Here is a 144,179-nt window from a genome sequence, read left to right as displayed (position 1 = left end):
CACCATCAAAGTTGTCATCCTCAGTTGTTGCTAAAAATGTATTAGTTTAAAACTTTTAATTTACCTTTAAAATTTATTAAAATCTTATTTTTGCTTATTTTTATTTCGCAGATATTTCTGCACTTTTCACTTTTCAAGTATCTAATGTCAATTATCTATTCATTTATGGACTGCTAAGCAGTGCTGCTAACTCTTTGGAATAGACAAAAACAATTATTCGCCATTGACATTTGCGAGAAAAACAAAAGTAACCGTATAAAAAATAATAACCGTATACAAAAACAAATTTGTGAACAGTGTTGCCACAAGCAAAACTAACAAACATTTTCTTCTTGTAGCGTTTTAAAGTTTTCTTCTTACAACGTTTTAAGTTAAGGGTTCGTATTCTATTCTGCTTTCGAAATAGCAGCTGAAATTTGTAATTGCTCCGCCAGCGGAATTTGATCAAATGTTTTTATTTCCATACTAAAAACACGTTTTTTATCTGCACTTATTGTTGTCTTTATTTTACATAATTTTTCTCAAATAAGTAAAGAAAAATGAACCATTGAAACCAATTAAAAAAAAACTAAAATTATGCCGGCATAGTTTCCACTATAATAGTATTTTACCATTTTCCTCACTATAAACAGAGTACTATTTTTCCGCCTATTTTTAGCCAACGTTTCGCCGACGTTTTTTATATGGAGTTTAACAGCATTCCGCTTGAAAAGCTGAACAGAATACTCAGTTTCAGTACTGCCTATGACATAATTACCAGATAGTGTACCGTTAACAGCTGCGTACAATTTTTTCTCGCCTAATGCACTATCTGTCAACGAGTTTTGGTTTTGTGTGTGTGTGTGTGTGTGTGTGTGTGTATTATAGTTAAGAAACATACACACACAAGCAACGAAAAATGGCGCGAACTAGCAACATTCTCAAAATCAGAGATGCACTTATCACTGATTTTGACAGATAGTGAACTCAAAATTTTGTTGTTGGGCAACTGCCACTACCTGTAAATAAATATACGAGATTTCTGAAATCTCATGGTACAATTATGAGGTAATGTCACTACATGGTACAATTAAGACGTAGCGTCATTACGTCACAACGAAACTATCTTGATTGGCAAATGCCGTAAATTCAAATGTCAAAGTGGGCTTAGAACAGTGGAGCACAAAATGAAAATAGGATGCGTGAATTACTCTCCATACATTTTTATTATTTCTCCATAATTTAATTTAGTATATTAAATAATTGCGTCCGACGGACTCTTTTCTTCCCAAAACCAAAGAAAAGTCAAACAACTGAGACAACTATGACATAATTATCAGGTAGTGTACTGTAAACAGCTGAGTAAAATTTTTTCTCGCGAAAGCACTATCTGTCAACAAGTTTTGGTTAATTGTGTGTGGATAATAGTTAAGAGCCTAACACACACAAACACCGAAACACACAAACAACGAAAAATGGCGCGAGCTAGTTACATACGCAAAATCAGTGTTGCACTTTTCACTGATTTTGACAAATTGTGCACTCAATATTTTGTTGTTGGGCAACTGCCACTACCTATAAATGAATATATCTTGGAGACAATAGCATTGACATTAATTACATTGGCAATTAATTGAAGCGAATTTTGTATTGGCGCAGCGACATGTCGCTACAATTTCGCTCATAGAACTCAGTACCACTTCTACGGAATGTATTCGCAGTTTCTTTGTCACCATTTCTTTGTAATATGTTTGACAGTTATTCGGCCAAAAGCGGAAGTCAGTACTAGGCTTAACAGGCAAAAAACTTGAAGTCACAAATGAAATTGTTTTCACAGAGTTTTTTCACCATTCTATTTATATGGAGCTTCACTGTGGAAACTGAAGTTAATACTCACCATAATCCTATTACTGGCTTCATTCATAGCGAAAATGCCTATTAAATTATTGCGAAATCCGACGGACTCTTTTCTTTGTCAGAATACAATCAACAAGAGTTAATTCGGCCCTTTTCGTGGGCATTTAATTACATTTGCAATTGAAATTGTGCGAAACTTATCCTGATGCAGCGACATGTTGCTACTATTTTGCTCATAGAACTCAGTACCACTTGTACGGAATGCGTTCACATTATCTTCGTCGCCATTTTTTATAGTGCGTTGTTAACAGTTGTTCGTGTGAAAAGTCAAAGTCAGTACTAGGCTTTAAGAAGGTATGAATAGTAGAGCTGGCAATATATCGATAGCACTATCGATACCATCGATATATAATCTTTTGACTGAATATCGATTAATATATTTATACTATAGCAAAAGTAAAAATTTTTTGCAAAACTGAATAAAATTAAGCAATCCGACACTGAAAATATACTTAAAAGATATTTTGAATATTGCGATTATCGATAGTTTGCCAGCTCTAATGAATAGTTTAATTTTAAAAAAATTTTGCATTGGTTTTTTTAGTGTTTTCCTAATAGCTGTGTCAATGTTTAAGCAATATATAGGGTATTTAGCGGGTAGGGCGTTTTATTTTAGTTTAATATTAATAATAACTTTAATAACTAAAATCATGTTTACACTAGAGCCCAAATCCACTTGGATTGAGATAATCTCCAAAATCCGTTTACACTACGATTCAAATGATTTGCAAATGTCAACAGGAATGTTTTTTACAGCATTTGTAATTTGATCTGCATTTTTATTGTGTTCAGCATATATATTGTGGTCAGCAATGACATTGGTGAAAGGATTTTTTTAAATTTAACTTCCAAATTTTATAATTTCAAGAAGAAATTGTCAGATGTTGAGAAAAAGTGCTGCCTAAAACTACCGATAATAACCGGTATTCAATACAAACGCAGTGTTGCATTTGAATTTCGAAAGAGATTTACTGTAAATCTCCTCAAAATAGATGATTTGCTCACATTGAAAATGTATAGGTAACCTCGTTGCAAAACACGAGATTTCCGAAATCTCGTCGCAAATCTAGATTTGCTCCAAGTGTAAAAACATGTTTCCACTAGAGCCCATATCTACTTGATTTGAGATAATCTCCAAAACCCATTTCCACTACGATTTATGCGGTTTTTATTTATCAACAGTGACGTTTTTGACAGCAACTAAGTTTGTGGAACGATTTTTGTTCATTTTGACTACAAACATTTATAATTTTAATAAGAAATTGTCAGATGTTGAGAAAAAGTTCTGCCAAGAACTACCGATAATAACCGGTATTCAATACAAACGCAGTGTTGCATGTGAATTTCGAAACAGATGTTCGGCAAATCCTCTCAAATAAGGACATTTGCTTACACTGAAAATGTATGGAAAACCTCGTTACAAAACACGAGATTTCCGAAATCTCGTCGCAAATCTATATTTGCTCCAAGTGTAAACATGGTTTAAATCCATTTCTACATTTTTCGATTTGTTTTTGACTTCAAAGTCGATTATCCAACTTTTTCATTCGGTGAAAGTCGACTTCGGCTTTCGACAACAAAAGTCGATTAATCGATTTGCCCAAAGTCGACTTTTAGATCCCTAAGTTTTAGTAATATAATATTATTAATATAATAATATAATTAATAAATTATTATTAAATTGAAATTGTGTATTTAGCTGCGGTAAAAGGTCATAGCTAAAGGGTGTGTAAATCCCAACAAGTACTGATAGTGAAACCCACAAACCAATCGACCAGAAGTTGCTAAACCTTGAGCGCTAGTGGGAGAGATGAGTTCTACAACATCGAGTCGCAAAGAAACGGAAAGGACCAAGTTAATACAGGAAAAATGTCAGACTCTTCTAACACAAATGCTTAGGGATGAGGACAACAAATACTGTGTGGATTGTGATGCAAAGGGTAAGTTAAATTAAACCCCCCGAAAAAACTGAAAACTTACACTGTTGTCAATAGAAATGTATGGGAAAAATGGGGTGGGGAGATGGTTAGCGACTATGAAAATATCGGCCACAATAGCTGCTGATAACAAGTGTTTGGAACATAGAACACGTTTGCAATTATTTCAACAATCTTCACAACGGGGAAGAGACAACAACTGTGGTCTAGTCTTGTTCTAGAGTTTTTGATGATGACGTTTAGGCCGTTTTTATATTCATCACAAAAGAGATGCGTCATATATGTGTGTACTTAGTTAACAAAACGATTGGCAAACACCATCAATACTGATACGTTTTTGTTATTGCCATTGCTATTGGGAAACTATTCAAGTGGCTGTTCAATTTGGAGCTAATGCAATTTTGTTGTATTTTTGTATGGCCAAAATTTTTGGGGCTTCATGTCGTATTTGACTAGGCGGTGCTTCTTCGTTTACTCTACCTAGCGGCCGGCAGCTTATAAATTGTTTATCATTCACATTGCAATTTGACGACAGCCCATTTGTGTCCATGGCTTGTTTATATGTTAAGTTTTTTGCCTTTTCTGCTCTTTATTGATAAACAATTCAATAAGACCACAACAGCGTAGTGTTATGGTGTTTGTGCTTGCTGTTGCTGCCCGCCCAACCTGATGATGATTTAAATATTTATCATGTACTGCGAGTGCACTTTTGTGTACATAAAAAAAAACTATTTTTTATCAGTACCATATGAATACAGCGCTACAATGTAAATAAATATTTTAAAAATTAATTTTGTTTTCTAAAAAAAAAAAAGAAATAGGAATTACGAAAATGATGAGGGGAGTTAATAGTTTTTTTTTATGGCACACCCATCCTTAGTCCACTCCCGTCTATCTATCTGGTTGTCGTGTTTACAGGTACTTTGGTTTAATCACAAGCAGCATATGTTTCTAGGTTTGAGTTTAACACGGCAGACAATTACATATGTTCATATATATACTATGAGAAAAATAATAAAATTAGTAATGAATGCAGGATAATACCTTTGACACATTCTCCAGAACATTCCTTTTCAAACAATGAAAGTGAATAGTAATATTACGAAACATTCTAATTTGGTGGATAATAACTGCTATTGGATTAGGTTTGATCTGTTAGAAAATTAATCGTCAAAGACCATTTCCTTTCCCGTGCCGTGTCAATTGTGCAGTGTAGGTCTTATTGTAGTAGCCACATATTTTCATGTGAGATAGCGATCCTTGTCAAGCTCCTATCGATGAGCAAGCTCGTTTCGGCCCCTAGAACCGATCGTTGCGGGAACTTGATGACAATTAGTTTAGGTCTTCCGTTGCTATTGCTTAAATTGTTGTTGTTGTAGGAGTGTGTTATACACTGAGGGGGCAGCCCTTGCCGATGAAGAACTCTATCGGCTCAATCCGGTACGTATAACCGGCTGCCATGGGATTGTCCTTAAATTGTCTTGTTGCGACCTTTGCCTTTGTATGACATATCCATTCTTTCCATTGATTTAATCTCGAGATCACAATTTATTGTATATTAGGCAAGGTTCATTTGACAGTCCACTTAGATGTTCTTCTGTCTATCTGCCAACCTTTAGATGTACTGGGTTGTTCCACCCTCAATTTATTGAACATCTCGAAAGTGACAGGACAAGGCAGAGTGTTATTTGTTGCATACGTTGCCCGGAGTACAGCCTGTACGACCATCACAATTTGCCAAGAACGCAAATACAAATTTCATCCGCTGCAGCAAATCGTCCAAGACACTGAGCCACGACGGAATCCCTGCACTGATGCTGAAGATTCTAGATGTGCCGGGAGACGTGTAGCTAACATAGATCCTCAACCTGTCTTTGAGCACTCTCATAACCCTCGATGTGAGGAAAATGGGCAGAGTGATACTACTGGTAAAGACTGAACAGATGTCGAGCAAGGGAGAGTCGCACGGACTTATTATTTCCCTTCTCTAACCATTAGCCAATCTTGCTGAGTCTCGTTGGATATTTCTCGTTCGCTGTGAGCAGTTTGTATGTGTATGCTTTGCATAGCCATCTCAACCAGGTCAAGCTTTGTCGTCTTCTCTAGACCTCGTGGCTATGGGCCTATCAAAGGCTTTCGAGTACCTAACAGATGCTCAACTTATCTTTAAGCACTCTCATGCAATGCCGCTGCTGAAGCCTGGAAAGGTCATGAGTAACGGGAGAATACCATACAATCCCATGGCAGGCGGTTTTGTGTACCGGACTGACACGATGGAACCCTTCATCGTTGTGTTCGTCCTTTTTCCTGATGGGAGAGACACATGCCTTCTCCGCACGCTTCTGATCCCTGTCGGGATTGAAGAAAAACCCGGACCCTGGTTCTAATCGGTTTACCAGAACCGCCTCCATCATCGGTCGTTGTAGGTGAGGTGTAATTGGTGCATGGAGTGGGCGAATTTGTCGCAGTATGAGTATTGTCGCACTGAATATGTTGTTGTTGTTGTTGAAGTCACATTTGCATGAGGAGATGGCGATCCTCGTCATGCTCTTATAGGTGAACAAGCTCGTTCCGGTCCATACGAAGGATCGTCGCGAATATTATTTAATTGAAGGCGCCAATAACTCGCCTTGCCATATCGAGCGTCATAGGCAATCAGTATTTAAGCAAGTGGCTAGGTCTCTCATTGAGACCTTACTCGTTCGCTCTGATTATCCGCGACTGCAGTTGCAGCTGCTCCGTCTGGAGCATTCCACTATTCGCAACCTGTGGACGCGCCCGTTAGCATCCAGCTAAGCTTCTCGTGATAACGAGAAACACAACACAGATTTGAGCTCAAAGTTTCAGTCTGTGTGGTGCTCATAGTTATCTCGTGCCGGGACTGACACTGAATGTATAGCAAGGTATTGTGCGAACATAGACAGCAATGGATCACAAATGTCGTCGTCGCCTTCGACGACATAGTCGTCGGACTATGACTCCTCAGACTTCTCCCGTGCGGCAATATACGCTATAGCAAGACCTCCGTTGCCAGGAAGTGTATCTTTCTAGAATTGCAATTGTCTCCGAGGCAAGATCAACTTGTTGTGTTCCAGATAATTACCAAGTTTACAGGCCCGACATTAATGGCCTATTATCTGGCCATAACGTCTGGTAATGAACAGCGGTGCATAGCTTTGGAAAATTGGATTGAAGACTCCACGTTCTGAACGGTGAATGAGGATGCGCCCACTAGAATTACGAGGAGGTGCAGCAGCTCGCCAGTCATTTTCATTGCATTCCATCATCTTTTGAGTGATGTATCTTGAAAACTCGTAATTTGGGCGCAGGCAGCGGTAGCCACAGAGGAGCGTGATGGGATTCGTTGCATCCACCCCACTAACCGCGGAATCAACGAACTGAATCTGGAATTAAACAGGGAAGTCAATGAACAACGGCAGAATTTGTGGCTGGAACACTTTGTAGCAATGTAGCTGTGATCTACTGTTAAGTCACTCTCGAACACCGGTAGAAGCAATGACAGGACCTCAGTCATTTTTGGCGACGTAACAGTAATTGACCTGAAGAGATGTGCCAGTTTGTTCAATTGTGAATTTATTGACCATCTCAAGAGTGACAAGGCTAGGGGAGCCATTCGTTGTATCCGTGGTCAAAGTTACAAATGTCATACGAAATGAACATCGCACAGATCGGACCTCAATGTTGCAGTTTACGTGGTGCTCACAGCTATCCCGTGGCTGGGCATTCTTCGTTATCACAAGAAGCTTTGCTGGGAGCTACCGGGCGGGTCTACAGGTTGCGGATAGTGGAATGCTCCATACGGAGTAGATGCAACTCCAGTCGCGAACAATTAGCGGTATCGAGTACAGAGACTCAGTAAGAGGCTGGATGGCACCGGCTCTTGCTTAAATACTGAGTGCCTATGATGCTCAATCCAAGAGTGACAAGGCTAAAAGAGCCTTTCGTCGTGTCCGTGGTCTCCGAGCCAATGGACAGGCATCAAAATTTATCATGGACGAAGTTACAAATGTCATGCGAGGCGGCAAGTCATCCAAGGTGTGGCGCCTCGACCGAATCTCTACACTAATGCTGAAGAATCTGGATCTACCTGGAGTCGAATACCTTAAAACATTCCTCAACCAGTCGTTGAATACTCTTATAGTACCCGAGGTCTGGAGAATAGGCAGAGTAATCCTGGAAAGGATCAGAGTAATGAGGTGGGGCACCAGTAGCCAAGACGCTTGAGGGTCTACTCCGGAGCCTCGTTGGAGAATCAGCATGAATTTCGAAGACTGCATACCACAAAAAATTGTTTGTATAGCATCACAACACACTTTTGTCGTGGCTTCAATCAGCCCAGGCCATGTGATAGGACGGTTCTCGTTTGAGGACATTGCCAACAAATCCTTTGTGGAATTTAGGGATAAGAAGTCGAAAAACCGTAGAGTGAAACCGGGAGTACCCTAAGGCGGGGTGATCTCCGGCACTGTTTAACCTCTACCTATCTTCCATTCCACCCCTCCAGACAGCATAGAGATCGTATCATATGAGGATGAGAAATGATTAGGACCATCAAGTGTCCCAAAATACTTGATGTCACATTTGACAGCTCTTTCACATTCTTCCCACATGCCACAGCAATTTGCGATAAAGTCAAAAGTAGAAACATGGTCCTCAAGTCACTTGCCTGCAGCACTTGGGGTGCTGACAAAGAAACCTTGTTGACCACGTACAAAGAAATCATCATCTGAACCGCTCTTTGAACTGTGACGGGCTATCTCCTCATTTTTCACGAGGACCACCAAAGATCCTACCCGTGCGTTGACAAAACTAAATGGTATCCAAGCAATACCTTCTAGAATATTATCGCAGGACCATCCAAATCATCATCTTGTGGATTGGTATCCACCGCCTAGAATCCTTAAGGTAGATCTACCTCATCTAGAGCAAGAGAGAACCTCTAGATCAAGCGGCATATCAAGCGGGTCAAGACAACATACATGCAGATACGGTAGCAGATGCGGTGAACAGCTACCAGGTGAATGTGGTCCTTGGAGAACGACCGCCTTCCATTGCACCTGAAGCAATTGGCCTCCCCCCGCAAACCAAAGTCGTTCTGGCTCAATTTAAAAACAGAGCAATGATTGATGTGTGTCCCAATTGTGACCTGGGACCGCACTATACACGCCACCTGTTTAACTGCCCGCTAGACCTACTCGTCTCAAACCCAGATCCTACTGGACGCACTCCACCATAGTGGCAGAGTTCTTGGATCTGGATATTTAACACATCCAAACACACGAAGAATAAAACAAAACACACTGCTACATCAACAACAACGCCATAAATGCTGTTTCCACTCGACTTCTTCGCCTAAACATCATTCCCCTCGAATCTCTGCCCGTCCTGGGTCATCAATGTTAACCCCCCGGCCCGTTCTGTCTTGTAGCTTTGATCCATGCGTTTAGGATCAAAGACTGTGACGCTAGCAGCAGTGCTTCGCTTTCAGCCTCAAGTATCGTCTAAGGCATCCGATCTAAAACCTTTTCCATTCCTTCTCGGTTTCATATCTTTAGTGAGCTTTACTCTTCTTTTTATTTCAACACTCGAGAAATTATTGAAATTTCCAAATCCAATTAAAAAATGTTTGAATTTTTTTTGAAAATTCGAACTTTTCTCCCCCCTTGCTACTGATTGCAGGGTTGTTCTGTATGTCGCATTCTTGCCTTCAGGTCCGAGGGAAAACGAATGATAGATGGTGTAACCCAAAGGGGACAGTGAACATTCCAAAACTATGTGGCCAAATCTAGACTTGAAGAGGTCTACCGCTTTGCTGTCACTGGCTAGAAGAGATGTCTCAGTCATTGTGTCCGTCATGTCAGGTCACTGCATAATCGCCACTTTTGCCCTAGCAGTAACGACTTTTGCAGAAGCTGTGAGGACATCATAGAAAAAGACACTATAGAACACCTTCTGTGTGTGTGTGTGTGTCCCTTACTGACAGTCAGAAGGAGTTCCACTTTAGGTTCTCATTTCTTTGAGAACCTGTCTGATTTAGCGGATGTGAACATTCGCAAGAAGTTGGGCTTTTTAAAGTGGTCTGGATGGTTTAAGGGTAGGAACTAGAAGGCATCTTCCTTCTTCTGTTCCTGTGATATGGTATCACAATGGACGAAAACATCTAAGTGAGTCTGATGGCATACTGCCACTTAAATCTAACGTAACCTTACCTAGTCTCAACCCATTATTAGGCGTTATCTCTTGTGTATTCTCCCTTCCTATCATGGCTATTAAGTCTTCTAGTATGATTTCAATATCATGTGCGTGGAAGTGGTCTCTTCGTTCATTTCTTCTGGCCACACATAAGTCTGATATAAGAGAATATGGCTTTTGTGAGGTTTGTGGCTAGTCTTTAATTCACCGTAGTAAATCTGGCACATCACCCTTCGGTGACGCTTCTTCAAATCTATCGCACTCCCTTCTAGGTGATAATGTCATCCTTGTAGTTTTCAATACATACGTCAGTGCGTATACTACAAGTCCTTTATAAATATTTCGGATATTCGGATATTAGACTGACCTCTCGATTCAAGGTTTTGGGCCCATAAAAGGCGCCTATATTGTTCGATTTCTCCGAAATTTGGGGCAGTGAGTTGTGTTGGGCCCTCCAACATTATTCTTCAATTTGGCTCAGATAGGTCCAGATTTGGATATAGCCGCCATATAGACCGATCTTTCGATTTAAGGTCTTGGGCCCAAAAAAGGCGCATTTATTGTGCGATTTTGCCGAAATTTGGGACAGTGAGTTGTGTTAGGCTCTTCGACAACTTTCTTCAATTTGGCTCAGATCGGTCCAGATTTGGATACATCTGTCATATAGACCGATCTCCCGATATAAAGTTTTGGGCCCATTAAAGAAGCATTTATTGTCCGATTTCGCCGAAATTTGGGACAGTGAGTTGTGTTAGGCCCTTTAACAATCTTCTTAAATTTGGCCCAGATCGGTCCAAATTTGGATTAAGCTGCCATATAGGCCGATTAAAGGCGCATTTATTGTCCGATTTCGCCGAAGTCTTAGGCCCTTCGACAGTCCTCTTCAATTTGGCCCAGATCGTTTCAGGTTTAGATATAGCTGCCATATAGACCGATCTCTCGATTTAAAGTCTTGGCCCTATAAAAGGCACATTTATAATCCGATTTCGCTCCAATTTGATTTGACAGTGACTTATGTTAGGCTTTTCGACATCCGTGTCGTATATGGTTCACATCGGTCTATATTTGGATATGGCTACCAAAAAGACCAATATTTTGTTCTACAAAATTGATCAAATATGGTCCAAATCGGGCCATATTTTGATAAAGCTGCTATGGGGGCCAAAATTATGAATTTTTCACCGGATTATGACAAAAGGTGGTTTACATATATACCCGAGATGGTGGGTATCCAAAGTTCGGACCGGCCGAACTTAACGCCTTTCTACTTGTTTCTTTTCGCTCTTTGACCAATATTGTTACGTTGTCAAAGTCTGGTGAGTGCCCGGCACTCAGAGAAAGTTGTTCTAGTGCTGTTAATACCTTGTCTTGTGTTCTCACATCCTTATCAGTCGTCGTTGTTCTTTCCTTTACATTTGATTTGGTATGATAGACCACGTTGCTTTGTTTTTGTTTATCTATTGGTGTTTTTATATTTCATATAATTTTATTTATATTTTATTAATCAAACATCGCCCAGCCGGGCTTAACATTGGTAAAATATTCCATGGTCTTGACAAGCGTATTACAAAGGATCTTTCATATACAATATGATTGAAACTTGATTGAGTTCAAAAATTGAAAATGAGGAAGAAGGATAAATGAGTTCTCCATGTTTTAGGGTACTAAAGAAAAAAAATGCCCTAATGTACTAGCTCTATGTGAGATACAGGTGCATGAGGATGCAGATCCAATGGATTTTCACGTTGCTGGGTATCACACCCTCTCACTTTCTATTTCTCACAGAGGTTTTTTGGTATATGTCCGTAACTATGTAGTATTCCTAAGACGGCAACACCTGGACTCACAGGATCCAGAATTTGGCTCCCTATGGGTCAACTTCAGGATTGGAACACACATTACAAATTTCGGATTTTTATATAGAAGTCCAAACATGGAAAGGGAGGCCTCCATTAATGGCTTCGACGTTCTTTCCGATACTAAAGGAGAATTTTGGAGGATTTTCCGGACTGTGAAATCGTTGTCGCTGGGGGTTTTAATGTCCGTAACTCCTCTTGGCTTTCCCATTCGGGCCACACGACTCCGGAGGGCCAATGCGCCGAGCTCTTTTCCGCGCAGAATGAATTGGCGCAAATGGTGAATGAACCGACGCACCTACCGTGTGTCGAAGGACAACAGATGAATACTCTTGATCTTTTCTTAACTTCTCATCCCGAAAAGTACGAAGTTAATATACTTTCACCTCTTGGAAATTCCGATCATTGCATTATTTCAACATCGCTTTCGTATTCTACCCTTCGTGCCGCTTTATCTACAGCTCCAAAGCGGACAATTTTTATATACGAAAAAGTTCGTTCCCGAAGATTAAACATAACTTGGATATATGGACCGGAGCTCCAAAATCATTCTTGCTTGACCGTGTCCAGAGGCGGGCGTTGGTGTTGATTGGATATGGTAGGGTATCCAACTCTATTGTTTCCCTTGAACATCGTCGAAATGTGGGTTGTGTGGCGCTATTCTATCGATTCTTCCACGATGTACGGTATTGGCATTTAAGCCCAATTCGGTATGAGTGACAAAAGTTAGAGACACGACATTTTTGAATTGGTCCCAAGACACCTTTAGAAATACATACTGCGAGCGATTTGACAAAAAAAGACAAAACAAGTAAAAGAGTGCTAAGTTCGACCGAGCCGAATCTTGGGAACCCACCACCATGGATGCTGCTAAAATATGGGAGCTACATCAGGTTATAGACCGAATCTGTCCGTACTTGGCGCAATTGTTGAGAATCATAACATATGGAAGCTATATCATATTATTGACCGATTTGAACCTTACATGGTACTGTTGTTGGGCATCATAACAAAACACCATGTCCAAAGTTTCAGTAAAATGGGAGAAAAATTGCGGCTTCCAGAGCCTCAGAAAGTCAAATCGGTTTATATGGAAGCTATATCAGGTTATAAACCAATTTGAGCCGTACTTGGCTCCGTTGTTGGGAGTCATAACAAAATAGTACGTGCAAAATTTCAGCCAAATCGGATGAAAATTGAGGCTTCCAGGTTCTCAAGATATCAAATCGGGAGATCGGTTCATATGCGAGCTTTATCAGGTTATAGACCGATTCGAACCGTACTTGCCACAGTTGTTGGAAATCATAACGGAATACTATGTGCAAAATTTCAGCCAAATCGGACAAAAATTGCTTCCAGGGGCTTAAGAAGTCAAATCGGGATATAGTTTATATGGGATCTATATCGAAATCTGAAATCAATACCAAGTATGTGTGCAAAATTTCAAATGGCTAGCTCTACGCTTTCGACCGCTATCGTGATTTCGGAAGACGGACGGACATGGCTAGTTCGACTCTGAATATGGATATATATACTTTATTGGGTCCTAGATCAATATTTCGAGGTGTTATGACCACCATCCTATGGTGGTGGGTAACAAAACCATTGAAAATAATCTATAAAAGAGTTGCGTGACAGACTGATTGCTGACTGACTAACTGATCATCGCCCAGCCCAAACGGCTAAATCTAGAATCGTGAAATTTTGCACGAATGTTCGTCTTGGGTCATAGACCCGGAATATGGCTAGATTTTGGGACATTCGTACGTTTAGGTACCTATCCTTAAAAATTTCACTTGAAATAATAATTAAAACATTGATTTTTCTCACAGGACCACGATGGGCATCATGGAATTTAGGCGTTTTTCTCTGCATTCGTTGTGCTGGCATACATCGCAATCTTGGCGTACACATATCACGTGTCAAATCTGTCAATCTGGACACATGGACACCCGAACAGGTTATATCACTACAGCAGATGGGCAATTCCCGTGCTAGAGCAGTGTATGAGGCACAATTGCCCGATGGCTTTAGAAGGCCACAGACTGATACTGCCTTGGAATCTTTTATACGTGCCAAATATGAGCATAAGAAGTACTTGGCCCGCGAATGGGTACCACCATCGCCGCCAAAAGTCGATTGGGCCAAGGAAATTGACGAGGAATTAGAAAGGCAAAAGCGCAAAAAGAAAGCGGCACAGGCCAATACTTCATTGGGTATTGGCGTCCTAAGCGGTTCGGCAAATATACAAAACGACAAGAAGTCCTCGATATCTGGTATGGCAAAGTCATCGCCCTTGCCAGCACCATTGCCAAAACCGAAGCCAGGACAAAGTGGAAGTAGCCCCAAAATACAGCGTGTTTCAACTAGTTCTGCGGCTGCTGCGGATAGCAATCATAGCAATGATTTATTGGGTTTGGCATCGCCCACAAAACCAGTGCAAAATTCGTTAACAGGTCAAGCGTCGTCCTCCTCGAATATAAGTGATTTACAAAACGATAGCTTCAGTTGTTTCTTAAGTGCTACGCCGGTAAACAGCGATACTCAGCTTCAGCAGCAACAGCAGCAGCAACATTCAAACAATATAAATGCTTCACAAAACTCTTTGGCCAAAGAGGAAGAAGACTTTTTCAATCAGGGTTCTCTGAATAGTGGAACAGATAAGGACAAATCGGGAAAATTGACCAAGGATAGCATATTGGCATTGTATGGACAGGCACCGCCCAATCCAACGCCGGCAATGAATTTTTTGCAACAGCAACAGCAGCAGCCACAGATGGCCTCGCAATCCTCCATGTTCGGTAATACTGGCGGTTTTACGGGCATGGCTCCAGGTGGTTTTATGGGTGCTGGGGTGCCTGCAGCTGCTCAGCAACACCAATTTATGACGCCGCCAAATTCAGCAAGCATGTACAATGCTCCCGTCATGACCGCTCCAGCGGCTTTTAGTGCCCCTGGCATGTCCGGTTTGCACATAGGTGTTTCGAACACAGGCTTTGCCCAATTTCCTATGCAATCAGGCTTTCCACAAAACCAAAATGTGGGTGGCATTATGGCTACAGGTGGTCAAGCTGCAAACCTTATGCATACAAATCAAAGTCTAATGTCCAGCTTAGCTGGCAGCAATGGACAGCACCCCATGTTGTTCCCCGGCATGCAACCCTCAGCGGCTATGTCCACACAACCAACATACAATCAAGGTTTAATGGGAGCTTTTCCTACAGCTTCTATGATGGTGCCCCAAAATAATGCTCCCACAGCGGCATCCACCAACGCTAGTAGTCTACAACAGCAATTTGGTAATCTTAATATTGGCAATGTATGGCAATAGACGACATTCATAAACGGCAAAACAACCGCAACGACTTTCAACTTGCCGTAACACTATTGAAACGAAAATTCCCAATTCCCCACCACCACCCTAAGTTCCCCGTAAAGTATTTGACTTAAGTTTGCTGAATTGTACGTGTTTTGTTTTTAAATGAATGAAGATGTACACACGTCAGGGTTCTGTATAATGTAGTAGAAGTATTTGTTTATTATAATAATTATATATTTTTTTTTTTGAACGTAACGTTTATATACATACATATTATATATATTTAGATATGCAAACAGAAACTTTCCTTCCCCAACCTTTTCCTTCTCTCTCTCTTTCACTCTCAGTCTCTAAAATTAAGAAATCTGTAAAGGTTTGAAATCACTTAATAAAAATTAAGGATATTTTTAGCTTATGCAGAGCGACTTTCACTTACTGCAACAATGAAAAAATGGAATTTAATAAGAATAATCATTAACGAAGAGAAGGAGGAGAACGATGACGATGACGACGACGACGACGACGAGGATTATAAAAGCTACATATGTATTTGTTTTAGTTTTAAAGCGAAAGAATAACAAAAGTTTATAATTAAAATATACAATAGATATGAAACAATAAATATATATTACAAAAGAAACATATAAAAGGAAACCAATAATTATTTGCATGTCATAAAACCATCCACATAATTTTTGTACGTTGAACCCGTTTTAATGTACGTCTTTCTATAACCGGGTAACGATACGCTTTTACTAACTGCCACATTTTGAAATGAGTGGCAACGCCTTGATAAATTATAACAGCTGTTTTTTGTATTGTCGTGTCTATCCTATTATCCTATTGTATTCATCAATTATTAGTAAGTGTTGAATCAGTCCAAATGCCAGCTCAGTAATAACGTGTCCTTTCGAAATACCACATTAGGAATCCTGCACTTAGAACTGGCTGAAGGAAACATGAGCGATAAGCAGGAGATTCCGGGCGAAGTCGTCAAAACGGAGGCAGCAACATCATCAAATGATTCTACGACAGCAACAAAAACAACTAGCGACGAATCATCGAAAAACAAATGTCGTGAAATAGGTACCAGAGAGGCCTACTTTGCAAGTCTAAATGAATGGGTTAAACATGCCAACATCTCCCAGAATGCTATGGCTATGTTTCCGTGGTACCTTATGAGTAGCTATCCTCAACTGTTTGCGCAACAACAATCGCAAGCCAATAACTTCATGCCAGTCATGGGTCTGAACATGCCAACAACTAGCAATCCAGCATTGGGAGGCGCCGCGGCTGGACAGGTACCCAATATTAATGCTGCTATGGCAGGTATGGGCGTTGGATTTAATGGTTTCGGCGGAGGTTTTCGCATTATGAATGATCAAGCCCAAGCCGAGGTAATTAACCGTACCGGAGGCTATGAGTATGTACTTGCTCCTTTCTGGAAACGCGCTGTTGCCGAGCTTATCGACATGATCATTATGCTTTTCTTGAAAATAGTCACCATATTTGTGGTAACCAATGTTTTTGGCTTTAACTTAATGCTGGACATGGATAAGGAAGTTTTGAACAAGGCTATGGAAAATGACGATTTTGCTAGCGCTCTGATATACTCGCTGGACTTCTTGGCTTTCTCCTCGGATTTGTTAGCTTTTGAAGTGGCTACCAAACTTTTTGTATGCTTGTATGAGGCTGTACTGACTACTTTCTTTGATGGTGCATCGTTGGGAAAACACGTAGTAGGATTGAAAATTAAGTACTGCGAAGCCATGGTCCCCCTACCTCCAAACGGCCAAATACCCCCACCCATGGGGCCACAAATACAATTAGGCTTCCAAACCCCACGCATACAAATGCGGGCACTCCTCTTCCCGGCTGAGACGCCTAAATTCGAACGCGCTTTCATGCGTGCCGTTGCCAAAAATCTAATTCTAAGCCTTCTATTTCCCATGTTTTTCCTGATGGTATTTTTCAAGAATAATCGCACAGCCTACGACATCATGACCAAGACAATTGTTGTGGAAAGTAGCAGTCAACCTCCACTGCTAAGGAGACCATAGCCAGCCCAGCAATAGTTATTTTGAAAACTGTGTTTTATTATTGATTTTGTTAAGATTATTTGTTTTTTAATAATATTTATGGTAATATCCTTTCTATAGACTAACTTGCCATAAAAATCTTCTGTATACTCCATTATACGTTTTTTTTGTAGATTTTGAAGAGAAATAAAGGCACGGTGTGTAAATTGTGAATGAATAAGGTCTTTACATTTTTAGAACATGCACAATAAAAAATTCCATAAAAGTTTCTACTTTACTTGAACATTTTTTAGAGTTTGAGCGACAATATTTCCCTTTCCAGGTACATGTAGAGGAGCATTTTTATAACACGCAATCAATGCATCGTTGGTCTTTAGATCTGGTGCACAAGTTTCAAAAATCTTCTTTTTGGGATTCATTTGTGCGTCAGGTTGTCGGTTGTAGCCTTCGCAATGCACTAAATCACCGGGTACCGCCCCAGCAGGTGGACTTAAGACCTCAACTTTTTCAGGAGTTGAGGCACACATAACCATGGCTTCTGAGGTGACACCCCTCATTTTGGCAGGTTTGAGATTGCATAGAACAACAACCATTCGATTTTGCATTTCTTCCAAAGGAACATATTTAACCAGGCCCGATACTACAGTACGAGGCTGTTCTTCGCCACAATCGATTTTCTCAAGATATAAACTGTCTGCATCGGGATGACGACCAACTTCAATAATTTTACCAACACGCATGTCCAAACGTCCAACATCTATGGGCAATTCTGTGGCTGCGGCCACTGAAGCTGCATCTTTTTTGGCGCCTTCTGGCTTCTCCTTTTTGGCTTTCTTCTCTTTTGGTGCCTTTGGTTCTTTATCTGCTGCTGCTGCTGCTGGTGGTGGAGGAACGTTTTCGCCGCTTGCATTTGTACACATTGAACGGGCTCCTGGTACCGTAATTTGTATTTTTCCGTTCTTTGTTTCCAATGCAATCAACTGACTTCTAGCCAGTTCAACTTTTTTCTTCAGTGCAGCATTTTCGTTTACCAGCTCCTTTTTTTTACGAGCGATAAGTTCACCACGTATTGCTTGAAGCTGGGCAACAAAACAAAAATAGATCATATAACCAAACTTTAATGTTGCGGGCAAAAAAAATGAGATGTACCTCGTTCTTCAGAGATTCAATAATTTCCAAACTGCGTTTATTATTTTCAACAACCTGTTCCACCGACACCATTTTATTACTATTTATGTTAACTGGTTTAATTTTAACCAAATTGGACCGAAACACAAAACTTACTTTGCCAAGAACTCGATTCATGTGGGACGGTCTTAAATTGGCAAACAGCTGATTTAAAATAAGAAAAATTCGACATCTCTCAAGGGGTATTTACATACAAAGATGATTCTTTCAATTTCGCAACAGAGGCGAAATTTGTAAGAGTTATCCATTACATAATTACCAGATAGTGTGCCGTAAACAGCCGAAAAATGGCGCGAACTAGTAACGTACCCAAAATCAGAGTGTGAATATATCTTGCTTCTATCGATCTATCTTGTATGACAGCCCACTCTGCAGGGTTATGTTATTTATATGTTTTAGCCGTATATGGTCTATGATAAGCTGTGTTATCAAGCCTTTGACATTTAGAATTACTACAAAATTAAAAAAAATATATATATAAAAAATTGAAGGTCATCGTAGCGCAGAGGTTAGCATGTCCACCTATGACGCTGAACGCCTGGGTTCGAATCCTGGCGAAACCATCAGAAAAAAAATTTCAGCGGTGGTTTTCTCCTCCTAATGCTGGCAACATTTGTGATGTTAAACTTCTCTGCAAAGAGGTGTCGCACAGGTCCATGCCGTTCTGACTTCGCTATAAAACGGAGGCCATTATCACTGCACTCATTGATATGTGAGAAGTTTGTCCCTGTTCCTTAGTGGAGTGTTCATGGACAAAATTTGCAAGAAATTTTGCAAAATTAAAACAAAAAAAAAAAAATTGTACACAGCTGTTCACATGACCTCACCTTATAAGTGCATCCTGTACATGGTACATCTAAGCGGTATCGCCATTAGCACAACAACAAAGTCTACCCCCACGAAACCAATCAGCTATACAACCCTGTGGGAATGGTGGCGCAAATTCCTACTAGGCTGTCAAATTTCTGCACACCTCCTAATTGACATTCCAGTTTTATTTGCATTATCATGTGTAGTAGCAACATAATCAAAAGATTTATGTTTATAAACGTGTAAATTATAAATTCAAACGGTAAAATTCTAAAAAAAAGAAACAAAATGTAAAAAGCATTTAAAATCCAAACAAAGCATTTGACGTTCTAGTGGGATTTGCTTACAACTCCGGAATTAGAAAATTTCATCAGCTGTGCAAATGACTTTACCTTGTATAAATTTGCCTAGGACTTTACCTTGTGTAAATTTGCCTAGTATACAAGTGATAATGCCCTTTTAAATCGTCCTTGCATCATACATTCTTTTGCAGCCATTCACTATTCTCTGATACACACACTACCAGAGATCAAATCACCAGCGTCATTAATAATAGCAGCAGGAAAATTTTTTTGGGTGTGTATTTTAAATCGAAAAGAGAAAAATAAAAGTGTGTACTAATATTAACACCGTATCGTGAAAATAAACTGTAAAAATAATTTTTTACTAATCTATTAACATTTGCACTTGGCTCCATCGTAAGAAGGTAAATTAACTAACAAAAGAAAAACCAAATTGTGTTGTGCGATTCAAAGAATTTGGAGGACACACTTATTTTGCTACTCCCCAAACACCCCAACCTATTCCTCTTTTGTGTTGTACTTATAAAAAAGATATTTGTAGGAAACAACTTTTTGAAGAAAAGGTTACATTTCTTTTATCTAGAAAGCAGGATCTACGCATTTGCTTTTTGATGTTTTGCGTATATCTATTTCCAGATGATGATGATGATGCTTTTACACATCATCCTATTTACAAACCTCTACAGAACCCCTACTGCGATGCCTTAAGTTGACATTCCGCTTCTCGCCAAATGTTTTTTTTCATGACCTGTGATCATGTGTGATACCGTTTATTATTGCAAACGAATGAAAAAAGGGTTTTTAATTTCACTCATTTTGGTTGCTTTGTATCTTCTTTTAACTATGTATTGCCACTCCCACCACTGGATAGCACGCACCCCTTGCAGCCTACATTTGTGGGGAAATAAAAAATGACATTGTTGGTGTAGATAGGGAGGGTTGTTGCTTTTGGTGGGCCTTTTAATCGATTCTTTTTTATGTTGGCATGGTGCAATGTAAACAAATATCATCAAAAATCTGTCAGTGTATCGTTCGCTTTCATCGATTCGTATAAAATGACCATCTGTTAAAACGACAAGAGTTCTTTCTTATTGTGGGGGTGCCTTTTCCTTCCCTTAGACATTCATGAGGTCCTCGCTGTCTGGCGGTGTTGCTTCTTTTATTGTGACTGTTAGCTTTTGTGTTTTCGCTATAATTGCTACTATTTATAGTATTTTGCAGAACGTAAATTTGTATATATGTATGCATATACACACGCATAGATGTGCAAATATACATACATGGACACATACCCAGCTTATATTGTGTATGCATTGACCTTAGTCTGCGTTCTAAATTAATAGAAAATTTTGTTGTACGTACTGCATGTACATGTATGTGAGTGTTATTACTAGAATTAATACCTTCCTAGAGAGTCATCGTCTTCTAATTATTTACAACCACCCCTTTGGTATGTGATTCATTCCAACCTAAGCCTGAACAAACCATTGGGGTTTTCAGCCCCTACAACTTTGTATTATTATTTTTTATGTGATAACTTTTCTTATGTCTGTATTAAAATGTCTATGATTTGCCAAGCGCCTTGCCTTGTCTAAATGTCAGTGGGGCTTTCATTTCAATTTTCTTCACCAACGAATACTCTCATTAAGGTCACATACAAAAAACTAAAACTCAATGCGTATTTGTTTGTGCAATTGCATTAGTTGGTGGTGTAAAGCTAGTGCCTCAAAGTTTTGTAGCTCTAAGGGATTATAGAATATGCCAGACATTAGACCTGACTTTAGCAATGCAATGCAATTGGATTGACAGAACTTTATTACAATTGGCATATGGTAGAGATCATGGTACGCGGATGGCTCTACTAAGGTAGGGGAAAGAACATTATAGAAGAAACACGGGCACGAGATAGCTGTGAGCACCACACAGGCTGGAACATTCGAGTTCCGATTGCGGTTGCGCAGAATTCCACTCCGGATAGTGGAATTCTCCATACGGAGTAGCTGTATTTGCAGTCGCGGACAATCAACAGCATCGAGTGGAGAGTTTAAGTCAGAGGTCGGTTGGCACCGGCTCTTGCACAAATACTGAGTGCCTATAAATGACCAACGGCCACATTGTTCCCGCGGCGATCGATCCTTTGGACCGGAACGAGCTTGCTCACCTACAGGAGTTTGACGAGGATGCCAAATTCAAATTGGCCCATGAATATTCCATTAAGGAACAGGGGCAACCTTCTCACATCCCACTCAGTGCTGTCCGTCTCCAGTTTAAGCTCAATGATAAGGGGCCTATTTTTTATAGCCGAGTCAAAACAGCGTGCTACAATGCGACACCTCTTCGGAGAGAAGTTTTTACATGGCAAAGTACCCAACAAATGTCGCCAGCATTAGAAAGGGATAACCACCGCTGAAATTTTTTTCTGATGCCATAGCCAGGATTCAAACTCACGACGTAATGGCGTGGCGTCCTAAAACCAGCAGCTACCTTTTAATGTAAATTTCAGTAGTATTTGCTTAAACAAAAATTTTCCCGGAATTTTGCAAGGCTTATCCTGAAGCAGAATAATTATGACTTCGGGCTACTTATTGGAAGAGACGAACTTTTGCAGTATCTGTGGAGATGAGATGGAGATTAAAGACGGTAAATTACTGTTTGTGTCGCTATACTGTAATTATGGAGAGAAGGCAAAGGATTACAGATGGACACATTTTATGTCTGGATAATATTCTGGCAAATATTTATCTCGCCTTTACAGACTGTAATAGCGCACAGAAATAAACTGCTAACCGATGAGATTTATCGGTTTCACATCGCATCGGACCGATCGCCGCTGGAACGTAATGGCCATTGGTTATAACATAACACGCCTTGTCATATCGAGTATTACAGGTACTCAGTTGCAGATGCCCCGTTTTCCGATTGAAGGCATTGAACCCACAAAAGCCGCATTCCTTACCCAGAATTTACCAAATATGGAAGAGATCCTTGAACGCTCGTACCAGTTACAGTCAATATCAGAACTTACGCCCTTTTTGCTGAAATTTGAAACAGTAAGACCCCTTGTAACAGTATTTGGCTCCTCGAAATCCATGGCTTTATTCTGCTCTCTTAACGGATACACAAAAACGACAAGAAGTGAAATAATTTTTAGTTATCCCCAGCGATTTTTCAGTAATTAACTTGGTATTTATATGTGGATAATACCTACCAAAAATTGAGGTCAGCCTAAGGCATTGAACCCACAAAAGCCGCATTCCTTACCCAGAATTTACCAAATATGGAAGAGATCCTTGAACGCTCGTACCAGTTACAGTCAATATCAGAACTTACGCCCTTTTTGCTGAAATTTGAAGCAGTAAGACCCCTTGTAACAGTATTTGGCTCCTCGAAATCCATGGCTTTATTCTGCTCTCTTAACGGATACACAAAAACGACAAGAAGTGAAATAATTTTTAGTTATCCCCAGCGATTTTTCAGTAATTAACTTGGTATTTATATGTGGATAATACCTACCAAAAATTGAGGTCAGCCTATCAACCTACCAAGCGAATAAAAACCTACCAATTTTGGTAGGAACCTACCAAAAACGGCAACACAGGTTGGAACTATGGGCGCATCTTGCCTAAATAATGAGTGCCTATGATGCTCTATATGGCAAGGCGAGTTATTGACGCCTTTATGTAAAGAATGATCATAATGTTCCCGCGGCGATCGGTCCTATATGCCGAAACGAGCATGATCAACTATGGAACAAGATGAGGATCGCTACCTCGACCTGCAATCCCATGGCAGCCGGTTGTACGTACCGGATTGACCCGATGGTGTCCTTCATCGGCAAGGGTTCAGAGTACAACACACTGAGACCTAGAAGGTTAAAGACAATTTTTCTTTCGAGACTTAACGAAAAAGACCCATGATTAAGGGTACACAAGATTCGTCCACACTTCATCTCATCATTTTGTCATTCCGTTTGCAACACATCGAAATATACGTTTCCGACCCTATGCAAAAGCAAATTTTGCCCATTAACATTCCACTAAGGAACAGGGGCAAACTTCTCACATATCAATGAGTGCAGTCCGATTCAAGTTTAAGCTCAATGATAAGGAGGCTCCTTTTTATAGCCGAGTCCGAACGGCGTGCGGCCGTGCGACATCTCTTTGGAGAGAAGTTTTATATGGCATAGTACCTCACAAATGTTGCCAGCATTAGGAGGGGAAAACCACCGCTGAAAGTTTTTCCTGCTGGTCTCGCCAGGGTACGAACAGTTTGTCTGCTGAAATCACACTACATTCTTTAAAAATAGAGATATTGAGCTAATACTTTGCAAAGATTCCCTTTTTGTCCATAAGCATGTTAAGTATATATAGACCGATCCGTCGATTTAGGGTCTTAGGCTCATAAAAGCCACATTTATTATCCGATTTTGTTGAAATTTAATACAGTGAGCTGTGTTAGGCCCATCGGTATCCTTCTTCAATTAGGCCCAGATCGGTCCAGATTTGGATATGGCGTCATATAGACGGATCCGCCGATTTAGGGTCTTAGGCTCATTAAAGCCACATTTATTATCCGATTTTGCTGAAATTTGGGACAGTGAGTTGTGTTAAGCCCTTCGACACCCTTCTTCAATTAGGCCCAGATCGGACGAGATTTGGATATAGCTGTCATATTGACCGATCCGCCAATTTAGGATCTTAGGCCCATAAAAGCCACATTTATCCGATTTTGCTGAAATTTGGGACAGTGAGTTGTGTTAGGCCTCTCAACATCTTTCTTCAAATTGGCTCAGATCGGTTCAGATTTGGATATAGTTGCCATGTATACCGATCTCTCGATTTAAGGTCTTGTGTCCATAAAAGGCGCATTTATTGTCCGATTTTGCCAAAATTTGGGACAGTGAGTTGTGTTAGGCGCTTCGCCATACTACTTCAATTTGACCCAGATCGGTCAAGGTTTGGATATAGCTATCATATTGACCGATATCTCGATTTAAAGTCTTGGCCCCATAAAAGACGCAATAATCATACGATTTCACTGATATTTCACACAGTGATTTAAGTTAGGCTTTTTGACATTATTTCACTCTTAATTTATTTGCCGCTACTCAACTTTTTCTGAAGAAATCTTAAAATAGAAATGGAATTTCATATTTATAAGCTAAGGATGCATGGTGGTTGTTAGTCATAACGTTTCATATTAACATTTTAATTACGTATTCAATTGCGGTTTTAATTGTTAGACCGAAGTTTCTTCTTAAGCTAAATTTACATTTAATCCAAAACAATTCTGAAAGAAGATTTCTTATTGCGGATATTTCCTAGGCATAAATCATTATTTGTCTCTCAGAGGTTAACGAAACAGGCCGTAAGAAACAATTTTATTTCCAAGAACTTTGTAATACCAAATTTCGAGATTCCTATGTGACTTGTAATGTGGCTATCTTCTGCACCAAGTGAATACCTTTAGCTATCAAGTGAATGCCTTTAACCTTCCACGACGGACCAGTGTAGTTGTTGTTGTTGCCACATTTGCATGTGGAGGTGCCGATTCCCGTCAAACCCTTATAGGCGATCAAGCTCGTTCCGGTCTATACGACCGGTCGCCGCTGAAACATGGTGGTCTTTGGTTATTTATAGGCGCCAATAACTCGCCTTGTAGGTTATGGGCCGAATTGAACCATGCTTGGCACAGTTGTTTGAAGTAATAACAAACAAGTTCATGCAAAATTTCAGCAAATCGGATGCGAATTCCGCCCTTTAGTGGCTCAAGAAGTCAAGATCGTAGACTTTTTGGTTATTGACTGATTTGAACCATTCACAGCACAGTAGTTGGAAGTAATAATAACCCACTTTGTGCAAAATTTCAGCCAAATCGGTTGAGAATTGCGCCCTCTACCGGCTCAAGAAGTCAAGATCCCAGATTGGTTCAAATGGAAGCTATATCAGGTTATGAAGCGATTTGAACCATACTTAGCACTTTTGTTGGAAATGACACTAAAGCACCATGTGCAAATTTTCAGCCAAATCGGATAAGAATTGCGCCCTTTAGATGCTCAAGAAGTCAAGACCCCAGATTGCAGCTACATTAAAACATGGACCAATTTAGCCCATTTACAATCCCAACCGACCTACATTAATAAGATATATTTGTGCAAAATTTCAAGTGTCTAGCTTTACTCCTTCGAAAGTTAGCGTGCTTTCGACAGACGGACGGACATGGACTTCGACTTAAAACGCATGACGATCAAGAATATATACTTTATGAGGTCTTAGACCCATATATCGAGGTGTTACAAACGGAATGACGAAATTAGTATACCCCCCATCCTAGGGAAGAGGGTATAAAAAACAATGGCATATTATTTAAAACGTGTTTTTAGTTATTTTGTTACCAGTAATTACTTTTGAGGTGGCAAAATATGCTACACCGAACGATTTTTTCTTCTCCGAAATCCATAACTCTTTGACAAATTACGTTCGTATGCCATCATTCAAATTGTATTTACGGAGCGAAATTAATCTTTGAACTCGATAACAGATGCGGGAATTAGGCCCAGTGCATTATTTTGTTGAGCCTTGTCTTTACGCTTCTGATCGTGACGCTTACAGTTCAGTTTCCTATTTAAGAACTTCCAGAACTTCTTATGCGTACTTTTCTTTTAACCCCAATTACATTTTAGCTAATAATTTTAATGTTTGTTAACAAACGCTAATAATTAACACCCACTTACAAATGTATATGTATCACAATTTTGGTTGATTTTTTTGTATTTTTTCTTTCTTTTTCCAATTACATTTAGCCTCACAAACTAATAACCGCACCACAGATCCAAACCTCTTCCCCTCCAATAAAGAAACAGAACTCCCTTCTTCTAATCCACCAAAAATATAATTTAATTATACCAAATTGAGCAATCCAAAAATCCTCATCCTAGTTAACTATTCTTAAAAAAAACACACACAAACTACTGCCAAAAACTAAATTTTGTTATATTAACATAACATTGTCATCATAGGACTATCTGAGACTGCAGTTATGGACGTTATGTCTTCTTCACTGCAACAGCAACGCATTATTGTTGAACAACTAAGGCGGGAAGCGTCGGTAGATCGTCAACCCATATCGGTGTCTTGTGCCGCCATGATGCGTTACATAGCACAGCATGAACAGGAGGACTATCTTTTGCATGGCTTCACTAGTCAGAAAGTCAATCCATTCCGTGAGAAGTCCTCCTGCAGTGTTCTCTAAATGCTACATTGAAGTGACGAGGACGACGATAGAAGTGGTATTGGAAAGATGGCAATTGATGGTATGATGAAAATGCTAAAATATGGCTAATGATATAGGCACAGTATGAGTAATGTTGAGACTCCTTTAACACAGGCAGTACGATGAGTGAGAGAGCAAAAAGCAACGAACCAAAGAAAAACAAGGAGCATGATAATAAGCACCACCAGCATTGGAGATGATATATGATGATTATGATCATGGGAGATCTAGTTGAAGACATAACAACTAAATTATACTTACCACCACCACCACCTAGAGATGAACTTTAAGCAGAAAGTGGAAGTGATTTTGTTTTTTTATAGAACAGCAGACACGATACGGGCAACCACAACAATAACAGCAATAAATAGTTTTAAATCTGAATTTTCCCAAAACCAGGCACATGATAAGGAAGATAAACAACATCAATGAGTTATAGAAAACAGGATAACTTACAGAACATCAGCATGAAATACAACATATTTTATGAAGGAATTAAAAAAGAATCATTATTATTATTATATAATATTATATCCTCATATATATACATACATATATCAGAATTATATACACATATATCTATATATCTATCTATATATACACAATATTTATGATAAACAAACAACTTACTACACAACAACAACAACAATGAGAGAAGAACAACATATTTAAAGCTATTTATATTCCGGTAAAAAAAAAAACACCACTCAATACACCACTATTCACAATTTATGACAATTGTTATAAGTATTACCAATATTATGATTATTATTGCTAATGTGTAACCCCAAAAAAAAGGAGAAGCAAAACCAAAGTAAACGAAACGAACATCACAATATCTCATTGCTGCATTAGTACATCGATATCATATAAGCAAAAAAGCCTACCTACGCCTCCTTCGTCTTCTCCTCATATCCAATGATCGATCATCCAAAACGAAGGCTCATTTACCTCTCCATGCATTTGTATTAGCCATCTCATTGTTATACTTACATAGCTACTACTTCTAGGCTACTCTCTTCACATTATGTATTATTTAATTTTTTTGTAATGTTAAAACAAAACAAAAATAACGAAGCCATAATTTAAACTCAATAAACTCATATTTCTGTGTAATACAACAACTATAAAAATACTACAACTAATAAAACACTCGAAACTATTCACTGGAACTCCAAACAATAAAAGACAGAGCCCCCTATCCTTCCTGAAAGAACAAACCACAACAACAAACAACAACAACAATAGTATTTATGGCAAATAATGGTCATTATTGAAAATTGCAACAACCAACTGTAAGTCCTGGGCTATTTGGCTTTGGATTTACCACCCATTCACTTACTCAAATCCTGAGCAAACGTAACGTAAAAGCAAAATTATTAACATATTTTTATTAAAAATAATTTAAAAATCAATTAAAACAAAACAACAAACAAAATTAAATTAAAAGTTAATATTATATACCATATATTTACTTAAAGAATTAAAAAAAACTTGAGCTATATAAACGAAACGAAACCCCCTAAGAATTAAAAAAATACTAACGTATATATACATATATATATATATTTCAAAAAATTTTTAATAATTATTAATTTCAGCAAAAAGAAAATAAAAACAACAACTATTATCCAAGATACAGCTATAATTTAAATCAGATTTAAAGAAGGCTGGCTGGTGCGCTGTTTCAAACATGTGATCGCTCAACGTAATAGCAAAACATTTCAATGCATTGGTTGTACGATTTATCTGCTGATGACATTTTCAATTGTTTTATATAATAACTGTAAAGCATTAGTACCTGTATTCAACGCAAGTTGTACCATAATCACCAAACATAGATGAAGAGCATGAAAAATACAAAATTTGTAGTTTACGAATAGCAGCAAAAGGAATGATTTATAAAATAGTTAGCCGGCTGTGATGCCCAACGGACATTGGTTATTTGAAGGCGCCAATAACTCGCCTTGTCATCTCGAGTATCGTTGGCACTCAGTATTTAATTAACAGCCAGTGCCACCTGACTCCTCACTGAGACTCCCCTCTCGAAAATCGCTGACTGCCCGCGGCCGCATTTGCAGCTACTCCGCATAAAAACGGAGCTTTCCACCATCCGCAACCTGTGGACGCGCCCGGTAGCTTTCAGCTAAGCTTCCCGTGATAACGATGGGCACCACACAAGTCGGAGCTCAAAGTTCCAGCCTCCAGTGGTGCTCATAGTCATCCCGTATCGGCCAGGGATGCCCAACGGACATTTAAGCCAAAATTTTTTGGCGTTATGTCTCAACGATTTGAGCAACACGGGGAGGAAAATACGTAACTCACAATAAGAAGATGACATACATTTTCAAACAATAAGGCTGGTATTATATTCGTTTTCCACAGTTGAAAACACACATTTTTCAAGGTTACTTTTTTGAAACACTACAAAAATTTCAATGAAAACAATACTTTTATGAAGATTTTTTTCATTAGTAATGAGGGAATATCCTACCGAATGAAATCAGCAAGTTTTTTTCCTTCAAAATCTATTACATAAAAAAAGAAATCATGAAAAAATGTCTCAAAAAACAAACATAGCACCAGCCAATAGACTTAAATCAATGGGCCTTTTGGTTGATTTTATAATGGTGGCAACACCCCAATAATATTGGTAGTTATGATAGCACAAAGCTCTTTGCATAGTGACCATTTGAATGGTCTCGTAAAACGCGTTACCATTGAAAAATCTTTGGCTCGCAGTGAAGTACAGGACCTTGATCATTCTTTTGTACCAATGTTTGACAGACATCTATCCAAGAATAGTTTGTTGCTTCCATATTGGATCAACAGTTCTTCTCATTATTTTTTTTTTTTTGCACTAGGCTTCAGGCTATTCACCGTTATTATTTTCTCCCCTACTCTCTCAATCTCTTTAGTCAAAGTTTGACAAACCTAGATGTCAAAATTGTAGATAACGGTATAATTGCCTTTTAACATTCGAGACAAATATGCCCGCAAAATTATATTTAGCGGGAAAGAAAGTCAAAGGGAGAAAAGATCATACAATTCAATCAACTAAAAAGAATTCGTTGAATGTACCAGCACAGCAAGTTAGGCCACCAGCACTTTAATCTGATTTATGACAACAAGCTTGAAATGCAAAGCAAACAACAACTCTAAAAAACCACAAACATTTAAAAAATACATACCTACCTATCTACCTATGTATGGAATAACTACATATATATATATATATATATATATATTTTTCTTCGTCCTTTATCATATTAAAAAAAAAGCAAAAAAAAAACGTTAACGAGTTATATATCTATTACAAATTACATATTATTAGCTTAGAATAACAATTTGAATTTAACTTAACTCACCCAATTAACCACCCAAAAAATCTCAAAGTTTCACATTTGGGTTTTTTTTTCAAATCTCAATTCATTTTTTTGCCTCAATTACTACTCGAATCGAACAAGTTTAGAGAAATTCCATTACGAAAGTATAGTGTTTTAGCGCGCGTTTAAAACACAGTTACATATATATACACATATATTTTGCTAGCTGCATTAAGCTTCAATTATTAACGAAAATTACTATATATCTAGAGTAGTTACATTAATAGTTTCAATTGTTAACAAAAACAACAAAAAAGAAGACAAAAACGGAAAGAAAAAAAACTAACGAAGACAAATTTAAAACAGGCGAACATTAAGTCTTTAAACAAACAAAAATTATGCTGAACAAGGAAAAAGTAAAATATTATTTAAGCAAAAAATTAAAAAACAAAAATATTGGAAGGATTTTGAAAAGGTAGCAATTGACTTTTGAATAACAGAATAGAAAATTGTTAACGTAATTTTTAAACGGTTTAGTTTAATGTATATGACAAGAAATTATGAAAAATCATTTATCCACTAGCATTTTTTGCAAAGTAAGACGTCACCAAATAATTTGGTTTTTTTTAATAACAACGTTCAAAATTAATTGTTATCTATGATTTCAAGGATTTAATTTATATGTTTTTTTTTATAAGGACGATTTATTTTTTAAATAAGGAGACAACCCAATTTGTATTTTTATAATGTCTACATTATGCGTCCAATACTCTTTTGAAAGGTTAGGTTAGGTTTAAGTGGCAGTCTGCCATCAGACGTTTTTGTCCATTGTGATACCACAGGAACAGATGAAGGAAGATGCCTTCTAGTTCCTACTGTTGAACCATCCAGATCGCTTTAAAAAGCCCAGTAACTTGCGAATGTTTACAATCGCTAAATCAGATAGGTTCCCAAAGAAATGAGAACCTAAAGTGGAACTCCTTCTAACACACACAGAAGGTGTTCTATAGTCTCTTCTTCCTCGATGTCCCTACAGCTTCTGCAAAAGTTGTTGCTGGCAACCTTCAGTGTGTCAGCATGTTTTTCGATTAGACAAAGACCATCTATCATTCGTTGCCCTTTGGGCCTGGTGCTGAAAACTTAGCTTACATGTAGCTAGAGGCATACCCACAGATTCCAGTGTACCTGAAGTGTGTAAGGTAGTCCCTAGTCTTGCAAGCTCGTCTGCTTTAGAATTCCCAGGGATATCTCTGTGGCCCGGAATTTTGATCTGTTCAGCCATCTCGTTGAGAGATCTGCGACAGTCGAGGGCGGTTTTTGTGTTCAGAAATGCGTTCTCCAGCGATTTAATGGCTGCCTGGTTGTCTGTGAAGATATTATACCTTAGCCATTCCACCACTTCCTCTGGTTGATACACACTGCAATGGTCGGGTAACCTCTTTGATATGTCCAGTTCTAGATCGTTACACCCCAAAGCCCACCTGGTCATTTAGTTTGGAACCATCCATATAGAAGTCTATGTAACTTCTGTTACCAGCGATATCGTAGTTCCAATCTGTATCTGTAGTTCCAATCTGTCGTCTCAGGTAGGGTGTAATCCACACTGCCTGGGACATCGGATATTGTAGCATTAATTCAGTGCATCAGATGGTGTCGTCCTCAGTGCGGCTGTGATTCACAAACAATCCATCCCTTGGATCCGGTTAAGTATTAAGCAGTAAGTGGATTTTTGAAGCGCCGTCGACCAGACCACAACACCAGATAGCATAATAGGTCTGACAACTACAGTATATACCCAATGCATGACACGCGGTCTAAATCCCCAACTTTTACCAATGGCTCTCTTGCAGGTGTATAGGGCAAGAGTTGCCTTTCTTGCCCTTTCAAAAATGTTGGATTTGAAGTTCAGTTTCCTGTCCAGCAAAACACCCAGGTGTTTTGCGCTTTCTGTAAATGGAACATTCTCTCCACTCAAGGAGACAGGTACCATTGTGGGCAACTTGTATCTCCAGCTGAAAAGAACTACTTTTGTCTTGCACGGATTTATACCCAGACCACTTTTGGTAGCCCACTTTGCTGTTGCACGTAGAGCTTCCACTCTCTTAGAGTGCTGGGAAAGTTACTCCTAACCTCAATTGCCACGTCATCAGCATACGCGACCACTTTTGCGACTTTTTCTTTCAGAGACAATAATACATTGTTAATTCGCTATATTCCAAAGTAGAGGAGACAGTACACCTCCTTGAGGTGTTCCTCTGCTGAGCCATCTTTTCAGATCCACAGATCCCAAGCCTGCCGTAATGCATCTTTTAGTAAGTAAGTTATTAATAAACTTTCTTACGGTAGAGTTAATGCCTAGAAACTCCAACTCCTTTTACATTATTGAAAGCACCTTCAATGTCAAGAACTGCTACCATTGTATATTCCTTGACAGCGAGAGAACCCTCTATGTAGCCGACTAGGTCGTGAAAGCCTGTTTTAGTGGATTTGCCTTTACTATATGCATGCTGCTGCCGCGACAGGCTATCTCCAGGGACTTTTGCCCTAAGATATGTTTCTATCAAACTCTCAAGAGACTTCAGCATAAAGGATGACAGACTAATAGGACGAAAATCTTTCGCCTTTCAAAGATGGTAACGGTGATGGCAGTACCATTATGGCTACAGACAGTGTACCTAAACCCCCCTATTAAAGACATATGTTCCACCCCAAAAGCCTACAGATTTCACAATCGAGTCCCGCTCTAAACCTCCATTCGAGAGAGCACGTTAATTCAGTCTGTGATAATGTCAAACCTTTTCTTTCGCTGCCTTTAAGGTGCTAGCACCATTAGCTACTCCCAGCGTAGATCTCTATTACACTGTCTCCTATCTCTTATTAAGTTTTATGATTCTCTCAGTTGAAACCGAGACTTTTCATAGTTTATAGTAAATTGAAATTTTTTGTCAAGTTAGAGGTTTATTCAATCACAAAAAATGTTATAGAGAAAATAATTTTTGAGCAGTTATTGAAGAGTTTTCTTTTTTTAGTTAGTTATTCGTTATTGTGATTATGATAGGCTTCCATTTTATTATTCCAAAAAAAAGAAATAAAAAAAAATCAAAAAATTGTTTACAAAGAAACAAAAAAAAAACAACATACACAACAACATTACAATCAAACTTCAGACACAACGAAGCATAAACACTAGGTTATTATTCTATTAAAAACAAAACAAAAGCAAAACCCCTCACTCCTTTTTTTCTTTCTAAGGCTTGAAAGAATCCTATAGGGAGTTATTACCCTGGGACTGATGATGGTTATAATAAGAGCCCCACCCACCCTACTCGGGTGCATGAACACATTTCGGTTGTGATTTTGCTGTCGTGAGCAAACAGCAAAAGCTAAAACGAAATACCCTCATGATGGTTCTTCAAATGCCAGTTCAGTTTCATTAGGATTTTTTTAATCTTCAGAAACACTGTGAAAGCATTAAGAGCGACTACATTTGAAAAAAAAAAACAAAAAATATAACGGTTGTAAGTTTAAATAATGATCTCAATGGTCATTGCTAGATAGATGGATGGCTGGCCACAAAATATAAAATATAATAAAATCTTTATTATATAAACCAAAGAAGTTGTTTTCTCAATTGCTACATTTTTTCTTGATTAAAAAATCCTTCTAATGTTTTGAAAAGCAAGAAAAAACAAAAACATGGTTATTAACTTATTACTCAAAAGGGTCTCAGCATCAAAAATTTCCTTTTTTATATCAAGGTAACAAAGCATTAAATTTTTCTTAGTATGAAACACTGCATCTAACGGCATATAATGGATAGTTTAATGGCCCCAGAAGGGTCAATAGCAATGTTTGATTAAATTTGCAAACTTTCTCAAAATTTCTATTAAAATAAATTAAAATTAAATAACCAAGAAGAAAAATCCAACACTCACTCAACCCCAAAACAAAGCAGAGGAAATCCCCAAAAAAAAATATTTCCTTTTTGACGAAATTTATTATTATTACCATCAACAACAACAACAAGAAAAACAAAATTACAATTCTCAAGCTTCTCTTAATATTTCGAAAAGTACAACAACAATATTATATATACATACATATATATTTATATAATAATAAAAATTACACGATTACAATAACAAGAACGTTGCAAGATTTCTAAGATCTAACTTTTACGCCGCCACAACTGGAATAACTCAAAAGATGTTTTATCTAAGGGTTTATTACCTTTAAGTCTTGGAAATTTTGTGCGTTACTACAAAACTCCCTCCCCCTCCCGCAATTCCTCAAAGTAAAGAAATTAAAAACATTTTTATTTGCTTTAGAGAAGAGTGTGGCGTCACCACTACTACTACTACTAAAACCCCCCCATCATATCAAGAATGTGCTACACACAGTCAACTGTTGTAGGTTCACTGTGTCTGTGCCTGTGTTAAGGGGGGAAGGGTGACACACTCTACTTCTTTCCTAAGTATGATAAACACAACAATAACAGTACCACCAACAGGAAAACGCATCACATGAATTCAATTCATAATCAAACAGAAATCAACCAAATTTATCTCAATAACAAAAATTCAAAGTTCGTTTGCTTGGATGATGATTTCAATAAAAAAATCAATATAGATGTGTTATCTTAGCGGGACACAGTAAAACCCCCTCAAAACCCAAAAAACAAAGTGTAACCTAAACCTCTGAGGTTTATGTGTGTTTTATTTCAATGTCATTATGGTCAAAACATAGTTAAAATATATTTGCCTTGAGTAAGTTTTCATTCAAAATTGATTTTTTCAAAAAAAAAAAGATTAATAATTGCATCTATCATACCCATAAAGTTGTTCGTTGTTGCAGTTATGTTGTTACTATTCTTTATTTTTTTTTTTTTTTTTTTGTTTTTGCTTTTTTGTAGTGCATCTGTCTCAGTATATAAGATTGTAAACAAGACTTGTTTAAACTTGTTTTTACACCCACCACCATAGGATGTGGGGTAAACTAAATTAGTCATTCCATTTGTAACACCTCGAAATATTGATCTGCGACCTCATAAAGTATATATGTATATTCTTGATCGCCTAGACATCTGTGGAAATCACGATAGCGGCAAACATTTAAACTTGTTTTTACATCCACCACCATCCCATTTCGAGCCTACGGTACGTCTACATAGTGCCAAACATCTGTGAGTCTTCTCAGGAGCGTACTAAGGGCATTATGTAGACGATCCGTAGGATCGAAATGGGGCCTGAATCCGAGGACAGCCCACAGGCTCTACAGGAGCGTGATTAGACCAATACTTACTTAGGCCTCAGTCGTTTGGTGGACTGCTTTGCAGAAAAAGTGCAACATAAGGACCATACAACAGGTTCAGACAACATGTTGTCTTGTTCAAGGCGGAGCGATGAGAAATACGCCCACTAGGGCACTGGCACTGGAGATGTGGGGTAAACTAATCTAGTCGTTCCGTTTGTAACACCTCGAAATAATTGTCTAAGGCCCCATAAAGTGTATATATATATATATATATATATATATATATATATATATATATAACGGAACGACTAGATTAGTACACCCACATCCTATGGTGTTGGGTATAACAACCCCTCGACTGTCCCAGATCTCTCAACGAGATGACAGCTTAAAAGACAGTTCTGGGTGCCGGGCCAAAGAGATATCCCAGGGAATTGTTGAGCGGACGAGCTTGCGAGGCTAGCAACTTCCTTACACATTCCAGGGAAACTGGAATCTGTGGGTTGTGACCATTCCAAAATTATGTGACCTAATCTACACTTGAAGACGTCTTCCGCCTTTTCGTCGTTGACTAGAACACAGGCGTCTTAGTCATTTATTTGAGAAATTGTCTGATTTAGCAGATATTAAGATTCGCAAGTTGTTGTGGTTTCACAATGGAAGAAAATGTCTAAGTGGGCCTAATGGCAGACTGCCAATTAAACCTAACCAAACCTTGCAGGCAGGGTTCTGTTACGATTTCCAACGATAGCGCCATGTGAGCCCCAAATCTTTCCATAACCCGGTATAACTCTCATATGAATCTTTCTCCCCAGTGGTCATCCTAAGCCGCTGGAAATCGCAATTGTTGTCCAATTTGGTTGAAATTTTACACGTAGTGTTTTGTTATGACTTCCAACATCCATGGTAAGTATTGTCCCAATCGGTTTTTAACCATATAAACCGATGTCCCGATTAGCCTTCTACGCCCACTAGAAGCTTTAATTCTTGCCTTGTTTGGCAGAAATTTGGTACATAAGATACAACTTTGCAAATTGCAAATTTTGCCCATGAACATTCCACTAAGGAACATTCACATATCAAAATGAGTGCAGTCCGATTCAAGTTTAAGCTCAATGATAAGGGTCCTCCTTTTTATGGCCGAGTCCGAACGGCATGCCGTCGTGCGACACCCTTTTTTAAGAAATGTTTTACATGGCATAGTACCTCACAAATATTGCCATCATTAGGAGGAGAAACCACCGCTGAAATTTTTTCTGATGGTCTCGCCAGAGTTTGAACCCAGGCGTTCAGCGTCATAGGCGGACATGCTAACCTCTGCGCTACGGTGGCCTCCGATAGATACAACTATGCTCTTAAAATAGGATCATTTTGTGTAAACATTTAGCCGAATTCATGGTGGTGGATTCCCAATATTCGCCCCGGGCGAGCTTAGCACGTTCTTACTTGTTATTTTTATAACAAAAATACTGGAGCGATCTGGCACCGTACGCTTGGCTGCCGGTTCTATATGCTGAATTAACCCGGTGGAATGCCCACCGGCCATGTGGTGCCGCCTCAATATACGCGTTTCGTCATGGGAGATGCCGGAATTGAAGTTTACCACGGACCTTGGTTCGGTTCGGCTTGCCAAAACCGCACCTATAATCGTTCGGTGTCTGTGTCAACGGTGCATGGGGTAGCTGTAACGGCAGTCGCGAAAAATCATCCGTATCGAGCGGAGAGTCTCAGTGAGAGGCCAGACAATATCGGCTCTTACATAAAACAACAACCCCCGGTTAGCAGTTGTCCCCAAGATTATGGACCCAACATCAAAACCCTGTTATCTGGCCATATACGCTTAGTACTAGGGCACTTGGTACTTGGATGCTCACCATGCTTAATGGCGTTCTCCCCTATGTAATGACCAGAGGGTCATGGGTTTGGCAGAGCAAATTGAAAGCTTCACGTTTTGGGCGGTAAATAAGGGCAATCCCACCAGATTTACGAGTAATTGACCAGCTCCCCAGGCATCTCTATTGTAACACCTGGTCTAGTAAATGACGTCTCTTGGCAGTTCATCTTCATTGGGATCATCTTCAATTTAGTTATTTCATTGGTATCGGACCAACTTCCTATAATTCTCACCTCTGAACGCCGGACATATACCAATCAAAAGAACGCCGATTAAGACGTCTTTACCGAATACACCAATCACGCCTTCAGTGAGCTGCCATCTGCCTCAGGTGTACATTCGTATTGCTGAGAAGAAATTCTGAGACATCATTAACCCAGAAGCCGCTGGTTTTATACCAGTCGTTCAAATACTCGCAAGTGTGGCCCAACTTCCCGGCGCAGGCAGTGATACACGCAGACGACGATGAAAGGATTCGCTGGGACTACTTACTTACCCCAGAATCTGAGAACTGATTCCAGGAATCAGTAGCGTGTTAATGGAACATAAGCGGAATTTATGGTTAAAGCACTTGAAGTTATGTAACTTAGGCACCGGCATTGGCAAGGTGTGATCTACTCTTAAGTCATATTCCAACCTCTGCATGGTATGACCTCAGTCACTTTTGGCGACTTAACTAACTCGAGAACATTTGCTGAACTAGCCGAACGTAGTATAGATTTCTAAGTGCCTCGATTTTCTGCGCTACTTCTCCAATCTCTGACATCCAGTTTCGAGATATCTTTCTCCCGATTATTCAACCGTCAATTTATTGAGCATCTCGAGATGACAAGGCAAGGTGGAGAGCCATTCGTGGTGTCCGAGCCGATGAATAACCATCACAATTTGCCATGGACGACGTTACAAATATCGTAGGCAACGCCTGGACGCTGAGCCCAGATGGAGTCTCTACACTGATGCTGAAGAACTTGGATGTAACGAGAGTCGAGTACATGACACAGATCTTCAAATTGTGGCTGAGCACTTTCATAGTTCCCGAAGTCTCGAAAATGGGCAGAGTGAAGCCTAGAAAGGACCCGAGTAAAGCGGAGTCGTACAGACCAGTCTCCCAAGTAAGTAGCCAAGACGCTTGAGGGACTTCTCCTCTCGATCTTGGTTGGAGAATTTTTATTTGTTGAGCACCAACACGATGCAATGTCCCTAAAATGGCATCGAAAACACGTACCTCCTGCCAGGCCTAAAACATTGGTTTGCGAATTATCCTCGATGATAACATCTGTTATTTTGCTGCCAGAAATTTGAAGATATGCGCCACAATGTTCACTTCATCGTCAGCGGAGATAAAAAAAGGTTTTGAATATGATACTGGAAGGCGTAAGAATTCCGATCACAAATTATCCCAAAATATTTGGGATAGTTGGTGGCAAGCTTCATAGATCTATCGCACATGCCACTGCAATTGTTGACAAGGCCCGACATTTAGGGTGCTAACAAAGAAACCTTGGTGGTCACATAGAAAGCAATTGGTCGGTCAGTGCTAAACTACTATCCAGGGACAGTGTGGACTCTCCAGCTGATGGAAACGCAGTGGAAAAAGATTCAGATCTGTCAGAACGCTGTTTTGAACCGGAACTAACTTGCTCACCTACAGGAGCTTGACGAGGATTGCCACCTTCAGATGCAAATGTGACTACAACAACAACCAGGAGATCCTTCCTGGTGATCTAGGACGTGATGTACAGCGCTTCAGGAGAAACACTCGTTTCAGGCGGGTCTAGATAACATTTACGCAGAAACGTTAGCAGAAGCGGTGAATAGCTACCGAGTGAACACAGTCCTTGTCTATCGACCGCCAAACATTGCACGTGAAGAAGTTAGGCCCTTTCGACAAAACAGAAGTCCTGGCTCAGAAAGTCGTAAGAAAATCAAAGAAAAATAAGCTATATAACATATGTATTTGGACCCGCAATGGTACACAATTGAAATTCCACGTAAAGTTCTCATTTAAATGAAAGATAGTGCAGTTCATTTAGAATTCTTGGAGAGCATAAATCAAACATCTAAGACATGGTAAAATAATGTATGAATTCTCTTGACCACATTTTAATTTTATTTTGCATATCACCATCACTTTAGCCGCTGTATCATTTTGAAGTAACGCAAAATCGTAAGTATTAAAATACATACATATATTTTTAGATTCTAAAACACGTTTATACCCACCAACATAGCATAGGGCGTATATTCATTTAGTTATTCCGTTTGCAATACATCGAAATATCAATTTCCGACCCTACAAAGTATATATATATTTCGGATCGTCGTAAATATCTAAGACGATTTAACGATGTCCGTGTGTATGTCTGTCCGTCCGTCTGTTGCCTTCAAAAATTGATATATTGAGCTGAAATTTGGCACAGGTTCTTGAACGGGCCCAAACTGACCATATTTGGATATAGTTTCTATGTAGACCGATCTGGGGATAAGGGGTCTAAATCCCGTAAATGCTTTATTTTTTATCCGATTTCGCTGAAATTTGAAACAGTGTGTTGCTGTAAGCCTGCCGACATTTGACTCAAAATATGGTACAGATCGAACTATATTTGGATATAGTTGTCACATAGACCGATCTGCCGATAAGGGGTCTGAAGCCCATAGAAGCTTTATTTTTGAACCAATTTCGCTGAAATTTGAAACAGTGAGTAGCTTTAGGCCTCCCGCCATACGATCCAAATATGGTTCAGATCGGACTATATTTGGATATTGCTGCCATATAGACCGATCTCCCGATAAAGGGTCTGGAGCCCATACAAGCTTTATTTTTTTATCCAATTACGCTGAAATTTAAAAGTTGTAAGTTGCTGTAAGTCTCCCATCATCTGACCCAAATATGGTACAGATCGGACTATATTTAGATATAATCGTCATATAGACCGATTTGCCAATACGGGGTCTGAAGCCCATAAAAGCTGTATTTATTCCCGATTTCGCTGAAATTTGGGTCCCCTCATTCGACCCAAATATGGTTCATGGCCAAGAATATTTTACTGAAAACTCTCTCCATCCAAAGTTGAAGAAATTGGTTTAAGATTTTCTCCTCTTCCATATGTCCAACAGTGGGAAATAGCCAAGAATATTTTACTTAAACATCTCTTTGCCGTCCAAAGTTGGACAAATTAGACGGCTTTTGGCCGGTTTTAAAGTTATTCTCCTCTTCCATATGTGTAACAGAGGTAAATAGCCAAGAATATTTTACTTAAAACTATCTTTGAACAAAGTTGAACAAATTTGCAGGCTTTCGGCTGGTTTTAAGAGTTTCTCCTCTTAATTTTTGTTTTTGAATTGTTACATAAATAAAATGAAAAATATTAAACTGTTAATTTTTATGTGCCAGAAAGCTCTTGAAGCAAGCGTTTCAATGACGTAAAAATCGGTTGGAAACCTCCCGAGTTATTCCATAGTTTTGACCGACCTTTTCGAAGCCTATTTCTCAAGACCCAGGTCCTTCCCCTGGACATTTTTTATATTATTGAAATCAGCACGCCAGACTGTACAAGATATGTCATTTTCAGAGGAATCGGTGAGGGACCAGTAAACTACTACTTACCAATGAAAGGTCCACATGGTTTCTAGTTTACCCAGTTTTTTGGCCTGTGGTTCCTGAGCCTGCTATCCATTTGGCACACAGTCCACCAAAACGTGGATCCTAAAATCACCTTAAGGAGCCCTATGGCATACTGTCCTGTCCTCTCTAACATAGCAGACAATATGTCACCCGGCCCTGTTGATAATAAATGAATTTACGGCCCAAGCTATATATCCCTCTTTCATTATGTCCTCAACCGCAGATAGTGCCTCAGCATTGTACACCAGAGATATCGATACCATCCGAATACCTCCAACCGCTGGCCACGCCTGAGCACCCAGCCAAGGAGGTTTGAGTTCTTAGACAGCTCCCGGCGGAACCTCCAGGTCTCCTTTATGGATTCCTTGGCCTATTTCACCTCGTTATTGTACTTGTCAAGGAACTCCTGGTATAGATCCCACACCAATGCCACAAATCACTTTAATTTTTTTTTTGTATTAAAATTTAAAATTTTACGTTTCCATGGCTATAAACTCTTCAAAAAAGCTTTAGTTTTATTTGAAAAATTTTATTTGTTCAATATTATATTTTTTTTAGTTGCAAAATGATAGTTATTTCCATAGATACCATCTTGCAATAGTTTGGATGAATATTTATTAGTAAAATCTTAGAAAAAAATACAATGAAAAGGTATAGGAAGGAAGGCATTAACAGAAAGTATTTAAGAAATAATTAATACATTACATGTGTTTTGTTGTTGTTAAGCGCAGAGTATAGATATGATGAGAAACCTAAAATATGTGTTAACATGAAACAAAATGCGAAATGTGAATATGATTCTGGGGTGGGTGGGTGATGGTGAGGGAATATTTAGCTCTCATCATCACTGCCAGCATTTTGACGAGGTTTAGGACCACCAGCCCGCTTGGCCATTATAATTTGATCCACTTTCAGCACTGTGGTGGCGGCACCGACGGCATACTTCATGCCCCAGTATTTTGATTGGAAGAGATCGTACACCTTGCTGGTTGTCACATCGATGGTTTCAGCTTTCTCAGCCTCAATGTTATAGCCGATATTTTTGCCTTTGGCATCCGTATGGGCCAAATACAATTGATTTACTACATCTGTGCCATTAACACCAGTGTTTTCGGACAAGGCCTTGGGGAAAACCTCTAAGGCAGCTGCAAATTTACGTACGGCATATTGTTCCAGGCCAGGCAATGTATCAGCATAGGCAGCGATTTGTGTAGCCAATTCTATTTCAACAGCGCCAGCGCCTGGCACATAGCGGCCATCTCGAGATAGACATTTGAAGTTATTAACACCATCATCTATGGCTCTTTCAATATCATCCAAGAAATTGTCAGTGGCACCACGAATTACAATTGTGGCAATGCGTGAATCCTTGCCATCGTTTCTAAAAACAAAAAATGAATAAGCCCTTGTTCAATCTTGCCGGTACTCATCACTATTACCTGAATGCCACAACTGTGGTGTCGCCCAACTCTTCGATGCATACTTTATCGCAATAGCCCAACTCCTCTTGGCTTGGAGTTGTGATGCGTGGCAGCACAGTACCATTGACAGCTCTAGCCAAACGTCTCAAGTCAAATTTGGAATTTAAACGCACAGCCATAAGACCATACTTGTTTAGGAAATGCAAAGCCATATCTCCCACCTTGCCACCTGAGACCACAACCTTGGCGCCAGTCTCAGCAATGGCTTTGATTTGAGATTCCAAAAGATTTTCCTCACCAGACGAGAAGTTCATGAGTTCATCAGCAGATTTTATCAGCACGGTGCCCTTGGTTTCAGTCTGGATAATGTCAATAGGACAAGAGAAAATGGCTACCTTGGTCTTTTCGGCAAAGGTGACATCACCTTCAACGAAACGTTTGAATACCATACCATGTACCACCTCTGATTTGGACAAACCACTGCCCAAAATCTTGCATACACGAATATTGTCCACATTGAAAGTGCCTTTGTCGGGCAATATAGATACACAAGCCTTGGCAACCAAGTCTGTCAGGAAGTCCTCCTGTCCATATTGTTTGGACATAAGAGCCGATTTCATGCATTCCTTTACTTGCTTGACATCGCGGTAATCCTTGATTTCATGGCAAACTAGCTTAGGTAAGATCTCCAGGGCCTTATCCAAAGCCCGTTCATAGCCTTCAGAGATTTCGGCTGTGGTAATGCCCAAACGCAAAAGTTCTTCGGCTTTCTCTAACAAAGCCCCGGCAAATATAACAACAAAATTGGTACCATCGCCCACCTCGGCATCTTGAATCTGGCTGGCCATGACCATTAATTTTGCTGCTGGATGTTCAACATCCAACTCACGCATTATAGTGCCGGCATCACTGGTGACAAATTGTTTCTCAATGTGGTTGATTATCATTTTGTTCATGCCATTTGGTCCGTAGGCGGAGCGCATGGTCTGAGCAAATTCCTTGCAGGCAGTGATGTTACGGTAGACTGCTTCCTCCAAGCCACTGTACATCTTTGGAAAAGAAAACAAAAATATAACCCATTATTATTACAAAATAAGTAACTTTTATATTTTAATTGTTTAATTTGCTAAGTATCAAACCCCATGATGACTCAGATCATTCATGGGGAGGGGGTTGTTGCGTGCAGCTGTTTAAAAAGACCGCATGACATACGGTTTATATTTTACAAGTTTTTCTATAATATTCCACATATTTTGCAAAACTCCCTTTAAGGGTCATTAAATTTAACTTACCCGAGCTCCTTCTTTGAGCATCTGCGAAACTCCGGGTGCTTTTGGAACAGATAAAGCCATTTTTATTCACAGATTTTTTGATTATTGGACTACAGAAACTTGTCAGAAAACAAAATCAACTAACCTCACTTGCTTGCATTGGTTACTCTATTGAAAGGAATGGTTACTTAAATATTGACTGGTTACTTTCTAGAATAATCGAAAAGACGCGTTTTTAAAAGGTCGAACAGATTATAATCTATACAACTTGTTGGACGACGGTTAATGCCAAAACATAACCGTCGTCCGGTTAATGATTTGGCATTTGTGCGTCGCGTTGCAAAAATGCAACTCTGCACACAAATAACAAAAAACAACGTGGAAAAGTTTAGAATGTTCAACGTTGACGCTTGAAAGCAAGTGATAACATGATATAACGAATAGGTAGAATCTAGCAAACAGCTGAGTACAAATCTTCTCGCGAAGTACACTCTCTGTTAAGCAATTTTCATAACATTCCGTTCTGTGTGTATTATACCTGAGACCCTACACACACAACGAAAAGTGGCGCGAACTAGTTACATACACAAAATGAGAGTTGTACTAATCACTGATTTTGAAAGATAGTTCACTCAATATTACCTGACAGAAGAAAGAATGCAATTACAAGCCGTTGAAAAAATTTGTCAACGCCGACTATATGAAAAATCCGCAATTACTTTTTGGGCAACCCAATAGTACCAGCTTTAATTTCCTTATTTACTCATGACTGAATTAAGGAGGTTGGCTCACTTGCCCATCAACAGTTTAATCAATGATACAACCCTGTGGCGATGGTGGCGCAAATTCCAACTAGGCTGTAAAATTTCTGGACATTTCCTAATTGACATTCTTGTTATTATTTGCATGGTCAAGTGTAGCAGCCACAAGACCAAAAGATATATGATTATACAGGTGTAAATTATTTACAAAACAACAAACAACAGAACAAAATGTGAAAAAATTCTAAAAACCAAACCAAGCATAGTTGGATTTGGATACAACTCATACATTGGACAATTCCATCAGCTGGGTAAGTCAGTTAACCTTATTTAGTGAACCCTGCAATTATGGAGCTAACTCTTTAGTAACCCTGTTTACCGGTGTTACCCGTGTCAGCTGAAGAATACTACTTAAAAATGCAGCTCTTGTTGGCCAACAAAATTTAAAATCAACAACAGGCGCATTTTTTCTGAATCGATGCAAAAAATGGATGAAACAAATGCTGATCAACTGATTATACTGTTGTCGAGGTGTCGAACCTTAATAAATAAAGGATGCTTAACGCTGCAAGGATTAAATGTAAGTCAAGGGTACGGCAGTGCCCTTTCTTATTATTCAGAACATGTGGATGAGAGTCTGTATGCACTTTCAGAATTTCTGTTTGGAATTTTTAAAGCTATCGGAAAAACTTCATGTCTTTCTGGCTGAGTGCAATGAAATTGTATGCAAAAGCCCCATGGAAATTGTATACCTTTGTCTGACTCAAATTATAACCTGTATAAAAAATATGGAAAGGACTATTAACTCGGAGAAATTAGAAGGCACGAGTATATCGGTAAGGAATATTTATAATTTTTGACGAGTACCTATGTATGTATATATCAGAAAACGGTTTGAATGCCATTTTCATTGCCTATGAGTCCTTACTTAAAAACAGCAGCATTCAACAGTTTTCATAGAAAGAGAATATAACGAAACCCGTTCATTGCATGTCTTTTGTTTATCTCACTTAACACTCTCAAAGGCAACGAATATGCTGCGTTGATTGAATAAAGCCTTATAGCCTTCAAAGAGAATATTGTTAAATACTTCGTTAATTTCTGTTGTACCCACCACCATAGAATGGGCAAAGGTATTCCGAAAGATAATGCCAAAAGAATTTTGGACCCATGTGTCTGGGGTGCCGCCCTGCACCCAAAAGAACTCTAAACGAACATATAGATAAATGTGAAATTTTAATAAAAGGGATTTGGCAGTGGGTTTGTATATTTGTTGGTTTACTATAGACTCAAAAACGGCTGAAAGGAGTAAAAGGTTATATATTTTTATGATATCGGAAAGGGGTCGGACCCTTCTCCTTACCCCAAAAGCAATACTCAAAATAGAAATGGCCCGATCGGGAACATGGAACTCAAGTGAAAAGTATTTGAGAGTAGAGTACGAATTTGATATTAAAAATTGGGTCCAAATAGTCGCCCCGACCACAAACCCCCTCAAATAGGCATATTCGACGATCATGACAATATGGGACTCAATTAAAAGCTATTCAATAGTAGATTACGAATACAGTCTGGAAGGAGGAACAGCTATATAGTTCGTTGATATCGGAAGCGGACCCTCCCCCATAACACAAAAGCACCGCCCAAAAATAAAATTAGCCCGATCGGAATAATATGGGGCTAAAAATAAAAGCTATTAAAGAGTGGAGTACGAATTTGATGTTAAAGATTGGGCCCAAGTATCTAAACCCATATTGGCCTATAATGGCAATATGGTACTCAAATGAAAATTATTTTTAAGTAAAACACGAATATGGTATTAAAATGCGTGTGGAATTATCTGGGACCGCTATTCTCCAAAATTCGCTTAAAAACAAGTAAACAGACCGCGCATACAATATGGGACGCAAATGAAGGGTATTTAAAAGTAGAGCGCCAAACGCATCTATTTTCAGGATCAAGTGTCTGGGTGACCACCACCCCATCCCCCCAAACACCCCAAAAGGCGGACATATTTATCGATCTTGGCAATATGGGACTCAAAAGAAATGTGTTTAAGGGTAGAACCCACATTTGGTATCCAATTCTGGTGCCAAAAGTTTGACCCCCACATGAATGTCATGATTGGCCAGTTAACCTATTTGGGGTGGTTTTAGGGTTAGAGCACCATCCAGGTACTTGGACACAAATTTTAGTCTCATATGTGTAATCTACTTAAAAATGCCTTTGATTTGAACTCCATGTAGCCATGATCAGCTATGTTATGATTTGGGGACTGGTTTAGGAATTTGGAGCTGCTCCCATTTTTGACTTAATTTTTAATGCCATATTCGGAGTCTACTCCCAAATACCAATCATTTGAGTCCAATATTGGCATGATCGTCCAAAATGCCTTTTGGGGCGGTTTTAGGCTTGGCACAGTTTTGGGCTTGGTCCGGCCCCTTAGATACTTGGACACAATTTTTAATATAATACTCGTACTCCACTCTCAAATACCTTTTATTTCAGTTTCATATTGTCCCAATCGGTCCACTTTATTTATACAAACTAAATTTAGGGCATAACTTCTGTCAAGTTAGCAAAATTAAAGCTTCTAGGCACCGAACAAGGATAATCGAGAGACCGGTTTATATTGGAGCTATATCAGGTTATAGACTCATTTGGACCGTACTTGGCACAGTTGTTGGAAGTTGGAAGTCGCATGCAAAATTTCAACCAAATCGGACAAAAATTGGGGCTCAAGAAGTCAGGTTATAGGCCGATTTAGATCGTACTTGGCACAGTTGTTGGGAGTCATAGGAGAACACTATGTGGAAAATGTCGGCCAGATCGGTTTATATAGGAGCTATATCAGGTTATTGATCGATTTAAACTGTACTCGGCAAAGTTGATGGAAGACATGACAGAACACCACATATAAAATTTCAGCCAAATCGGATGAAAATTACGGCTTCCAGGGGCTTAAGAAGTCAAATCGGGAGATCGGTTAATATGGGAGCTATATCCAAACCTGAACCGATATGGCCCATTTGCAATCCCCAACGAGCTACATCAATATTAAGTATCTGTGCAAATTTACAAGCGACTAGCTATACGCGTTTGATCGCTATCGTAATTTCGACAGACGGACATGACTAGAGCGAATCAGAATATCGAGACTATCCAGAATATATATAACCTTTATGGGGTCGCAGATCAATATTTCGAGGTGTTACAAATGGAATGACTAGGTTAGTATAACCCATCCTATAATGGTGGGTATAAAAAGCAATCATCAAAAAACGAATGCGTTTGAAAGCTACAGCATTACTTGTTAATGTTGAATGAAGGCAAGTCAAAAGCAAGGAAAATGTGAACGCGTTTTAAAAGCGAATGGTGGCAATCTGTTCTCTGGTATATATGTATGTAAACGAATGAAAAATTAAAACTGATTTTGTTTTTAAACAAAGAATGCCCGGCAACATTTTCTTGAGCGTATACTATGGTGTCTAGATCGCTTGCGTGCGACCATAAGGATATTAAAATCGAAGGGTTCGCCGCTTGCAATGCTGTCAGAAGACAATACATTTGTTGATCTCATGGATATGGCATTGGATCAATTGATGCCCTATACCACGTACATAGATGGAGACAAAACTGATGAAAATTGTGATGTTAGGTCGTCGGAAAGCCACTCGAAAGCAATTGTAGATAGTAAAGAAATACGTGCGAATATTGATCTGATTTTGAGCCATACATTGGCTTTTGCCAATGTTGCTCTAAAACAAGATAAGAAAGCTTTGAGCGCCCTGTGTCAGAAAGTTTTACGCGAATGCATTGCATTTGAAGAGGAATGTGCAGAGACATCCCAGACAGATAGTAATCGTAAGATCAAGAGTATTTCTCTTGAGAATGCCTTATACCAGTTGGAAGACTATATAAATGAGTCACTATTACGATTGGTATTCAGCTGTTTCCTGGACTTTAATAAATTGTCTGTGGACAAATTGCGTTCGGTTATCATGGCGAAACATCCCGATGATCCTGAACTGGATGGTCTTATAGCAGATTTTGATGTCAATATAGATCGCACTACACAGATTGGTATGTTTGCTATAGCCTTCGCATCGAATGTCCGCAGTAAGTTGTGTTTCACATAAATATGTACGAGTATTCGACATATTGTATTAAAATAATATGCTATTTAATTTTTCAGTAAAAACTATTGTACGTAGCTGTTTGGCTTCGTTTGAGGCCTTGGACTCTTGCATTATACCCTCACTGCAAGCCAAAGTCAATTCCAATTTATATGCCAAGATCTTGGAGAATCACTTTAATGAAGAGGTGTCAAATTTTAAACAAGCTATCCAGGAGATTATAGACAGTCATGCCTTCACATCCTGCTATTACGATTTACTGGGCCAAGCCATCAAAAAAAACGTTAAAGACTATGACAAAGAATCTCTTAAGGATGTCACTAAAATGGGTGAATTTCTGTGCGACCACTTTCAAATGGCTGTCAATCAAAAGGAGATGCGTCAGCACGCTAATCGTTTGGAAATTTTTAATAAATTTTCTCTAATGTTGCGCGAATGTCAAGCCATACTGGCATGCTCTGAAACAGAAAATGTTCAGACCCAACGTATTATGAAAAGATTTAAAATTTTACATTCAATAGTAAGAAAATTCATGGATGAACTTGGGGGAAAATCCTCGCACAGCCATCCTTTGAATGCTTCAACGAGTTCGCAGGTGTTTATAATGTCAGATGAACTCAGTGATTCACAGCGTATGTTTGCTTCGATTGGTATATCACCTTCAATATGCAGTATATTGTATAATAATACACCTAAAAGGAATGAACGAAATCGACAGCGCTTAGCCAGCGATTCATTAAAGGCTAATTACTCGAAACTGCCTTTGGTGAGTCCAACAGCAGCGCCACTACCAGCACCACTGCCACAGATACCAATTGCTTTACAACATCCCTCTGGAGTAAATCCTATGTTCACAAAAAGTGTGAAGAACAATGTACCAGGACTTCATATGAATCGCTTAAGCATACGTAGAAGTGAGTGTTTCATTAAAATTTTAAATGTTTTATATATGTAGAAATATTAATAGTGTTTAATGCTATATCGTTCATTTTCAGAGGAAAGCCTGCGCAAGGCCATGTTTAAAAGACAAAAATCAAATGAAACTGAAGAATTGTATGGAATATACAAAAATAGTTCAGGAAGTTTGCAAATAAGTGGTAAGTTAGAAAAACTGGCTGTAATATTAGGAGAGATGGGTCCATTGATTATATTGCAGATCGGCTCAGAATCACTTTATGAATCTGTGTAGTCATGATCATTGTTGTTGTTGTAGCAGTAAGCTGTGTCTCATCCATTCTTCTGCTAGGTTCTGTTAAGACTAAGTTGGGGTGCGTTCAGAGGATCTGATCGAGTAGGATAGTTAAACAGATGGCGTTTGTCGTGTGTCGGCAGGTAGTGGTTTAATCTAAAGTAGATGTCATCAAAGAGGGGGTCCAAAGCAATGATCGTACTATCGTCCGCATATAATGCGATCGCAATGCCGTATTGGGGGGGTGTAAAATAGACGAGAGGTAGAGATTAAACAGTGTCGGATATATGCAGCCCTATTCTGAATATCAATTCCCTGGGAGTTTTTTCCCTATTCCCTTTTCCCCTATTCTGAATAACAATTTTCTGGGAGTTTGTTCCCTACTCCCTTTTCCCTTATTCTCTAAACAAACTTCGAAAATGGGAAATGTCTCCCAGGGAAAAAAGTGGGTATTCTGAATCGAAATAAAAGGGAGAACGAGACGATAAAATTTGGGAAAAATTCCCCTAAACAAATGGAAGGGAGTTAGTATAAAAAATTATGAACTGGTTGTTTTTATAAAAAAAAATAATGCAAAAAATGCAAATTTTGTCCATGAACATGCCGCAGTGCGACACCTCTTTGGAGAGAAGTTTTACATGGCATTGTAACTCACAAATGTTGCCAGCATTAGGAGGGGAAAACCACCGCTGAAAAATTTTTTCTGATGGTCTCGCCGGACATGCTAACCTCTGCGCTATGGTGGCCTCTTCTACCACTTCTTTTTACTTACGAACAATGTATTATGTACATAAATTATTTTTCACTTCACTTTCATCAGAAACAAGGACAAATTTTGTTAAGTTCTACCAGCTTTAATGTCATGTACCCACCACAGAAGGTTTGCATAAGTTTTTCAGATATATTGGCAATAAAAGGCGAAAATTGTAGAATTGGTATATGAATATACATTTGTATGTTGTTGTTGTTGTAGCAGTGTGTTGTAGACCGAGGCGACAGCTCTTTCCGATGAAGGACTTTATCGGGTCAATCCGGAACGTACATCCGGCTGCCACGGAGTTTTCATAGGTATCAAAATATGTGATTCATATTTGAATATCCTTAGACCCATATGTATAAAGAGATGTTGTAAAGTGAAACTAAAAATAGGCCCCTTATTATTGAGCTCAAAGTAGAATCAGGAAGCACTCATTGATATGCAAGAAGTCTTCTGCCTGTTTATTACATTACACTTCAGACGATCAGTTACTAAAGAATACTTGGTGCCACATTTGGAAACGTTTACGCCACAGGGATATAAATAAATCCATAGTCCAACAGCCGTCCCAACCAACAAGAAAAGCGCCCGCCGCCCCTAATTTCGATTAGGTATACTAGTTCTAGCTGCATAAATGTAGGTCTTCAGATAAAGCAGCGTATCAGGCAGACCACCACAGCGTTCATGACGACGTAGTCGAAGCAAACCTCTATATTATTCACCTAAGTAGTTCTGCCCGAGAACGATACGGTAGATTCAGCTACCTAAAGTCCTTTTGGCAATGGAATACGCCAACGTCCACCAGGCCACTCTGGCCAACGATTGTTGGATGAGGACCGAAAGTTGTGATCACTACACAGAAATTTCGTGACAGGCTGTAGGGCACATTGTGCACTATCAAAATACAAAAAGTAAAACAAACATTACAAAAGCAACACTAAACATGCTCAAAACATTTTAACAACCTTTATAACATATTTTTGGTTATTTTCCCATTTAAAGTTCTTTTTTCCAAAAAATTATAGTAAAATTTTTAGCCAAAATAAAACAGCTGAAGCCAAACAGCTGTTTTCGAAAATTCGAAATTCCCTCTCCCAAATGTTTCCTCTCCCCATTCAATCAGAATAGGAGGTTTTTATTCGGGGGAGAAATTAATTATCTGGGAGTTTATTCCCACGGAATTTTCAGAATTGGGCTGATATACCTGCCTGGGGGAACTCCCTGTTTCAATATACGGGGCTTGGCCTTTCAATTTCTAAATTCAACAAACGCCTAGCGACCATACAGAGAGTTCGTAATCCGGCCGGGGGCAAGTGTTAGTGATGGCCTCAAAATGCGTGTTGTTAGTTTTCAAGTGGTCCAAAGCCACCAGGACAGTCCTATCGCAAGCCTGGCCAGATTTAGAACACGCTTCATATGTGTGGAGACGGCTAAAGTAAAGTATTCAATGTGCTATGCAATCTGCGGAATCCAAGCTAATGTTAAGCAATTGGAAATTATCCATATAGGTCCGAGAGGAAGAGACCCTCAAGCGTTGTTGTTGTTGTAGTAGCAGTGTGTGGTACTGTGAGGCGGCAGCCCTTGCCGATGAAGGAATTCATCGGGTCAATCCGGTACATACAACCGGCTGACATGAGACCCTCAAGCGTATTAGCTACGAGCGAGAGTTCAGTCATTTCGAAAGGGACTAAACTGTAGACCACAGCTTGCCAATGCCGTCGCCTAAGTTACATTGCCTCAAGTGCTCTATCCATAAATTCCGCTTATGTTCGTTGACCACCCTATTGATTACCAAATTCAGTTCCCCGATTCTGGGTTCAGTAGTAGTAGTAGTCAGTAGTCAGCAGTGAATGCCACTAACGTCTGGGAGTACCGCTGGCTATGCCAGGAATTTCAAGGCAAAATTTTTACTTGAGGCTAGGTTATCATTGACCTAGTTAATTTCTTATAGTTTTTATACTTCAAGTATGTTCATGAATATATTTTTTGTGTATTACGGCCCGTCAGCCAATTTTTTCTACATGTAGATTTTTGTTTTAATTTTTTACTTATATTTGATTTTTTACCATTTCCATATCCTATAGACAATTTTATTCAGGTAGCTTGCCTTGTAATACAATTATTAGGCAGTGAGACTTTTTGTGTTGTATTGAAATTTCAAAATTTTGAATTTTTCAAAAATTGTTTACTCTAAACTAAATTTCAATAAAATTTTCGATGAAGAAAAACTAAAGAAAAACAATGTTGTAAAAAATTTTTTGAATTTAATTTTTTTCTGAAACATTTTCTATTATTTTGTACAAAGTCGGAGTCGAGAAATTTGCTTGACTCCGAATCCAAAATTACGACAGCTCTGAGCCTAATCCACGCTTCCTCAGCCCTAAGATCCTGTGCCGTCCTTCCCTGGACCTTGGGGATCGTAACCACTGGGCCTTGGAATCTTAGCTATACTGTGACCATAGCATATGCCCACATTCGTGTAGCGATTGTGGAAAGTGTCAATATTTCACAGGTTCTAGCAGTATACCGATTCCGTAGCATAGACAATGTCCATCAGATAATTATTTCTAGTCGGCTGACTGCAGACCCCTGGCCACACCTAATATGAAGCAGAAAACTATTGGTATAACAAACAATTACAATTTATTTATGGAGATTTAGGGTTATCAATTTGTTATGAGTAAATAATTTATGATTGAGCATTTTGAATATGCTCAAAAGCTAATCTTTTTTAAATGAATTGTTTTTTTTTCAATTTTCAGAAATTCTCGATCAACTAACGCGATTCAATTCGAGTTTCACTGAAAGTGTTCTCGATAAGAGTTTTATATCTAAGTAAAATATCAATGGTTTTTTAAAAATTATTTTAAGATTACTATTATCTAGAAATATTGTTAGATGATAATATTTGTTCTGTTATGTAATTGCATAAATAATTGAGATTTTTCAACGCCTCTTTAATGTTCGACTCTTCTATATCGTTTAGCTTGTTCAAAAGTCATTATTATAAACCAAAAGTTTTTGGTATTTATTTGTATAATTTTCGATGTATATTATTCGTCTTCTTTTGGACGTAATGGTTAAGTTCTAAAACGCTCTTTATACAAATAAAAAATTTTATCTACTTATACAAGCTGAACATAAATTATATATTATTAAATATATATTGTAAATGAAACATTTAAACTTACATTTTGTCTAAGAAAATTGTTTAGTATTTTTCCAAATTTCGTCTGCTTTCCCCGTTAGTTATAAATGTCGCATAACTAAACTATTTGGGGCATACAAACTTTTTGAGCTATATTGAGATTTTCAATTTTACATGGCGGTGTATGGAAAGGACATTCATTAAATCACAATACACATAATGCATTAATCCCGCATGGACCTATCTATACCTTAGTTGTAACTTTCGCATAACAAAAAATTTGGGACATACAAACATTTTAAGTTATATTGAGATTTCCGTAAAATCTACGTATTGCTTAGTTATAACTTTCGTATATGTAAACCATTTTTGGTTATAGCAGCTTTAGTAGTTCGTCACCGTTTGGTGTTGTTCCCAGTCCATAGCATGTCCTGTATGGAGGTAATATTTACCTTGTACTTCTCCAATACATCCGCCAGCGCATATACTATATATTCTCTATAGAGAGTGCGGACATTCCAGTTGCAGATCCGCAAATCATGGTCCTAATTTCGTTTGCGTGGGTCGTCAACGTTAGGGGGGGATCCGTTTTTACTATTCCTTTGTTTCTCACAATGATCCTTATAGTTTTCCGGGGGCGGGTAACTGACCCAGCGCCCAAACCGCATGGATTTTGTGGGATCGCACATATATCACTCGTTGTCGCTCGCCTCCAGCCGCCCCTAACCTGGGAAAAAACACTAATGTTGGTCATTGGTTATTTGAAGGCGCCAATATCTCGCCTTGTCATCTCGAGTATCATTGGCATTCAATATTTAATTAAGAGCCTGTTCCACCTGGCTTCTTACTGAGACTCTACTCTCGAAAATCGTTCTATGTCGGCAGCCGCATTTGTAGCTTCTTCGCATAAAAACAGAACTTTCCACAATACGCAACCTGTGGAAGCCCTCGGTAGCTTCCCGTGATAACGATGGACACCACACAAGACTGAGCTCAAAGTTCCAGCCTGTATGGGCTAATAGTTGTCCCGTGTCGGCCACTTAACAACTTTGATTGGATTTTTAAGCTTATCATAAATCCAAATTGCAAAATTGTTAATCAATAGTACAAATTCCTTTATAGGACCGATTTCAGCAAATTTTTTAATTGAATGTACAATTCAATTAATGCTCCTGTTCCTTAGTGTTCATGTGCAAAATGCACAAATTTCTTTATTGAACCTAATTTTTAATTTTTTCAGTGGAATGTTTTATAACACAACTAAAAACCTTTGCTGAATTCCATCAAAATCGGTTTAAAACGAGATATATCATCCATGTACTGGTACATATTGCCAATTTTCCACTTGCAGGGTATGTGGGTCCGGCCAACTTTTGGCGGTGCTTTTTTTTTTTGTTCTGTCTAAAAGTAGCAAATAAGCAGAAGTTTCTTTCCAAATTCTATTAATCCCCTATTTTACTATATGGGTTTTTTGATATCCATTAAATATCGGGATTTCCAATAAGGACTTGACAACCACTTTTTAAATAAAACGTAAACCATTTATTATCGGCTTGAGGTACAATCCAAACACATGTGAATGGAATTGGATCGTGCATATGGTCACCGCGGGCATATATGCATCTGTCAATACGTAGGAGGCAATTTTCGATGACTCGGCCACACATTTCAGCCAAAACGTTCAAAAAACAAGTAAAAGCGTGCTAAGTTCGGTCGGGCCGTATTTTGGGAACCCACCACCTTGGATTCTGATAAAAATTTATACAAAATAAATCTATTTGAATGGCATTATGTTGTTCTACATACCAAAATTCTGTCAAACCAGCAAAAATTAAAGCTTCTAGGAACCGAATAAGGATGATCCGGAGACCGGTTTATATGGGAGCTATATCAGGTTATAGGCCTATTTGGACCGTACTTGGCACAGTTATTGGAAGTCATAACAAAACACCACATGTCCAATTTTAGCTAAATCGGACAAAAATTGCGGCTTGTAAGGGCTCAGGAAGTCAAATCTGGAGATCGCTTTTTATGGGAGCTATATCAGTATGTAGACTGATTTAGACCCTATTTGGCACAGTTCGTCCTTTTTTCGTCATGGGAGAGGCACACTCAACCAAATTTGCTATTCAAGACAACAAAAATATTTGCTAAACCAGCAGTTTTTGTCTGCTGAAAATGGGAAAGTAGACATTACTGCTGTTTCAGCAAACATATGGCTGCCGTATTAGCAGACATTTCTTACTGCCATTTCAACTTACAATACAAAATCTGCTGTTTTGAGTACACAAGTCTGCTGAAAAAATTTATGCTACTTTTTATGTAGCATGTATGTGTAAAAGTGAACCGATCGGGACAATATGGGATTCAAATGAAAGGTATTCAAGAGAAGAGTCCGTATTTCGTAATAAAAGTTGGGTCCACGTACCTGGGGGGCCGCCCCAAACCCAAAACCCATTAAAATAGGTTTATTTGACGATCATGACAATATAGGAATCAAATAAAAGGTATTCGAGAGTAGATTACGAATATGGTCAGAAAGTAGGAATAGGCTTTATAATTTATTGACAACGGAAGGGGGGCGAACTCTCCACCGTTACCCTAAAAACACAAACCAAAATCAAAAGTAGTTCCATAAAGACAATATGGGTATCAAATGAAAAGTATGCAGGAGTAGATAACGAATCTGGCATACAAATCCACAAAAACGCCCAAAACCGGCGCATTAGCCATTCACGGATAATGGGACTGGGTTTGTTTGTTCCGTATAGGCTGAAAAACGGCAGAACCGATATTCTGGAAATTTTCGCATATTGTGTAGGTTGGTCTGAAAGTAAACATAGGCTATATAATTTTTCGGTATCGGAAGGGGGACGGACCCTCCCCCTTATGCCAAAAACACAATCCAAAAACAAAAGTGGACCGATCGGAACAATATAGGTATCAAATGAAAGGTATTGGAGAGTAGAATACGAATATGATGTTAAAATTTGAGTCTAAGTACCCATCGGGCCGCCTCAACCCCAAAACTCCCCCAAACAGACATATTGGACGTTTATTTCAATATGGGGCTCAAATGAAAGGTATTCGGGAGTAGATTTCGAATCTGGCATACAAAATCAGATCGAAGTATAGGGGGTCACGCCACCCCTCAAAAACGCCATTAGACCCATTATGACTATATTATACTTGGCTGAATCGATTTTCTTAAAATTTTCATTGATTGTGTACGTTTGTCTGGAAGGAAACATAGGCTATATAATTTTTAGATATCGGGTGTTTTTCCCCAAAAACGCCACCCATATCCGAAAGCGGTCCGATGGGCACAATTAGGGTATCGAATGAAAGGTATTGGAGACCAGAAAACGAATATGGTATTAAAATTAGGGTCCAAGTACACGGCGGGTCCCCCATGGGCACTGTTGGCAAATAAAAACCGAATAAATCGTAGTGGAGATTTTCTCAAATTAAGTGGATTTGGGCTCTAGTGGAAACATGGTTTTACATTTCTGCATCCTTTTGTATTGCGGAAAAAAGTATTTATAAAGAAAATAACTGTTTCTCGATAGCAACACACCAATCGAAAGCGATTTCGAACAAACGATAGGCGATATCGATTCTCGCTATAGAAAAATCTCAAAGTCGGTTGCCTTGATTGGGCCCCAGGTTCATATCTTCCAATTCAGGGCTAAAAAATGATCAGTGAGCATGGTGAGGTAGCGTTGTCCATTCATGGTTACGTGACTATTGGCAACATCGATGAGGAAGTATAGCCCAATGATGCCGACGGCATGCAAACCGCACCAAACAGTTACATTTTGTGGATGAAGTGTTGATTCGTGAATTCGTGATTTTCAACTGATCAATGACGCATATTTAGCTTTTTGACGAATTTATAAGGCCTAAATTGTGCTTCGTCACTGAGTAAACGCTTTTAACGTAGCAGTCACCGACTCCGAAATAATGGGCAGTACATTTTTATGAGTTGCAGGGGTTGTTGTTCGTTCGTTTACTTAACCATGATGAAAATATCGAGTTTACTAGATAAATAGACAGTGACAGTTCGATGATTAGTGTAAGAAAGTGTTCACAAGTTAAATTCAAAGTGGTCGAGTCCAAATTTTTGGGTTGTTAACTTGCCGATGATTTTCGGTAGTTCCCACAAACTTCAGTAAAATTTGAATACAGAATAGCACTTACCGACAAATATCGCTAACTTCCGACAAATATGGTAATTCTGCTGATGCAGAAAATATATATATATATTTTTTTTTTTATTTTTATAGCATTTTATTGAAATGTATTTTTTTAATATTTTTTTTTTAAATATTTTTTTTTAATATTTTGTTTTTGTAAATTTGGCAGTAAATTTTACATAAAGTTTGCCTTATTAAAATTATTTATATATATATAATGAAGAGATTTTTAAATTGCACAATTTTTGACCATTTTAAAAGGGTATATCATATATGATATACATGCTCTGGCAATACCTCAATCAACAAAGGTCAACACTTTTTACCATTTGGGAAATTTAAGGCTGAATGTTCACTCAATTCGGACCCGGATTTAAAAAGAAAGTTGAACCAAGCCAAACTCTAGGTTTTGTTTTTTTTTTAATATTTTGAAACTACTTCACAAAAAATGCAAAACATAGTGAAGTTAAATCACAAAACTTGAAGTCAAAGTTGAGAATTCAGAAATATTTTAATCGTTTAAAAAAGCAAGCACCTTTGTCCCGTATGGTTTAGTGTATCGGATGTTTCTATGCACCAGGTGATTCAATGCATTGGATTGTTCGCATGGTTCTATGCACCAGAAAGCGGCTACAACCGCATTGCTCTTTCTCTTTGCAATGAAAAAAAATGTTCTCATCTAGATACATTTTAACAATTTTCAGGGTCAAGCCCCCTGGGCCTTAAGCTGCGGCCACATTAGGCAAATTTTTAACTCAAATTTGTTTTATACTCCTAGTGTATTTGCCCAACCATTGCAAATTCCAACGACTTAATGCAAAATTTGTTTGCCTTATATGATATTAAATTTTTTTTTGTAAGGCTAAACTGTGACCATTGCTTTACACTTAGAGTATTTTTTTTGTTCTTAATAAAACTATGACTAATTCGGATAAGAGTAATGTAGGTTTTCACATATGGCCCCTATAGGAGAAGAACAAATGATTAGATAAGGTATTTATTTCGTAAAATGCACTAAATTCTCTTGAAATATGCCAGAAATCTGCGTCTGCCCCTCCTCACTGGTGTGACGAATATAATTTTCTTCTCCTCCTTTCTCCTATGCAATTAAAAATGCATACATTTTTGTATAAATGAAGTGACTTAAACATAGTAAACTACAAACAATCAAAAGGGACGTTAAAACTTCATTGAGATAAATTAAACAATAAGTACGACACTTTTTGAGCGGCGCCTGTCATGTGTCATGTGTAGCATCATCTACAACATCGGTGCCCGAAATGGTCGAGGCCACCGACAGTCTATGCATATCTCTATAAGGCATATTGTGGTGATCTTCTTCAAAATCGTTCGGAATCGAGTAAACTCCTTCACCAATATCTACAGTATCGGGCGAATCTTCTTTAATCGGCAGTGGAGTAGCAGATGGCGGGGGAGGTTGAATGACATTGAGATTATAGTAGACTCCCTCGTCATCTATGCTATAGAATTGCGTGAAATCTCGATTTGTGTAAATCTGTATGGCTTTATTGCCATCCAGTTTCAGGCAAGACAGCAACTCAGGTTTGTCTCCTGGGCCTGTAAGTGATTGCCAAACACTTTCCGGCTGGGCGCTGGTGATGGGTGTGCTCTCAAATACCTCGGCGTCGCCATCAAAAGACATGGACATTTGAAAATGATTATTGGGGCACACTACACTTTGTTTTTGGTCCTCACTGCTGCCTCTCATCGTCCAGGCACCACGTGCCCTTCGGACCAAAACATTTGTGGCATCCACTTCTTCAGCACTCTTTTGCGAAGAGAATCTTGAACTATGCCTTTTACGGTTGTTAATATTCAAAGGATTGTTGACAATAAATGCCACATTCCAGAAGCAAATTTGTTCGGAAATGCTTACCAAAACATCATTTTGCGGTGAGAACAACATGTCGTATACGGGAGTGCTATGTGATTTTAGGCAGTAGAGTAATTGCTCCTTAAAATTATCCTCTAGTTTGTAAACTTCGATATCTCCACAGGATCTGTTAATATTGTTATTGTTATTGTTATTACTATTGTTGGCAGTGAAGTTTGTGGCAGCAATGGTAGTTGCATTTGTTCGCATATTGGCATTGGTATTTAAGCCAATGGCAAATAGTTTTCCATTTGGTGAGGCAGTGAGACAGGTGATGGTGTAACCATTTTCTTTTAACTCGCAGCGTTTCACCAACTCAATGCCGTTTTTGGTGATAGTGAAAGTAAAAATCTATAATAAAAAAAATATATATGTATTAGAAGAAATAAAAAAAAAATCGGCAAAACTCTTAAGTGCTAGTCAAATCTTGGTGAAGTTTTCAACGAAAACCTAATATTGTTGATATTTAAATTTTCTAAAAAAATAAATTTTAACGAAATTTTCTAAGTAAACAAGGGTTGCCTTTTATATTTCGGGATTGGAGAACAAAAACGAATCATGGAAATATTCCCCATTCAGATTTATACACTTTTGCATGCTGCTGAACCAATTGTCAAAGCACTTTGCCACTCTGATTGAGGTACCTCCAAACAACACATTCTGAACGCATCAACCGCTTCTTCAGGTGTCGAAAAACCTTGACTTCTCATTTTATTTTTCACGTACGGGAATAAAGTCATTCGGTGCCAAGTCAGGACTATACGGCGGATGACTCATCAAATCGATGTTTTGAATGCTCAAAAATACAGATGTTTGAGCCGATGTGTGAGAATGATTCGACTTCGGCGGTTGGTTTTACTAATTTCTTGGAAGACAACTGTGTAGTGTGTATATGCGGGAGACAATAGTCTGGCCTTGGACATGACCATTGTTTGGCTTAGGTAATCTGATTCGGGCATATACACACGCTTGTGCAAATATTTGAAAGTGAACAAGACTATAAATCGATCTATTGGGTTGCCCAAAAAGTAATTGCGGATTTTTTTTAAGAAAGTAAATGCATTTTTAATAAAACTTAGAATGAACTTTAATCAAATATACTTTTTTTACACTTTTTTTCTAAAGCAAGCTAAAATTAACAGCCGATAACTGACAGAAGAAAGAATGCAATTACAGTCACAAGCTGTGAAAAAATTGTCAACGCCGACTATATGAAAAATCCGCAATTACTTTTTGGGCAACCCAATATATGGCACCTATAACCAAATCTGGACCGACCTGGACGAAATTAAACAAGGATATAATAATCATCCTGTTTTATTATTACTCCACTACTATATGGATATTATATATATATCTTTATAGTGGCTGGTCTCGATCATATTTTATTCAGAACTCATAAACAAATAATATTTTTGGAGACAATCTACTTTTTATGAGATTTAGAACCTAAATGGAAGACCGGTCTAAATGACAGCTATATCTATATAGTCTGATCCGACTCATATGTGGGTCGGATGTCGTCAGGCTTAAACCAACTCACTAATTCAAATTTCAACGAAATCGGGTAATAAATAATTCTTTCATGACCTTCAGATTCTTAATCGACATACGAAAGCTATATATAAATACATTCCGATATTTACAATATTTGGGTCAGATAGCGAGTGCCTTAAAAAACCGCACTAACTCAAACTTCAGCGCAATTTGGGTAATACATGCAGCTTTTATGGGTTCTAGGCCCTTAACGGCAGATTGGTCTGTATGGAAACTATATTTAAATATAATTCGATCGGAAACATATTTGGGGCGTATATCGGGAGCCTTAAAACAACTCACTGTTTCAAATTTCAGCGAAATGGGGAAATAAACAAAACTTTTATGGGCTTCAAACCCCTTTTTGGCAGATCGGTCTATATGACAGCTATATCTAAATATAGTCCGATCTGAACCATATTTAGGCCGGATATTTGGAGGCCACCGTAGCGCAGAGGTTACCATGTCCGCTTGTGACGCTGAACGCCTGGGTTCAAATCCTGGCGAGACCATAAAAAAATTTTTTTTCAACGGTGGTTTTCCCCTCCTAATGCTGGCAGCATTTGTGAGGTACTATGCCATGAAAAACTTCTCTCGAAAGAGGTGTCCCACTGCGGCACGCCGTTCGGACTCGGCTATAAAAAGAAGGCCCCTTATCATTGAGCTTAAAACTTGAATCGGACTGCACTCATTGATATGTGAGAAGTTTGCCCCTGTTCCTTAGTGGAATGTTTTAATGGGCAAAATTTGCATGTGGAGGCCTAAAACTACTCAATGTTACAAATTTCAGCTAAATCGGATAAAAAACAAAGCTTTTATGGGCTTTAGACCGTTTATCAGGATGTCGGTCTATATGGCAGCTATATCTTAATATATTCCGATCTAATCCATATTAAGGTCAGATGTCGGCAGGCTTGAAATAACCCAATGTTTCAAATTTCAACGAAATCGGGTAATAAATATAGCTTTTATGGACTTCAGACCCTTTATCGGCAGATCGGTCTATATGAAAGCTTTATCTAAATATAGTCCGATCTGAACTATATATGGGTACTATGCTACTCACTCTTTCTGGTTCTGGCAAACCGGGGTTATTTTCAATCCCGGCACGGACCAGAAGCGTGCGGAGAAGGCATTCCGCGATGTGCCTCTTCCATGACGAAAAAAGACGAACACGTACACTGAGGGGGCAGCCCTTGCCGATGAGGATTCCATCGGGTCAATCCGGTACGTACAACCGGCTGCCATGGGATCGTATACCATCCGCCGTTCGGACTCGGCTATAAAAAGGAGGCCCCTTATCATTGAGCTTAAAACTTGAATCGGATTGCACTCATTGATATGTGAGAAGTTTGCCCCTGTTCCTTAGTGGAAAGTTCATGGGCAAAATTTGCATTTGCAGTTAACGAACATAAGCGGAATTTGTGGCTGTAACACTTGGAGCAATGTTACTTAGGCACCGGTTTAGGCAAGCTGTGATCTACTGCAAAGTCACTCACAGACTTATCCGAAGAGATGCGTCAAGTTGTTCAACCACCAATTTATTGTGCATCTCGAGAGTGGCAGGGCAAGGAGAAGAGCCGTTCGCCGTATCCGTGGTCTCCGAGCCGATGAACAGCCATCACAATTTACCGTGGGCGAAGTTACGAATGTCATCCGTGGCGTTAAATCTTCCAAGGCGTTGGGCCCCGACAGAATCTCTACATTGATGCTGAAGAATCTGGATTCACCTGGAGTTGAGTACCTTACCACTGTCCTCAACCTGTCATTGAACACTCTTATAGTTCCCGATGTCTGGAAAAAGGACAGAGTGATCCCGCTACTGAAGCCTGGAAAAGACCCGAGTTTGGGGGAGTCGTACAGACCGATCTCCCTTCTCTCACCAGTGGCAAAGACGCTTGAGGCATTACTCCTCCCGGGCCTCGTAGGAGAATTTCCATTCGTCGAGCATCAACATGGATTTCGAAGACTGCACAGCACAACAACTGCTTTGCATGTCCAGTCAGCCCAGGCTATGTGATAAGAACGCCCTCGTGGCATTGGACCTATCGAAGACATTCGACGCGGTTACCCATGCCAAAATTTCAGTCGATTTGGATAACAAATGCGACTTCCGGGGGCTCAAAAAGTCAAAACAGGAGATCGGTTTATATGGGATCTCTATCCAAAGCTGAACCGATATGGCCCATTTGCAGTCCCCAACGCCCTACATCAGTTGTTGTTGTTGTTGTAGCAGTGTGTTGTACACTGAGGCGGCAGCCCTTGCCGATGAGGACTACATCGGGTCAATCCGGTACGTACAACCGGCTGCTATGGGATTGCCCTACATCAGTAATAAGTATCTATGCAAAATTTCGAGCGGCTAGCTTTACACGTTCGACCGCTATCGTGATTTCCACAGACGGACGGACATCGCTAGATCGACTAAGAATTTCAAACGGAATGACTTGATTAGTATACCCCCCTCCCTCCCCCCCCATCCTAAGGTGGTGGGTGTAAAAACAAGTTTTAATGTTTGGCTACAGCTACTTGTTAGATACAAGTCTTGCAGACCACTTATGCTGATGCAATATCACCCACCTATGGTGGTGGGTATAACAATCAAAATTGTATATATGTAAATGCACATATGTTTTTCGATAAACCTTTAATTTTTTATACAAAATTTCGAAGAAATTCTGATTTGTAGGAAATTTTCCACGAAAGTCTTATTTCGACACATTTTCTTTTAAAATCAAAACTACGATTTTTCATTTGCTGCCTCAACTTACCCGCACTAGGAAATTTGTAAATCCCAGAAACAGCACATTATCCTTAAAATCACAACTGGCCAAACGTTCAAAGGGATCAATTAAAACCTTGCATGTACTAGACAAATCCTTTGACAAATACTGCAATATACAAAAATTTACTTACATAAATACCAAAAACGAATGCAGAACAATACGATTAGGCACTACATACCAAGACAGCACCATAGGCATTCACTAGCAACAAATAATCATCGCCTATGGGAAAACAACTGTTTGTGGCAAATTTAAAGTTCACCGAATTTGTGCCCGTTGTGGCATTTAAACGCATTATTTCCGTAAACTCCTTGGATGAGGCAATCAGAATATCCTCATCGTCTGAAAGAGAGATAAGTTTTAAGCTCTCGATGGGCTGGAGAATTTCACACTCCCCTATGCACTTCTTCAGATGCAGGTCAAAAATTTGCCCATTGTGCAAGGCCACAAAGGCTTTGCGTTTATTACAACAAATGGCAGTTATTTGCGGCAAACCCTTGGGCAACTCCAAAATGCTCCAATTTTTAATATCTGATGTGCATATAAGATGTACTCGATTCATGGTGTCGACGGCATAGAGTTTGGTAGTGCTTTCATAGCCAGCCACATCAAACATTCTTTGGCCCGAGAGGCGTATGTTGCTTCGGAGTTCTGCGGCCACATGTTCCAACGCCGAATTATACCAGTTGCTATGTTGCCAGACCAAGGTGTTGTCCGCAGTTTTGCGCAAGCACAGCAGATAAAGAATATTTTTCTCTTGAATGCCACAAGTGACCATGCACTGGTACTCCTCATCATCGAGATCGTAGAGGTCCACGGAGTTTATATTCTCACTTACTATGCTCTCCAGAACTTTGCGCTCTTTGGCCAAGTCGAAGACATGTAGACCCTTATCTGAACCCACCACCAGGTAGTTGTGTCTCAGCGAAGATCTGGCACACGTGATGTTGAAGTGAACATTGCCAAATAGGACATCTACACTGCCTTTCACGATGCCTGGGTGGAATTCTGGCCTCAAACGCACTATACAGTTGCGGAATACAAACAGAATGACATTGTCGTAGACTTCGTGGTAAATAAAGTGAGACAAGTTCTGGGGCCAATTAAAGTGTATCTCCTCTTTGCCAGTGTTGCGTTGATTGACAAATGTTATATCTATGGCATTGTTATTGTTGCTGTTCAAGATCATCCAATGGGAATGTTTTATTTTGGAGACACACTTAATGTCCTGTATAGCTGTTTTGCAAGGCATATAACTGTTGTTGGTCTGAAATTCCTCAGAGGTCCAGTCTAGCACAACGATATTGCCGTTGTCAAGGGCCACATGTAGTTTATGGCCGAAAGCTTCCAAATGGAAGGCCAAAACACGGTGATAGCCACGTATGCGATCATTTATGCTTTGCCTAAGCGTACGCATGGGAATGGGTTGTGGGCGTAATTTGTATTCAGTCGGATTAAAGGTTCTTCTGGCACCACCGCGTTGATCCAAAATGCGCCTTACTTCTTCAGAAATTTTCCATAATTTCAATTGGCCCATCGAATCCAAAGTCAACAAGTGATTGTTGCCATTGAAAACTTGCATATCAATCAAGTTGACAGTGGAGGCTCTAATCAATTGTATCGGCTCACAGGTGGCCTCCAGAGATATATCGACCAAAAAAGTTTCATTGTTCTGCAGAACAGCTATACAAATGTCCGATTCCAGAATGCGTATTATTTTGCAGCTGCTGTACAATTTCAAAATGAAACGGCGCTGATGAAATTGTCCGCTGTAAGAAAATGAACCAAAAAAAAAAGATCGTTTTTTTTCTGTCAAAAACCTTAAGACTTACTACATACGTTTCTTGGAACCACACCCTTTGAGGAAACTGTGCTATTTGCTGTAGGGCCAGCTCTTTGATAACATCCTCTTCGGTCAGCAAGGCATACTGCAACAAACAACAGTCGGGAGCATGCAAGAGTTTCTCCTCGACTTTGGCCAAAAACAAAATCAACTTCTTTAACAATCTCTCAGGACAACCGTGCATGATGTCCAGTTCATAATTATTGAGATCAGAAATGGTATTGGTCAGACCCACATGACGCATTTTTTGTCCCAGAAAACCAAAATCCATATAGAGTTTGGGAAAAAGATGCATGTACTTCGCTCCATGCAGGTGATAGCCAATACATCTAAAGAAATAATCGTCATGTTGTGGGCCAAAGTATAAGTCAACATCCTTGCGAATTTGCAAATTCTCCTCAACTCTGTATAAAAAAGTAAAAGTTTTGTTAGCCACATGGAATTTTCATTCAAAAAAAAAAAAAAAAAAAAAAACCTACTTGTAATAATCCACTACAGCACGATGCAATTGTTGTGCATTGATTAGCGACTGTATGCTGGGACAATTTTTGATGTACGAACTGTAGACATATTTTAGGCAACAAACTATGGTATCATGGTCCGACAGAATCTCTCTTTTCAAAAATGAAGCTGTGTGGAATTTGCGTATGATTATCTCGGTCTCATTTAGTTCCTTATGCCACAGGGTTGCCAAGAGCTGGCAGAAGAGAGAATAAAAGAATTAATTAAAAAAAAAATATTTATCATAGCAGAAGCTACGTACCTTAGTTGGTATTTTGGCACAATGAGGAAATATCGATAAGGTGGCATAAAGTTGAAGCTGCTCTTGGCTCATCATCTGTAGTGAGTTTTCTATGTCTCGTCTAAACTTTTCATCTGGAATTCTGAAAAACAAAAGTTTCAATATTACTTGCCATGCGGTATGAAGTGAAAAGGGTTTGTCTACAAAATCCTGTTCAGAAAAGAGCGACTTGCTTTTTGAAGACTTAATTGCCGGGGACTCGAAACCCAACGAAACGTGACTTTCGATGTTAAAAAAAGGTAAAACTACGAAAAAATAACAGTGGTACAGAATAATCTACTACTACTCTGTGGCTGTCTCGGACGAACTACTTCAAGTTGTCTTCAAATTCTCGCTAAACACAGTTGTAACCACATTTGCATGTGGAGGTGGCGATCCTCGTCAAGCTCCTGTAGACGAGCAAGCTAGTTCCGGTCTATATGACAGATCGACGCGGGAACAAGATGGCCATTGGTTATTTAAAGGCGCCAATAATTCGCCTTGTCATATCGAGCATCATAGGAACTCCGTATTTAAGCAAGAGCCAGAGCCACCTGGCCTCTCAGTGAGACTGTCCACTCGACATCGCTGATTGTCCGCGACTGCAGTTGCAGCTAATAACCATTCCACTATCCGCAACCTGTGGACGCGCCCGGTAGCTCCCAGCTAAGCTTCTCCTTAGACTAAGGAAGTCGGGAACCTGCATTTCCTTGAACTGTTGGCAATCTGATTTTTTTATTGCGGCGCCACGATTTATTTGCCGGGGGAGTTCTGTTGGTTTTGTGGCGACGAACACCGCCCTTAAACTAAGGGCGCCGGAAACCTGACATTCCTTGAACTATGGTTATTCTTCTGATCTGTTATCTGGGACGCGACAAATTACCAGAGAAGTTTTATCTGGAAAGGGATCTCCTGGTTGGGGGCACCCCACCTTGGATGAGGCGCCCCGGTGTGTCTTCATGCAGTTCCTTCGGTTTAGGGAATCATAACCCGGCACGGGATAGCTGTGAGCACCACACAGGCTGAAACATTGAGGCTCGATCTGTGTGGTGTTCATGGCTGTTACGAGGAGCTAAGCTGCTAGCTACCGGGCACGTCCACAGGTTGCGGATAGTGGAATGCTCCATGCGGAGTAGTTGCAGTCGGCAGTCGCGAACAATCAGCGGTATCGAACGAAGAGTTTCAGTGAATGTTCTGGCGGCACCGGCTCTTGCACAAATACTGAGTGCCTATGATGCAGGATATGACAAGGCGAGTTATAAGCGCCTTTAAATAACCAATGGCCACCCTGTTCCCGCGGACAATCAGCGAGAGGCCGGGCGGCACCGGCTCTTGCACAAATTCTGAGTGCCTATGATGCTCGATATGACAAGGCGGGTTATTGGCGCCTTTATATAACCAATGGCCACCCTGTTCCCGCGGACAATCAGCGGAGAGACTCAGTGAGAGGCCGGACGGCACCGGCTCTTGCACAAATACTGAGTGCCTATGATGCTCGATATGACAAGGCGAATAACCAATGGCCATCCTGTTCCCGCGGCGATCGGTCTTTTGGACTGAAACGACCTTGTTCACCTGCAGGAGCTTGACGAGGATGCACAGCCACCTCCACATGAATCTGCCGATTTGACAGCTTTAGCCCCTGGAATCCGCATTTTTCGTCAAATTTGTACATAGTGTTCTGTTATAACTTCCCACAACTGTGCCAAGTACGATCCAAATCAGTCTATAACCTGCTATAGTTCCCATATAAACCGGTCTCGATTATCCATGTTCGGTTCCTAGTAGCTTTAATTTTTTCTGATTTTGCATAAAATTTTAGCAGAATCCATGGTGGTGGGTTCCCAAAGTTCGGACCGGCCGAGGATACAACGCTTTTACTTGTTCTCTTCGCTCCTCTTGGGCGAAAGCAATGGACCTAATAACTCCAAATGAAGAGACTAAGCAATCGAGGTTGCTAGTCTCGTGCCCTCAACCTAATCATTTAGGCGGCGTTGAAGGTGTGACGGCGTTGAAGTTTGTGCAAGGGCAACACCTTAGCAGGACAAAGCACTCAGGAAGTGGCGTGAAATGAGCTGCTGACCAGCTAGCCAGATATGAGTTGCTGCTGAGGGGTTGGCTATGCTACGAAATCAACGAATCCCCACCAGTGCGAGCTCCTTTGTAGGATAGATAGTTTTTGGGCGGATACTATGTCAGATCGCTGACGTTCCGCTAAACCCAGGTACATGCGGACTTCTATAGAGTATGTGGGAAAGAGGAGCTAGAGATGCTAGAGCACCTATTGTCCATTGCCTTACATAGGGTAATGGGTGAAGGCGCCGATTGAACTTATTGACCAGAAAAGTATTACAGAAAATGAGAAATGTCTGATTGCGCTTTCTTTTTTGGTCTTAAAATATTATTTAGATTCCATTGCAGGATATCGTCCGAATGGCACAGCAATGAACTTTCAAAAGGAAGGCAAAATGTGTGATGTTGCTAAAAAGCATTTGACCTGCTATCTGTAACGCGATTTCTGATTCGCCAAGAATCTTCATAAGCGGAATTTGTCAAATGGATTATGAAGCCAAATATTTTTTTTACTTACTGTAGTTTGTCCAGGTTCTTCTTCCATTCGGCCCAATTGGATCTCTTATGCTGTAATTGTCGAGCGATTATACTCAACATGTAGGGATCTCCATTGCTGGAATGATAGATATCATTGGCATATGATCTCTCATTTTCTCGCCAATTCAGCTTGATATACTTGTCCAGAAGCAAATCAAACTCGCATATATCCAAACCACTGTCATCCAGACCCATTTTGAGATTTATTTTTTCCGACAAGGAATCGGGTACTTTTTGATTGCGCGTTATGATCAAACGTTTACAGCCCAAATTGAAAGCTTTCTCGGCTTTTACATTTTGCACATTGGCCAGTATCAGCAAACAGTTGTTGAATTCCTTGGACTCCAGTATATGCTTTATTTGAGCCTTCAGAGTGGTGATTTTTTCGTAAATGCTACTTGCTGTGTGATCTTGGAAAGCATAGTCCGGATTGAGTTTGATCATTAGGGTTTTTAAGGCATTGTAGTCCTCCTGGGGACTTGTACATTTAAGGCAATCGATCCAAAACATTTTAAAGTTCATTTTTTTCATTACGGAAAAATCAGAGCAAACATCGATGGCCAGCCATTTTTTGCCACTACCCAGACCACCCAATAGCACGACGCTATTACGGTCTTTGTTGTTAAGACGACGCAAATGGCGGGCCAAAGTAATAAACTGAAAAAGAATGAAATAACATAAAATTAAAATTAAAATGATTTTATTTTTTAATATTTTTTTTTTCAAAACTCAGAGACTCTCCTCTACATATACACAAATATGTAGGGTAATGAGTTGGCGATGAGATAGTTACGAATGAGATCAGGATATGGTGTTTGAGGACATTTATTTTGAATTTTTATATACCAAAGTCGGGGGAGCAGAAGAAGGAGGAAGTCGGTTTATCAGGGGGGTTGCCCTCTCTCTTCCTCTTCTCTTAACTTCTATAACCATAACCTGCTGGTATGGTTCGATGTATAGGTGATAAATTAAGAGCGACATATGAATGGACATTGCTATTGCATTGTTGTAATTGTAATAGTATTTGTGCCTTCATCCTTAATTTGATTGATGGATTCTGTTTAATATACAGATCTAGAAAAATCGGATAGATGCATTTGGTTGTTGTTGTTGTTGTAGCAGTTTATTGTGTTCTATCTTTCGTCTGCTTGATTCTGTTGAGTGTCAAGACCCAGGAACTCTGTGACTAAGATGGGGTGCGTCCACCGGGATCTGGGTCTGAGTCGAGAGGGTCTGGCCGGGCAGTTAACCAGGTGACGTGTATCGTGCGGTCCCTGGTTACAATCGGGACATACATCTTGCACGTCGGCAATCGATAATCATGAGAAGCTAAGTGTTTTTATTGAGCTCCGTGAAAAATTAATTAAATATTAAAATAAAGTAGTGTATCGTAGTCCGATCTACGAAATGTTTGCGCTGCTGTCATCTGCCTAATAAGCTAATTGCATCTCGTACTTGGATACCACATTTATTTCGTGGTTTTTTGTTCCCGTCGCTCTGCGCTCTTGTTGTTGTTGCTGTGTGTTGCCTAGTTTTCCCGGCATTTCATTTGATTTGTTTTGCCATTGTTCGCCTTTGGATCATGGTTCCTGCACCTGTTAAACATGCTATTCCTAAAAGCTGGAAGTGTCCTGTTTGTGGTAAAATCATCACTCGTGGTGTTTACAGTATTGGGTGTTCTGGCTGCCCCAATTATTTCCACACTAAGTGCGTCAATATTTCTAGTAATGAAATAAAAACAAACAAGTCGTTGCAGTTCACCTGTAAGAAGTGCATTGGTGATAAAGTCAATTCTGCGCGTTCCAGTTGTGTTGCTAACTCCACCATTTTTTAGGGGTGCATTACCCAATAGCAGTCAATTTGCTAAAGATAGTGCCGGTGATGCGCGTTCCAGTGGTGTCGGTAATTCCATCGTTTTGGGGACAACATCATTCAATAGCAGTCAATCTAATTCTGTTGATGCCGTGCATTCTCAGAGTGGTACGCTTGGTCTCCTTACTGGTTTGCAGAGTATACGTGTTGACCCATCTGAGCAAGCAGCAGATGATCGTCTTAGTTGTATTCGTGGGCTTTTTGAGTCCATGAAACAAAAATTTGATGAGCAGATGGCGAAATGTTTGCAGGATTTTCAAACAATGGTGGTTGGTGTTGTTGCTTCCTTTCGAAGTGAGTTTATTGCTTCAATTCAGAAAGTCAAATCGGATGTTCTTGTTTGTCAGCAAAATATTGCCAATGTTGATGCTAGGCTGTGTGAGAGGATACGGCAATTGGAGCAGTTTAATTTGGTTCAGCAAAGACGTCTCAATCGCGCGGATATTCTTATAAGTGGCATGCCGAGATCAATTACAAATCTGCGTGAGCCAGTGATACAGATTGCCCGCTTGTGCGGAGTGCAGGTTGCCCCCAGTGATATTAATCATTGCTGTTATATTTCCGGTGGTAGGATGGTGCTGGTCAAGTTCAATTCCGTTCATACCAGGGATTTGATTATGGCTAACTATTCTAGGCTTAACTCGATCAGACTAAACGATGTAATTGGTGGCGAGGTTGATTCCCGTGTGTATTTAAATGATCATCTTACCGCACCTGCCTCTAACCTTGTTTTTAAATGCCGTAAGCTGCGGTCACAAAAGCGAATATTGAGATACGTCTTAATAAATGGAGATATTCCCAAGATGTGCCTTACGTTTCTGAATGGTGACGTTAAAACAGTGAGTGCGACTGAATGTGATCAATTATTTGGAAGTGCTGAGTCAAGCAACGCTAATGGAAATGTGGCTAGCACCGTTACCAATGGATCCCGTGCGTGCTAGCCTTTTATTTTTATTATTTTGTATTTTTTTTTGTATTAGCAATTAATTTTTCATTGAGCCCTTATAGCGTCATTAGTTATGAATACTTGCAACTTAGGTAATATTACGTGCGATAATTCGTTTTTTTCGCTCCTCATTGTGTGCTTATAGTGATAATTTAAGTGTAGGGCATTTTAATTGCCGCAGTTTTAACCTCTCTGAGAGGTCATCTAAAATTAACGAAATAAGAAATGTTGTTGTTGACAGTTTGTTAAGTGTAGTAGGTGTTTCCGAAATTTGGCTAAAACCAAGTATACCGTCGAGTCGATTTGAAATTTCGGGATATTCTTGTTGCAGAAATGATCGTCCATGTGTGAGAGGTGGGGGTGTTGCTTTGTTTGTCTCTAAGTCTATTAAGTACAAAGTTGTTTATAGTGGTAGTCAATATGGGATTGTTGAATGTTTGTTTTGTAGAACTTTTACTTGGTTCTAGAAATGTTCTTGTTGGTGTTGTATATCTTCCGCGGGGAAATTTTCGGGCATTTGAAAGTGAAGTTGCTGATGTTTTGGTGAGATACTCTGACGTCATAATTTTGGGAGATTTCAATAATAATCTTTTTGATCTGTCGTCTTCTTATAGTGTGCGCGAAAGTTGTAGGCGGCTTAATGTTTCAATTGTCCACAACTCTATACCTACTCATTTTAGTGCTGTACATAATTCTACTTCTTTACTCGACTTTGTTCTTGTAAGTGATCGTAGTTGTGTCTGTGTTTCTAACCAGGTTGTTTGTCCCAGTATATCGGATCATGCGTTTATTTTCGTGTCCCTTAACGTTTCAGTCCTTAATGTTTTGCAGTTCTTTGAATATGTTGACTATAATGCTTTGAGTTGTGATGATTTGCAGGAAATTGTTTCGTCTACTGATTTTTCCGCTTTGTATTCCACTAGTGACGTTGATTTTCAATGTAGTAGTTTTAGTAGTTGTCTTGGGTCTATCCATAATGCGTTTCCTATAAAAAAAAGGGTGATAAGGGCTAGGAGTGAGGATTGGTTTAGCAATCCCCTCATTTCATATCATCTATCGCTTCGAGATTTGGCTTTTAAATCTTTCTTGGAGAATAGATCCAATGTTAAGTGGCGAATTTATTGTAGAGCCAGGAATAAAGCCAAATCTGTTATAAGAAAGGTTAGAAGGGAAGCGAATGTACTGCAGTTTGAGGGCAATAAAAGCACAAAGCAGTTATGGTCGTTGTTAAAATCCAATGGACTTGGCAGTTGCAAGTCGTATGATTGTGATTTGAATGTGGAGGATTTGAATACGACCTTTAATAAAAACCAATTGGACTCCCAAAGTAGTTCTCTCGGGGAGTATGACTATAGTGGTTTTGCTTATCAACGGGTGGCGTTGTGGGAGTTGGATAAGGGTTTTTCTGCCATTAAGTCCAATGCAGCAGGTGTAGATGGTTTCTCATTAAAATTTCTTAAGAAAGACTATCCTCTTGTGTCTTGTCATCTGTTACATCTTGTAAATTCTATTTTGTTAACTTCTTCTTTTCCGTCCGATTGGAAATTAGCCAAAATAGTGCCCGTTGGGAAAAAACAGTCTTATCACGCTCTGAAGGAGTTCCGTCTGATTTCTATTTTACCTATTTGTTCTAAGATTGTCGCGCATGTTATTAAATGTCAAATGTCTGGCTATTTGGAAAGTAATCGTTTTATTTGTGATGCCCAGTGTGGATTTAGGCGAGGTAGAAGTACAGCCTCATTGTTATTGGGTTTGACAGATTCTATCCGGTCAAACATGGGTGGATCACGATTTTGCGTGCTATTGTCTTTAGATTTGGAAAAGGCATTTGACAGAGTGGATTATGGCCTTCTTCTTAGTAAATTAAAGTCCGTTTATAAGTTTTCGACCAGTGCATGTACATTGTTATGCTCGTATCTTACAGGTAGGAGCCAGTTTGTTTGTGTTGATGGTAAATGTAGTAGTGTTCTTTCTGTAAGAAGCGGTGCTCCTCAGGGTTCAGTATTAGGTCCACTTCTTTTTGTGTTATTTGTCAATGATGTTTTTCCTCGTCTGGATTGTTGGTGCACTCCATTTGCATATGCTGATGACATCCAATTGCTTTTTAAGGGTGATAACCGATTTTTGAATGTTTTTCAAATGAAAATTAATTTTGCGATGGAGTCGTTACGTAAGTGGATGGCGGAGAATAGGTTCAGTGTTAACGCTTCTAAAACTAAAGCCCTTTTTATCTTCGGGCTGTCACAATCATGTTAGTGTTAGATATAATAATGTAGATATTGAATTTGTGCAAAGCATTGATTGTCTTGGTGTTCAGCTAGATGACAGGCTTCGGTTTGATCGGCACGTTAGTTCCGTGGTGTCTAAGGTTAACTTTTCTTTAAGAAGCCTGTATACCACGAGTTTATATTTACCGCTCTTTGTGAGGGAGCGTTTGGCGCATGCATTAGTTTTGCCGGCCATTTTATATTGTCTGGAGGTGTACTCCAGTGCGTCGCCAGGGAGCATGCATCGTATTCAGGTCGCTTTTAACAATATGATTCGTTTTGTTTACGGTGCAGGTCGTCGTGTTCATATAACTCCCTATGTGTGTCGTTTTCTCGGTTGTGATTTCCCGTCGTATGTTAATTATCGTTTGCTTTTGTTTCTTTTTAAGTTATTGAAATGTCGGTCTCCAATTTTTCTTGTTAATGAATTTAATTTTTGTCATTCTACCAGAACTAATCAGTTGGTTCTTCCGAGGGTAGATAACTTTTTGAGTAGCACTTTTTTTGTAAGGGTTGCACGTTTGTACAACTCCTTGCCTACGGATTTAAAGAATTTCAGTTTTTCAACAAGATCTTTATCAAATCGTCTTCGTCTACACTTTCAGCGCTTTTAATTTTTGTGTCAAATTGTCAACAACTTTAACGGAATGTTTTTATCGTGCGTATTTTTGGTAATTTATTTATTTTTTGATTTTAGTATTACTTATTTTTTTCCATTTTGTTTAATTCTTTTTTTTTTGTTAAGTGATCTTTTTTAATTATTTTTTTTTCAAGCTCTTTTGTTTATAATTCTTGATAATTTGTTTTCAAAGCCAAAAGTATTATTGTGATTTTTTTTTTTTTTTTGTATATTTTGGTTTAAGTATTACTTTTTTTATTATGCTTTAATAATTTTTTTAATTTATTACGTTGATCTTTTTTGAGTAGGATTTTTTTTTTATCAGTTACTACTTATAATTTTTAGTAATTTGTTTTTTATTTGTTATTTAGTTTTATCTAGATTCAGAAAGTGTTAAATAGGTTAAAATTTTTTTCCATTTTCTAAGTTTTTGAGTTTTTTATTTTTAATTGAGTAGTTTTTTAACTTATGTTAGAAAGAGTACGTCTTATGCATAGTGTGATTATTTATAGGCCTGATGGCTTCGCATTGCATGAAATGAAATAAATAAATAAATCAATCCTAGCTCTGTGGGAATTGAGGCGGCTGCATCTGCCGGAACGTAATTGAGCCAGAACCACTCTGGTTTGCCGGGGGAGGTCGATTTATTCGGGTGCAATGGGTGGCGGTCGTTCTCCAAGGACTACATTCACCCGGTAGCCAATTACCGCGTCTGCTACCGTGTCTGCATGAATGTTGTTCAGACCCGCTTGATATGCCGCTTGATCTAGAGGTTTTCTCTTGTAGCGCTAAACCTCACGCTCTAGATCGTGTAGATCTACCTCTACCTCCACAAGATGATGATTTGGATGGTTTCTGCGATAACAGCCTAAAAGGTATTGCTTAAACAGCATGTAGTTATGTCTTCGCACTGGTAGGATCTTTGTCTCCTGATGGAGGTGGTCCACATGAGAACTAAGGAGACAGCCCGTCGCAGTTCGGAGGTCGGCATTCTGACAGATCTGAATATTATTCCACTGCGTGTCACAAAGTTGACGTGACCACACTGGCGCTGCATAACTTACCACAGACCGGCCAATTGCTTTGTACGTGGTCAACAAGGTTTCTTTGTCTGCACCCCAAGTGCTGCCAGCGAGTGACTTAAGGACCTTGTTTCTACTTTTGATTTTATTGCAGATTGCTGTGGCATGTGGGGAGAAAGTGTAGGAGTTGTCAAATGTGACGCCAAGTATTTTGGGACACTTGATGGTCGGAATCGTTTCTCCATCGACCATCACAGTCAGCTTAAAATTCACCTCACGCGTATTTGTAGTGAACAGTGTGGCTGAAGATTTGGTGGCGGATATCTTCAGATTTCTTGCAGCGAAATATGAGGCAAGCTCGTTGAGGTAGACGTTCAACCTATCGCAGATGTCATCAATGGGTGGGGGCCTGATGCCATGATCGTACAATCGTCCGCATATGATACGATCTCTATGCCGTCTGGAGGGGGTGGGATGGAGCATAGGTAGAGGTTAAACAGAGCCGGAGATATCACCCCACCTTGGGGAACTCCCTGTTTCACTCTACGGTGTTTCGACTTCTTATCCCTAAATTCCACAAATGACTGGCGACCACACAGATAATTCGCGACCCATCGTTTCAGGCCTGGCTGGAGGGACGTGTTGGCGATGTCGTCAAATAATTTGGCATGGCTGACCGTGTCGAATGCCTTCGATAGGTCCAGTGCCACGAGGACCGTCCTATCATATGGCCTGGGTTGATTGAAGCCACAGCAAATGTGTGTGGTGATGGCATGAAAAGCTGTTGTTGTGCTGTGCAGTCTCCGAAATCCATGTTGATGCTCGGCGAATGGAAATTCTCCTACAAGGCTCGGGAGGAGTAATGCCTCAAGCGTCTTTGCCACTGGTGAGAGAAGGGAGATCGGTCTGTACGACTCTCCCAAACTCGGGTCTTTTCCAGGCTTCAGTAGCGGGATCACTCTGTCCTTTTTCCAGACATCGGGAACTATAAGAGTGTTCAATGACAGGTTGAGGACAGTGGTAAGGTACTCAACTCCAGGTGAATCCAGATTCTTCAGCATCAATGTAGAGATTCTGTCGGGGCCCAACGCCTTGGAAGATTTGACGCCACGGATGACATTCGTAACTTCGCCCACGGTAAATTGTGATGGCTGTTCATCGGCTCGGAGATCACGAATACGGCGAATGGCTCTCCTCCTTGCCCTGTCTCTCTCGGGATGCACAATAAATTGACGGTTGAACAACCTGGCGCATCACTTCGGAGCAGTCACGGTTATCTCGCCAAAAGTGACTGAGGTCCTGTCGTCCCGTCTACCGGGGTTCGAGAGAGACTTAACAGTGGCCCACAGTTTGCCTGCACCGGGCCTCCACATTGCTCCAAGTGTTCCAGCCACAAATTCCGCTTATGTTCGTTGACTACCCTGTTTATTTCCAGATTCAGCTTGCTGATTCTGGGGTTAGTGTTAGGGTCCATAGCACGAATTCCATCACGCTCGTCTGCGAGTACCACTGCTTGCGCCCGCACTTGGGGTATTCGACCGGCTGGTATAAAGCGAGCGGCTGCTGCGTTTATGATGTCTCGGAATTTCTTCTCGGCCACTAGCACATCTGAGGGGGGTGGCAGTTCACTGAAGCGGCGATTGGTATACTCTCTGAAGCCAGTCCAATCGGCCTTATGAAGTCGGGTGGTCGGTCGATGGTGAGAATTATGGGGAGGTGGTCTGTCCCTAAAGAGATAACGGCTTGCCAGGAGACGTCACTCAGGAGATCAGGGGATGCAATTGAGATGTCTGGCGAGCTGCTGCACCTCCTCGTAATCCTAGTGGGGGCACCCTCATTCACCGTGCAAAACGTGGAGCTATCTATCTGCTCTGCCAAAGCTATACCACGCTGGTCGTTACCTAGGGGAGAATGCCATGACGTGTGATGCGCATTAAAATCCCCCAGAACCAGACGATTATGGCCAGATAGCAACCCACTTATGTCGGGATTGTAAGCCTGGCCATTAATCGGGACACAGCTACCAACCGACGGTATATACACCTTGTATATCTCTACCTCGACAGTACTAGACCTGACTGCTACCCCCATACATTCCATGTATGGGTCACTAGCGTCAAGCGCAGGCGAGATAGGTCTATACTGCACGGAATGGTGTATAACGAAGGCATCTGGTAGTATGTAGCCGAAGAGTAGAATTAGCAAATGATCAGTAGACGTTTGGTTCATGGTTACAAGCGAGACATACAGCTAGCATGTAAATCATTGCCTCGTAGGAATTGAGGCGGTTGTATCTGCAATTTGCTGTTATACATCAAAATTTAGAATTGCTGCAACTCGGTCTCCAGAGTGATTCGGTACCAATGATAAGGGACCTTGTTTTTATAGACAAATCCGAACGGCGTGCCGCAGTGCGACACCACTTTGGGGAGACATTTTTACTTGGCTGCCATACCAAAATGGTACAATACCTCACAAATGTCGCCAGCATTAGGGGGAGATAACCACCGTGTTCGTCCTTTTTTCGTCATGGGAGAGGCGTGTCCCGGAGTGCCTTCCCGCACGCTTCTGGTCTGCGGCGCGATTGAAAAGAACCCCGGACCCTGGTTCTTTTCAGTTTGCCAGAACCGCCTCCATCATCGGTTGGTGTCGGTGAGGTGTAACCGGTATATGGAGTGGGTACACTTCCGATCTTGCTCTGGCCTTACGTTACTACGGGAGTATAGACACACTGAATATTTTGCAAGGTGCTGTGTGAAAATAGGCAGCAGTGGGTCACAAGCGTCGTCATCGTCCTCGTCGTCGGACTATGTGAGCCCCCGACCTCTCCCGTGCGGCAGTATAGGCAACAGTAGCATCCCAGCCCCAATATTGCCATGTCAGAGCCGGGAAGTGTATCATTTTTGCAACTAAACTGAGGCAAAATCGATGAGATGGTGGATATTATGAGTCGGAAGAACATATTGGTTGCAGCGATCCAGGAGACAAAGCTGACCAACACGTGCAGCTTGCACAGTTGTTACGGATACAATGTGCTACGTAAGGATCGTCTAAGGAATGGAGATGGGGGATAGGCCTTCGTGATACACCATTCCGTGCAGTATAGACCCAACTCGCCTGCGCCTGGCACTAGTGGCCCCTACATGGAGGGCATGGGGATGGCAGTCAGGTCTGGTACTGCCGAGATAGAGCTGTACTTCTCTTCATAAACTCTGAGCACCGGACGTTTATCAATCAGAGAGTACACCAATCGCCGCTTTAGTGAACTGACAACCCTCTCGAATGTGCTAGTTGCCGAGAGGAAATTCCGAGACATCATTAACGCAGCAACCGCTCGCTTTATTCCAGTCGTTCAAATACCGGCGCAGGCATTGGTACTCACAGACGAGCGTGATGGGATTCGTTAAACGAATTCCATCCCCAGAATCAGCGAGCTGAATCTTGAAATAAACAGGATAGTCAACGAATATAAGGGGAATTTGTGGCTGGAACACTTGAAGCAATGTAACTTAGGCACCTGTTTAGGCAAGCTATGGTCTATTGTTAAGTCACTCTCGAAGCCCGGTAGACGGGATGACAGGACTTGTCATGTTTGGTGAAGTAACCGTGAATGTTCCGAAGAGATGCGACAGATTGTTCAACCGTCAATTTAAATTCAGTAGCCAGTTATGACGGAAACAGGGCAAAACTGCACTTTATAGGCCGCACCTCCGATTTCGCTGAATTTTGTATGCAGGCTTGGTTTACGAATGTCATCCGTCGCACCAAATCATTCAAGGCGTTGGGCCCCGACGGAATCTCTACACTGATGCTGACACTGATCTGGACCAACCTGGGATCGAGTACCTTACGACTGTCCTCAACCTGTCTTTGAACACTCTTATAGTACCCGATGTCTGGAAGATGGGCAGAGTAATCCCGATACTTAAGCCTGGAAAGGACCCGAGTAATGGGGAGTCGTACAGACCGATCTCCCTACTCTCACCATTAGCCAAGACGCTTGAGGGACTAATCCTCCCGAGCCTAGTTGAAGAATTTCCATTCACCGAGCATCAACATCGATTTCGAAGACTGCATAGCACAACAACTGCTATGCTTGCCATGACCGCATACATTTGCCGTGGCTTCAATCAGCCAAGACCATGTAATAGGACGGTCCTCGTGGCATTGGACCTATCGAAGACATTTGACATGGTCAGCCATGCCAAAATATTTGAGGACATCGCCAATACGTCCCTCTAGCCAGGCCTGAAAGCTAGGTCGCGAATCATTTGTGGAATGAAGGGATAAGAAGTCGAAGCACCGTAGAGTAAAACAGGGAGTTCCCCAAGGCGGGGTGATATCTCCAGCACTGTTTAACCTCTACATATCCTCCATTGAACCCCCAGACGGCATAGAGATCGTATCATATGTGGATGATTGTATGATCATGGCATCAGACTTCTCACCCATTGATGACATCTGCGATATGTTTTAAACATCTACCTTTAACGAACTTGCCTCTTATTTCGCTGCAATATTTTTGAAGATAGAAGATGCCACCAAACCTTCAGCCGCTATGTTCACTAAATACACACATGAGGTGCGTAGTTAGCTGAAAGCGATGGTCGACGGAGTGATAATTCCGACCATCAAGTGTCTCAAAATACTTGGTGTCATAGTATCAAAGTACAAATTCTCCTCACATGCCACAGCAATTTGCGATAAAGTCAAAAGTAGAAACAAGGTCCTCACGTCACTTGCTGGCAGCACTTGGGGTGGTGACAAAGAAACCTTGTTGACAACGTACAAAGCAATTGGCCGGGCTGTGGTAAGTTATGCGCCAGTGTGGTCCCGTCAGCTTTGTGACACGCAGCGGAATAATATTAAGATCTGTTAGAATACCGTCCTTCGAACTGCGACGGGCTGTGTCGAAGACTATAACTATATGCTGTCTACCGCAGAGACCATTCATATCATCATCTTGTGGATAAGTATCCACCGCCCAGAAGCCTTTAGGTAGATCTACATGATTTAGAACGTGAAGTCCAGCGCTTCAAGAAAGAAGCTCTAGATCAAGCGGGCCTAGACAACATTCATGCAGACACGGCAGAAGATGCGGTGGATATCTACCGGGTGAATGTGGCCCTTGGAGAACCTAAGAAAATTGAACTCCCCCGGCAAACCAGAGTAGTTCTCAATTACGATTCGGCAGATGCAGCCGCCTTAATTCCTACAGAGCAAGAATTGATGCCAATGTGTAGGATGTATGTCCCGAATGTGACCAGAGACCACACGACATACGCCATCTGTTTAACTGCCCAGCCAGACCCAGATCCGGCAAAACTGTATTTGACGGGGTAGTTCGCAAAAAAATCTAATTTTTCGCATACCCCCTAAGCCGAATATGAAGTCCGTTTTTGGTCCGTTCGGGCCCGTGGACCTTCCTAGGGGTTGAGTGCGTATTTCAAGAAGAGCTCAACTCCCGAGACTTCGTATATATATTTATTGGAAAATTTCTTTGTCCAGTTAGCGTAGTGCTTGTTTATGGACCTGCTCAAGACTTTTCTCTCAAGGATTTCCAATTCGTTGGCTACTAGCGGGGAGATAGTGAACCAAATTGGAAACCCATATGTTAACACTGGACGAATGGACACTTTGTAAAACAGCAGTTTTGTATTCTGATGCAAGTATTTGTTGTTCAAGATGTATGAGAAGGAACCTAATATTTTTTTCAGCTTTTCTCTGGCATGGTTGTTGATTTTCAATAGTTTGTCCAAAGTGACACCGATATAGGAGACCACCGTAGCGCATAGGTTAGCGTGTCCGCCTATGACGCTGGACGCCTTGGTTCGAAACCAGGCGAGACCATCAGAAAAAATGTTCAGCGGTGGTTTTGCCCTCCTAATGTTGGCAACATTTGAGAGCTACTATGCCATGTAAAACTTTTCTCCAAAGAGGTGTCGCACTGCGGCACACCGTACGGACTCGGCTATAAAAAGGAGGCCCCTTATCATTGAGTTTAAAACTTGAATCGGACTGCACTCATTGATATGTGAGAAGTTTGCCCCTGTTCCTTAGTGGAATGTTCATGGGCAAAAGTTGTCGTAGTTGTAGACACCGAGATATTTGAAATTTGTCTTGAACGGAATAGAAATTCCGTCAAGTGTCATTTGAAGCGTTTTTCTTTAGGAAACCACCGATCTATAGCACTTTCCAGAAACATTTCTTATACAAATAGCTTCTGACTTGGCTGCGTTAATTTTCATTCCCCAAGTCTTGTAATACTCATGTATATGTCCCAAATGAGCAGCAGCTTTATTTAAGGCCTCAGCTGTTGAAATATGATGGGCATATATGAGGCAATCGTCGGCGTATAAGATGGTTTAGGAGTCTTGGGTCAGATGTGGAAAATCACTCTAGGAATATGTTGAAAAGTTAGGGGGCTAACACACTTCCCTGCGGTACCCCATTGCTCACGACAATGGTTGCTGAAGACGAGTCTTGAATTTGGACAAAAAACTTGCGGTTATAGAAAAAGCTGAAGATGATTTTTATCAAATAAGGATCTACATCAAGATTTATCAGCTTATATAATATTGCTCTGTGACACACCGAATCAAATGCTTTCTTGTTGTCTAACGATATGGCAACTGTACTAGTTTTATTCCTCAGATTCGCAGTGATATCGTCACGGAATTCTGAGTATAATGTTTGTAATATCATCCAAACCAAATGATTTTTTATTGATCATTTGCTTAATAATGGATTTTATTTTTCCAGAGCTGGTGAAATGAAATGTGTCCATATTTTGAATAGCATCAAAAGAGTCATCAAATGAAACAAGTAAAAAGGCTTGAAGTTTGGCCGGACCGAACTTTGGATGTCGAAGGGCCAAATATTACTCACTGTCCCAAATTTCGGCGACAACGGATAATAAATGCGCCTTTTATGGGCGAAATACCTTAAATCGAGAGAACGGTCTATTTGGCAGCTATTTCCAAATCTGGACCAAATTGACGAAGGATGTCGAGGAGCCTAACATAACTTGCTGTCTTAAATTTCAGTAAAATCGGATAATAAATGTGGCTTTTATGGACCTAAGACCCTAAATCGGAAGATCGGTCTATATGGAGCTATATCCAAATCTGGACCGATCTGGACCACATTCATAAAAGATGTCGAAGGGTCTAACGCAACTCACTGTCCTAAATTTCAGCAAAATTGGATATTAATTGTGGCTTTTATGGGCCTAAGACCCTAAATCTGAGGATCGGTCTATATGGCAGCTATATCCAAATATGGACCGATCTGGGCAAAATTGACGAAGGATATCTAAGGGCCTAACACAACTCACTGTCCCAAATTTCAGCAAAATCGGATAATAAATGTGGATTTATGGGCCAAAGACTCTAAATCGGCGGATCGGTCTATATGGGGGCTATATCAAGATATAGTCCGATATAGCTCAACTTCGAACTTAACCTGCTTATAGACAAAAAAAGACTCTGTGCAAAATTTCAGCTCAATATCTCTATTTTCGAAGACTGTAGCGTGATTTAAACAGACAGACTGACAGACGAACGGACATGTCTAGATCGTCTTAGATTTTTACGCAGATCAAGAATATATATACTTTATAGAGTCGGAAATGGATATTTCGACGTGTTGCAAACGGAATGACAAAATGAATATACCCCCATCCTTCGGTGGTGGGTATAAAAATATAATCAGGGTTAACATCAATACAGTTAGCAACTCAAGAGTCGAGGTCGTCTACAGCATTAAGAGGAATATTTTCGCGAAAAATTTCGGTGTAATAGTCTTGGAAGTTTTCCGCTATATCGTCCCTGTTATCCAACAATGTGTCGTTAGGAAGTATTGCTTATTGCTTATTTTATTATCTTATCTTATTTTATTATTATCGGATTACTTATTATACCCACCACCATAGGATAGGGGGTATATTCATTTCGTCATTCCGTTTGCAACACATCGAAATATCAATTTCCGACCCAAAAAGTATATATATTTCGGATCGTCGTTAAATTCTAAGACGTTTTAGCGATGTCCGTGTGTCTGTCCGTCTTTCCGTCCGTCTGTTCTAATCACTCTAGAGCCTTCAAAAATTGAGATATTGAGCTAAAATTTGGCACAGAACGTCTTTTTGATGTACGCTGGTTAAGTTCTTGAATGGACCAAATCGAACCATATTTGGATATAGCTGCTATATAGACCGACTTTTCGATAAAGGGTCTAATGCCCATAAAAACTTTATTTTTCATCCGATTTTGCTGAAATTTGAAATGGTGAGTAGTTTAAGGCCAAAAAAGCGGCAGCCCTTGCCGATTGAGAACTCCATCGGGTCAATCCGGTACGTGCAACCGGCTGCCATGGGATTGCGATCGGTCCATATTTAGATATAGCGGTCTGAAGACCATTAAAGCTTTTTTTATTGCCCGATTTTGCCGAAATTTGCAAGAGTGAGTTATTTTAAGCCTCCCGACATCTGACATAAATATGGATTAGATCGGTCCATATTTAGATATAGCTGCCATATAGACCGATCTCCCGACCGATAATGGGTCTGTAGCCCATTAAAGCTCTATTTATTACCCGATTTCGTTGAAATTTGAAACAGTGGGTAGTTTTAGGTCTCCCGACATCCGTCCCAAATATGGTTTGTATCGGACAATATTTAGATATAGCTTCCATACAGAGCGATCTGTCGATAAAGGGTCTGAAGTCCATAAAAGTTTTATTTATTAACCGATTTCGCTGAAATTTGAAATAGTGAGTAGAGTTAGGCCACCCGCCATCTGACCCAATTATGATAAAGATCGAACTGTATTTAGATAAAGCTGTCATATAGACCGATATACCGGCTAAGGGTCTGAAGCTCATAAAAGCTTTATTTATTACCCGATTTTGTTGAAGTTTAAAATACAAAATTCAACCATGACTTTTATTTATTAGACCACTCAATGTCCGTGCCGAATTTGGGTGCATAATTTATCCAATTTTCACCAGATTGTGGCGAAAGGGGGTTTACACATACACCCGAGGTGGTGGGTATCCAAAAAGTTCGGCCCGGCCGAACTAAACGCTGTTTACTTGTTTTTGTTTAGTTTTGCAAAAATTTAACTTTTGCGATAGGGAAAATATCAATCGCTATTCAGTTAAAAAAATTAAATATCGATGGCATCGATAGTGACATCATTATTTTGCCAGCTCTAGCTCCAACCTGCTTTGCCGTTCTTTGCATGTTTTGTTTGACATTGGCTTTGAATCTTTTGCTAGTAAAAACCCCACCAAAGATTAGTTACCCAAGTATATAATCATAATAGAAGTTCAACCACATTTGCGGTTTTCACGCCATTTGACTGGAATAGGGGCTTTAAATTGATTATATGTATTGGGTTGCCCAAAAAGTAATTGCGGATTTTTTAAAAGAAAGTAATTGCATTTTTAATAAAACTTAGAATGAACTTTAATCAAATATATTTTTTTTTCTAGAGCAAGCTAAAAGTAACAGCTGATAACTGACAGAAGAAAGAATGCAATTACAGAGTCACAAGCTGTGAAAAAATTTGTCAACGCCGACTTTATGAAAAATCCGCAATTACTTTTTGGGCAACCCAAGAGATTATATATAAGTTGTCGAAATTACATAGTCAAAATTAGACTTCTATAAAAACGTTTGGTGAAATCATATAGGCAAAGCCTTTCCTTTTATTATTTCCTGGAAAAAAATATTTTGCCAAAATTTCGAGAAGTTTTGCCCTTTCAATTATTTTACACTCACCGGTTTGGTGCGATGTACATTGTAATCCGTGTGCAGCTGATTATCACGCTGTATATCACGCAGTGTTTCCAAAAAGAGTTTCGTATCTGCCCCGTGATTCGTAAGTTCCCACTTGACTTTGTTCACAATCCATTTGTAGTCGTAGGAAATGTCATCCAAGAACTGCAAAATGATTTCATCTGTCTTTGTTTGCAGCATCCATATTAGGTGTAAAATTTGTTCTTGCTTTTTCTGCAAACGAAATGAAAAGTTCCAATAATGTTTTATGTAATAATTCATATATATGTACATACCACCTTTTCTATATATTCGAACTCGGTATTGGTAAATAGATGCCGAACTTTCTCCTTGACATCATCAAATTCAAAATCCTTGTTAAAATCCCTAACGAACACAGAAAGTATCTCACCATATGGTGTGGTGTCAATTTCACTAGAACTACGACTATGAAAACTCATGTTAACAGTTGCCTATGGCCTATGTTATCAACTGTAATGAGAAAGAGAAACAAAAAGCAGGCTTAATTATTATTGAAACAAAAAGGTGATAAAACGCGAAACTAGTATTTTTTTGTTTGTTTAGCTACTGTTCTTTATTTTTAATACATTGAACTAGAACAGAGGCGCACTCCATGGAATGACACAAAGCTGAGACAATGACAATGCAGCCAGCCAGCCAGCCAACCAGTCACCATCTATGGTCATTTGACACACTTTTACGTACGAACTCGTTGCTCTATTGTTTCATGACACAAATGTTTTTTATTTGTTTTATTTTTTTGCAGACTTAAATTTGTGAATATGATAGCAATATCAGACAAATGTTTTATATTTGGCGATATTTCGCTTTGGGATAGGTCAGTAATTTTAAAATTAAGTTTTTTATTTAGACAATTGTTGTGGGAAAAGAAAAAAATATCACCGCTGTTCCGCCCATGATATTAAAATCGTTCTGGGAGATTTTAATGCGTAGATAGGGAAGGAAGACATTTTGGTCTAACAGTGGGACAGTTTAGCCGCCACGAGATAACCAGTCCATAACTAGTCCAGTAATGGCTTGAGGCTGATAGATTTCGCCACGGCAAAAAACATGGTAGTTAGTAGCGCCAGATTTCAACATAAAAATATTCACAAAGCCACATGGCTGTCACCCGATCAAAACACGAGGAACCAAATTGATCACGTTGCGATAGATGTAAGATCGATCCGTGGAGCGAATATAGATTCAGATCACTACCTTGTTGCAGCAAAGGTTCGCACCCGTTTGAACATGGCGAGGAAAGTACGATCTGACACTGCACGGAAGCTGGACATTGAAAAGCTGCAAACACAACAGATGGCAGCGGCATACTCCACTCGACTGACCCAACTGCTTGATGAAAGCACTCCTTGGTCCGATGATATAATGACGCATTGGCAAACTTTTGCCCACTCCATGGAAAATGCCGCGAAATCCGTTACTTGGGTACGGGAAACCTCCTCCAAGAAACCCATGGTACGTACAAGAGAGTCGAGATGCTACTGAAGCCAAGAATGGGGCATATAGGGCAACCCTGCAATCAGTAGCAACGCGCCAGATGAAGGAGAGGTATCGGGAGAAAAGGAGAGAGGAGAAACGTCTATTTTGCAGAAAGAAATGGAAAGACATGAGTGTGAGCGAATCGAGATGTACAGGAGTCAGAATGAAGTCCGAAAATTCTACAATGGCTTTGGTGCAGACACATCCGCCTGCAGAGGCAAAAAAGGAAATCTGGTAACTGACAAAGATGCAACATGCTGAGGATATGGAAAGAACAATTTACCCAACTGCTAGTGTCCCACGGAGGCCACCGTAGCGCAGAGGTTAGCGTGTCCGCCTATGACGCTGAACGCCTGGGTTCGATTCCTGGCGAGACCATCAGAAAAAATTTTCAGCGGTGGTTTTCACCTCCTAATGCTGGCGACATTTGTGAGGTACTATGCCATGGAAATCTTCTCTCCAAAGAGGTGTCGCACTGCGGCTCGCCGTTCGGACTCGGCTATAAAAAGGAGGCCCCTTATCATGGAGCTTAAACTTGAATCGGACTGCACTCATTGATATGTGAGAAGTTTGCCCCTGTTCCTTAGTGGAATATTCATGGACAAAATTTGCATTTGCTAGTGTGCGACAATGGCAGCGAAGAGGATACCGCAGAACCAATCAATGAAGATGGTTTGGAATGTTTACCTCCTAGTCAGAATGAGGTCCATGTAGCAGTGACCCGACTAAAGAACGACAAGGCAGCAGGAGCTGACGGGTTACCCGTTGAACTATTTAAGACCGGAGGCGACACGCTGATAAGGCGTATGCATCAGCTTATCTGCGCAATCTGGCTAGAAGAACGCATACCCGATAATTGGATCCTCAGCATACTATGTCCGGTACACAGGAAAGGAGACAAGACGGTATGTGCCAACTACAGAGAAATAAGTCTACTCCCCATCGCATACAAGATACTCTCGAGCGTGCTGTGTGAAAGATTAAAACCTAAAGTCAATGAGATAATTGGGCCCTATTAATGCGGCTTTAGACCTGGTAAATCCACTCTGGACCAGATATTCACACTGCGCCAAATGCTGAAAAAGACTCGAGAAGGACAAATCAACACCTACCATCTCTTTGTAGACTACAAAGACGCTTTAGATACTCCTTAACGTTCAAAAGTATTTCACGCCATGCCTGAGTTCGGTATCCCTGCAAAATTAATAAGACTCTGCAGGATGACAGTTGCCGATACGCATTCCTCAGTAAGAATAGGAAAGAATCTCTCGGAACCATTTAATACCAAACGAGGTTTCAGACAAGGTGACAGCCTATCGTGTTATCTCTTTAAAATACTGTTGGAGAAGATTATACGCGATGTAGATGTGAATAGATATGGCACATTAATCACAAGAGAACATGGGTCGGTCACCGGATGCAATCCCATGTCAGCCGGTTGTACGCACCGGATTGACCCGATGGAGTTCTTCATCGGCAAGGGCTGTCGTCTCAGTGTTTAACACACTGCTACAACAACAACAACTGGATGTAGTAACTGCAGCCTTTGAAAGAATCGAAGGAGAGTCAGTGAAAATGGGTCTGGCAGTAAATGGAGATAAGACGAAATGGATGGTTTCAACTCCCAAAATGCCTTGTACAACTGAGCAGATAAAGAAAATGGAGAAAGTTGGGAACCACAACTTTGAGACAGTCAGTAACTTTATCTTCCTCGGCACCGCCGTGCCGGGAAAAGGGTTTTTGTGTGCTCTTCGATTTTTTAACTATTCGAAAAAATGGATCAGAGAAAGCGTATTAAGTTTTGTGTAACCAAAAAGCGCGAGCACCGACCACCTACGCGAGTAGACTAAGATCCTTAGGGGTAAGGATCACTGTGAGCTTCTATCAAAACGGTTTCTCCTGTTAAATTCAATTCTCTCCTCAGCAAAATCGGAACAAATGCAAATTTTAGCAAAACAGGGTAGTACAGGCGCTAGTTATGGACACATATGAGTAACTTTAAATTTTATTTGACTCTGAATGTTTAGTATACCCCCATCACCATAGGATGGGGGTTTTCGGTTTTTTTTAGCAAGTCATTCGGTTTTTACCACCTGGAAATATTGATCTGCGACGCCATAAAGTATATATATTCTGGATCGTCTCGATTCTCTGAATCGATCTAGCCATGTTCGTCAGTCTGTCGAAATTTAAAAATAAATTTAGCCGCTTGAAATTATGAACAGATACTTCTTATTGAACATCCGATTTGGCTGAAATTGGGAACAAAGACTTGTTTTATGACTTTTAACATTCATGCCAAATATGATCCGAATCGGTCTATAAAGATATAGCCCCATATAAACCGATCCCCGGTTTTGACTTCTTGATCCCCAAAAAACCTCAATTTTCATCCGATTTGGTTGAAATTTGGTACAAAGGCTTGTGTTATGACTTGTAACATCCATGCCAAGTACGCTTTTAGTCGGGCCATAAACTGATATAGCCCCATATAAACCGATCCCTGGATTTGCTCAAAACCCCCTAAAAGCCTCAATTTTCTTCCGATTTGGCCGAAAAATTCATGTCAAGCATGATCCGAATTGGTATATAAACAGATATAGCCCCCATATAAAACGACCTCAGGTTTTGACTTCTTGATCCCCTAGAATCCTAAATTTTCACCTGATTTGGTTGAAATTTGACCCCAAAGCCTAACTTATGACTTACAACATCAGTACCAAGTTTTATCCGAATCGATCAATATGGCGATGTAGGCCCCCCTAAGTATTGATATCCCGATATGATTCTAGAGACCATTGAAGCCTCAATTAATTCAAATCCAAACTCAGTTAATAACGGTAAATTATTAACGTAATCCATGGCGGTATGTACCCAAGATTCGGTCCGGACGAACTTTGCATGTTTTTAATTGTTTTTTTTTATACCCTCGACCATATGATGGGAGGTATACTAATTTCGTCATTTCATTTGTAACACCTCGAAAAATGCGTTTAAGACCCCATAAAGTATATATATATATTCTTGATCGTCATGACATTTTAAGTCGATCTAGCCATGTCCGTCCGTCTGTCAAAAGCACGCTAATTTTCGCTTGAAATTTTGCACAATTACTTCTTATAAGTGTAGGTCGTTTGGGACTGTAAATGGCCCAAATCGGCCCATGTTTTGATGTAGCTGCCATATAAACCGATATTGGGTCTTGATTTCTTGAGCTTCTAGAGGGCGCAATTCTTATCTGATTTGGCTGAAATTTTGCACGTGGTGTTTTGTTATCGCTTCCAATAGCTGTGTCTAGTATGGTCTAAATCGTTTGAGAACCTGATATAGCTGCCATATAAACCGACCTTGGGTCTTGACTTCAAGAGCTTCTAGAGGGCGCAATTCATATCCGATTTGGCTGAATTTTGCACGTGGTATTTTGTTGTCGCTTCCAATAGCTGTGTCAAGTATGGTCTAAATCGTTTGAGAACCTGATATAGCTGCCATATAAACCGACCTTGGGTCTTGATTTCTAGAGCTTCTGGAGGACGCAATTCATATCCGATTAGGCTGAAATTTTGCACGAAGTGTTTTGATGTGACTCCCAACAGCTGTGCCAAGTATGGCCTCAATCAGTCCATAACCTGATATAGCCGCCATATAAACCGATCTCCCGATTAGATTTCTTGGGCTACCAGAGGGCGCAATTCCTATCCAATATGGTTGAAATTTTGCATGAAGTGTTTTATTTTGACTCCCAACGACTGTGCCAAGTACTGTCTTAATCAGTCCATATGTTGATATAAAAAACAATCTCCCGATTAGACTTCTTGGACTTCTAGAGGGCGCAATTCTTCTCCAATATGGTTGCATCCAATTTTGCATATGTCGTTTTGGTATGACTTCAAACAACTGCTGCATGTATGATCTAAATCGGTTGATGACCTGATATAGCTGCCATACAAACCGATCTCCCAATTTGATTTTTTGAGTTTCTGGAGAGCGCAATTCTTGCTCGATTTGCCTGAAATTTGGAGGTGGTGTTTCTCTATGACTCCTAACAGTCATGGCAAGTAAGGTCCATATCGGTCAATAACTTAATTAGCTCATATGTATTTGAAAAATTCATTTAAAGAACTTGACAAATGCGATCCATGGTGAAGGGTACATAAGATTCGGCCCGGCCGAACGTAACCCGCTTTTACTAGTTATTTTCTTTTCTTTTTTTTAATTTCATCTATGGGAATTGTTTTTTCATGACTTTTACCTTAACCAAAGTTTTTAAAAAAAATTGCCTTCTAAATCGAATTAAATATTCAAATGGTAATTATTTTTTTGCATTTCATTAATTTTTCCACCGATAACTTAAACTCGTATGCCAAAGTTCTACAGATTTGTCATCGATTGAATGATGACAAATCTGTAGATAATTTAATTAACGTGAAAATCGCCACGGCTTATCTCCTGCTTCAATAAGAGGATTTTCAAATAACACATAGGTGTGCATATGTTTATACATACTAAGATAAGATCGTGCTTTGCAATGGGTAGACAATAGTTAGCCGGTGGGGGTAAAGTAGATTACAAACGGAAATAAAACACCATGGATAGCAGTTGTCCAGTTCTTTGCGCGATATCTCTTTTAAGACAAACAAATAATAATGAGTAAGAACTGTTATGCTATTCGAGCTATATCAAGTCCGATTCGGACCATAAATTAATTGAATGCTTAACATTGTAGAAGTCATTGTGTCATATTTCAGTATTGCGGATGAGAATTGCGCCCTCTAGAGGCTCAAGAAGTCAAGATCCCAGATCGGTTTATATGGCAGCTATATCAGTTTGTGTACCGATTTGCTTCATACTAAGCACAGTTGTTTAAAGTCATAACAAACCACCTCATGCAAAATTTCAGCCAAATCGCGCCCTCTAGCGGCTCAAGAAGTTAAGATCCCAGATCAGTTTATATGGCAAGATATCAGGTTATGTACCGATTTGCGCCATACTAAGCACAGTTGTTGGAAGTCATACCAAAATACCTTATGCAAAACTTCGGATAAATCGGATAGGAATTGGGCCCTCTAAAAACTGAAGAAGTCAAGACCCAACACCGGTTTATATCGCAACTATATCAGATTATGAACCGATTTGAACCATATTTAGTTGTTGCAAGTGATACCAATATATCACGTAAAAAAAGAAGTCAAGACCCAAGATCGGTTTATATGGCAGCTATATCAAAACATGGACCCGTTTGGCCCATTTACAATCCCAACCGATCTACACTAATAAAAAGTATTTGCGCAAAATTTTAAGCACCTAGCTTTACTCCTTCGAAAGTTAGCGTGCTTTCGACAGAAAGACGGACGGGCGGACATTGCTAGATGGACTTAAAATGTCATGGCGATCAAGAATATATATACTTCAAACTTCGAGGTGTTACAAACAATGTCTGCCCAATTTGGCTGAAATTTTACATGTGGTATTATGTTATGACTTCCAACAATGGTACCAAGTACGGTCCAAATCGGTCTATAACCTGATATAGCATCCATATAAACCGATCATCCGATTTGTCTTCTTGAGTTCTTACAAGCCGCAGTTTTGGTCCAATTAGCATGCGGTATTCTGTTATGACTTCCAACAACTGTGCCGATTTGACTTCTTGAGTCCTTAAATTTATTTTGTATACATTTTTTGCACAACTTAGCACGCTTTTACTTTTTTTATTTTCATTTTATACCCACATTGTTTATGGGTTCACTATCTCAAGATCCTTTGGAACCTTCCTGGGTCAAATTTGGTCCCTGGGACGGGTGTTTGCCCCAAAATCGGACTTCAGATTTGTGTTCCTGGAATCAACCACTAATACATACCAAATTTCAGCCAAATCGGAGGTGTGCCCTGTAGAGTGCATTTTTGCCCAGAATCACCCATAGAACACTACATGACCCATATACCAACCACCTATATACATGCACTGAGGATCTCACTAGTCTAACTCTAAAATCACTATGGACCGCTCCAATTGAAGATGCCAGATTCCTAGAGCTATATCTGAATACGGCGGACCAGTCTAGCCCTATAGAAAAGACGACTGCCCACCAGGGATGGAAAATACAAAATTTTAAGAGGCACTAAAAATTTACTTTGTGGACCAAAAGGGAACTTTTTGTTTTGCATAAAAATTTCAAAAATATTCAAGTGCAGAACTCAAAAATTTTTTCTGGAAAAATGCTGCCCTACAGATTACTAATTACATTGTACAACGGCCCGTTATACATAACCCTAACCGAAGACGAAAGTTCCCCACACTTAACCAAATTTGTTATTCAAATCAGCAAAAATGCTTGCTAAAACAGCAGTTTTTGTCTGCTGAAAATGGGAAAGCAGACATTATGGCTGTTTCAGCAAACATGGGGCTGCTGTATTAGCAAACATTTCGGTCTGCTAAATCAGCAAAAACTCTGCTGTTTTAATCAGCAAAAAGTCTGCTGTTTTAGGTGCACATCCCCTTCATAATTTAGCAGCAGCAAACACACACTTTTCAGTAGTAAGCCTACTGTTCTGAAATTCCAGAACTACTGCTGTAATTGCAGAACTACAGCAGTTAAATTAACTACTAATATTTTATTTATTTACATATTAGTTCCAACATACAATAAAATGTATGCTCAAATATAGAAAAGGTAAAGCATTGGCTTCTATGGCCATCAGCTTAAACAGTTCCAAAAATTTGTTTATAACATATAATTTTTACTCAGAAAGTTAAATTAGAATGTGTTATACAATAAAATTGAATACTATGTTGATGTTTTCAAAAGACGGATTCCTAAGGATCTCCAGGCCTTTGTTGAGAAGAATTGTACGTTGATATTGAGGAAGAGAAACGCATGTTTCTATGAAGTATTTTACAGATGGAGGATTACCACATTTCGGACAAGAGTGATTAAAGTTTTTATTTAGCATGCGTTGTTGATGCGTTGCATTGGTATGGTCCACCCTATGACGGCTAAAATCCGAATTTTTATCTTATCAATATTTGTGGGGTAAACTGGCGTTTCGGTGCTAGAATTTATTACACTGTAGTGATGATGTTGAACAGTGCTTGCTATTTTTATCATTTTTTTTAGATTGCGATATTTGCGAAGTATACAACAGCTATGGGTGAACCGATTTATTTGAACTGTTGATTGTATACATTGATAGTAACCTAAAAACGGATACCAGACATTATAATTTTGAGTCAAGTACCTTGGGGAACACCCCAACTTAGAACCCTACAAACCGACATATAGACCAATAGGTACAATATGGGACTTAGAAGGATGGAAATGGGTGTCAAGTATCAGGCGCCTGTCCCACTCCCAAACCCTTCTAGAGGCTCAATAAGTGATATAAGGCGGCTCGTGCACAAGGATTTTTTATCTAAAAATTAACTGATATTGCCCCAACCCAAACGACCAACATACGGCAAATTCAATATCGCGCGGACATAATTCCATCGAATGAATAACAAGCGAAGATCACTATTTTAGAGTAAAACTTTTCCTAAATAAAGAACTACTTGTGAGTGAAAACAAGTAAAAAGGCGTTTGGATACCCACCACCTCGGGTATATATGTAAACCACCTTTCGTCATAGTTCGGTGAAAAATGCAAAAATTATGCCCACAGCTTTATCAAAGTATGGTCCTATTTGGGCAAAATTCGACACGTATATTGACTGGTCTAATAAGTGCAAGTCACATTGTTCAATTTGTGTTTGTAGAACAAAATAGTGGTCTTTTTGGTAGCCATATCAAAATATAGACCGATCTGAACCATATACGACACGGATGTCGAAAAGCCTAACATAAGTCACTGTGTCAAATTTGAGCTAAATCGGATTATAAACGTGCCTTTTATGGGGCCAAAACTTTAAATCGAGAGATCGGTCTATATGGCAGCTATATCCAAATCTGAACCGATTTGGGTCAAATTGAAGAGGACAAATTTCGGCGAAATCGGATAATAAATGCGCCTTTTATGGGCCTAAAACTTTATACTGAGAGATCGGTCTATATGGCAGCTATATCCAAACCTGGACTGATCTGAGCCAAATTAAAGAAGAACGTTGAAAGGCCTTACACCAAATTTCGGCGAAATCGGAAAATAAATGCGCCTATTATGGGCTTAAGCCCTTAAATCGAGAGATTGGTCCATATGGCAGCTATATCCAAATCTGAACCGATATGGCCTAAATTAAAAAAAATTTTCGAAGAGCCTAACGCAACTCACTGTCCCAAATTTTGGCGAAATCGCCAAAATTTCGAGACAAACCGAGAGATCGGTCTATATGGCAGCTATATCCAATTCTGGACCGATCTGGGCCAAATTGAAAAAGTATGTCGAAGGGCTTAACACAACTAACTTTCCTTAATTTCAGCAAAATCGGATAATAAATGCGCTTTTTATGGTCTCAAGACCTTAAATCGAGAGATCGGTCTATATAGCAGCTTTATCCACATTGGGACCGATCTGGGCCCAATTTAAGAAGGATGCCGAATGGACTAACACAACTCATTGTCCCAAATTTCAGAAAAATCGAATAATAAATGCGGCTTTTATGGGCCTAATACCCTAAATCGGATATAGTCCGATATAGCCCATCTTCGAACTTAACTTGCTTATGGTCCAAAAAAAAAAATAATCTGTGCAAAGTTTCAGTTCAATATCTATATTTTACAAGACAGTAGCGTGATTTCAACAGAAGGACGGACAGACGGGCGGACATGGCTAGATCGTCTTAGATTTTTACGCTGATCGAGAATATATTGGGATGTCCAAAAAGTAATTGCGGTTTTTTCATATTGTCGGCGTTGACAAATTTTTTCACAGCTTGTGACTCTGTAATTGCATTCTTTCTTCTGTCAGTTACCAGCTGCTACTTTTAGCTTGCTTTAGAAAGTGTAAAAAAAGTATATTTGATTAAAGTTCATTCTAAGTTTTATTAAAAATGCATTTACTTTCTTTTAAAAAATCCGCAATTACTTTTTGGGCAACCCAATATATACTTTATAGGGTCGGAAATGGAATGACAAAACGAATATACCCTTATCCTTTGATGGTGGGTATAAAAATAAAAGCTCGTAAACGTCCGAATACTTAAAAAATCCTTAGTGCATCGAAGGGTATTAAATCGGTCACGGAGGTCTGGGCCCAGTTCGGTTGGAAAAAGTACTGAAAAAAGTACTAAAGTACTGACTTTAAAGTAAATTCTTATCTCCATTATACTGATCTTCTCAAAAATTCGATTACATTTGAATTAAAAACATTGGAATTTCTTTCGTTTTGAATAACAGTTGGAATCGTATTATATTATTGTAAACCTTTGTAAAAAATGTTATGTTGTTTTGAGCTACTTGATACTCTTTTTATTCTGAAATGATCAGCATTCCGTAGTGTGTAAGGTTGCGCATTCCAAACATATTGTAGCTGTTCGCATAGGTATCTTGGTTCATTTCCCTTTTTCATTTTCTGTATAAATAGGAATTGAGTTTAATTCCAATTTTTGTTGTATTTTTAGCCATCTTAAGGTTGCGAGCATCCATTTCACAAACGTATATCTGTTTATTCTCAGAATGTACCTCATTCCTTTGTTTTGTAATTTCTGCAGTCTGTTTATTTGTGTTTTCGCGCAGCATGTGTATATAATGGTAGATCCAAACTCAATATATGTTTATCGCCGATGTCTTATTCTCCTGAAAAAAATTATATTTGTCACCGATCTTTTTGCAAGTGTTATCTACATATTCCTTGAAGTGCATATCTTTGTCTATAATCAGACCCAAGTATGCAATCGGTGTCACCTTTTCGATGTCCTTTTTATTGATTTTAAATTTCCACTGACTACCAACTGACCTATATATATTTTGTTTTCTTTTATGTAAATGATAAATAATAATGAACCGATAATTGATACTTGTGGGACACCATAGTAATTTTCTATATCATTAATTTTCTATGCCTGCCTATCACTCTGAACGCCTGCGTTCGAATTCTGGTGAGAACATCGAACAAAATTTAAAGCGGTAGTTATCCCTCCATTTATCCATTTGCGAGGTACCATACCATGCATGGTCATGTCGGAATTATTTGGAAAATCTTAAAAAATTAAAACATTCTATTCTTCCAGACACCAAAAATTATCGGTTTTTTTTTTAAGTGTTTTGATGTAATCATCCACATCGGAGAGCTACGATGAAACCCAATCCCATGGCAGCCGGTTGTACGCACCGGATTGACCCGATGGAATCTTCATCGGCAAGGGCTGCCGCCTCAGTGTACTTGTTCGTCTTTTTTCGTCATGGGAGAGGCACATCCCGGAGTGCCTTCTCCGTATGCTTCTGGTCCGTGCCGGGATTGAAAAGAACCCCGGACCCTAATTCTGTTCCGTTTGCCAGAACCGCCTTCATCATCGGTCAGTGTCGGTGAGGTGTAACCGGTGCTTGGAGTGGGTACATTTCCGTTCTTGCTCTGGCCTAACTTCGCTACGGGAGTATAGTCATACTGGCTATGTCGCTAGGTGCTGTGCGAACATAGCCAGCAGTGGGTCACAAGCGTCGCCGTCGTCGCCTTCGGCGTCCTCGTCGTCGGACTATGTGACCCCCCCGACCTCTCCCGTACGGCAATTTATGCAACGACAGCACCCTAGCCCTACTATTGCCAGGCCAGTGCCGGGAAGTGTATCGTTCTTGCAGTTAAACTGCAATGGACTGCGAGGCAAGATTGATGAGATTGTAGATTTTATGAGTCGGAAGAGCATATCGGTCGCAGCGATCCAGGAGACAAAGCTGACTAACACCTGCAGCTTGCACAGTTGTCACTGCTGCAATGTGCTACGTAAGGATCGCTCAAGGAATGGAGGTGTGGGATTGGCCTTCGTTATACACCATTCCGTGCAGTATAGACCTATCTCGCCTGCGCTTGACGCTAGTGACCCATATATGGAATGTATGGGGGTAGCAGTCAGGTCTGGTACTGCCGAGATAGAGATATACAACGTGTATATACCGCCGGTTGGTAGCTGTGTCCCGATTAATGGCCAGGCCTACAGCCCCGACATAAGTGGGTTGCTATCTGGCCATAGTCGTCTGGTTCTGGGGGATTTTAATGCACATCACTCGTCATGGCATTCTCCCCTAGCTAACGACCAGCGTGGCATAGCTTTGGCAGAGCAGATAGATAGCTCCACGTTTTGCACGGTGAATGAGGATGCCCCCACTAGGATTACGAGGAGGTGCAGCAGCTCGCCAGACATCTCAATCGCATCCCCTGATCTCCTGAGTGACGTATCCTGGCAAGCCGTCATCTCTTTGGGGTCAGACCACCTCCCCATTATCCTCACCATCGACCGACCACCCGACTTCATAACCTCTGAGCGCCGGACGTTCATCAATTACAAGAAGGCCAATTGGACTGGCTTCAGAGAGTATACCAATCGCCGCATCAATGAACTGCCACCTCCCTCTGATGTGCTTGTGGCCGAGAGGAAATTCCGAGACATCATCAACCCACCAGCCGCTCGCTTTATACCAGCCGGTCGAATACCGCAAGTGCGACCCAATTTCCCGGCGCAAGCAGTGGTACTCGCAGACGAGCGTGATGGGATTCGTGCTATGGACCACGCTAACCCCAGAATCAGCGAGCTGAATCTGGAAATAAACAGGGTAGTCAACGAACATAAGCGGAATTTGTGGCTGGAACACTTGGAGCAATGTAACTTAGGCACCGGTGCAGGCAAACTGTGGGCCACTGTTAAGTCTCTCTCGAACCCCGGTAGACGGGACGACAGGACCTCAGTCACTTTTGGCGAGATAACCGTGACTGATCCGAAGTGAAGCGCCAGGTTGTTCAACCGTCAATTTATTGTGCATCCCGAGAGAGACAGGGCAAGGAGGAGAGCCATTCGCCGTATTCGTGATCTCCGAGCCGATGAACAGCCATCACAATTTACCGTGGGCGAAGTTACGAATGTCATCCGTGGCGTCAAATCTTCCAAGGCGTTGGGCCCCGACAGAATCTCTACATTGATGCTGAAGAATCTGGATTCACCTGGAGTTGAGTACCTTACCACTGTCCTCAACCTGTCATTGAACACTCTTATAGTTCCCGATGTCTGGAAAAAGGACAGAGTGATCCCGCTACTGAAGCCTGGAAAAGACCCGTACAGACCGATCTCCCTTCTCTCACCAGTGGCAAAGACGCTTGAGGCATTACTCCTCCCGAGCCTCGTAGGAGAATTTCCATTCGCCGAGCATCAACATGGATTTCGGAGACTGCACAGCACAACAACAGCTTTTCATGCCATCACCACACACATTTGCTGTGGCTTCAATCAACCCAGGCCATATGATAGGACGGTCCTCGTGGCACTGGATCTATCGAAGGCATTCGACACGGTCAGCCATGCCAAATTATTTGAGGACATCGCCAACACGTCCCTCCAGCCAGGCCTGAAACGTTGGGTCGCGAATTATCTGTGTGGCCGCCAGTCATTTGTGGAATTTAGGGATAAGAAGTCAAAACACCGTAGAGTGAAACAGGGAGTTCCCTAAGGTGGGGTGATATCTCCGGCTCTGTTTAACCTCTACCTATCCTCCATCCCACCTCCTCCAGACGGCATAGAGATCGTATCATATGCGGACGATTGTACGATCATGGCATCAGGCCCCCCACCCATTGATGACATCTGCGATAGGTTGAACGTCTACCTCAACGAGCTTGCCTCATATTTCGCTGCAAGAAATCTGAAGATATCCGCCACCAAATCTTCAGCCACACTGTTCACTACAAATACGCGTGAGGTGAATTTTGAGCTGACTGTGATGGTCGATGGAGAAACGATTCCGACCATCAAGGGTCCCAAAATACTTGGCGTCACATTTGACAGCTCCTACACTTTCTCCCCACATGCCACAGCAATCTGCAATAAAATCAAAAGTAGAAACAAGGTCCTTAAGTCACTCGCTGGCAGCACTTGGGGTGCAGACAAAGAAACCTTGTTGACCACGTACAAAGCAATTGGCCGGTCTGTGGTAAGTTATGCAGCCCCAGTGTGGTCACGTCAACTTTGTGACACGCAGTGGAATAATATTCAGATATGTCAGAATGCCGCCCTCCGAACTGCGACGGGCTGTCTCCTTAGTTCTCATGTGGACCACCTCCATCAGGAGACAAAGATCCTACCAGTGCGAAGACATAACTACATGCTGTCTAAGCAATACCTTTTGTGCTGTTATCGCAGAAATCATCCAAATCATCATCTTGTGGATAGATACCCACCGCCCAGAAGCCTTAAGGTAGATCTACACGATCTAGAGCGTGAGGTCCAGCGCTACAAGAGAGAACCTCTGGATCAAGCGGCATATCAACATTCATGCAGACACGGTAGCAGACGCGTTAATTGGCTACCGGGTGAATGTAGTCCTTGGAGAACGACCGCCACCCATTGCACCCGAAGAAATCGACCTCCACCGGCAAACCAGAGTGGTTCTGGCTCAATTACGCTCCGGCAGATGCAGCCGCCTCAATTCCCACAGAGCTTGGATTGATGCCGACGTGCAAGATGTATGTCCCGATTGTAACCAGGGACCGCACGATATACGTCACCTGTTTAACTGCCCGCTCAGACCCACTCGACTCAGACCCAGATCCCTGTGGACGCACCCCATCTTAGTCGCGGAGTTCCTGGGTCTTGACACTCAACGGAATCAAGCAGACGAAAGATAGTACACAATAAACTGCTACAACAACAACAACAACAACAACAACGATGAAACCAACACAGTTTCTTTGAACAGAACTTTGATTGAGTGGGTCCAGCTGGGCAGTTAAACAAGGATTAGAAAAAATTAGTGCAAATTAGTCTGCCAATTGTGAACGAATACACATATCTTCAATGATAACAAAGTGTGCGTAGCCGCCACAAGACCAAATAGAAGGCTCCCTTCGCCTCACAGTGGCCGTAGCAATTTATCTAGTCACAATGTCCCAAAGCATTAGATGGTTAGTCCAAGGTATATTTGTCAGCACAACAAGTGTATACCGTGATGGCATGTAAAGCAGTTGTAGTCCTATGCAGCCTTCGAAATGTATGCTAATGCTTGGCGAATGGATATTGTCCAACGAGAGGAGCGGGAGGATAAGTCCCTCATGCGTCTTAGCTACTGATGAGAGAAGGGAGATCGGTCTGTACGACTCCCCCTTGCTGGTGTCCTTTTCAGATTTTAGTAGCGGGATCAGACTGCCCATCTTCCAAACATTGGGTACTACAATATAATAGTGTTCAGATAGGCTGAGTACAGTTATAAGGGACTCCAGGCAGATCCAGATTCTTCAGCATCAGTGTAGAGATTCTGTCTGGAACCAGAGCTTTGCGCGATTTGGTGCCACGGATAATATACAGTTGTTGTTGTTGTAGCAGTGTGTTGTACACTGAGGCGGCAGCCCTTGCCGATGAAGGACTTCATCGGGTCAATCCGGTACGTACAACCGGCTGCCATGGGATTGACAGTTGTTGTTGTTGTAGCAGTGTGTTGTACACTGAAAGACTCCATCGGGCCAATGAGGTACGTACATGCGGCTGCCATGGAATTGCGCGGTAATTTGTGATAGCTGTCCAGCGGCACGGAGATCACGGCCCCTCTTCTAGCCTTCTTACTCTCGGGTCAATAAATTGATGTTTATCTAAGGAAAATACCTCACAAGTTTCGCCAGCATTTTTTTTAATTGTTTTCCAAGCAAGCAAATAGGAACAAAACAAAAATCAGCTATTATTCTGTAAATTTTCACTGGAAGTCGTTCGCGTACTTTTGCTTGCAAATTTTTTAAACAGAGTAAAATGGCTTTACTCTCCTGCAAATTTTTACTGGAAAAGTCCGCGAACAGACCTAAAAATAAAGAACATGGGAAGACAATCAACGTTTACGTCCATTAAAAGTAAAAAAACCTGTTTAAAAATGGTGGTGTACGTCACGTCACGTCTTAAGTCTAACGCTTGAAACACTACAAAAATCTCAATGATAACATAATGGTGTTATGAAATTTTGTTCATAAGTAATGAGGGAATGTCCTAGTGACTCAAGAAATCGGCAAGCTTTATGCTTCGAAATCTATTGCGTAAGTAATCATGAAAAAATTTCGCTAAAACCGAATATAGTAGCACCCTTTATACGGCTTGTGCCGATGTTCGTGTCGTTCGTTTTCTGTATTGTGAAATAAAAAAATCTTGAGGTGGGTCCCACGACAAGAAAAATATTATTTAGAAGTATATGGCCGATTTCCCTTTTAGAAGAATATGTAATAGTATTGTAATCAAGAACGCAATTGTGACAGCAATTAAAGCAACGAAAACTCAAGATTTTGTATTGAGATTTACGATTTGCATACTATTGTATACACTATGTTGTTGTTGTTTAGTTTTTGGAGCCAAATTTCTATAACAAAGAGCAGACGGCATGTTAATGTGTAGGTAGGCAACAAGAGGGCCCGGCTTGCGGCTCGCGTGGTGAGTAAACAAAAAGACAACAACAAATGAAAGGTGTTAATAAGCGAAAGTTGAATGAACTTTGACTGAGAACTGCTAATCTAAAAAAGTAGAAAATCCGAAAAAAAGTTATAAAATTCCAATTTGGTTTATTTGCTCAAAATCTGATGATACAGTGTGCCTAACTGCAAGGCCACCTACCACTTACTCACTCTCACTGTAATAAAACGAAAAAAAAATAAATAAAATAAAATTGTATGGCAAATGCACTTGGACACTTGTTACTTGTGTTGTGTTATAAATAAATCTGCGAACAAGCGATGGACGAGCAGAGCAACCAACTGCTATAAGCAAGGCGTGGGGTGCATATATTGTCATGGATAACAGGAAAACGCGTACGAACAAACCAAAAAACGATGCATGATTGTGGGGACAATTAACATGCAACAACACTCAGGCAAGACGCATTCGTATCATTATTCATTCAAATTGGTGTTGTTTTTCTTTGTGTTTGTTTAATAAAAGATGACGATTTTTTTTAGAAGAATATCTTCTACACCGATACACAATAAAAAAAAAACTAGTACGTACATTATAATGGCTGGCCACACACAAAAATGCAAGCAATTTGTACACAGGATGAATAACAAATCAAAAACACAATCAGGTCAATAACTTTTGAAAAAATATTTATTCCAAAAATATTTTAATTTCAACTTACTTGTTATGCAAAACTCTTAATCACAATTTATTTAATTAGTAGAAAACCAAGAAAATCTTTATAATTTAACTATTTTCTTCCTTTATAAAGTTGTAGCGTAGTTTGTTTTCGTTGTCTTGCGATTGGTGTTTGCTGGAGTTAAAGAAGGAACGAGGTTACACTTGTTATGGTTGTATTTGTTTCTATCTCTATTGCACTTTCACATTTTTTTTACATATATTTAGCATTATATTTTGTTAAAAATATCACTAAAATTCCAATTCACATTTAAATATACTTTCAAATTGTTACAAAAAATTAAAAATTTCTTCGCGTATCAGCGCGGTCTTAACATCGCTCGTTGATGTGTAGAAAAAAAACAACAAACAAAGCAAAGCAAATCGAGCATCTAAAAATCGATTTCTTTTCTTTGTCTGAAGCAAAAAATCGATTTTGCCATAATCGATTTAAGGTTGAAGCGCTGTATGCACATCTGGCGAAATTTTTGTTACCATAAATGAAAGTTTTTGCGTAACAGGTTGACATAATAGGCATTGGTGAAATTTTCTTGAAAATGTATGTTTTAAAAATTCCATGCAACATGAAATAAAATTATTTGCTAATAAAAACGATTAACTAAAGCACATATGTACTTTATTAGCCAATATTTATTAAAATTCGGTCAAAATTATTAATCGATGTTTGTCGGCGTCTTGTATTCTACACAACTATTTTTCAGCGGCGACATAAATGTCTTGGCTGCAACTCAAGGCGGATTTAAAAAGGTGGTCTCACGCGAACAGCTGTTAACAGCCGGCCGGGTTTAACGGTATTAAGATGTCAGATTTTTGTTTGGTTCGCTCAATCACGCACACGTATACACACACGCACACAAATATGTTTGCGTGTGTTGGCAAAACGAAGATCAGCTTGATGGCAAGATGGCGGACTGCACTATATGATTTGTGGTTGTTGTACAAACGAGACAACCTTTAATTGTTTCGTCATGGCTGCAACCAAGATATATTTATTTAAAGGTGGTGGTAGTTGCCCAACAACAAAATATTGAGTACACTATCTGTCAAAATCAGTATTGGTGGAACTCTGATTTTGTGTATGTGCATTTTTCGTTGTTTATGTGTTATGGTTCTTAACTATAATACACACACACGCAACCAAAACTCGTTAAAAGATTGTGCACTTCGCGAGAAAAAATTGTACTCAGCTGTTTACTGTACACTACCTGGTAATTATGTCATGGCTACAATTGAAAATCTTGCTAGAGGTGTTTACTCAGCTTAACCAACAATTCCATAATTCACTAGTCAACCATTTTTTAACACAAAGGTACGACGCACAGTGTTGCCAAATCGAAAAATCTTACATATAACAAAAACATAAGCCCATATTCACGAAATAACTTAATGTAGCTGTAAAGCAGGTTTATTTGACAGATTTCCTTTATAGAACTGTCAAATAAACCCAATTTAAAGCTGCATTCGGTTTTGTGAAAACCGTTGTGTTAACCCATTAATGACATACTCACGGAAATACATGTAACAAAACATGCCATTAAATATAGATTTTTAATATATAAAAACATAAATCGGCCTTAAAGTTGAACCGAAATAATTCCTGGTAGAAATTACTTCACCATATAGCGGATGGCCTTAGACCATGTTTTCACCAGAGCCTAAATCCACTTGATGTGAGATAATCTCCAAACCCCATTTCCACTACGATTTATGTGGTTTTTCTTTGTCAACAGTGACGTTTTTGACAGCGTTTTTATTGTGGTTAGCATTTGTAGAGTGTTCAGCATATACATCGCGGTCAGCAATTAAGTTTGTGAAACGATTTTATTAATTTTTATTATAACTTCAATAAGAAATTGTCAGATGTTGAGAAAATGTGCTGCCCAAAAATCCCAATAATAACGGGTATTCAATGCAAACGCAGTGTTGCATTTGAATTTGGAAGGAGATTTGCTAAAAATCTCCTCAAATAAGTAGATTTGCTCACATTGAAAATGTATGGGAAAGCTCGTTGCAATACACGAGATTTTCGAAATCTCGTCTCAAGTCTAGATTTGCTCCAAGTTGAAACATGGTTTTAAACTCTGGTGCGTATGCAGAAATTTAAGGCCATGGACCTTTTTAACCAATTTATTTATGAGTATTTTGAAGTGTGAACATACTATTGTAACCACATCTTCACTACAGCAGCACATACCGTATTACCAACGTGAGGAACTGCCAGCACTAAATTATATTGAGGTTAGCATCATGATGCGAACTATTAATTGCGATTTGAGAATGACAGATGTCGTTGGTCTCATCTTTCAGTTATATTTTAGTTACATGTAGTTGTCAACAGGTGTCGCTAAACAAAAGTAGCCCAATCTTTTTAAGCGTTTTGCCTGCCAAAAGAAATGCGTATTTAAAGTTTAATTTTGCGTCAGTGAGTCCTTAATTAAATATGTTTATTATTTTATTATTGCATAGTCTTTATTTACTTTTTATAGAATATTTGGCAATGGTTTGTTCCATCGTAAAGAATAGAATGTCATCTATGCGTTCAAAATTTTCCCTAATAGACTTTTCCAAATGCCTTTACATATTGCTTGTTTAAAAAAAAACGCATTCTGCCGCACTAGAAATCACAGGCTGGGACGAAAAGTCGACTTTTCTATTTTTCGACTTTTATCAAACGACAAATATTGTTTTTTCGAACATTAAACAAGTCAAAGCGAGCTAAGTTTGGCCCGGCCGAGTTTTGCGAACCCCACCACCCTGGATTCTGCTAAAAAAGTAACTAAAATATAACTGAAAGATGAGACCAACGACATCTGTCATTCTCAAATCGCAATTAACAGTTTGCATCGTTATGCTAACCGCATCTACATTTAGTGCTGGCAATTCCTCACGTTGGTAATGCGATATGTGCTGCTGAAGAGAAGATGTGTTCACACTTCAAGATATTCATAAACAAACGGTTTTAAAAAGGTCCATGGCCTTAAAGTTGAAGGGCATAATTCTATTATTCTACATGCCAAACTTCTCTCAAACCAGCAAAAATTAAAGCTTCTAAGAACCAAAAGCGAGTCCGGGTTATATGGGAGCTATATCAGGCTATGAACTGATGAACTGGACCGTACATGGCACAGTTGTTGGAAGTCGTGATAGGACACCGTCAAGCGGTGTTTAAGCCAAATCGGACCAAAATTGCTGCTTGGCTCCCATATTGGCTGGCTCAAATAGTCAAACCGTGAGATAGGCTTATATGGCCCGAATCTGTAAAGAACCTGATATAGGCCCCATATAAATCGAACTCCCGATTTGACTTCTTGAGACCCTGGAAGCCACAATCTTCATTCTATTTGGCTAAAATTTTGCATGCGGTGTTCTGTTATAGCTTTCAACAACTGTGGTAAGTATGGTTCAAATCGGCAAAGAACCTGATATAGCTCCCATATAAACCGATCTCATGGTTTGACTTTTTGAGCCCCTGAAAGACGCAATTTGTGTCCGATTTGGCTGAAATTTTGCACTTTGTATTCTGTTATGACTCTCAACAACTTTGTCAAGTACGTTCTATATCGGCCAAGAACCTGATATAGCTCCCATATAAACCGATCTCCCGATTTGACTTCTTGAGCCCCTGGAAGTCGCAATTTTTGTCCGATTTGGCTGAAATTTTGCACTTTGCGTTCTGCTCTCAACAACTGTGTCAAGTACGGTCTAAATCGGTCAAGAACCTGATATAGCTCCCATATAAACCCATCTCCCAATTTGACTTCTTCAGCCCCTGGAAGCCTCCCCCTTACCCTAATTTTCAGAAACGTCAGATCTCGGAGATGGGTGGTGCAATTTAAGCGAAATTTTGTGTGCTCTCATATAGTACCCTAAAAATAAAAATTTGATATACAAATTTTGGATGGTGTACCTAGGGAGGCTGCCCCACCCTAAAACCTACCAAACATATATTTAGACCAATCACGACAATATGGGATTCAATGTCGGACCAAGTGCTAGGGGGACGACCCCAAGCCCTAAAACACCCTTAAATCGGACATAAAGGGTGATTTTTTTGAGGTTAGGATTTTCATGCATTAGTATTTGACAGATCACGTGGGATTTCAGACATGGTGTCAAAGAGAAAGATGCTCAGTATGCTTTGACATTTCATCATGAATAGACTTACTAACGAGCAACGCTTGCAAATCATTGAATTTTATTACCAAAATCAGTGTTCGGTTCGAAATGTGTTCAAATTTTGACAAATTTTGTTCAGCGATGAGGCTCATTTCTGGTTGAATGGCTACGTAAATAAGCAAAATTGCCGCATTTGGAGTGAAGAGCAACCAGAAGCCGTTCAAGAACTGCCCATGCATCCCGAAAAATGCACTGTTTGGTGTGGTTTGTACGCTGGTGGAATCATTGGACCGTATTTTTTCAAAGATGCTGTTGGACGCAACGTTACGGTGAATGAACACATTTCGAACCGAACACTGATTTTGGTAATAAAATTCAATGATTTGCAAGCGTTGCTCGTTAGTAAGTCTATTCATGATGAAATGTCAAAGCATACTGAGCATCTTTCTCTTTGACACCATGTCTGAAATCCCACGTGATCTGTCAAATACTAATGCATGAAAATCCTAACCTCAAAAAAATCACCCTTTATTTACCGACCATGACAATATGGGACTCAAATGAAAGGTATTTGCGAGTAGAATACGAATCTGATATTCAAATGTGGGACCACGTTTCTGGGGGTCCACTCCTTCCCCAAAACACCCCACAAACTGGTCTTATTTACTGACCATGGTAATATGGGGCTTAAATAAAAGGTAATTCAATGTAGAATTAGAATCTGATATCCAAATATGGGACCAAGTGTTTGGGGGACTCCTCTCATCAAAAACATCCCCCAAAGGGGACAAATTTACGACCATAGCAATAGGGGGCTCAAATGAAAGGTCTTTGGGAGTAAAGCACGACTTTGATATCAATATTCGGGAAAAGTGTCTATGGAGCCACCCCTCCCCCACAACACCACCCAAATATTAAGTATTTTCTGACTATTGCAATATGAGGCTCAAATAAGAGGGGTTTTAAAGTGGAACACGAATCCGATATATGTTTTCAAGGCCAACTCACTGAGTGGCCGCCCATCCCCCAAAACACCCCCCAAGCCGTTTATTTTTGCCGACTATGGAATATGGCGCTCAAATGAAAGGTTTGTGGGAGTAGACCACGTATCTGATATCAACATTAGGGGCCAACAGTCTAGCAGACGTCCCACCACCATAACAACCCCCAAATAGGACATATTTGCTCACCAAGACAATTTGGGTCTTAAAGAGAGTGAAACTAAATATTCATAGTTTTTAGGGCCAATACCCCAAACCGGACATATTTGCCGACTTTTGCAATAAGGAGTTTGAATGAGATTAGAAAACGAATTTGATATCCAATTTTGAGGGCAATGGCAATATGGGGTTCAAATTAGTGATATATGAGAATAGAGCACGTTGCTGATATATTTTCCGGGCTTAGTGTTTGGGGGACCACCCCAATCCCCAAAACACCCCTTAATCGGGCATATTTACCGACCATGTCAATTTGGAGCTTAAATGAAAGGTTTTGGGGGGTAGAGCAAGAATTGATACCCATTTTCGGGACCAATTTTCTGGGGGTCTACCCCTTTCCCAAAACACCCCCAAAGGGAAAGAATTTTTCGACCATGCCAGTATGTGGCTCAAATGAAAGGTATTTGAGATTAGAAAACGACTTTGATAAACTATTTTGGGGCCATGTGTTTGGGGGACGCCTCATCCTGTAAACACCTCTTAAGCCAATGGCAATATGGGGTTTAAATAAATGGTAGTTGCGAGAAGAGCACGATGCTGATATTTTTTCAGGGCCAAGTATCTGAGGGACCACCTCTCCCCCGAAAACACCACTTAATCAGAAATCATGAGAATATAGGGCTGAAATGAAGCATTTTGAGATTGGAGTACACCTTACATCCAAACTTAAATTTGTTGACCAATGAAGATCATATGGGATTCAGATAAAGGCACTTATATTGTTAAACTCTTAGTCAAGTTAGCAGGGTATGTCACTAAAAGATCTTCGAAAATAAGTATTCCAGAAAACTTTTGTTTCATATAAAGTAAAAGAAGGCGCAGCGGAGCGGGCCCGGGTCAGCTAGTCTGTTATGTAAAAATAAAATGGTTGCGCTTTGTTTGTTTGTTTGTTTATTTGTCTGTTAGTTGGTCTGTTCCGCATAGACACAAAAACAGCTCAACCAATTTTCATGAAATGTTCACAGATGGTAGAGTTTGGGCCTCCGATGAAAATAGGGCATTACATTTTTTCATATCAGAAGAGGGGGCGGACCCTCCCCCTTACCACAATTTTCAAAAACGCCAGATCTCGGAGATGCATGCACCGATTTAAGCGAAAGTTTGTATGCCACCTGAAAACACGAAATTGGTATAAAATTTTGGGGTCAACTAACCGGAGGGTGGGGGGGGGGGGGGTGTGTACGCCCCATCTCAAAACCCACCCGAACGGACATGTTTACCGACTGGGACAATATGGGTATCAAATGGAAGGTATTTAAGAGTAGAGTACGAACTGGGCATGAAAATAGCACCCTTAGAGTCGTTTTACCCTTAAATTGGGGTAAATACAGGAAAACCTGCGGATTTTTAAATATTTTCTATCCCAAGTGGAAGGTTTAAAATATGACTTTGAATGTGGATAACCAATAAAAAAAATTAATTTGTGCGAATCTTAACGAGACCCGTGCTCTAGCACGAGGCTGATATTATTTCAGGGACCACCCCTTAAACCCTAAACCATTTGCAATTGCGGCTCAAATAAAACGAATTTAACAGTAGAGCACAATGCTGATAGCTTTTAAGGGCTAAGTGCGTGGGTAAGGGGCTTAAATCTGATATCTGTTTTATGACCAAGTGTTTCAGGGACGACTCATCTTATAAAATCCCCCTGAACCATATACCGACTATAGCAAAATGTAGCTCAAATGTGGTTTTTGGGAGTAGAGTATGAGTCTGATATCCACTTTCGGGGCAAAGGGTTTGGCTACTCCAATCCACCATCGAAACCAAAAGAGTGAGATATAGATTTAACATCAAAACTTTTATGGGCGGACCCTCCCCTTATCCTATTTTCAAAAACGCCAGATCTCTGAGATGGGTGGGGCGATTGAAGCGACATTTAGTTTGTTTTATTAATATAAAACAGAATTTTGGTATTCTTATTTAGGGTGGGATATCTAGGGGGACTATCCCACCACCAAAGCCCGCCAAATGAAATTTTAAAGCAATAATGACAATATTATTATTATTTGAGACCAGAGCACGAATCTGCTATATGGAGGGTCCGCCTCACCCCCATACCGCACATATTTACCGGCCATAGCAATATAAGGCTCCAATGAAAGGTATTTGGGAGAAGAGCACCAATATAATATCCACATTGGCGCGAAATATCTGAAAGGCCGTACCATTATCCCCAAACAGGACTTATTTCCTGACGTGACCGTATAGGGCTTAGATAAAATAATAGAGTGAAAGAAGGCGCTGCGGAGCGGGCCCTGTCCAGCTATCTTATATATAACAAGTAAGAGCGTGCTAAGTTCGGCCGAGCCGAATCTTATATACCCTCCACCATGGATCGCAACTGTCGAGTTCTTTGCGCAGTATCTCTTTTTAGGCAAACAAAGAATAATGAATATGGACGGAGGAGGAGGTGGAGCTATATCAAGTTATAGTCCGATTCGGGGCTCAAGAAGCAAACTCGGAAGATCGGTTTATATGGTAGCTGTGTCAAGCTATAGATCGACTCAGACCATATTGCACACGTATGTTGAAGGCCATGGGAGAAGCCGTTGTACAAAATCTGTGCCAAATCGGATGAGAATTGCGGCCTCTAGAGGCTCAAGAACTCAAGAACTCAAGATCCCAGATCGGTTTATATGGCGGCTATATTAGGGTATGGACCGATTTGAACCATACTTCGCATACAAAGCACCACGTGCAAAATTACATTCAAATCGGATAGGAATTCCGCCTTCTAAAAGCTCAAGAAATCAAGACCCAAGATCGGCTTACATGGCAGCTATATCAAAACATGGACTGGTTTGGCCCACTTACAATCCTAACCTACCTACACCAATAAGAAGTATTTGTGCAAAATTTCAAGCAGCTAGCTCTACTCTTTCAAAAAATAGCGTGCTTCGACAGACAGACTGACGGACGGACAGACGGACGGACATGGCTAGTTCGACTTAAATATTACGACGATCAAGAATATATATACTTTATGGGGTCTTAGACGCATATTTCGAGGTGTTACAAACAGAATAACGAAATTAGTATACCCCCATTCTATGGTGGAGGGTATAAAAATCAATTTGTGTTTGTTTGTTCCGTATAGACTCAAAAACGGCTGAACCAAAGGTCCAAATAACTGGCGGACCTATCCAATTCCAAAACCTCCTAAAATAGACTTATTGGACGATCATGACAATATGGGACTCAAATAAAAGGTATTCGGGAGTAAATTACGAATATGGTCAGGAAAGAGGAATATGCTTTAAAATTTGTTGATATCGGCAGGTGGCCATTACCTCAAAAATACCACCCAAAATCAAGAGTGAACCGATAAGGCCAATATAGGTATCAAATGAAAGGTAATGGAGAGTAGAATACGAATATCGTTTTAAATTTTGGGTCCAAGTACCTTACGGGCCGTCCCATCCCCAAAACTCATCTAAACAGACATATTCGACGTTCATATCAAAATGGGACTCAAATGAAAAGTATTCGGCAGTAGGTTACAAATATGGTATAAAAAATTAGGTCCAAGAAATGGGAGGTCCCCCACCCCCACATTCCCCCAACTGGGCATATTGGCCGACCATGGCTGTATGGGACTCAAATGAAAGGTATTTTGGAGTAGATTACGAATAAGACATGAACATTTGAGTTCAAGTCTAGGTGGCGCTTTTCTTCCTAAAAATACGTGAAATAGGTTAATCGACTCATTATGACAATATGGGACTCAAATGAAAGGTATTTGAGAGCAGAAATCGAATTTTTTTGTAATTTTTTTTTGTAATTTGTAATTTATTTATTTACACCCGCACAACAAGAATATAAAATTCTTATAATTAAAGTGCGGGTAATATCTCCAACAATTGTACATAGTAAACACTTAAAACTAAGAATCTATAGCTATACAATACATCACAGATTTTGAATGAATGATTTACTAACGGAAAAAAAATAAAATTTGTGGCTTTGTAGATTTGAATTTAAAGGTACGCTATTACAAAAGGTGTTCAGCTTACGTCTACTTCCCAAGTCGCAATTAACAAACAACCCACAGCCTTAGAGAATGCCAGGAACAAGATAAGACGTTGCCAAGAGACATCTAACCCGCAGCGGAGTAACCGACTGAGTGGCCCAGAGAGCACACAATTTTGAATTTCCCTGACCAACGACAGAGTCGATATGATTACTCCAAGTCAGAGTGCTGTTAATAACCACGCCCAAGTTCTTTGCATGAGGAACGATTTCCAATCTAGCGTCGTTAATGAATATACCGACATCACATGAAAAACGAGACAGCCTGTTTCTGATAACAACACACTTGGACTTTACATAGTTGTGACACAGGCCAATGGCTTTCGCCCACGTGCTGACTCTTGACAGATCATGATTAAGCAGACATATGTTTTCAGTACCTCCTAGTCAGAATGAGGTCCAAGTAGCAGTAACCCGACTAAAGAACAACAAGGCAGCAGGAGCCAACGGGTTACCCGCTCAACTATTTAAGACCGGAGACGACACGCTGGTAAGGCGTATGCATCAGCTTATCTGTGCAATCTGGCTAGAAGAACGCATACCCGATGATTGGAACCTCAGCATACTATGTCCCGTACACAAGAAAGGAGACAAGACGGAATGTACCAACTTCAGAGGAATAAGTCTCCTTCCCATCGCATACAAGATACTCTCGAGCGTACTGTGTGAAAGATTAAAACCTAAAGTCAATGAGGCCTTATCAATGCGCCTTTAGACCAGGTAAATCCACCCTAGACCAGATATTCACACTGCGCCAAATCCTGGAAAGACCCGAGAAGGACAAATCAACACTCACCATCTCTCTGTGGACTACAAAGCCGCCTTCGATACTCCATTACGTTTAAAGGTATTTCAAGCTATGTCTGAGTTTGGTATCCCTGCAAAATTAATAAGACTCTGCAGGATGACACTTGCTGATACGCGTTCCTCAGTAAGAATAGGAAAGAATCTCTCCGAACCATTTAATACCAAACGATGTTTCAGACCAGGAGACAGCCTATCGTGTGATCTCTTTAATATCCTGCTGGAGAAGATTATACGAAGTGCAGACGTGTATAGATATGGCACACTAATCACAAGAGAACACATGCTACTCGCCTATGCCGACGACATCGATATCATAGGTCGGTCAACGGAAGTAGTAACTGCTGCAGCCTTTGAAAGAATCGAAAGGGAGTCAGTGAAAATGGGTCTGGCAGTAAATGGAGATAAGACAAGAAATGGATGGATTCAACTCCCAAAACACCTTGTACAACCGAGCAGATAAAGAAAATGGAGAAAGTTGTGAACCACAACTTTGAGATAGTCAGCAACTTTATCTACCTCGGCACCGCCATTACCGAAACGAATGACACCAGTTTTTTGAGATAAAGCGAAGAATAATACTGGCAAACAGATGCTACTTTGGACTAAGTAAGCAGTTGAGAAACAAGGCCACCTCTCTACAGACGAAGATTACACTATACAAGACACTGATATTACCCGTGCTGTTATATAGTTCTGAAGCATGGGTACTTGTGAAAGCAGATGAGGCAGAGCTTGGAGTATTTGAGAGAAAGATTCTTCGTAAAATATATGGACCAGTTTGCATTAATGGAGAATATAGGCGACGTATGAACCACGAGCTGTATGACGACGATAGCATAGTTACACGCATCAAAATACAACGGCTGCGTTGGCTAGGTCATGTTGTCAGAATGGATGAAGAAGCTCCAGCAAAGAAGTTTTGAAGGCAAACACGGTGGTACACGCAGACTAAGAGCCCGATGGAAAGATCAAGTGGTGGGAGACACCTTGAAACTTGGTGTCAGAGATTTTAGAATGAGCGCAGAAGATCGAGACGCTTGGAACGCTATTCTACGTTCGGCTAGTGGAACAAATATTCTGTCATAGCTAATTAAAGTAAAGTAAAGTAAGCATGGCTTCGCCAGCATTAAGAGGTCTCTATGACACGATTTCGCGACTCATAGGCGGACTTGGGCTACAGTGGCACGAATTCGATGTCTACATTCAGGGCGAAGTGTCCCCACCCCAAAAAGACATTTGAGAGTTAGAGGAGACGCAGCGGAGCGGGCCCAGTTTGGCTAGTTTATTCATAAATGCAACATGAAAGTGAAATGCAAGTGTTATAAAGCGATCAAATTTGATCTTTTTGTTTGACTAAAATTACAATTTATTGACCATTGTCTAAAATTGTACCCTTTTGATTAACCAAAAATACATGTAAAATATATACCAAATAAAATGATAGATTTCCTAATTAATAATACTATTAGACTATAATTTATTACAAAATGTATTAGCTCTGAGTGAAGTTTTCCTGGGAACTATTAGTTCTACTACCTAACACAAATAAACTCGAACTTTTATTTATTCTGCTTATACCGCATACGTTGAAATTGTTTTTCCTAATACTGGAAATAGAGAGAACAGTTTTAAAGAAATACAACAATATTTCTAAATTTATGTGTTATAAATTGAGGGTTATCATGCGACAAATTTTCCCTACAATTATGTCCAAAATATGCTGAAATTGATTTCAGATATGGCAACTTATAGCCCATATACCTAAAATAAGGAATTGTGTATACCAAACGGGACAAAAAATCGTAGGCGCCAAATCATGGTAAATTTTGCTCACATTTAGTTCAATTTTCATTCAATGGGGTTCACTTTACTTTAATGGTAAGAGATTGTTCTTTCTATTCATAACAAGTAAAAAGACGTTAAGTTCGGCCGGGCCGAACTTTGGATACCCACCACCTCGGATGTATATGTAAACCAACTTTCATCAAAATGCGGTGAAAATTGCATACCTTGTGTCCCATAGCAGTTTTATCGAAATTTGTTCCGATTTGGACCAAATACTAATAAGTACAAGTCATTGTTCAATTGTGTATAACAAAATATTGGTCTTTTTAGTGGCTATATCTAAAAATAAACCGAACTGAACCATATAAAACATGGATGTCGAAAAGCCAAACATAAGTCAATGTGTCAAATTTCTGTTAAATCGGATTATAAATGCGCCGTGGGGCCAAGACTTTAAATAGAGATATCGATCTATATGGCAGCTACCTGCAAATCTGGACCGATATGAGAGAAATTGAAGAAGGATGTCGAAGGGCCTAACACAACTCACTGTCCCAAATTGCGGCGACATCGGACAATAAATGCGCCTTTTATGGCCCCAAAACTAAAAACCGATAGATCGGTTTATGTGACAGCTATATCCAAATCTGGACCAATCTGTGCCATGATACAGATGTATGTCAAGGGGCTTAACTTAACCCACTGTTCCAAATTGCGGCGACATCGTTCAATAAATTCGCTTTTTCTGGCCCCAAAACTAAAAACCGATAGATCGGTTTATGTGGCAGCTATATCCAAATCTGGACCGATCTGTGCCATGATATAGATGTATGTCAAGGGGCTTAACTTAACCCACTATTCCAAATTGCGGCGACATCGTTCAATAAATTCGCTTTTTCTGGCCCCAAAAGCTAAAACCGAGAGATCGGTTTATATGGCAGCTGTATCCAAATCTGGACCGATCTGTGCCATAATGCAGAAGAATGTCAAGGGGCTTAACTTAACCCACTGTTCCAAATTTCGGCGACATCGGATAATAAATGCGACTTGTATGGGCCTAAGACCCTAAATCGGCAGATCGGTTTATATGGCAGCTATATCCAAATCTGAACCGATCTGAGCCAAATTGACGGAGGATGTCGAAGGGCCTAACACAACTAACTGTCCCAAATTTCAGCAAAATCGGATAATAAATGTGGCTTTTATGGGCCTAAGACCCTAAATCGGCAGATCGGTTTATATGGCAGCTGTATCCAAATCTGGACCGATCTGTGCCATAATGCAGAAGAATGTCAAGGGGCTTAACTTAACCCACTGTTCCAAATTTCGGCGACATCGGATAATAAATGCGCCTTTTATGGGCCTAAGACCCTGAATCGGGGGATCGGTCTATATGGCAGCTATATCCAAATCTAGACCGACCTGAGCCAAATTGACGAAGGATGTCGAAGGTCCTAACACAACTCACTGTCCCAAATTTCAGCAAAATCGGATAATAAATGTGGCTTTTATGGGCCTAAGACCCTAAATCGGCAGATCGGTTTATATGGCAGCTATATCCAAATCTAGACCGATCTGAGCCAAATTGACGGAGGATGTCGAAGGGCCTAACGCAACTCACTATCTCAAATTTCAGCAAAATCGGATAATAAATGTAGCTTTTATGGGCCAAAGACCCTAAATCGGCGGATCGGTCTATATGGGGGCTATATCAAGATGTAGTCCGATATAGCCCATCTTCGAACTTAACCTGCTTAGGGACAAAAAAGGAATCTGTGCAAAGTTTCAGCTCAATATCTCTATTTTTGAAGATTGTAGCGTGATTTAAACAGACAGACGGACGGACGGATATGTCTAGATCGTTTTAGATTATTGCACTGATCAAGAATATATATACTTTATAGGGTCGGAAATGGATATTTCGATGTGTTGCATACGGAATGACATCCTTCGGTGGTGGGTATAAAAATATAAATTCCGTCATACAAAAACTTGGGCACAGATTGCGCTTTGGCAGTTTCAATGTGGGATTTTATCGAAGTATTTTAGGTATTTGGTCTTTATATCTATTGCTTCCTTCGACGATATCCTTCCCCTCTAAAGCAGACCATGCATGGCGTTACGTGCTGTCCTGCACTAACCCATAACTCATAGAATGTCATTATTCTGTACAACAAATAACCTTACATGCGTAGTCTTTATCATTGGTATCGTAAATGTCTATCGAGTTTATATTCTCATCGATCAGAGATCGCATAGGTTCACATCGCTTGTCTAAATCGAAGAGATATAGTCCCCTATCGGAACCCACCACCAGATACTTGTGCCTCAAGGAAGATTTGGCACAGGTGATATTGAAGTCAGATGTTTCGAATAGGGTAACAGCAGCACGGACAAGGAATGGTTTACATTTTACTTTCAACCGCACTATGGATTTCTCGAATACCAATAAAATATCGTTGCCATTTGCTTCGTGGTAAATAAACTTGGACAAGTTCTGGGGCCACTTTAAGTTTATGCTTTCTTTACGCTTGTTGTGCTTATTGATAAATTCTATATCGATGGTGTCTTTGTCATTGCTGTTCAAGACCATCCAATGGGAATTTTGTATGGTGGAGACACATTTGATGTGCCGGCTCTCTGTTTGGCAAGTTACTCTTGCTGGAAAATCCTCAAATTCCCAGTCCATCTCAACGACATTGCCGTTGGCAAGGGCCACAAGTAGCTTATGGTCGACCTCCAAGTGAAAGGCCACAACTGGGTGCGATAGAAGTATGCTAATGTTTTGGAGAAGCATACACTTCAGCATTTTTTCCTCATGGTGGACAGCCTTTCCACGGCGACGTTCAAGCAAAATGAGCCTTAGTTCATGGGAAAATTCCCAACATAGCAGTTGGCCCCTCGTATCCATAGTCAACAAGTGTTGGTTGGCATTGAAAATTTGTATATCAATTAGGTCATTCGTCGGGGGTTGGCTCAAAAATAGTACCATCTTCAAGGGTTTCCTCAGAGTTGTGTCGTACAAAAAAAATAAATGGTTACACCGTTGATATGCTATGCAAATGTCAGATTCCAGGAAGCGTATTATTTGATAACTCTCCGTTACCTTCGAAAATTCCAAATAGCGCTGAACGCAATTCATTTTTAGCTGTGCCAGATCTCTGATCTGATCCTCTTTGCTCTTCAAGGCAAAGTCGATTAAAGTACCATAAGGATCCTGTAGGAGCTCCTTTTCGACTTTGGTCAAAAACAAAACCACATTGTTCAACAAGTTGCGAGGACTACCATCAATACTGATGTGGAGTTCATAATGATTTAGATCTAAAATGGTATTTGCCAAACCCACATTACGCATTTTCTTCTCTAGAAAATGAAGATCCATATAGGTATTGGGGAAACGATGGAAAAATTTCGCTCCAAGCATGTGATAGCCAATCCACCTGTAGTAATAGTCTTCGGCTAACCAATGATAACGTCTGCACAGAGTAATGGAAAATTGTTTAGCCCCATGGCATTGGAAGGACAACTATTCCCAACTTACGTGTAAAAATCCAACACATCACGATGCAGCTGCTGAGCGTCGATATAATACTGTTTGTTTAGCTCATTCTTGATGTACGAACTCAACACATATTGAAGGCAAATTTTTGTTCCGTCTTCTAGCAGTGGTATTAAGCCAGTGGCGAGAAATTTACTTTTAACATTGCTGGCACGAATTGGTTCTACTTTCCAAAGAACTGACAATAGCTGGAAGGAAAGCGAGGCTAAGCATAAATAAAGTTAAAGTTTATTTTCGAGAGCTTACTTACTTCGTTTGGGATTCTCGCAAAGTATGGAAATATGGATAAAGTGGCATAAAGTTTTCGTTCGTCTGCATTTAATTTGCGCAGTAAGTTTCTTACATATCGTCTGGTCTTTTTATCCGGAACCCTAGAATTAAAAATCTGTTTTTACAATAGGTTGGCTAGTAGGCGTTCCTTGGTTGGCAATCTTTCAGCTGTGACAAATGTGTCACAGTCTTCGGCTGACAGCCGCCAAGGTAAAAGCGTGCTAAGTTCGGCCGGTTCGAATCATGGGACCCACCACCATCGATTCTGCTAAAAAATGGGATCTATATCTGGTTATAGACCACTTTGGACCGTACTTGGCAAAGTTCTTGAGAGTCATAACAGAATACTATATGCCAAATTTCAGTCAAATCGTATGAAAATTGCGGGTTTTAAGGGCTCAGGGAGTTAAATCGGGAGATTGGTTTATATGGGAGCTATATAAGATTTTTGACCGATTTAAACCGTACTTAACGAAGTTATTGGAAGTCATAGTGGAACACTACATGCAAAATTTCAGCCAAATCGGATGAAAATTGAGGCTTCCAGGGGCTCAAGAAGTCAAATCGGGAGATCGGTTTATATGGGAGCTATATCAGGTTATAGACCGATTTGAACCATACTCGGCACTATTGTTGAAAGTCATAACAGAACACTATGTGCAAAATTTCAGCCAAATCGGACAAATATTGCGGCTTCCAGGGGCTCAAGAAGTCAAATCGGGAGATTGGTTTACATGGGAGCTATATCAGGTTATAGCCCGATTTGAACCATACTCGGCACTATTATTGAAAGTCATAACAGAACACTATGTGCAAAATTTCAGCCAAATCGGACAAATATTGCGGCTTCGAGGGGCTCAAGAAGTCAAATCGGGAGATCAGTTTACATGGGAGCTATGTCAGGATATAGACCGATTTGGACCGTACTTGACGCAGTTATTGGAAGTCTTAGTGGAATACTACATGCAAAATTTCAGCCAAATCGGACAAAAATTGAGGCTTCCAGGGGCTCAAGAAATAAATTCGGGAGATCGGTTTATATGGGCACTATATCAGGTTCTAGACCGATTCGGACCGTACTTGACGCAGTTATTGGAAGTCATAGTGGAACACCACATGCAATATTTCAGCCAAATCGGACAAAAATTGAACCTTCCAGGGGCTCAAGAGGTCAAATCGGCAGATCGGTTTATATGGGCACTATATCAGGTTATGGACCGATTCGGACCGTACTTGTCACTATTGTTGAAAGTCATAACAGAACACTACGTTCAAAATTTCAGCCAAATCGGACAACAATTGAGGCTTCCAGTGGCTCAAGAAGTCAATTTGGGAGATCGGTTTACATGGGAGCTATATCAGGTTATAGACCGATTTGGACCGCACTTCTCACTATTGTTGAAAGTCATAACAGAACACTACATGCAAAATTTCAGCCAAATCGGATGAAAATTGAGGCTTCCAGGGGCTCAAGAAGTCAAATCGGGAGATCGGTTTATATGGGAGCTATATCAGGTTATAGACCGATTTGAACCATACTCGGCACTATTGTTGAAAGTCATAACAGAACACTATGTGCAAAATTTCAGCCAAATCGGACAAATATTGCGGCTTCCAGGGGCTCAAGAAGTCAAATCGGGAGATTGGTTTACATGGGAGCTATATCAGGTTATAGCCCGATTTGAACCATACTCGGCACTATTATTGAAAGTCATAACAGAACACTATGTGCAAAATTTCAGCCAAATCGGACAAATATTGCGGCTTCGAGGGGCTCAAGAAGTCAAATCGGGAGATCAGTTTACATGGGAGCTATGTCAGGATATAGACCGATTTGGACCGTACTTGACGCAGTTATTGGAAGTCTTAGTGGAATACTACATGCAAAATTTCAGCCAAATCGGACAAAAATTGAGGCTTCCAGGGGCTCAAGAAATAAATTCGGGAGATCGGTTTATATGGGCACTATATCAGGTTCTAGACCGATTCGGACCGTACTTGACGCAGTTATTGGAAGTCATAGTGGAACACCACATGCAATATTTCAGCCAAATCGGACAAAAATTGAACCTTCCAGGGGCTCAAGAGGTCAAATCGGCAGATCGGTTTATATGGGCACTATATCAGGTTATGGACCGATTCGGACCGTACTTGTCACTATTGTTGAAAGTCATAACAGAACACTACGTTCAAAATTTCAGCCAAATCGGACAACAATTGAGGCTTCCAGTGGCTCAAGAAGTCAATTTGGGAGATCGGTTTACATGGGAGCTATATCAGGTTATAGACCGATTTGGACCGCACTTCTCACTATTGTTGAAAGTCATAACAGAACACTTTGTGCAAAATTTCAGCCAAATCGCACTAATATTGCGGTTTCCAAGGGCTCAAGAAGTCAAATTGGGTGATCAGTGTATATGGGAGTTATATCCAAATCTGAAACGATATGACCCGTTTGTAAACCCCTACGACCTACATCAATATTAAGTATTTGTGCAAAATTTCATGCGGCTAGCTTGACCCTTTCGACCTCTACCGTGAATTCGACAGACGGACATGGCTAGATTGACTCAGAACGTCGAGTCAATCGTTGGGGATTGCAAATGGGCCATATCAGTTCAGATTTGATTATAGCTCCCTTTAAAACCGATCTCCCGATTTGACTTCTTGAGCCCCTGGAAGCCGCAATATTTGTCCGATTTGGTTGAAATTTTGCACATAGTGTTCCGTTATGACTTCCAACAACAGTGCCAAGTACGGTCTAAATCGATCAAGAACCTCCACACCACCATTCCGTGATCGCCCGGATCTCTGCCTGCAGGACCATACTATAGTCAGACAGTCTAAAATAGATCTCAGTCCCTGGGTTCTCAATGTAGACCCCCAGGCCCACTCTGTTCTCTAGCTTTGATCCATTTGTGTAACATGATCTTCCTGATGGCAATACTAGGGTTCCTTCAATCCAAGAGTGTGCCGCTGGCAGCAGTGCCAAAGCTCATTTCAGGTATCCAATCGGAAATCTCTTGCCTTCCTTCCAGGATTCCTATCGTCGCCTCGATTATACCGCGATGGTATGAGCTGCTCCCATCCTCAATCCATTCTCCCATCGCCTTAAGTCTCATTGCCGTAGTGACTGCCTCACACTTTATCTGTATGTCTACGGGTCGGATATCTAGAATAGTCTCCAGTGCCCTAGTGGGCGTGGTCCTCATCGCTCCGCCTATGCCAAGACAACATGTGCTCTAAACCTGTTGTATGGTCCTTATGTTGCATTTTTTCTCCATAGCAGTCCACCAAACTACTGCGACGTATGTAAGTATTGGTCTTATCATGCTCCTGTAGAGCCATTGGACTATCCTTGAATTTGAGGCCCATTTCGAGGCTACGGCACGTCTACATAGTGCCCAACATCTGTGAGCCTTCTCAGTACGCTCCTGAATGTGACACTTCCAATTCAGTGTCCTGTCCAAGATCACACCTAAGTATTTGACCTTGTCAGATATCTAAATCGTCTTATTGAGGAAACGTGGTGTGTTTAATTGGCCCACCTTCGTCTTCCTCGGGAACAGGCATATTTCAGTCTTCTCAGGGTTAACATTGAGATCTCTGGGTCTAGCCCAGTCATATGCCATATTCAAGACGCATAGCTGGTTCGGATTCTTACCCCTTGGAAGTATTATAACATCGTCTATGTAGCAGACGGATTCAAAACCCTCCTCAGTCAGCATCCATATTAGGTTATTTATGGTGGTCAACCAAAGGAATGGCGATAAAATGCCCCCTGTGCCACTTTCTCACCTATATTTATGTCATAAGACACACAATTTATCCACATGTTCCTTAGCATATGGTTTATCCACTCTTTAATAACCCGATACACCCGGTACTGGTCTTGGAATTGGATCTATGTGTCGGTCCGCATATTGTTAAAAGCCTCCACGATGTCAATGCATACCGCCAGTGTGTACGTTTTGGCATCAAAGGATTCTTCTATTTTATGAACAACCTTCCTTTGACATAGGCATGCTGTTTGTATTTTAGCAGTTCGCTGGACCTCCTTCTCTTTATCATGGTGTTCACACTGCGTTCCATGGTTTTGCGTAGAAAGGACGTAAGGCTTACGGGTCTGTAGGCCTTTGGATTCGCATAACCTGCCTTGCCGGGCTTGGGTATAAATACCAGCCTTGCCTCCTGCCAAGCTTTTGGAGTATATGAAAGTCCCAGGCACGCTGTGAAATTATTGACCAGATGGGGCGCCAGATAGTCTGCATCTTTCTGTAGTAACGCCGGAAATATTCCATCAGGTCCGGGTGTCTTAAATGGTTTGAAGCTTCAAGGATTCCTTCACCATAAAATCCGTAATTATAAACCTTCGATCAACGTCATTATTACAAGATTCCGGTGTCTCCGCAAGTCCCGTCGTATCCTGTGGAAAATGAGTTTTCATCGAAAGCCTCAACATGTTCTACGTTGTCTCTGCTCTCACTCCCATGTCGTTAATTAAAGTTTCAGTTTGTACATGGGTTTTTGAGAGAAACTTTTTCTATCTTGGCGGCGTCATTAACGCTATCGACCTGTTCGCAGAAAAGCTTCCAGGAGGCACTTTTTGCCGCTCTGGTTATTTTATTGTATTCCTTGAGCCTTCTTTTTTACGACGTGCTCTGTTAAAAAGTCTGCCGACCTCTTTCCAAATAGCTAAGGTTATCCAGGGCTTTTCTTCGGCTGATTTCCTTTCCCGAAGAGAACAATTATCTTCGAAAGGCCCCACTAGTGAAGTTGTAATCCTGCTGAAATTTTCGTCAATGTCTTCTATGCTTGGACAATCTAAATTATCTTGCCCAGGTCTTTTTCAGAGTAGCCTTCCGAATTTTGTCCAGTGGCTTTTCAACTTATTCCGGAAGCTTATCGGATTCGGCGCTGACCGTGCTTTTCTAAACCTAATGTAGCGATGGTCAGAGAATGAATGTTCCATGGAGACCCTACAATCATGAACCTCATTGAGTAGATTTTCCGAACATATTATCACATCTAAAACCTCCTCCCTTATCCTATGAACAAAGGTAGCGGTTTTACCAATATTAAGTGTTGTTAGGTCGTTAGTATTCAAGAACTCTGCCAGGGCTTGGCCCCGCTTATTAGTGTTGGCACTACCCCACGAAATGTGGTGAGAGTTCTCATCGCACCCTATTAGTACCTCATTTCCTGTCTATTTTGCTTTATTCACCAGCCGTTGCAGCTCCGACGTGGATGGCGGTGTCGGAGAGTCGAAAGGCAAATAAAGTGATGCCAGGTATGCTCTACCGTCTTCCTGTCTCACCACTGTTTTATCCGACGTTGACAACTCTAGGGATAATATAAAATTAAAATTTGTATGACAAATAACGCAGGTCCTCGGCCGAGAACCAGTGTTAGCATAGAATAATTGGTAGTTGATATGGTACAGCCCAGAAACTTTGTTCCGGGTCGTCTATGGCTCCTGAATTAAGATAGTATGAATCTTGCCCTTGCTGATTTTCTTCATCAGAGCGTGAGTAGCTGTCTCCTTTCGGTGGAGATTTATCTGGATGGCCTCAATCATTGGTCCTCCAGTAGATGGGCATCTTGGAAGTAGGTGATGATCTCATCGTCTGGTCCCTGTTCTTTAGACTGCGTTGACTTACCTGTCACTGCACTGCCTGATGTCAGCGTATTAGGTTTTTTGCCTAACCCAGTCTTCCGAATTTTTATAAAGTCAGAAATGGTTTCATCGTCGGGTCCCTGTTTTGGGTTTCCATTCCCTCTTCTGCATGATGTTTTAATACTAATATCTGTGCATATCATAGTCGTCCAAATCTTAAGTAAATGGGCTTCTTGGGAGTAGGTGATGGTCGCATCGTCGGCTCCCTGTTGGTTAGGCTGCGCTGCCTAATGTTTCAATATTAGAATCTTTACCTATCCTAGTCTTCCGAATTTGAAGTCTGTGATAGGTCTGTAGTCGGGTCCTGTTTGTTAGGCTGTGTTGAGTTTCTCGCCACTGCGCTGCCTGATATTTTAGTATAAGGATCTTTGATAGTCTTTCCAATATTGAGAGAGGCGGTGATTGTCTCTTCGTCAGCCCCCTGTTCGTTGGGCGGTATTGAGTCACCTGCCAATGTCTCAATATGAGGATTTCTGCCTATCCTAGTCTTCCCAATTTTAAAAAATACAGATTTGATCGCGTAGTGAGCCATGCCTTTAGTTTTAGCCACACCTGCCACGGAGACTTGATCAATGCCAAACACAAGGAGAGTTCCTAAGTGGAGGGTCTGGTTAACGATCGGATTTTCGAACATGTGTGGAACTCTGTACAGGGTCCACCCATACAAATGTTGACCTGCGAGTATAGAGGGGACATCTTTACGCTGCGTTTTGCGTCGGCGGAATGTATTGATACCGTCAAACAGCTCGTCAGAGGTATCCATGCTCCCTGGGAATGCGCAAAGCTCGACCTAGTGAGAAAGATGGACATCGCCCAGCTCACAAAGGTGACGGTCTTCATCAAGCGACGGGGCAGTAAATTTGCGAGGAAACGCATGTTGGTATTCTTGGGCAAGCAAAAGCGATGTCCATCTTTCTCATTAGGTCGAGCTTTGCGCATTCCCAGGGAGCATGGATACCTCTGACGAGCTGTTTGACGGTATCAATACATTCCGCCGACGCAAAACGCAGCGTAAAGATGTCCCCTCTATACTCGCAGGTCAACATTTGTATGGGTGGACCCTGTACAGAGTTCCACACATGTTCGAAAATCCGATCGTTAACCAGACCCTCCACTTAGGTCCGATGATCTCGTGGAATCCTATCGGATACACTGCCGATATCTAAGACTGCATAAGTCATCTTATCTCTGTTGTGATTGCTACTCCGGCGTAAGAGGGCGGCTTCTTACCATTCCAGAGGGCGGCTCCTTACCATTCTATAGTGAGTTTTATATTTTGTCAAACCTTTCGGCGCACTCGCTTGTATTTTGATGACGATTTTTTTCTTTTGTAAAATATTGCAAACATATATATTTTGCTCCAGTTTTAATTTGTCTCACATTGGTTATAAAATTTCAACTGAGTATTGTCCTGACAATCGGTTTTAAATGCTACTTCAGGAAACTCTATGTGCAACAGCGAAGTGGGCTACCGAAAGTGGCCTAGTTCTTTTCAGCAGGAGATACAAGTTACCTAAAGTGGCACCCGTCTCCTTGGAAGAAGAGAATGTTCCTTTTACAGAAAGCGCAAAATACTTGGGTGTGTTGCTGGACAGGAAATTGAACTTCAAATCCATCATTTTGGAAAGGGCAAGAAAGGCAACTCTTGCCCTATATGGTGATGTGGTCTGGTGGACGGCACTACAGAAGTCCACCTACTTTTTAATAGTTAGTCTTCAAGAACTCTGCCAGGGCTTGGCCCCGTTTATTAGTGTTGGTACTACCCCACGAAATGTGGTGAGAGTTCACAAAGCACTCTATTAGTACCTCATTTCCTGTCTATTTTGCTTTATTCACCAGCCGTTGCAGCTCCGACGTGGATGGCGGTGTCGGAGAGTCGAAAGGCAAATAAAGTGATGCCAGGTATGCTCCACCGTCTCCATGTCTCACCACTGTTTTATCCGACGTTGACAACTCTAGGGATAATATAAAATTAAAATTTGTATGACAATGACAAATAACGCAGGTCCTCGGCCGAGAACCAGTGTTAGCATAGAATAATTGGTAGTTGATATGGTTCAGTCCAGAAACTTTGTTCCGGGTCGTCTATGGCTCCTGAATTAAGGTAGTATGAATCTTGCCCTTGCTGATTTTCTTCATCAGAGCGTGATGAAGAAAGTGAAAATACCTGGGTGTGTTGCTGGACAGGAAATTGAACTTCAAATCCAACATTTTGGAAAGGGCATGAAAGGCAACTCTTGCCCTATGTGGTGTTGTGGTCTGATGGACGGCACTACAAAAGTCCACCTACTTTTCAATAGTCATTCGCTTCCAAATGATGGCTTGTAAGTGCATCACAGTGTGGGATCCAATTCCGATGCCATTTTTTTGACGGTCAAATTTTCATGCAATATTGAATGTATGCTGGTCCCACTAATGCCTAAGGTTGTCTCAATCTCCCGATAGGTCACATGACGATCTTGCAACATCAGTTGTCGTACTGCATCAATGGTTTTTGGAACAATAACTGATTTTGGATGACTTTCGTTCTGGAGTGAACTACGACCTGGGTTGAATTCACCATACCATCGATAAACACTGGTCCTTGATGGAGCTGCATCGCCAAAAATTGAATTCAGTTCATCGATGCACTGTTGTTGAGTTAATCCAGGTCGAAAGTTGTAAAAACTAAGAGAGATGTATCTTTTAGGTCGTTGCCATCGTAGCGCAGAGGTTAGCATGTCCGCCTATAACGCTGAACGCGTGAGTTCAGACCCCGGCGTGAAAATCAGTAAAACTTTCAGCGGTGGTTATCCCCTTACTAGTGCTGGCTACATTTGTGAGATACTTTGCCATGTAATAACTTCTCCCCAAAGAGGTGTCGCAGTGCTGCACGCCGTTCGGACTAGTCTATAAAAAGGAGGCGCCTTATCGTTGAGCTTAAAATTGAATCGGACAGCACTCATTGATATGTGAGAAGTTCGTCCCTGTGCCTAGTGGAATGTTCATGGGGAAATTTGCATTTGCATTTGTATCTTTTAGGTTACTGTAAACAACACAAATAGCGCTCGTATGTCAAAACTTTCTAAGTGCGTATAACCTCAAAAATGTCAAGCCTTACGATAGAGCTGTTAGTTGGCAGATTGCAACACAAGGATTGCCCAATCCCGAAATATAAAAGGTAACCCTCGTACACCTCAGCGCATGTTCACTCGTTGCTGTCTCAACAACGACTGTCACAATGCTACCGTAAAGGACTCGGCATCGCTGATCTAGAGATCACTATGATCCCAGCTCCCTCTTCTGTAAAGTTGAGAACTATAAATGAAGCAGAGCGTGAATGGTTCTGAGGAGATGCATGATACCGCCATGGGGAGTCCACCAACTCAAATGAGATTGACGATCTACCAGAGGACTACCGAGCGATCAAAAGCTGAATATTTTGGGATGGCGTCACATGAGGTTCAATTGGAGAACGGTCCTTTAATACCGAGAGGACACATCCTGACATAAAGAAGAAATCCGAATTGCGGCACTTGGCACAGGATCTTGCAAAAGTCTACTAAGATGAGGACTGAGGTGTCGGGAATGTACATTTTGCGGTCAATGGTCCCAAACCAGATGAGACTATTACCGATACCAACAGGGGCAGGAAAAACTAAATCAACTTTAGTCACGGCGTAGAAGCTACCTGTCTCAGTCTGAAAGAGTGCCCTCAATCGGCGGCGAAGAAGAGAAAGAGGTTGTTGATGGAGGCACAGAAATCTTTGCAATGGAAAGTTTCGTAAACGTTTTTATCTACAATATGTCAACATCTTTTTGCTACAGGAAATATGTACGATTTTTATACCCTCTACCATAGGATGGGGGTATACTAATTTCGTCTTTCTGTTTATAACTACTCGAAATATTCGTCTGAGACCCTATAAAGTATATATATTCTTGACCTTCGCGACATTTTATGCCGATCTAGCCACGTCCGTCCGTCCGTCTGTCTGTCGAAAGCACGCTAACTTCCAAAGGAGTGAAGCTAGCCGCTTGAAATTTTGCACAAGTACTTCTTATTAGTGTAGGTCGATTGGTATTGTAAATGGGTCATATCGGTCCATGTTTTGATATAGCTACCATATAAACTGATCTTGGGTCTTGACTTCTTGAGCCTCTAGAGTGCGCAATTCTTATCCGATTGGAATGAAATTTTGCGCGACGTGTTTTGTTATAATATCCAACAACTGTGCCAAGTATGGTTTATATCGTTCCATAACCTGATATAGCTGCCATATAAACCGATCTTGGGTCTTGACTTCTTGAGCGTCTAAAGTGCGCAATTCTTATCCGATTAGAATGAAATTTCGCAAGATGTGTTTTGTTATGATATCCAACAACTATGCCAAGTATGGTTGAAATCGGTCCATAACCTGATATAGCTACCATAGAAACCTATCTTGGGTCTTGACTTCTTGACCCTCTAGAATGTGCAATTCTTATCCGATTGGAATGAAATTTTGCATGACGTGTTTTGTTATGATCTCCAACAACTGTGCTAAGTACGGTTCAAATCCGTCTATAACCTGATATAGCTGTCATATAAACCGATCTTGGGTCTTGACTTCTTGAGCCTCTAGAGGGCGCAATTCTTATCCGATTTGAATGAATTTTTGCACAAAGTATTTTGTTATAATATCCAACAACTGTGCCAAGTATGGTTGAAATCGGTCCATAACCTGATATAGTTGTCATATAAATAGATCTGGGGATTTGACTTCTTGAGCTTCTAGAGGGCGCAATTCCTATCCGATTTGGCTGAAATTTTGCATGACGTATTTCATTATGACTTTCAACAACTATGTCGAATAAGGTTCAAATCGGTTCATAACCTGATATAGCTGCTATATAAACCGATCTGGGATCTTGACTTCTTGAGCCTCTAGAGGTCGCAATTATTATCCGATTTGTCTGAAATTTTGTACGACGGATTCTCTCATGACCATAAACATACGTATTTATTATGGTCTGAATCGGTCTATAGTCCGATTTAGCTCCCATATAATTCGAATTGGCTGACATTTTACACAGGTCTCCAACATAAAATTTAATTGTGGCCCAAACCGGACCATATCTTGATATCGCTCTAATTGCAGAGCAAATCTTTTCTTATATCCTTTTTTTCCTAAGAAGAGATGCCAGGAAAAGAACTCGACAAATGCGATCCATGTGGAGGGTATATAAGATTCGGCCCGGCCGAACTTAGCACGCTTTTACTTGTTGTTTAGAAATTTTTTCAAAAAAAACATCACTTACATTTTTTCATTGCTTTCACACCATTTATGTTGTGGAAACGTAGCAATTTGCTGCAGGGCCAGTTCTTGGATACTATGCTTGTCGCTTTCCGAGGCGTACTGCAATAAATAACAGATTGGAGCACTTAAGAGTTCCTGCTCTATGTTGGTCAACACCAAAACCAAATCGTCCAACAATATGTCAGGGCTACCATCTAGGACTTCAGTTTTATAATTATTTAGATCAGAAATTGTATTGTGCAGACCCAGACGACGCACTTTGTGGGCTAAAAATATGAAATCCTTATAGAGTTTGGGAAAAAGATGCTTATATTTCGCTCCGTGCAGGTGATAGCCAATACACCTAAAGAAGTACTCATCGAATGGTGGTCCAAAATGTAAGTCAAGTTCCTTTCGATACTCTAAGTGTTCCTCGACTCTGTGCAGGGAATTGCATTTCTTTTAGAAAAGTGACATTTAAACAATCTTTTCTCCCCACTTACTTGTAATAATCCACCACATCGCAGTGCAACTGCTCGGCATCGATTTGAGACTGCATATCTGGACTATTCTTGATGTATAAACTGGCTACAAATTTAAGGCAACAAATTATTGGTTCACGGTCACAGTCTGGAATGGTCATGATCTTTAAAAGTAAAGTCGTACGGAATTTGCGTATGATTCTCTCGGTCTCAGTTAGATCCTTTTTCCACAGAGTCGCCAAGAGCTGGGAGAAAAAGGAGATAAGAATTAGTAAAAAAAAAATTTCACTCAGCAGAAAATACCTACTTTAGCTGGTATTTTGGCACAATGTGGAAATATCGATAAAGTGGCATAGAGTTTGCGTTCGTCTGTTTCCAATTTCTGTAGTGAGTTTTCTACACATTGTTTATCCTTTTCATCTAGAATGCTGAAAATCAAACATTTTTATTATTCGCGATGCTTCGAAACACGTCTTCGACATCGTGACGTGGATTTACTCGTATGAGCCCGAAAGTAAACAGCAGTCGACTGTACGGGTGTTTCAAGATGAGCCAAATCCAGCAAAAGTTGCTCGCGCACAAAGCACACTTGCAAGCAAATGATGGCCTGTTTTTACCCTACACCACCACTATGGTTCAGGGTATTATAAGTTTGTGCATTTGTTTGCAACGCTAAGACGGAGAAGAGCTAGACCCATTGATAAGTATACTCAGAATCACTTCCGGATTCAATTTAGCCATGTCCGTCTGTGAGGCCATGTATTCTTGTAATGAAAGTGCAGATCGTATTTGTTGTCCAATCATCACGAAATTTTGAACATATTACTTTTTGGGCTCAAGGACGAACGCTATTGATTTTGGTAAAAATCGGTTCAGATTTTGATATAGCTTCCATATATATGTATCGCCCGATTTGCACTTAAATGGCCGTAGTGGCTACAATTTGTAACCGATCTGCACAGAATTTGGCACGAACAGTTTTGTTACTGATCCTAAAATATCTGCAAGATTTCATCAAAATCGGTTAAGATTTAGATATAGCTCCCATATATATGTATCGACCGATTTGCACTTAAATGGCCGTAGTAGCTACAATTTGTAATCGATCTGTACAAAATTTGGCACGGACAGTTTTGTTATTGATCCTAAAATATCTGCAAGATTTCCAAAAAATCTGTTCAGATTTAGATATAGCTCCCATATATATGTATCGCCCGATTTGCACTTAAATGACCGTCGTAGCTACAATTTTTAACCGACCTGCCCAAAACTTGGCACGGACAGTTACCAATTTTAACATATCTGGAAGATATGAAAAAAATCCGTTCAGATTTAGATATAGCCTCATCCATATTCGGTTCCTAGAAGCTTTAAATTTTGCTGGTTTGACAGAAGTTTGGAATCTTATATACAAAAATCAATTTGTGTTTGTTCGTATGTTTGTATGTTTGTGTGTTCCTTATAGACTCAGAAACGACTAAACCGATTTTCTTGAAATTTTCACAGATGGTGCATAATGACCCCGTGGTGAAAATAGGGTAATACATTTTTTGATATCTGAAGAGGGGCGGACTCTCCCCCTTACCCTAATTTTCAGAAACGCCAGATCTCGGAGATGGGTGGTGCGATTTAAGCGAAATTTTGTGTGCACTCATATAGTACCCTAAGAATAAAAATTTGGAATCCAAATTTCGGATGGGGTACTTAGGGGGGCCGCCCCACCCTAAAACCTACCAAACATATATTTAAACCAATCGCGACAATATGGGTCTCAAATGAACGGTATTTAGGATAAGAAAACGTATCTGACATCCAATTGTCGGACCAAGTGCTAGGGGGACCACCCCAAGCTCCAAAACACCCCTAAATCGGACATATTTGCCGACCATGGCATATGGGACTCAAATGAAAGGTATTTGCGAGTAGAATACGAATCTGATATCCAAATGTGGGACCATGTTTCTGGGGGTCCACCCCTTTCCCAAAACAACCCCCAAGCAGGACTTATTTATTGACCATGGGAATATGGGGCCTAAATAAAAGCTATTTCAATGTAGAATACGAATCTGATATCCAAATTTGGGACCAAGTGTTTGGGGGGCCGTCTCTGACCAAAAACATCTCCCAAAGGGGACAAATTTACGACCATAGCAATATGGGGCTGAAATGAAAGGTCTTTGGAAGTAAAGCACGAATCTGATATCAATATTCGGGAAAAGTGTCTATTGGGGCCACCCCACGCCCACAACCACACCCAAATTGGAAGTATTGGCTGACTATTGCAATATGAGGCTCAAATAAGAGGGTTTTTAGAGTAGAATGCGAATCCGATATATATTTTCAAGGCCAACTCGCTGAGTGGCCGTCCATCCCACAAAACACCCCCCAAGCCGGTCACATTTACTGACTATGGAAAAATGGGGCTCAAATTAATGGTATGTGGGAGTAGACCACGTATCTGATATCAACATTAGGGGACAACAGTCTAGCAGACGTCCCAACACCATAACAACCTCAAATAGGACGTATTTGCTCACCAAGACAATTTGGGTCCTAAAGAGAGTGGAGCTAAATATGCTGACATTCTTCGGGGCCAAGTATCTGGGGGACCACCTCTCCCCCGAAAAACACCACTATCGGACTGAAATGAAGTATTTTAAGAATGGATCATGTGGGATTCAGATAAAGGCACTTATATTGTTAAACTGTTAGTCAAGTTTGCATGGTATTTCCTTTAATTGTCAAAAATAAATATTCAAAGGAAACTTTTATTCCATATAAAGTAAAAGAAGGCGCAGCGGAGCGGGCCCGGGTCAGCTAGTGTAGAATAAAATAATGCCCTTCAACTAGATTTATTATGTATATGTTTTTCGTCCCGGCCAAACTTGGCACACATCTACTTGCGTTTTCAAAGATCACTATAATAATTACCAAATTGGATAATTCTAGCTGTCAACTGTGCCTCGTGGACGTAAACATGCGACTTCGTACAATTTTGTACTAATTTTGGTACCTAAAAGTACCAATTGTGAAAAATCATTAAGTCACCCATCATTTATTTCCCACATGTGCATACACGCCAATTTTCAGAGTTCTAGCACAAAAATGTACCAAATGGTACTAATTTTGGTACTAATCATACGACTTCTCCCGTTTTGGGAACTATTTTTCAAATAATATTCTTTCACCCTCATTCTTGCGCAACAGCATCATTTAAGCCAAATTTCGAGTATCTACCTCTTTCCGTTAGCCCTATGCATAGTTCGCCTATTTAGTACCTGTTTGGTACTTTTTAGTACCTTAATATTTGCCATTAAGCCTAAGTTCCGAAATTCAGAGCCCTTGTTCAATTTACAAAGAAAGTACCAAATAGTACCAATTACGGCACTAAAGTACTATTTCTCACACTTTCGGTACTGCTTTTGGTACTCATTCTCCCTCCTCACTCTCACTATTTCGTACTATTTGGTACTTTTTAGTGCGCCTCCAACCCAAGACCAACGTTCGTGCCAGATTGCATGTTTCAACCTTTAACCGTTTTTGGGCTGGGCAGCGATCAGACAGCCAGTCAGTCAATCACGCGACTCTATTATACAAAGATAAGGAAAATGATAAGGAAATGTATTGTATGTTCTACTTACTGTAATTTGTCCAAGTTCTTTTTCCATTCGCCCCAATTCGATTTCTCCTCCTTTAATATTTTTTGAGCTATTATGTTCAACGTGTACGGATCCCCATGGATGGAATGATAGATATCATTGACGTATGATATTTGGCTTTCACGCCAATTGAACTTAATATATTTGTCCAGCAGTAAATAAAACTCGCTTATATCCAAACCACTGTCAGCGAGGCTCATTTTGTAACTGTATTTCTCGGACAACGAATCGTAGACGTTTTTATTCCGTGTGATAATCAAACGTTTATAGCCGAAATTAAAATATTCCGCGACCTCCTTAGTTTGCACATTGTGAAGTATTAGCAAACATTTGAGTTTCGGTATGCATTCAATTCTATATTTTAAATTGATGATTTTTTCGTTAAGGGAAGTTTCTACAGAATTTGGGTAAAAAAATTGCGGATCAAGTTTCTTCCTTAGGATCAATAAGGCATCGTAGTAGTCTTGGGCAGTTGTGCAATTCAGACAATCAATCCAAAAGAATTTAAAGTCCATTTCTTTCATTACGGAATAATCAGAGCAAACATCGATGGCTAGCCATTTTTTGCCGCTACCCGGTTCACCGAACAGAACAACGCTATTAGGTCTATCGATTTTTAGAAGGCACAAATAGCCTACCAATGTCATATACTGAAAGAAAAAAAAAAAAAAAAGTAAACAGGCATTAAGTTCGGCCGGGCCGAACTTTGGATAACCACCACCTCGGGTATATATGTAAACCACCTTTCGTCAAAATCTGGTGCAAAACCCATACATTCTGCCCCATAGCAGCTATATCAATATATGTTCCGATTTGGGCCAAATACTAATAAGTAAAAGTCATTGTTCAATTAAATATAACAAAATATTGGTCTTTTTAGTAGTTATATCTAAAAATAAACCGATTTGATTTATATACGACACGGATGTCGAAAAGCATAACTTAAGTCAGTGTGTCAAATTTCAGTGCAATCGGATTAAAAATGCGCTTTTTATGGCCCCAAAACCTAAAGCCGAGAGATCGGTCTATATGGCAGCTATATCCAAATCTGAACCGATCTGTGCGGTAATGCAGAAGTATGTCAAGGGGCATAACTTAACTCACTGTCCCAAATTTTGTCGACATCGGACAATAAATGCGTATTTTATGGGCCTGAGACCCTAAATCGGAGGATCGGTCTATATGGCAGCTATATCCAAATCTAGACCGATCTGAGCCAAATTGACGGAGGATTTTGAAGGGCCTAACATAACTTACTGTCCCAAATTTCAGCAAAATCGGATTATAAATGTGGGTTTTATGGGTCTAAGACCCTAAATTGGAGAATCGGTCTATATGGCAGCTATGTTCAATTCAGGACCGATCCAGGCCAAATTGAAGAAGGATGTCGAAGGGCCTAGCACAACTCACTGTCCCAAATTTCAGCAAAATCGGATAATAAATGTGGCTTTTATGGGCCTAAGACCCTAAATCGGCAGATCGGTCTATATGGCAGCTATATCCAAATCTGAACTGAGCCAAATTGTAGAAGGATGTCGAAGGGCCTAACACAACTCACTGTCCCAAATTTCAGCAAAATCGGATAATAAATGTGGCTTTTAGGGGGCCTCAGACCCTAAATCGTCGGATCGGTCTATATGGGGGCTATATCCAAATCTGGAACGATCTAAGCTAAATTGAAGAAGAATGTCGAAGGGTCTAACACAACTCACTATCTCAAATTTCAGCAAAATCGGATAATAAATGTGGCTTTTAGGGGGCCTCAGACCCTAAATCTTCGGATCGGTCTATATGGGGGCTATATCAAGATATAGTCCGATATAGCCCATCTTCGAACTTAACCTGCTTATGGACAAGAAAAGAATCTGTGCAGAATTTCAGCTCAATATCTCTATTTTTAAAGACTGTAGCGTGATTTCAAAAGACAAACGGACGGATATGGCTATGGTGTTGCAAAGGGAATGACTAAATCAATATACCCCCTATCCTACGGTGGTGGGTATGAAAACCACAAATTTGGATAAATATACCCCCGAAGGTATATTAATTTTGTCATTCCCTTTGCAACACATCGAAATATCCATTTCTGACCCTAGGTTATGTAAGGTTGGAGTGGCAGTTTGCCTTCAGACTTACTTAGCCGTTTTCGTCCATTGTGACCCAACAGGAACAGAAAAAGGAAGATGCCTTCTAGTTCCTACCCTTAAATCATCCAGATCGCTTTTAAATGCCCAATAACTTGCGAATGTTCACATCCACTAAATCAGACAAGTTCTCAAAGAAATGAGAACCTAAAGTGGAACTCCACGCACACAGAAGGTGTTCTATAGTCTCTTCTTCTTTGATGTCCTCACAGCTTCGGCAAAAGTCGTTGCTGGCAACTTTCACTCTGTCAGCATGTTTTCCAAATAGACAGTGACCTGTCATGACGGACACTATGACTGAGACGTCTGTTCTAGCCAATGAAAGCAAAGCAGTAGACCTCTTCAAGCCTATATTAGGCCACATAGTTTTGGAAAGCTCACATCCCCCTCTTTGTGACCATCTATCAATCGTTGCCCTTCAGACCTGGTCCTGAAAACTTAGCTTACATGTCGCTAGAGGCATACCCACAGATTCTAGTTTCCCTGAAATGTGTAGGATAGTTGCTAGTCTCGAAAGCTCATCCGCCTTACAATTCCCTGGGATATTTCTGTGGCCCGGTACCCAGAGCAGGTGAATTTTGAACTATTCAGCCATCTCGTTTAGAGATCTGCGACAGTCGAGGGCGGTTTTTGTGTTCAGAAATAGGTTCTCCAGAGATTTAATGGTTGCCTGGCTGTCTGAGAAGATATTTATGCCAATCGTCGTTACGATATTATATCTTAGCCATTCCACCACTTCCTTAATTGCAAGGATCTCCAGAGCTACCAATGCATCCAGAAAAAGTCACAGTTTGGTGCGATTTATAGGCTGGTGGCATCATTGGGCCGTACTTCTTCAAAGATGATGCGAATCGTAAAGTAACTGTGAATAGAGAGTGCTATCGTGAGATGAAATCCAACTTTTTTTTTGCACAAAATGCAATGCTTGACTTGCATGACATGTGGTTTCAACAAGACGATGCCCCATGCCATACAGCACGCGCAACAATGGACTTATTGAGGGGCGAGTTCGGTGAACATTTTATTTCACGTTCGGAACCGGTCAATTGGCCGTCTAGATCGTCCGATTTTACGCCTTTAAACTATTGTTTGTGGGGCTATGTTAAGGATCATGTCTACATAGACAAGCCTGCAGAGGTAGGTAACTCAATACAGGGTGTTGACGACAAGACAATCACCATCTCTCTCTCTCATTATTGGGAAGACTAGGATAAGCAAAGATCCTTATACAAAAACAACAGGCAGTGCAGGGAAGAGAGACCCAACTCAGCCTAACGAACAGGAAAGACTAGGATAGGTAAATATCCTAATATTGAAACATTAGGCAGCGCAGAGACGGGAGTCTCAATGCAGCGTAACCAAACGAGAGCCGAAGATAAGATAGGCAAAGATCCTATTATTGTGACATCAGGCAGTACAGTGAATGGAAACTTAATACAGCCCAACGAACAGGGACCCGACGATGGAACCATTACCAACTTTATAAAGATTTGGCAGACTAGGATAGGCACAGAACCTAATACGATGATCAGGCAATGCAGTGACAGGAAAGTCAACGCAGTCTAAAGAACAGAGACCAGACGATGAGATAATCACCTACTCCCAAGATGCCCATCAACGGGAGGACCAATGACGGCTCAAGGAATACAATAAGGTAATCAGAGCGGAAAAATGTGTCTCCTGGACGCTATTCTGCGAACAGGTCGATGGCGTTATAATGCCGCCAGGATAAAAAAGTTTCTCTCAAAAACCCATGTGCACACTAAAACTTTTGTAGACGACATGGGAGTGAGAGCAGAGACAACGGAGGACATGTTGAGGCTTTTGATGAAAAGCCATTTTCCACAGAATACGTAACAGCGTGCCTGGGACTTGCATATTCTCCGAAAGCCTGGCAGGATGCAAGGATGGTGTTTATACCCAAGCCCAGCAAGGCAAGTTATGCGACATCAAAGGCCTACAGACCCATAAGCCTTACGTCCTTACTACTCAAAACCATGGTGGACACCATACTCAAAAACAAACAGCATGCCTATGTCAAAGGAAGGACGGTGGAGACTGCCCAGCACGAGGTTGTGCCTGAAATAGAAGAATACTTCGGTGCCAAAACGTACTGACTGGTGGTATGCATTGACATCGAGGGGGAATTAAACAATGTGCGGACAGACACACTGATCCAATCCTCAAACCAGTACCGGGTGGACCCGGTTCTTTGAGACTGGATAAACCATAAGCTAAGGAACAGGTGGATAAATTGTGTATCCCATGGCATAAATATAAGGGAGAAAGTGGCACAGGGCACGCCACAGGGGGCATTTTATCGCCACTCCTATGGGTGACCATCATAAATGACCTATTACGGAGCTGACTGAGGAGGGTTTTGAACCCGTCTGCTACGCAGATAATGTTATAATACTTCTAAGGGGTAAGGTTCCGAATGAGCTATGCATAATGGTTGAAAGGGTTTTGCATATGGCTTATGACTGGGCTAGACCCAGAGAAAGCAGAGAAGACTGAAATATGACTGCTCCCGAGGAAGACGAGGGTGGGCCAATTAAACGCACCACGTTTCCTAAATAAGACGACTTCGATATCTGGCAAGGTCAAATACTGGGGTGTGATCTTGGATAGGAAACTGAATTGGAAGTGTCACATTCGGGAGCGTACTGAAGAGGCTCAAAATGGGGCCTGAATCCGAGGATAGTCCACTGGATCGACAGGAGAGAGATTAGATGAATACTTACTTACGCCTCAGTAGTTTGGTGTACTGCTATGGAGAAAAAGTGCAACATAAGGACCATACAAGAGGTTCAGAGAACATGTTGTCTTGGCACACTATTCTAGATATCCAACCATAGCCACTGCGGCTATGAGACTTAAGGCGATGGGAGAATGGATTGGCCGATATGGCCCATTTACAATCCCAACTGACCTACACTAATAAGAAGTATTTTTGTAAAATGTCAAGCGGCTAGCTTTATTCCTTCGAAAGTTAGCGTGCTTTCGACAGACGGACAAACAGACATGGCTAGATCGACTTAAAATCTCATGATGATCAAAAATATATATACTTTATGGGGTCTTAGACGAATATTTCGAGGAGTTTAGACCGATTCGGACCGTAGTTAGCACAGTTGTTGGAAGTCATAACAGACCACTTTATGTCAAATCGGATGCAAATTGCGGCTTCCAGGGGTTCAAGAAGTCAAATCGGGAGATCGGTTTATACGAAGCTATATCTAAATCTAAACCGATATGGCCCATTTGCAATCCCCAATGACCTACATCAATATAAAGTGTCTGTGCAATATTTCAAGCGGCAAGCTATACGCGTTCGACCGCTATCGTGATTTCGACAGACGGACGCACGAATATACTTACTTCCTAGATCAATATTTTGAGGTGTTACAAACGGAATGACTAGGTTGTATACCCCCATCCTATGGTGTTGGATATAATATGGGGCTCAAATGAAAGTTATTGGGGAGTAGATCACGAAATTTCTTGTGGTCCACCACTTCCTTAAAACATCCCCCGAATAGGACGTATTTACTGGCCATGGTAATATGGGATTCAAATAAAAGGAATTTAGGAGTTGAACACGAATGCGTTATCCAATTGACGGACCCAGTGTTTGGGGGACGCCTCATTTCGTCTCACGTTTGAACAGAAATATCTAATCTTTGGTTGAGCACTTGTTTTATGACGAAATAAAACAATTAAAAAGGCATTAAGTTCCGCCGATGGGCGTAAAGTTCCGCAGCTATATCTAAATCTGGAACTATTTGGGCTAAGTTTTAGAAAAATTTCGAAGAGCCCAACACAACTCACTGTCGCAAATTTTGGTGAAATCCGACAATAATTGCGCTTTTTATTGGTCCAAAACCTTAAATCGAGAGATCGGTCTATGTGGCAGCTATATCCAAATCTGAACCGATCTGGGGCAAATTGAAGAAGGATGTCGAAGGGCTTAGCACAACGCACTGTCCCTAATTTCGGCGTCATAGGACAATAAATTCGCCTTTTATGGGTCCAAAACCTTTAATCGATAGATAAATATCCAGATATATGGCAGCTATATCCAAATCTGAACCGATTTGGGCCAAATTAAAGAAGGATGTCGAAGGGCTTAGCACAACTCACTGTCCCTTAATTTCGGTGTCATAGGACAATAAATGCGCCTTTTATGGGTCCAAAACATTTAATCGAGAGATCGGTCTATATGGCAGCTATATCTAAATCTGAACCGATCTGGGCCAAATTGAAGAAGGATGTCGAAGGGCTTAGCACAGCTCACTGTCCCTTAATTTCGACGTTATAGGACATTAAATGCGCCTTTTATGGGCTCAAGACCTTAAATCGAGAGATCGGTCTATATGGCAGCTATATCCAAATCTGGACCGGTCTAAGCCAAATCAAAGAAAAATATCGAAGGGACTAACGCAACTCACTGTCCCAAATTTCAGCAAAATCGGATAATAAATTTGGCTTTTATGTGCCTAAGACCCTAAATCGGCGGATCGTTCTATATGGCAGCTGTATCCAAATTTGGAGCGATTTGGGCCAAATTGAAGAATGATATCGAAGGGCCTAACACAACTCACTGTGGCTTTTATGGGGACTATATCAAGATAACCTGCTTATAAACAAAAAAAAAAGCATGATTTGAAAAGACAGACGGACGGACATGGCTAGATCGTCTTAGATTTTTACGCTGATCAAGAATATATATATATACTTTATAGAGTCGGAAATGGATATTTTGATGTGTTGCAAACGGAATGATACAATGAATATACCCCCAATTCTACGGTGGTGGGTATAACAAGTGCTCAACTATATAGCGATTACAATTATCCATAAAAAAATTTGGGAAGGTTATTATTCATTTTAAAGTTAAAGAGGGATATTCAAAAATTTTCGATTTTTTAACACAAAAAAAGGTGGTTTGGATTGGTCTATAACCTGATATAGCTCCCATATAAAGCGATCTCCTGATATTACTTCTGAGTCCCTATAGGACAATGACTACCAGAATGGACTTTAACATATCAGCTGAGTATGGTCCCCATAGGGCGCAATTCTTATCCCATTTGTCTGAAGTTTTGCACAATGACCACTAGAATGGGCTTCAACATATCAGCTGAGTATGGTCCGAATCGGTTCATAACATGATATGGCTCCAATAGCATGGCAATTGCTATTCGTTGTCCCTTACTTTCCTATAAAGAGATACCGGGCAAAGATCTTAACAAATGCGATCCACGGCAGAGGGTATATAAGATTCGGTTCGGCCGAACTTACGCTTTTACTTGTTATGAGTTATTACCTCCCGCAAATTAGTTGTACTTACTGGGTCTGGGCGATGCACATTGTAATCGGTGTGTATTTGATTAGCAAGTTGTATATTACGCAGTGTTGTCACAAAGGTTTTGGTATTTTCGCTGTTGTTTTCATACTCCGCCTTGATTTTCTTCACAATCCAATCATAACCTTCGTTGATGGCATCCAGGAATTTCTTAATAATTTCGTCTGTTTTCGTTTGCAGCACCCATATCAGACGATAAATCTGTTCTTTTGTGTCCTAAGGGGAAAAAATGAAATCATTAACTCACTGAGTGAATAGAAAATTTTGAGGCAAAACATTGTATACATACTGCCTTTTCGTCTATATATTCAAACTCGTAATCGGTAAAAAGGTTCCTTGTACAATACTTGACATGATCAAAATCAAAATCCTTGTCAAAGTCCTCACGGAATATAGGGAGTATCTCACTATACAGAGCTTTGCGTCCTTCAATTGAATTAGAGCTCATTTCGCCAGTTGGTGTCCTATGTTATTGACTGTAATAAGAGCAATAAAAACAGATCAAATCACTATTCAACTGCAAAACAAAGACGGATGATAAAAAGTTAAATCGCCTTAAGTTCTTATATATCCTTCACATGGATAGCTTTGCACAAGTTCTTTGAATAACTTTTTCATTTATATAGGTTAGGTTGAACAAGTAAAAGCGTGCTTAGTTCGGCTGGGCCGAATCTTATATATCCTCCACCATGGATCGCATTTGTCGAGTTCTTTTCCCGGCATCTCTTCTTAGGCAAAAAAGGATATAAGAAAAGATTTGCTCTGCTATTAGAGCGATATCAAGATATGGTCCGGTTTGGACCACAATTAAATTATATGTTGGAGACCTGTGTAAAATGTCAGCCAATTCGAATAAGAATTGAGCCCTTTGGGGGCTCAAGAAGTAAAATAGAGAGATCGATTTATATGGGAGCTGTATCGGGGTATAGACCGATTCAGACCATAATAAACACTTTATTTGATGATCATGAGAGAATTCGTCGTACAAAATTTCAGGCAAATCGGATAATAATTGCGACCTCTAGAGGCTCAAGAAGTCAAAATCCCAGATCGGTTTATATGTCAGCTATATCAGGTTATGAACCGATTTGAACCTTATTGGACGCAGTTGTTGAAATCGAATAGGAATTGCGCCCTCTAGAAGCTCAAGACCTCAAGTCCCTGGACCTGTTTATATGACAGCTATATCAGGTTATTAACCGATTTGAACCATAGTTGGCACAGTTGTTGGGTATCATAACAAAATACTACGTGCAAAATTTCATTCAAATCGGATAGAGGCTCAAGAAGTCAAGATCCAAAATCGGTTTATATGGCAGCTATATCAGGTTATGGTCCGATTTGAGCCATACTTGGCAAAGTTGTTGGATATCATAACAAAATACGTCGTGCAAAATTTCATTCAAATCGGATAAGAATTGCACACTCTAGAGGCTCAAGAAGTCAAGACCCAAAATCGGTTTATATGGCAGCTATATCAGGTTATGGACCGATTTGAACCATACTTGGCACAGTTATTGGATATCATAACAAAACACGTCGTGCAAAATTTCATTTCAATCGGATAAGAATTGCGCACTCTAGAGGCTCAAGAAGTCAAGACCCAAGATCGGTTTATATGGCAGCTATATTAAAACATGGATCGACATGGCCCATTTACAATACAAACCGACCTACACTAATAAGAAGTATTTGTTAAAAATTTTAAGCAGCTAGCTCTATTCATCCGGAAGTTAGCGTGCTTTCGACAGACAGACGAACGGACATGGCTAGATCGACATAAAATGTCGCGACGATCAAGAATATATATACTTTATAGGGTCTCAGACGAATATTTCGAGTAGTTACAAACAGAATGATGAAATTAGTATACCCCCATCCTATGGTGAAGGGTATAAAAAAAGCGTGCAGATATTAATCCGCCCCCTGCCACTATGGACATACACCTAAGCCAGTAATCGGTTTGTTGTGCGCTCTAAAAACTATAAAGTAGCTTCGAAAAAGAAAATTTTAAGTTAGGAATTCCCTGCTAATTATAAAATCCCTAATTTTTTTCAATATCACTCCCCTAAGATGGTTCATGTCTGGTGGCGTGGTGACTCCACCTAAGTGCCGGTATCTGTTAGACGCGAAAGCCGGGCAATGACAAAGGAAATGCTCCAACGTCTCATCATCTTCTCCGCGTGCCCTACACATGCTTTCACTTGCCGCACCGATTATACACAAGTGAGCTCGCAGTCCTATGTGTCCCGTTATGATACCAATAG

At 40.3% G+C, this 144,179-nt stretch overlaps 9 protein-coding genes across 16 annotated transcripts in view; 4 read left to right on the top strand and 5 right to left on the bottom strand.

Moving 5' to 3' along the window:
* LOC106087038 (guanine nucleotide-binding protein subunit gamma-1-like) overlaps positions 1 to 199 on the bottom strand; it is a 916-nt gene extending 717 nt beyond the window's left edge. Inside the window, exon 1 of the mRNA XM_013251916.2 lies at positions 65 to 199. The gene's annotated coding sequence lies outside the window, so the exon portion shown is untranslated. The remainder of the gene's footprint in view (positions 1 to 64) is intronic.
* LOC106087051 (protein FAM8A1) overlaps positions 1 to 17,473 on the top strand; it is a 325,072-nt gene extending 307,599 nt beyond the window's left edge. The window contains exons 2-3 of the mRNA XM_059370551.1: positions 16,059 to 16,083; positions 16,149 to 17,473. Of these exons, the coding sequence (XP_059226534.1) occupies positions 16,181 to 17,281 (1,101 nt within the window). The 5' untranslated portion in view covers positions 16,059 to 16,083; positions 16,149 to 16,180 and the 3' untranslated portion in view covers positions 17,282 to 17,473. The remainder of the gene's footprint in view (positions 1 to 16,058; positions 16,084 to 16,148) is intronic.
* LOC106087053 (stromal membrane-associated protein 1) lies at positions 3,510 to 15,636 on the top strand. Its single transcript, XM_013251938.2, has 3 exons — positions 3,510 to 3,527; positions 3,596 to 3,836; positions 13,735 to 15,636. Exons 2-3 carry the CDS (start codon positions 3,707 to 3,709, stop codon positions 15,231 to 15,233), a joined length of 1,629 nt encoding a protein of 542 aa, XP_013107392.2. The 5' UTR covers positions 3,510 to 3,527; positions 3,596 to 3,706; the 3' UTR covers positions 15,234 to 15,636.
* On the bottom strand, positions 17,463 to 18,811 carry LOC106087052 (aminoacyl tRNA synthase complex-interacting multifunctional protein 1). 2 transcript variants are annotated; one of them, XM_059370552.1, is made up of 3 exons: positions 18,708 to 18,811; positions 18,410 to 18,592; positions 17,463 to 18,339 (listed from the first exon to the last, which is right to left on the bottom strand). In XM_059370552.1, exons 2-3 carry the CDS (start codon positions 18,563 to 18,565, stop codon positions 17,530 to 17,532), a joined length of 966 nt encoding a protein of 321 aa, XP_059226535.1. In that variant the 5' UTR covers positions 18,566 to 18,592; positions 18,708 to 18,811; the 3' UTR covers positions 17,463 to 17,529. The 2 variants fall into 2 exon arrangements, with proteins under 2 accessions (XP_059226535.1, XP_013107391.1); XM_013251937.1 differs by having other exon boundaries at positions 18,643 to 18,713.
* A 927-nt stretch (positions 18,812 to 19,738) lies between these two features.
* On the top strand, positions 19,739 to 28,033 carry LOC106087049 (guanine nucleotide-binding protein subunit gamma-1). 4 transcript variants are annotated; one of them, XM_013251933.2, is made up of 3 exons: positions 19,739 to 19,834; positions 26,363 to 26,872; positions 26,947 to 28,033. In XM_013251933.2, the coding sequence occupies exon 2, from the start codon at positions 26,599 to 26,601 to the stop codon at positions 26,809 to 26,811; it is 213 nt and encodes a 70-aa protein (XP_013107387.1). In that variant the 5' UTR covers positions 19,739 to 19,834; positions 26,363 to 26,598; the 3' UTR covers positions 26,812 to 26,872; positions 26,947 to 28,033. The 4 variants fall into 4 exon arrangements, with proteins under 4 accessions (XP_013107387.1, XP_013107388.1, XP_013107386.1 ...); XM_013251934.2 differs by having other exon boundaries at positions 19,741 to 19,834; positions 26,579 to 26,872; XM_013251932.2 differs by lacking the exon at positions 19,739 to 19,834 and adding an exon at positions 19,841 to 19,964 and having other exon boundaries at positions 26,579 to 26,872.
* A 13,472-nt stretch (positions 28,034 to 41,505) lies between these two features.
* On the bottom strand, positions 41,506 to 43,782 carry LOC106095348 (T-complex protein 1 subunit theta). The gene is made up of 3 exons (XM_013262583.2): positions 43,644 to 43,782; positions 42,370 to 43,400; positions 41,506 to 42,311 (listed from the first exon to the last, which is right to left on the bottom strand). Exons 1-3 carry the CDS (start codon positions 43,701 to 43,703, stop codon positions 41,762 to 41,764), a joined length of 1,641 nt encoding a protein of 546 aa, XP_013118037.1. The 5' UTR covers positions 43,704 to 43,782; the 3' UTR covers positions 41,506 to 41,761.
* A 1,020-nt stretch (positions 43,783 to 44,802) lies between these two features.
* On the top strand, positions 44,803 to 53,867 carry LOC106094913 (serendipity locus protein alpha). 4 transcript variants are annotated; one of them, XR_009398576.1, is made up of 6 exons: positions 44,803 to 44,963; positions 45,037 to 45,219; positions 47,833 to 48,502; positions 48,579 to 49,433; positions 49,487 to 49,616; positions 53,228 to 53,311. XR_009398576.1 is itself a non-coding variant. In XM_059370318.1 (6 exons), the coding sequence occupies exons 1-6, from the start codon at positions 44,862 to 44,864 to the stop codon at positions 53,302 to 53,304; spliced, it is 1,965 nt and encodes a 654-aa protein (XP_059226301.1). In that variant the 5' UTR covers positions 44,803 to 44,861; the 3' UTR covers positions 53,305 to 53,867. The 4 variants fall into 4 exon arrangements, 3 of the variants coding, with proteins under 3 accessions (XP_059226301.1, XP_059226300.1, XP_013117601.2); XM_059370318.1 differs by having other exon boundaries at positions 45,061 to 45,219; positions 49,515 to 49,616; positions 53,228 to 53,867; XM_059370317.1 differs by having other exon boundaries at positions 49,515 to 49,616; positions 53,228 to 53,867.
* Positions 53,868 to 57,955: 4,088 nt separating this feature from the next.
* Positions 57,956 to 103,851, bottom strand: LOC106094912 (uncharacterized). The gene is made up of 10 exons (XM_059369281.1): positions 103,519 to 103,851; positions 86,063 to 86,258; positions 85,770 to 86,000; positions 69,240 to 69,916; positions 66,632 to 66,752; positions 66,348 to 66,565; positions 65,865 to 66,272; positions 64,204 to 65,794; positions 64,011 to 64,130; positions 57,956 to 60,054 (listed from the first exon to the last, which is right to left on the bottom strand). The coding sequence occupies exons 2-10, from the start codon at positions 86,225 to 86,227 to the stop codon at positions 59,047 to 59,049; spliced, it is 4,539 nt and encodes a 1,512-aa protein (XP_059225264.1). The 5' UTR covers positions 86,228 to 86,258; positions 103,519 to 103,851; the 3' UTR covers positions 57,956 to 59,046.
* A 13,727-nt stretch (positions 103,852 to 117,578) lies between these two features.
* On the bottom strand, positions 117,579 to 142,360 carry LOC106093859 (uncharacterized). Its single transcript, XM_059369736.1, has 9 exons — positions 142,202 to 142,360; positions 141,898 to 142,128; positions 134,383 to 135,050; positions 131,049 to 131,169; positions 130,763 to 130,986; positions 130,282 to 130,698; positions 119,305 to 119,425; positions 119,037 to 119,242; positions 117,579 to 118,971 (listed from the first exon to the last, which is right to left on the bottom strand). Exons 1-9 carry the CDS (start codon positions 142,358 to 142,360, stop codon positions 117,657 to 117,659), a joined length of 3,462 nt encoding a protein of 1,153 aa, XP_059225719.1. The 3' UTR covers positions 117,579 to 117,656.
* Between the last annotated feature and the right edge of the window lie 1,819 nt (positions 142,361 to 144,179).

The sequence above is a fragment of the Stomoxys calcitrans genome, chromosome 5, assembly GCF_963082655.1.
Source record: "Stomoxys calcitrans chromosome 5, idStoCalc2.1, whole genome shotgun sequence".
Lineage (NCBI taxonomy): Eukaryota > Metazoa > Arthropoda > Insecta > Diptera > Muscidae > Stomoxys > Stomoxys calcitrans.
Note: the sequence above shows the minus strand (reverse complement) of the source record. Positions and strands in the feature narration are given on the sequence as shown.

Excerpts from the sequence above, each read along its gene's own strand:
- LOC106087052 (XM_013251937.1), bottom strand. The coding sequence starts at position 18,696 with ATGGATAACTCTTACAAATTTCGCCTCTGTTGCGAAATTGAAAGAATC. Across the intron at positions 18,593-18,642 it reads AAATTGAAAGAATCATCTTT|CTGTTTGCCAATTTAAGACC; the intron begins GTATGTAAATAC and ends ATTTTAAATCAG. Across the intron at positions 18,340-18,409 it reads TTGAATCTCTGAAGAACGAG|CTTCAAGCAATACGTGGTGA; the intron begins GTACATCTCATT and ends TTTGTTGCCCAG.
- LOC106094912 (XM_059369281.1), bottom strand. The coding sequence starts at position 86,227 with ATGAGTTTTCATAGTCGTAGTTCTAGTGAAATTGACACCACACCATAT. Across the intron at positions 64,131-64,203 it reads ATGCCTATGGTGCTGTCTTG|TATTTGTCAAAGGATTTGTC; the intron begins GTATGTAGTGCC and ends TGTATATTGCAG. Across the intron at positions 60,055-64,010 it reads TTACAAATTTCCTAGTGCGG|ATTTTTACTTTCACTATCAC; the intron begins GTAAGTTGAGGC and ends TTTTTATTATAG.
- LOC106093859 (XM_059369736.1), bottom strand. The coding sequence starts at position 142,360 with ATGAGCTCTAATTCAATTGAAGGACGCAAAGCTCTGTATAGTGAGATA. Across the intron at positions 135,051-141,897 it reads ATGTGCATCGCCCAGACCCA|TATATGACATTGGTAGGCTA; the intron begins GTAAGTACAACT and ends TTTTTCTTTCAG. Across the intron at positions 131,170-134,382 it reads AAGAACTTGGACAAATTACA|CATTCTAGATGAAAAGGATA; the intron begins GTAAGTAGAACA and ends TTTGATTTTCAG.
- LOC106087053 (XM_013251938.2), top strand. The coding sequence starts at position 3,707 with ATGAGTTCTACAACATCGAGTCGCAAAGAAACGGAAAGGACCAAGTTA. Across the intron at positions 3,837-13,734 it reads TGTGGATTGTGATGCAAAGG|GACCACGATGGGCATCATGG; the intron begins GTAAGTTAAATT and ends TTTTTCTCACAG.
- LOC106095348 (XM_013262583.2), bottom strand. The coding sequence starts at position 43,703 with ATGGCTTTATCTGTTCCAAAAGCACCCGGAGTTTCGCAGATGCTCAAA. Across the intron at positions 43,401-43,643 it reads TGCTCAAAGAAGGAGCTCGG|ATGTACAGTGGCTTGGAGGA; the intron begins GTAAGTTAAATT and ends TCTTTTCCAAAG. Across the intron at positions 42,312-42,369 it reads ACCACAGTTGTGGCATTCAG|AAACGATGGCAAGGATTCAC; the intron begins GTAATAGTGATG and ends TTTTGTTTTTAG.
- LOC106087049 (XM_013251933.2), top strand. The coding sequence starts at position 26,599 with ATGGACGTTATGTCTTCTTCACTGCAACAGCAACGCATTATTGTTGAA.
- LOC106094913 (XM_059370317.1), top strand. The coding sequence starts at position 44,862 with ATGCAAAAAATGGATGAAACAAATGCTGATCAACTGATTATACTGTTG. Across the intron at positions 45,220-47,832 it reads TAGAAGGCACGAGTATATCG|AATGCCCGGCAACATTTTCT; the intron begins GTAAGGAATATT and ends TTTTAAACAAAG. Across the intron at positions 49,434-49,514 it reads TCGCTTAAGCATACGTAGAA|AGGAAAGCCTGCGCAAGGCC; the intron begins GTGAGTGTTTCA and ends GTTCATTTTCAG.